Below are 119,016 nucleotides of genomic sequence, written 5' to 3'. Positions count from 1 at the left end.
ATGTCCAGAGGTGACCAATGCCCGGTTAGGTATTACCTCTGTAAATGCTCGAGGCCAAAAGCTCGCCGTAGTGGAAGTCCCCGAGCAATATGCGAGGAAACTCCTTAACAGCGGGAGAATCAAAATCGGATGGATAGTATGCAGGGTACGAATGCGGATAGTCCCCACCAAGTGCTACAGGTGTCTAGACTATGGACACAAGTCAGCAGCTTGCAAGGGTCCGGACAGGAGGATAGCATGCCGGAGATGCGGCCAAGCGGGTCATCAAGCGAAGACTTACAAGGAAAGCGAGAGATGTGTTCTCTGCAAGGATCGTGGCGCGTCTGGCGAAAGCGTCGCACACATTGCGGACTCGGGACGGTGTCCGATCTTCAGGTCGGAATTGGAGAGGGCTAGGGTGCGAACGCCATGATCCGCATTTTGCAAATTAACATGCATCGGAGTGCAACCGCTCACCAGTTGCTAGCGCAGTTCGCTGCGGAAGTAAATGCTGATCTAGTGCTTATTAGCGAGCAATACCGAAACAAGGACCCGTCCTCATGGTATCTCGACTTATCGGGCACCGCTGCCATCTGGGTTCCGGGAGGACGGATTTGTCTGGATCCGGTGTTTAGGGATAACGTTTTTTAGCGTTTACCTGACGCCGAATGATTCGATTCCGAACTTTCAGCGCCGGCTTAATGCTCTGGAGGACGCCGTTTCGAGCACGGAGGGACGAATTCTGGTTAGCGGTAATTTTAATGCCAGGACTCTTGAATGGGGTATGCGTCAATCAGACTCCAGAGGGAAACGGATTCTGGAAATGGCGGCGAGAACCGGGCTCGTAATTTTAAACACCGGATCCACGCCAAAGTTTCGGCGCCCAGGTTGTGAAGGAAGCATTCCTGACATCACTTTTGCGTCGGAATCTCTGGCATCATCGGTGGACGGGTGGCGAGTCCTAGAAAACTTCTCGGCAAGTGATCATTAGTACATTGCGTTCGAAGTGTTTGACGCTACTTGCCGGCGAGCACCAACACGACGCTCCCCCTGCGTGGGAATGTCGCGAGGGTGAACATCGGAAGGTTCGTCGAAGCTCTTGGAGCAGGTAGGGCCGCGCTGAGGGGCACTCCGGGGGGTGGTGGTGTCGCAGCTGACACCGACGTAAATTCAGTGATGAATCTGATAATGGCGGCGTGTGAGGCTTCCATGCCCCGGAGAGGCCCCAGGCGCGACAAGCCTTCTATGTACTGGTGGACGGCGGAAATTGCCGACCTACGGAAGGAGTGTCATAAGCTCCGCCGTTTGGCACAACGTTTGTACGCCATCGAGGAGGCATGTGCCATAAAGGCACAATATAGATCAGCAAAAAAGAGACTCCGCAGCGCTATAAATAAAAACAAAGCTCGCGGCTGGCAAAATCTTGTTAATGAGGTGAATGATGGCCCGTGGGGACTTGGCTATAAGCTTGTCACTCGGAAAATCGGGGCTCTACGGAAGCCCTGCATATTGAGCACCGACCAGATGGACCGCATTGTGCGGGCATTGTTCCCCAGACACCCTGTACGGGTTGATGTAAATAGCGCGGAAAGCGTCACAATGGGAGAACTCGAAGAAGCGGTTCTCACTATGAAAAACAGGAAGGCGCCAGTTCCTGATGGCATCCCGGCGGAAGTTTACAAACTGGTGTTCCGCCAACGGCCAGAATTGCTGCTCGAAACGTTCAACGCGTGCTTGAAGGAGGGCATTTTTCCTTGTCGCTGGAAAGTGGCCAGACTCGCGTTGATCACTAAGGGTAAAGGAGACCCGGAGCTCCCGTCTGCATACCGACCGTTGTATATGCTTGACACGGCCAGAAAAGTGCTCGAGAAGCTGATCAGGGGTAGACTCGCTGAAGCGATCCGTGCTGCCGGGGAATTACCCGCAAGGCAGTTCGGGTTTAGAACAGGGAAATCTACAGTGGATGCTGTTATGGAGGTCGTAGATGCGTTTAATCGAGCCGGGGCACACAGCCGCCGATCTCGACGGATAGTGCTCCTCATAACGCTTGATGTCAGAAGTGCCTTCAATTCCGTAAGATGGACAGATATGCTAGGCACACTAGAGAACTCCTTTCACGTGCCAAGCTATCTCTTGCGGATATTGAGGGATTATCTGAAAGACCGCTCCCTGTTCTATGAGACGCTAGAGGGCCAGAGGAGGATGGAAATCACGTCGGGAGTAGCGCAGGGATCCATCCTAGGGCCGGACCTCTGGAACGCTTCCTACAATAGTCTGCTGAGACTCGATATGCCTGAAAAGTCGCGCCTGGTCGGTTATGCAGACGACGTTGCGGCACTTGTTGCCGGACGCACTGTTGAACAGGCGCAAAGCAGACTTCGCATATTGATGCGACGGGTAAGCGGATGGATAACTGCTCACGGTTTCAACCTTGCGCTGGAAAAAACCGAAGTAGTCATCCTGACCAGAAGGAGAATCCCGACCTTGCATCCCTTATCGATCGGCGAGTTGACTATAGAGTCAAAACCAGCGATTAAATACCTTGGTTTAATGCTCGACTCGAAGATGAGCTTCTTCGAGCAAATCAAAGCAGCCGCGGACAGGGCTGCAGCAGGAGTCGCGGCCTTAAGTCGGCTAGTGGCGAATGTCGGGGGCCCTATATCAACTAGGAGACGTCTCCTCATGGGAGCAACGCAGTCCGTCCTTCTCTATGGTGCGGAGGAATGGGCTGATGCCCTTGACAAGGAGGTGTGTCGTGAACGCCTCGCTCAAGTGCAGAGGCGGGGAGCTTTACGAGTGGCGTCTGCTTATCGCACCGTCTCCGAACCAGCTGTGATGGTAATTGCGGGAGTGATCCCCGTTGCCCTCCTTGCCAAGGAGCGCAAAGCTATCTATCGCCGTAAGGGCGAAAACTTAAGAGAAGTGGTTGCCCGTGAAGAACGTCAACGCACCCTTAACGAGTGGCAACTTTCTTGGCAAAATGAGCCAAGGGGCAAGAGAACTGCGCGGTTCATCGACAAATTAGACCCATGGTTGAACAGAACGCACGGTGAGATTGATTACTTCCTTACCCAACTTCTAAGTGGGCATGGAGGTTTTCAGTCTTACCTGCACAGGGTTGGGAAGGCGCGATCTCCTGATTGTGTGTTCTGCAATAGGGTGGCGGATGACGCTGAACACACCTTTTTCTCTTGCGAGAGGTGGGACGGCCTCCGCCAGCAGCTTTATGCAGACACAGGGGAGCTCTCTCCAGAAAACATCGTCAGAAAGATGCTGAAGAGCGCTGACAGCTGGAATCGTATTGCGCATTATGTTCGGGCTCTTCTTACTACGAAGAAGATTGAACTCGACCGGCAGAGGGATCGGACGGTAAGGGGTTCCCTGAACTAACAACTCCCTTCCTCCCCTACCCTCCCGTTGGTGAAAGGAATTCCCTGACTTGACGGCTCCCAAAGCCGGGAGAGCGGGAGGGCTAGCCCGAAGTAATGTGTCAAACGGTTCCAGGCTAGTTCTCTGATGACAGGGAGGTGTTTAGTTGGTAGTCCGCCAGCGTGCTGTTGCGGGAGTCCAACACTCTCTGCGTAAACGCATTCACCTACCCTACTCACAAAAAAAAAAAAAAAATCCCAGGAGGACCTACAGGGATGCCGTTGGGCATGCCCTCATTGCCCCACTGATACACACGCAAGCTAGACTTTGGAACTTATGTAATTCCCTGGCTTCTGTGCTAGGTTCGGTTTTCTCTGCCCAGATTACCGCTCCATAGGTAATCATTGGCCTTACTATTGCAGTATATATCCAAACTAGTATTGTCGGGCTGCAACCCAATTTTTTTCCTGCTATGGATCTACAAGTCATCAGAGCTCTCGTGTCATTCCGACAAGCGCTTCCGACATATGTCTTCCTGAGTAATTTTGGGTCTAGCGTAATTCCCAAATATTTGACTTCTGTTTCTCGTTTCACCTCCATATCATGTAATCTTAAGGCTCTCAGGTGATCAAGCGTACGCCTCCTAGTGAATGGTACTGGCTTGATCCGCATCCCATCTTCCTGCACCAGGCACTAGTAACCCTTAGTCCAGTTTGGATTCTATCACATAGGGTATCTTCATATTTGCTCCTACAGATTAAAACAATGTCGTCCGCGTAACCCTGGGCTTGTATTCCAGTATTTTTTAACACGTCCAGGAGTTCATCCACTACCATACTCCACATCAGCAGCGATAGTACCCCACCCTGTGGACAGCCTTGAGTGGTGTACATGACAATTGAATTTGTACCTGTCGGTACTTCTATTTCCCTGCTTTCTATAATAGCATTTTGTCCATCCAGAATGCCAGGGTTTTTCCCACTCCCTTGCGGCTCAGGGCATCTTGCATCTCTCTGTGCGATATGTTGTCGAATGCTCCTTCGATATCCAAAAACGCGCACAGTGCAATTTTATTTCTATGGCATCCCGTAGTACCTCTGTCAGCTGATACAGAGCAGTTTCAGTTGACCCTCCTGGCCGGTAAGCGTGTTGACAGTGATGTAGGGGATTACGCTTTAGAACGTTAGTTCTAATATAGTTGCCTATGACCTTCTCCACCGTTTTGAGTACGAACGATGTTAGGCAAATTGGTCTGAAAGATTTGGGGTGAAAAGAATCCTTGTTACCCGCTTTTGAAATGAAGACCACTTTTGCCCGTCTCCATGCCCTTGGTATGTATCCCAGTGCTATGCTCCCCCTTACAACCCTCAAAAGAGACTCTAAGATAATTCCTAGGCCTCTCTGGATAAGTGCTGGCAAAATGCCATCTACTCCGGTAGATTTCAGTGATTTAAAAGTTCCCACTGCCCATCTTAGCCTAGTTTCTGAGCATACCTCTTTTACTAGTTTCCAGTTCTCCTTCCTTCCCCTTTTATTCGCTGTTGGGGTGTCAGGCAGAATATTGTCGCCTGCCACCGTGGGGTAGGACCCCGGGAAATGAATTCTGAGAAGCAGGTGTACCCTGTCCTCCTCATTCTCGGCAAATGTCCCATCTTCCTTTTTGAAGCAGACAGAGGATATTCCCCGTCTTTGGCTACAGCCTTGTACAGCCTAGTTGTTTCTGTGATCTGTTCGATCCCTTCACAGAATTCCTTGAAGCTGTTCCGTTTTGCTTCCCTGACCGCGTTGCTATACGCAGTCAGTGTATTTTTATACCTCTGCCAGTCCCCGGTTTGTTTTGCCCGGTTAAAGAGTTTTCGTGCCTCTGTTCTCGGTTCCACCATGGTACACCCTTGATGACTTGACTGTTTTAGTTGGACAGCTGGCCTCATATGCGTCTGTGGCGCGGCAGGATTCGCAGCATTCGAAATTTATTTCGAATGTTGCGAGTGCGAGCGAATAGATGGCGCGGATCTATCCACTTTGCGTAGCACGCCACGAGAGTGGAAGATCGGAGAAAAGTGTGCTATGAGTTCGAGAACGAATTCAATAATTCCTCATGCCATTTTAATTTTGTAATTAGAGAGTTTGAAAATAGACTGAATTCAATAATTCCTCATGCCAATTAATTTGTTATTAGAGTTTTAAAATAGAATGAATTCAATAATTCATTTGTTATTAATAAATAATAAGTATTCAATAAATATTTTAAATAAAGAATGTTAAATACTTAACGTCAATGACGATTGTGTTGAGGTTTTCCACCACCGTTTCTAATTCCAGTTCGCTCCTAATGTCATCGCCCCCCCTTGAAGGTGGGCAATGTTGTTGCTCAAGTGTGTTGCATCGGATTTCCAATCCGTTCTCCTAGGATTCCTTATTATTCTTTCTACTTCGTAGTTACCCTCAATGTCAAATCTGATTATTTTGTGATCAGACATAGAGGATTCATCCGATGCCTTCCAATTCCACACCATTCCGTTCATTAGACTATTTCCAAGAGTTATTTCTAGTACCTCCTGTCTAGTGCTGGTCATAAATGTTGATGTCGCTGCTTCGTGGTGGGCGTTGGATTTCGTCTCCTGGGAAGTATCCCGATGCCACGATTGCCTCTCGAGTGCTCCTCCCGGCTTCCAAGGAGACTTGGATTGCCACAAGCTCCCCGATTAAGAACTCTGAAAGGCATATTTATTTTAAATTACGTTTAAGAATTATGCAAGCTTTTAGTTTTTCACAAGAGGAGTCCCAAATTACCTGCAGGTTTTCTCCTTGGAACTTGCCCTTGCAATTACTGCAAATGCAGCTTTCGCATGGTGGAAGAGAGCCCTAGGAGTCCTAGGTCTAGGTCGTCCAGCTTCTGCTCTCCACTGGGCAGCAGGTCTACTTCTCTGGTTGACCCAGTCCTTTCCGCCTCTATGGCTTTCGAGACTTCTTCTGTGTAACGAACTCAGCTTGTAAGGTTAAAACCCTAATTTTTCATTTGTTTAGTAAAGGTGAGAACATTTCCAAATGTTGTAATGAACTATTGTGGATTAGGGTGGTCAAAAAACTATTCTGAGTGGCCGAAGACAATCTAAAGGGAAGAGCTATCCCAAAACCTAAAAGAAATTGGCTAAGTGACCGTGAAGGTCTGCCCGCAAATACTGAAGCTTCATCAAAGCGCTCGGTTGACACGTTCTCGCACGCCTCTGTGTTATCCAGAAAATAGAGAAGTTGCATATGAACATCGGATCTCAGCCCACGTCGTAGCAGCTCTACCAATTAATTTTCCGTTAAAGAATTTTCTAGCCTATTGGCTCTCCGGCATCCGGTCTAGGCCTGCCTTAATAAGGTCCACCAGTTCGATATCCCTAAAAGCTGTCTGGCGTCCTCACTTACGCCATCGCTCCATATCAGGCAGGGTCTGTCTCATCTTCTTTTTCTACCATAGATATTACCCTTATAAACTTGCCGCGTTGGATCATCCTCTTCTGTACGGATTAAGTGATTCACCCACTGCAACATGTTGAGCCGGATTTTATCCACAACCTGACGGTCGTGATATCGCTCATAGATTTCGTCGTTATGTAGGCTACGAAATCGTTCATCCTCATGTAGGGGGCCAAAAATTCTTCGGAGGATTCTTCTCTCTCTTATCTGGCCTCGCACATTGGTCGGCGTAAGGTCCGGTGAATATGGTGGATGAAGCTGAGTCTCATACTGCAATTCGTTCAACTTTTGAATCGTTGTTCTGGAAACATGAGGTCGTGCATTGTCGTGAAGAAGTATCACATCATCTCTGTTGACCAATCTCGGCCCTTGAATACTCAATTTTTAGTGCATTTTCTCGAGTTGGGCACAGTATTTCTTTTCATTTACCGTTTCTCCAGATGACAAGAAAGAATAGTGGATAACTGCAGCTCTAGACAACCAAACACTCACCATTACTTTTTTCGGATGGAGGCTCGGTTTCGGCATGTACTTCGATAGCTCATCAGCATCTAGCCATTGTGCTGATCGGCGACGATTTTCGTATAATATCCACGTTTCATCACATGTCACTATCACACTAAGGGATCGGCTCTGTTGCGGGTGAGTAGAGAACTGCAAATTTCCATTCGAAGCGCCATGTTTTGCTCCGTAAGGGCATGCGGAACCCATTTATCGAGCTTTTTCACCTTTCCAAGTTTTTTCAAGTGCCAGGAAACTGTCGAATAGTGTACCCCCAGTTTCTCTGAAATGTCCCTCTGAGACTGACGTGTGTCAGATTCGACTAGCAAACGCAGCTCGTCGTTGTCAATCGATGGTCCTGGATGTCCACGTGGCTCACTTTGAAGGTTTACGTCGCCTGACCGGAATTCGTCGTTCGGTTACCATATCAGCTCCAAATGCGCTGTTAATGTTCTTGGTCACCTCCGCGTCTTTATGACCGAGTTTGAACTCATACCGAGGATTGTTTCTTCTATGCTTGGTGGTGGCAGTATTTGTTCGTCATCTTCAGTTGGCAAAACTTTCAACTCGCCGATGTTGTTTTGTTGAGCAGTTCATCGAAATACTCAACCCATCGCTCCAATTTGCCCGTTCTGCCGGAAATCAGATTTCCCTCTTTGTCTCGGCAGGATGGCATCGAGGTGTATAACGCTTCATCCTGATGACTTGTTGGTAAAACTTCCGCGTCTTGTGTGGTTGCTCCCTGTACTTTCCAAAAGCCATGGGTTCATTTTAACAGAATCTGTGATATTGGATCAGTGAAGGGGAGTACGATTTTCTTCGATAAAAGATCCTCGAGGCAGAGGGCTTGCGTTCTTATATCAAAATTGTTAAAGGCATGTTGAGACAATTCTGTTCCCAGGACCTTGTTGTGGTCAACTTACACTATCAAGTTAACGATAAGAGGAGAAACGACATAGTTGCCTCTGCTTACTTACCCTATGATTCTTTGTATCCTCTGCGGACGCAAGCACTAAGGGATCTGGTAGTGTATGCAGAATCAAGTGGCCTGGAACTTGGTTGTGATCCGAACGCTCAGAATATTTGTTGGGGCAGTAGCAAATGCAACCCTAGAGGAGGGAAGCTGTTTGACTTTATCACTTCAGCTGGTCTGATGACCGCGAGCGTAGGGTGCGCCCTTACTTCCGTGGTGCCAGGAAGAAGTGAAATAATTGACCCAATAATGTGCACTTCAAAGTTGTTAGAGTTGATTAGAAACTGGCCAGTGCTATATGAAGTCTCACTCTCAGATCAACGTTAGCTGCAATAAAAAGACGGAACCCTAGGAAAACGGATTGGGCAAAGTTCAATGAACTTTTTGGCGAGAAAGTTGAGCTCCCTAGGTGACTAACGACTTCTTTGACGATAGAAGACCAATTGGATTGGAATCGCACCCTTTTAGAGTGCTTTGAAGAAGCTTATCCAATTTCCCAAAGCCAATATGGTAAAATGGTTCCATGGTAGAACCAAGAACTACAAAGACTCAGGAAATCAATCAAACGAGTTCTAAATCATGCTTGCAAAAGCAATAAAGATGAAAACTGGCTAAATTTCCGGAACTCACAGCGTGAATATAAGAGTTTCGTAAAACGTTCGAAACGAGACTCTTTTAGAGCATACTGTGAGGAATTAGAAGGTGAAAGGGAGACTTCCGAGCTGTGCTGAGTCGTTAATAAGGATGAGTCGGCCAAGTTGGACTCTCATAGAGGAATTGGACACTACGAGAGCGATTGTTACCAATGAAAATGCGAGAGCTGCTATACTATCATTTGAACACTACAAATCACTTCGTATGGATGGCATCTACCCAGGGATCTTAAAGGAGGGTATAGAGCACTTAGAGCAACTTCTAAGAAATATTTTTCGAGAATGTCTTGCTCTGAGCTATGTGCCTTCCTATTGGCAGTAAGTGAAGGTAGTCATCATGCCAAAACCTGGGAAAAATGACTATTCAAATCTCCAGGCTAATCAGCTTAACATCATTTTCGCTGAAATGTCTGGAGAAGCTGGTTCAGCGTCACATTCGCGAGAAAGCGCTAAGGTTCATCATCATCATCAACGGCGCAACAACCAGTATCCGGTCTAGGCCTGCCTTAATAAGGAACTACAGACATCCCGGTTTTGCGCCGAGGTCTACCAATTCGATATCCCTAAAAGCTGTCTGGCGTCCTGACCTACGCCATCTCTCCATCTTAGGCAGGGTCTGCCTCGTCTTCTTTTTCTACCATAGATATTACCCTTATACAGTTTCCGGGTGGGATCATCGTCATCCATACGGATTAAGTGACCCGCCCACCGTAATCTATTGAGCCGGATTCTATCCACAACCTGACATGGTCATGGTATCACTCATAGATTTCGTCGTTATGTAGACTACAGAAACGTCCATCCTCATGTACGCAAGATCATTGTCTTGTACTCGTTTTCCAGGGTCCTGAAAATCAGCCCATCCAACCAGACGGTATTAAAGGCCTTCTCCATGTCAGGACTGGCAAGATCATAATCTTGTACTGTAAGAGCTTTGACCTTATGGTGAGACGTTTCGAGCGGAACAGTTTTTGTAAGCTGAAATAGGCTCTGTTGGCTGATAACAACCGTGCGCGGATTTCATCATCGTAGCTACCAACGTGGAAAATCCTATTAGTCTGCTCTTCATTCTTTGCTTTCAAAGATAGAGGACGCAATTCTGAAAGTCGAGTACGCGATGGGGGTGTTCGTGGACATTGAAGGGGTTTTTGACTGTTCTCTGTAATGCCGCCAGAGAGCATCGCGTTGACGAAACTCTAATAAAGTGGATCTACGCTATGCTAACGCAGAGATTGCTGTGTGCTGAAGTAGGTGTTGATCGCTACCTAACAGCGGGAGCAACGAAAGGCTGCCCTCAAGGACGTATACTGTCGCCACTTCTTTGGAGTATGTTGATCAACTCACTACTATGCGAACTGCAAAATTTGTCAATACACGTTCAAGCTCTTGGAATGGTGTGTAGAAATACACAACGCGCCGTTGATTTGATTGACAGTTGGTGTCTCAGGCATGGACTTTCAGTAAATCCAAATAAAACTACAATGGTATTATTTACAAAAAGGAGGAAACTGAATGGCCTTTGCCTTCCAGAGATGAGAGGAAAAATCCTCCAACTCTCCGAAGAGGTGAAATATTTGAGAGTTATTCCAGACAAGAAGCTTCTTTGGAACAACATTCGAGATAAAAATGAAACGAGCTCTCACAGCTTATGAGCTATATAGGCGGACCTTTGCCTCGACATGGAGACTTAGGCCTCATGTAGTAATGTGGATATATGTTGCCATAATTAGGCCAATATTCGCTTATGCATCCATAGTGTGGTGGGTGAAGTAGAAACAAAAGAGTTTTCGCTGTAATCTAGCCATACTGGAAGGAATTGTGTGTCTAGGTATCACCGGTGCCATGAGCACGACATCCGGCGCAGCATTGCTCAATTTGCAGCCCTTGGATTTGTTTATTCAAAGCCCTGCAATGAGAGCGGCTCATAGACTAACTCGATTAGATCAATGGAGAAACAATGTACGTGTACCTGGCCCCAGCCGCCAAAAGAGTCGGAACAGCTGGTTTCACGATGAATGTAAGCTAGCAACGGAACGAAAGAATGCTGCATACCGAGTAATGTAGTATTTTCAAAGGCCGTGGGGACGCGCGGAGACTTATCACGAATTCCGGCGAGCGGAGAAGCGACTTCCCAAACGGAAAAAAGGAAGCCTGGGAGAACCAACATGTATGTGAAACTCGCAGGCACGCAAGTTTTACCAACAAGTCAGCAGGATAAAGCCTTATACGCCTCGATGCTCATCCTACTGAGACAAAGAGGGAAATCTGATTTCCAACAGAATGGGCATATAGGAGCCATGGGCTAAGTATTTTGATGAACTGCTCAACAACCAGAACATCGGCGAGCTCCCGCCAACTGGTTCATCAACTTGTACTCAAGGTATGGGACAGCCAATCAATGCCTGATGACTGGCAAAGAGGCATTATCTGTCCCATTCATAAAAAGGGACGCAGTGCGGCAAATATAAAGGTTTCACGTTGCTGAGTACCATCTATAAGATATTCTCCTATATCGGTCGGATAGCCCCATATGCCCAGAACATTATTGGCTCATACCAAAGAGGCTTCACTCCAGGCAAATCAGCAACAGATCAGATTTTCTCTTTGCGACAAACGATGGAAAAACTGTTGGAATATGGACAACAGTTGCACCATCTTTTTTTCGACTTTAAAGCCGCCTGTGATAGCATATTCAGGGTAAAACTGTACATGGCCATGAGAGAATTCGATATCCCGATGAAATTGGTAAGACTGACTAAGTTGACCCTGACCAATGTGCGAGGCCAGATAAAAGCAATAGGATCACTCTCGAGACCATTCAACATCAACAACGGCCTTCGACAAGGGGATGCCCTATAATGCGTCCTCTTTATCCTGGCCCTGAAGGCAAAACAAAATATATGGTGGCAACGTCATCACCGAAAACCAACCGGTTGCTGCACTGTTGGTGATGATGATTTCACTCCTTGGCAATATGTCCTTTTTCTCCGCCTTTTTATTAGCGACCTTCGTCCAGCTACCATTTTTCCTCCCCTTAGGTTTCCTTCCGATTGCTGAGCTTGTAATTGGTGCACAGACTTTTTACCTTCCATGCTTTTAGTTCCGTTCTTCGGAACTGCTTGTGTACTTTTTTTCGTCCTAGGCGCCTGCTGATTCCCTAGAGGATCACCGTTTTCCTCCGGGACTCTCTTCTTTACTGGCAGGTCGCTAACACTACTTGGCCAGGCACTTGGGTCGCCTGTGACACTGTTGGAATGGCACGTTTCGGTTTTTCGTTGGGTCCTCTTTCCTCCTGCGACCTATTATAAAGGACCCTAATGGCTCTCACCATGTTTCTAATAGCTTGATACACGTTGTACTTACCCTTGACGAACTCGGACAGCTCCCGTGTTTCATATTTTGCCGTCTTTGGCATTGGTGGAGATCGAAGAATTGAGGAGCTTCTCCTGAATGCGTCTATTTCTTGGTCTTCAAGTACCTCCTGTGATCGTTTTTCTGGCGCAAATGCGGTGGGTGTCAAAACCGCCTTAGTCGGGCAGCGATCTCCTTTCAACCCATCATTTCTCGCCTTCGTAATTGGTGTTCTTGGCAAGGTCCTGCTTCGCTTGAACACTTCCTTCTCCAACTCTAAATCACTTTTAGCATTAAATACCGCGACGGCCAAGTTGTCCACCACCGAGGCAGTGTGGCCGAGGGAAATCGGCGGTCGGGGGCCTGCTTGCTTACTCCCAAAAGCCACCGGTACTGGGATTCAGAGCCCCTACTTTACTCCTTCTCAATTCGCCAATATTGATTTTATTTTCTGGGTATCCTTACCACAGCCATTTTGGTTCACGCACCAGAAATGAGCAAACATTAGCCAATGCACAGTCAGGTATGCCCCCATTCGTCAACTGGAGTCATAGCTGATGGGAGCTCCGGCAACTCCTCTGTCTGTCCATCTGCCTGCCTATCTATCTGTATGTCTGTCGGTTGCATTCGATTTACTCCGAAACTTCTGTATCGATTGGTGAGAACATGTGGTCTGTGTGTCCCTTTACATGCAACGAGTGGCGCTATTTCATATCAAATTTCAAGGGGTTCTCCTGACATGTGAAAGGGGATTGACAGAATATAGTCATGTGGCATATCAAATGAAAGAGCTTGACTAGTACGTTTCGAAACTGATCTTATTTCTGACATTAGAGGAAACAAAATGTGCGCCCTAAACAGGGAAATAGGTCTCGTTCTTAGAAACTACCCAACCAGAAAATCTAAAAAAATCATAGTGATGTATCTCTACAAAATCCCGTTCCGATATCTTCACCAACTTATCCCTTGCTATGCTAGAAGTACATAATTTGGCAATAGTTTCGGCGATAATATAGGACATTGCTTCGAAAAATTTTACCGCAATCTAATTATTATTAACAACGATCAATCCTCAATCAACTCTAGAGAGAGATGGGTTGATTACCAGAGATATTCCGCATCAATCTATCCTGCAGTCCACTACTTTCACCCCCTCCTCTCCACCCAAAAAAAACATAAAAATTGCACGAATTCATGACATCTGGGACGCTGAGCTTCAGTTTCTAACTGAGCTTCTAACCCCAAGAGGATCGACTAGAGAAAGTCTGGTCAAGAAATTAAGAGCAACTCTTCGGTGCGCAATTTGGTAAGATAGCCTTTAAAGTATCGTGTTCTACTAAGTACAAGTGCAAAAAAACACTGCCACCGTGGTGGAATGAAGACGAAGATAACCAGAGAAATCTTCAACATCTGCTACAGGCATAAATATTGGCAACCATACAACTGCCTGAAGAAGTACAAGTCAGCCATCAGGACCGCCAAGAGCCGGTCTCGGTTGGACTATTGCCAGAACATCGAAAGCACCAGTGAATTCGCGAGGTTCAGTAAGATTCAGTCCAAGGAACATAAGAGTCCATCCTTTCTTAAAAAGTTGGAAGGCTCCTGGACGGAATCTTCTAGCGAAATCTTAGAGCTACTGGTTCAAACGCACTTTCCCGCCAGCGAGGAGGACTGTGAGTCAGAACCTTGCTTGAAGGGTTTGCGGCCACCCCAGCTGTGCGAGACTATAAAATCAGTAATTACCGAGGATAGGATCGGCTGGGCTATAAACAGTTTCCCCGTATACAAGTCTCCAGGCCCACATGGCATAATGCCAGTCATGCTATAGAAGCAGCAGGGTTGCGCCGTGGCTTGTTGAGATTTACCGGAGCTGCATCTCTTTAGGATACGTACCGCAGTCTTGGAGGCGCACACGAGTGGTTTTCATAGCGAAGCGGGTAGGCGTGGTCATGAGTCCGCGAAGCACTTTCGACCAATCAACCTGATCTCTTTCGTGCTGAAGACCCTAGAGCGGACATTCACTTAAGGGACGATTATGGAGAGAACGCCTTTCTCTGAGTTCCAGCATGCCTACCTCAAAGGAAAATCCGCAGAAACCACCCTCCACGAGGTAATTGGCACGGTTGCAGTACAAGCAGTATACCGGATCTGGGTGGCAACCATTTGACCAGAGCTGTGAACAGAGGCACGCTCCAGGGTGGCACCATCTCTCCGGCGCTTTGGTTAATAGTATTGGACGAAATTTTACGAACATTGGACAACAGCGGGATGAAGGTGGTGACGTATGCCGACGACTTGGTGATATTAGTATCAGGGATGTTTCCGTTCATTATGAGCGACATCATGGAAGGAGCGTTGCGTGGACCGCAAGATGCGGACTTAACATAAACCCAACCAAAACGAAACTGATGCTATTCACTACCAAAACAAGGATACCTGAATTCCACCTACCACGGCTAAATGAACAAAGATTGGTTCTTTCCTCTAATGTAAAGTATCTGGGTGTAATCCCGGATCCAAAGCTAAATTGGAGATTGAACATAAAACTGAGGGTTAAGAGGGCCTGTATACCCTTCTATGCCTGCAAGAGAACCTTTGCAAAGAAATGGGGTCTCCGGCCGAGAATGGTTCTCTGGATGTACATCGCTGTAGTGCGCCCGATCCTAACGTACGGGTCTATTGTATGGTGGCAAGCTTTGAGCAAAACATACAATAGGATGAAGCTTAATAGGATTCAAAGCACCGCATGTGCAGATGCTATATGGGGCTCTGCAATCTTACCCGGCAGATGCTTTCAATGTAGTCCTGCATCTCTTCCCCCTAGACTTCCACACTAAATACGTTGTAGCGTGCAGTGCCGTCAGACTATGTGAGTCCGGATGGTGAGCAGCGAAGTCCTACGGCCACAGCAACATCCTGGACGAAGTACCTCGGGAGATCTGGGCATTCGCGACAGACTATGACACACGCAAGCTGAAGTTCACGTGAAACTTTGCTGTGGACTTGCCAACCAGGGCAAAGTGGAAGGCCAACGGCGTGTTGGAATGTTATGACTCAGTATTCGTTACCGTCGGATCAAAGATGGCCAGTGGAGTCGGCCCGGGGATTTTCTCGAATACACACAGTGTATCCAAGTCGTATGGTCTTTCAGGTTTCGCCAGTGTATTCCAGGCGGAAGTACTGGTGATATTGGAAGTCTGTCGATGGCTAGAGTGAGATTCGAGCCCCAAGTGTAACATAGCCATTCTGACCGACAGCTAAGTGGCCATCAAGGCCTTGTACTCAGCGACGACATCTTTCAGGCTGGTGGGGCAGTGCAGAGACTCGCTGATCCGTCTAGGCGATACGCTCAAAGACACCCTCCTATGGGTTCCCGGCCATACGAACATAGAGGGGAATGAGCGGGCTGACGGATTGGTGAGGCGAGGATCTGCTCTTTGCAGCCTTTCAGTGAATACAGTTGGTGTTTCGCAGACGGCTGTCAGAGGCCAAGTCTGTGAGTCTTATAACATAGCCCGATCACGAGAGCTCATGTTCCAGACGCGTGCAAATGCATTCATTCATGCCGGGGGCACTACCCTACAAGTCGCATTGCCGAAGCAGCGGAGAAGGAAGGGAAACCCTGATGCACTTTCTCTGCGATCGCAGTCACGGTCTTAGAAGTTTGTGGCATCCCCGGAGTGGCCACTGATATCTACCTACCTTCCTACATGAGGATGGACAATTCCGTAGCCTACATATCGACTAAATCTATGAGCGATATCATGACTGTCTGGTTGTGGATAAAATTGGGCTCAACAGTTTGCAGTGGGCGGTTCACCAAATCAGCACGGAAAGTCTGTAAGGGTCTATGGTAGCATTGGTGGACCTCGTCGCAAAACCGCAGTGTCTGGAGTTCCTTACTAAGACAGGCCTAGACCGGATACCTGTTATTGCACCGTTGATGATGATGATGAATGTGTTGAAAATCTGTAGTTTTCCCAAAGTTATGGACGGTGAGGAAAATATTCTTTATGTTTACGTATCATTTTGCGTCTTATTTAATGTGTACGTATAAGCGAATGCTGTGGTTCAAATTTAACAAATTCCTCATTATCACTTCCACAAAGTTCACAGGAAGCATTTCACACACGTTCTCTCTCTAATCTAATATCAACAATTTGTTCGACATTTTATTTACAAGAAGTAATCACACAAATAACAATTAAAAATGTTTGACTCTCTTCGAATGATATTTTTGTCTGTTTTATTTCTTATCAGGGAAAAAATTTGAAACTTTTCTATTATTTTCCAAAATGACAATGGGAAAGAAATATTTTCCCTAAAGAGCTCTTTATTTGCTTAGCGATTGCTGGACATTCTTCTGGTGCAAACAGGCGAACCAAGATGTCGACTAATTAGAAGTAAAGACAGTATTTGCTTAGAAGTCAAGTAATCAAGTGTTTGCTGCCCACCAAGGTCTATTAAAAAGTAATTGTTGTAATTATCGGGTAAAAGTGTAAGTGAGTAATGCCAGTCTCGGTCACAAAAATGTGCGACCAGGGCTTGCGTTGATAAGCGCAGATGAATGGAAAATTACTGATAAGAAAGAGTTATCAGTTTTTTTTCGCTTCAGGAAGACACCGAGACAGGACAAAGATCGAAGGATGAAAGGTCGGAGCGCTTGTCACTACCCAAGACACGATTACAAAATTTCAATTCAAAGTAAAATCCTTTTAATGTCTACCCATTGCATCTTCCATTTTATTCCATATACAACACCTTCACTTACGATTCCTTATCAAAAGTCCGAAAGTAAGGAATAGGATTTCCAGGAAGGCAGTGGGCATCCACTTCCCGGTATGATGAGATCGCAGGAAACCCGAACATATTAAAGTTAACTGCGACTAATCAACTATAATCCCATCATAAAAATCCATTTGAAATTCGCAAAGCCCTTTATTATCCTTGAGTCGGCCCAATCTGACCTCTCTAGGGCTTCCTTGGTTAATGCTTTGCTGCGGCGTCTGCAAGCCTAGCCAGGTTTCAGCCAAATAGTTGTTTGCCTGTCTATTGTTTTTCGTCAACTATTTGCATACACGTCCGAACTTCCAACACATTCGGAAGTGATCTAACTCCAAAGTTAAAAGGTAAAACCCTCCCTTGGTCAAGTCAGACGAGCATGGAAAAGTGTTGACCGGACATTAGTGACAAACGGTTACCTAAAGTTGCAGGTATGGTCAAGGAAGGACAGAAGGTTTTTATGGTATGCACATTTGAGGGTATCATGTTTGCTTATGATTTTTTTGCCTTGACGAAAATGCCGGAGGGCGGTTTCGAGTCCGTGTTTGTTACTGGGATTTATTGGGTTGTTCGTTTTTGTGTGCTTAGATGACCAGTCTAATCCTTGAACCGTTTTGTAAAAAGGATTGCCTTTATGGCCGCTTTTCATTAATTGCTCTTTTTCAAGAAAGGTCCAGTCTCAGATGTGGGCTAGAACACCTTTCGTAGGCATGACCATTGCAAAAAAGGTGGAAATCCGTTTTCAAAGTTTTAAGGATTTGGCAGGCTGATATGCATAGCTTTTTTGCTTTTGTTTGTCTTACTTTCTTTGCCCAACGAACTATTTTCTGAAAGGACATCAGGATGAGAAAATAAGTAACGGTTGCTGGAATTTTCGGCGGCTAAAATCACACCCGTTGAACCACTCTGAAAACAGCCATGCAAAATGAAAAATGGAGCAAATAATGAAAAATTTCTGGAAATGTAATAAATTACATTTGCACATTAAAATCAGAAAAGGGCATGAAGTAGACAGGGTCAAATGCGACAATAGTTGCAACAAGGCTATTGTTCCTCTTGACTGACCATAAAACCTCCGGAACCTTTCAATACTTTTTCCAACCCCATTTCCCAAAAATTGACCTAAAACCGTCCAACGGTTTTACCATGCGAATAATAATCGTTCATTGCGTTCACGTAAGGTCTATTGCACATCGATGCATGTAAAGTTTTTCCCAGTTTCTTAACCCCAGCGACCCTGAACTTCCTTACGTGTGACCCCTAAGTAACGCCAATCACCCCATATCACCGACATCGATTGCAAATGAAGCATCCCTTCCCATCCCTTCTATTTTTATAAAACTATTGTTGACATTTGACCAATGGTCAAATTTTCATTTTACAATAACTTCTCGACACCCAAGGGGTAGAGTCTCGGAATGAGGTTTTCACCATGCGATGATCATTGAAGGACTCTATTTGGTGACCCGCATCTGTTCTCACCCTATCCCCTGTGACCTATATATGTAAGTAAATCGCTCTTCGGCCGTGGCAAATTTTTATAAGCGACACAAGGCATAAATTGCAATGTCGCCAAATAAAGGAAGTGTTAGCGACGCCTGATAAATTGAGAAACTTTTTTAAATCCTGACGATAGTGGTCTGTAATAATATCTAATCTAGAAATCGAAATTGAATCCGCATTTCCACGAATACAGCCAATGAGAACTGAGCATTGGAAGAGAGAAAGGAAATAAAACGATTAATGACCATTGCATGTGACCCTATGCCCGCTTGGGTCAAGACCATGTCTTTGTTCAGTAAATCCTTATTGTTCACCTTCTACACGTTTGCATTGGCGCGTAAATGAAAATCTGCGATTGTTATGGAGATTATTATGAAAATTCAGTTGAGAAAGCATCCCTTGATAGATATTTCCCGTAAATATACGCAAATGTCCTGGCTAATTGCTGAAACCGATTTACTCCGGGATTATAATCTATTCCAATTTAAATAAAGTTGGCAGGACCCATAGTTGCCTGATATCGCGTAGTTCCCAGATTGCTAACATATTTTTTAATCGACAAAAATAGAGGTTTCTTCGCTGTAGGCATAATTCCTGATAGACGTAACAAATTAGGTAGGGTAGGTATCAGTGGCCGCTCCAAGGAGCTTAAGACCGCTTAAGACCGTGACTGTTGTTATGGGAGCAGCCCATAGCATTCACGAAAGAAAGCAGCTCTCCCACTCTGCAGCTAGAAATCTTTCTGAGGTCCCCAAAGAATGGTTTATCCAGTGCCCGTAGATTGATTCTAGCTAGAGCTAGGCAGTCGTAGGGTTTTCGGCGGAGAAGGAACTCCGCAGCTTCGGCTATGCGGATTGTAGGGTGTGCCGAACCTGGCGGCATGCCGTAATCTTGAATGCATTTGCACGTGTCTCGCACAGGAGCTCTCGTGCGTGCGAGTAGATTCGACCTCCAACAGTCGCCAGCGAAACACCGACTGTATTCACCGAAGGGCTGCCAAGAGCAGAGCCTCGCCTGGCCAATCCGTCAGCCCGCTCATTCTCTATGATCTTATGCCCGGGAACCGGAAGGAGGGTGACATTGAGCGTGTCGCCCAGACGGTTCAGCGTATCTCTGCACCGCGCCACCAGCGCGGAAGATGTCGTCGCTGAGTTCAAGGCCTTGATGGCCGCTTGGCTGTCGGTCAGAATGGCTATGTTACACTTGGGGCTTGAATCTCGGTCCAGCCATCGACAGACTTCCATATCACCAGTACTTCCGCCTGGAATACACTGGACTTGGATACACTGTGTGTATTCGAGAAAATCCCCGGGCCGACTCCACTGACCATCTTTGATCCGACGGTAACGAATACTGAGTCATAACATTCCAACACGCCGTCGGCCTTCCGCTTTGCCCTGGTTGGCAAGTCCACAGCAAAGTTTCACGTGAACTTCAGCTTGCGTGTGTCATAGTCATAGTCTGTCGCGAATGCCCAGATCTCCCGAGGTACTTCGTCCAGGATGTTGCTGTGGCCGTAGGACTTCGCTGCTCACCATCCGGACTCACATAGTCTGACGGCACTGCACGCTACAACGTATTTAGTGTGGAGGTCTAGGGGGAAAAGATGCAGGACTACATTGAAAGCATCTGCCGGGTAGGATTGCAGAGCCCCAGTAGCATCTGCACATGAGGTTCTTTGAATCCTATTAAGCTTCATCCTATTGTATTTTTTGCTCAAAGCTTGCCACCATACAATAGACCCGTACGTTAGGATCGGGCGCACTACAGCGATGTACATCCAGAGAACCATTCTCGGCCGGAGACCCCATTTCTTTGCAAAGGTTCTCTTGCAGGCATAGAAGGGTATACAGGCCCTCTTAACCCTCAGTTTTATGTTCAATCTCCAATTTAGCTTTGGATCCGGGATTACACCCAGATACTTTACATTAGAGGAAAGAACCAATCTTTGTTCATTTAGCCGTGGTAGGTGGAATTCAGGTATCCTTGTTTTGGTAGTGAATAGCATCAGTTTCGTTTTGGTTGGGTTTATGTTAAGTCCGCATCTTGCGGTCCACGCAACGCTCCTTCCATGATGTCGCTCATAATGAACGGAAACATCCCTGATACTAATATCACCAAGTCGCCGGCATACGTCACCACCTTCACCCCGCTGCTGTCCAATGTTCGTAAAATTTCGTCCAATACTATTAACCAAAGTGCCGGAGAGATGGTGCCACCCTGGAGCGTGCCTCTGTTCACAGCTCTGGTCAAGTGGTTGCCACCCAGATCCGGTATACTGCTTGTACTGCAGTGACCGCCAACCGTGCCAATTACCTCGTGGAGGGCAGTTTCTGCGGATTTTCCTTTGAGGTAGGCATGCTGGAACTCAGAGAAAGGCGTTCTCTCCATAATCGTCCCTTAAGTGAATGTCCGGTCTAGGGTCTTCAGCACGAAAGAGGTCAGGTTGATTGGTCGAAAGTACTTCGCGGACTCATGACCACGCCTGCCCGCTTCGCTAGGAAAACCACTCGTGCGCGCCTCCAAGACTGCGGTACGTATCCTAAAGAGATGCAGCTCCGGTAAATCTCAACAAGCCACGGCGCAACCCTGCTGCTTCTATAGCATGACTGGCATTATGCCATCTGGGCCTGGAGACTTGTGTGCAGAGAAACTGTTTATAGCCCAGCCGCTCCTATCCTCGGTAATTACTGATTTTATAGTCTCGCACAGCTGGGGTGGCCGCAAACCCTCCAAGCAAGGTTCTGACTCACAGTCCTCCTCGCCGGCGGGAAAGTGTGTTTGAACCAGTAGCGCCAAGATTTCGCTAGAAGATTCCGTCCAGGAGCCTTCCAACTTTTTAAGAAAGGATGGACTCTTATGTTTCTTGGACAGAATCTTACGGAGCCTCGCGAATTCACTGGTGCTTTCGATGTTCTGGCAATAGTCCAACCGAGACCGGCTCTTGGCGGTCCTGATGGCTGACTTGTACTTCTTCAGGCAGTTGTATGGTTGCCAATATTTATGCCTGTAGCAGATGTTGAAGATTTCTCTAGTCAGCTTCCTGAGGCTGGAGATATCTTCATTCTACCACGGTGGCAGTGTCTTTTTGTGGTACTTAATAGAGCACCAGACGTTAAAGGCGGTATGGAATGCTTTTTCCAGAGCCCCGACCTTTGACTCCAGTTCGTCTGTCGTTCCAATCTTACCAATTTGCGCACCGGAGAGTTTGTTCTTAATTACTTGATCAAACTTTCTCCAGTCGATCCTCCTGAGGTCTTTGTAGGGTTTGGAGACCTTCGCGGCGAGATCTAGACTGAAAAGTATCCAACTGTGATCCGAGAAGGATCTCTAGTCAGCCACTCTCCAGTCCTCAACTCTAAGAATACCATTCTCGGTTATTAGGGTGATATCAAGGACCTCCTCCTAACCCTGATAATTCTCCGAGCAGGGGAAATGGAAGGTTGGTGTACTCCCCCTGTTACACACCGATAGGTTTGAAGTAATAATAAAATCAAAGATTGACTCACCTCTCTGGTTGATTTCGGAGCTGCCTCAAGCCATCGCCTTACACTGGCGTCGACGCCTATCAACAGGTTGACTTTGTAGTTCTTCTGGCGGAACTGATCGGTCGTGAGTCATGTAAGCCGAGGCAATATACAAGCTCTCTGCCCCATCCTGTTCCAGCTTGACCACAACTAAATCGCTGGAACTCAGGTCCGGACCCAGAAAAGCGTGCAGACTCTTCTTCGCGAGAATACATGCTCTAGGTCTATCCTGATCAGCGTCTCCTGTGTTATGGAATAAATTAAAATATTTAGTTTGGAGCCCTTTGATGGTTCGGTCACCTTCGACCCAGGGCTCCTATATTAGTATTATGTCGATGTCTTCCTCTAGGAGGAAGACAAGCAAATTAGCCGAGGCGCTTTTCGAGTGCTGCAGATTTATCTGTGTTATCCTCAGCCTGATCTGCTTGCATGGGAGGTTCGTCAGTCCCCTTCGGATCGTCAATCGTCATCTCCTCCAACAGCTTGTTGGCGGCGTCGATTGGATCTAGGTCGTCGTCCGATTTCGCAGAGCGGAAAACTTTTATCTTTGCATTCCTGATTTCGAACCGCACTTTATAGTCGACCTTTTCCAGCGCCTCCAGGCACTCTTCGTTTATATGGACTAGAAAAGATTGGCTGTTTGTCTGAGGTTCCTCCTCCTTGAGAACAACCCAGTCGTCCATGGGAATCCTGGGGTTTTGAAGGCGCAGGAATTGGACGAGCTTCTCCTTATCCATGTGGATCTTCGGCAACCAGAGGCGAGTCCCCTGGGAATCTCGTCGTAAGGGGTGACCTTGAGCATTATGCTATCCCAGGCATCGCTGATCTTAGCGACACACGAACCGAGAAAGTCCCTATAGAATTGGTCCACGCAAGCTATAACGTGGAACCCACGGACCACCTGAGAGGAATCAAAGCAGGGTATGAGTCCCGTGTGTTTGCCTTCGGTGTCCAGGAGATGCTCAAAGACCATCCCCGATAGCCTGGCCTCAACACTGGTCCACACCGCCAGCGCCACACGTAAGTGGCACCTGGCGGATGTTGCATAGCGTTTGAGATCTTGCCCACTCTGCTCTGCTTCTTATCTTGCTCGACCTCGTCTTGAGATCGATTGCATTTCGGAGCGATGGGCTTCGACTTCTGCTCGTCTGCCAGGCGTTTGCTATTATATTCCTCAACAATCGCCTGGTATTTAGCGAGGAATTTTTCATCCCGCTCGTCGACAGTACCAGCCTCCTTATTCTTAGCAATCTTGCTGAGAATATGCATGGCCTTCTGGTACTGGCTCTTGAGCAGGACACCAGTGAACCTTCGCTTCTTAGTCGGTTTCCGGCCACCGACGTTCTTGTTGGTTTTCACTTCCAAGGGATCCCCCGACATCGAAAGTTTCGAATTAGAAGTACTATGTCTGGTAATCGCTGCACTCAGTTCCACGGCAGTCGATTCCAGGCTGGAAGGCACTAGTCCGTCTGCCGCCTCGCTCCGGGAGGTCACTGCGGTTGGTTTCAGCACAGCAGTGCTACGAATGGCACCGAGTGTGCTGCTCTCGACGCTCTCGCTAGATGCCAGCAGCTCGTCCTCCGATGATGCGCCTGGCATCACCCCCTCTTCTTCTATCATCGTTTCATGCTTTTCTAAAATTGAGTCCATGCCTTCGTCCCACAAGTAGTCCGTGAAGAATGTCCACCCTGGTTGGCCCGGCCACCAGGGTAAGGGTCTTATTTGAAACTGAAGGTGCCCAAGCCATTTAGAGTTCGCATACTAATGACAAAGCTCCCCATTGGCCACGCAGCCCTCGGCGTATGCTGTTCCACATTGGCTTGGGGTCCTATTAGCACTTTTTCCAGTGTAGAGAGGACAATCCCCGGGCTGTTGCTTCGGTCCATCCCCCCGCCAGATCTACTTGCCCCCAACATATGACCACCAGACAACCAGATCCTCGTCAGTTGGATGAGCCTACACCCAGCCCGGGCCTACAAACTCTTGGCCTGTCCGAAGACGGTTTCCAGCAGCCACCACGAGGAGGTCGTGTGAGGACTTGCCGAATTATGTAGCTTTAACCTGAGGCATAATCAGACCAGGCCGCCCCATCCTGATGTAGGAGGCCAAAATTTCTTGGAAGGATTCATCTCTCGAACGCGGCTAAGATTTCGCAATTTTTCTTGTTAAGTACCCAAGTCTCCGAGGAATACATGAAGACGGTCAAGATCATTGTCTTGTCTCGGACACCACCTTGTCGTGGTGGGAGAGCTTGTGATAGTTTACTACTACACAAAGGGTATTCAAAAACACATGAAGATGGAAACATCTTCATGTGTTTCCATCTGGAAAATCTACACCCGGTGTCTACCGCGCGGTCAGCCAGAAAATATAGTTCAACAACCCCCTTAATGAGAGGAGCTAATAACCTCACTACGGCCGGCCTGTCGGCGACACTGTTGCCTAACTCTTCTAAAATAGGGAAGAGGAAGGCTCGGCAGAAGGAAACTTTAGTCACGAAGGAGAAGGGACTACATGCATGCCTCTCAGAACCGTCTCCTCCGCCTATACCCAGAAAACGGAAGAAAGGGAAACTGAGATAATTCTGACCCCAGGACCTTGTTGCAGTCAACTTACAATACCAGGTTAATGGTAAGAAGAGAAACGTCATAGATGCCTCTGCTTACTTACCCTATGATTCTTTGTGTCCTCCGCTGGCGCAAAAACTAAGGGATCTGATAGCTTATATAGAAGCAAGTGGCCTTGAACTTTGAATAGGTTGTGATGCGAATGCTCAGCATATTTGTTGGGACAGTAGCAAATGCAATCCTAGAGGAAAGAAGCTGTTTGATTTTATCACTTCAGTTGGTCTGAGGACCGCGAACGTAGGGTGCGTCCCTACTTTCGTGGGGTCAAGAAAAAGTGAAGTAATTGACCTAACAATCTGCACTTCAAAGTTGTTAGAGTTGATTAGAAACTGGCGAGTGCTAGATGAAGTCTCACTCTCAGATCACCGCTACTTAGAATTTAGTCTGACTATTGCAGTCGAACAGTCTGTAATACAAAAACAGAATCCTAAGAAAGCGGATTGGACAAAGTTCAATGAACTTCTTGGCGACAAAATTGAGCTCCCTAGGCGACCAAGTACTCCTTTCGCGATAGAAGATTAATTGGAAACTCTGAACCGCACACTTTTAGAGTGTTTTGAAGAGGCTTGTCCTATTTCCCGAGGCCAACATGGTAAAACAGTTCCATGGTGAAACCGCGAATTGCAAAGACTCAGGAAACCAACTTAATCTAAATCGTGCTTGCAAAAGCAATACAGATGAAGACTTGCTAAACTTCCACAATTCACAGCGTGAATATAAGAGTCTCTTTTGAAGCATACTGTGAGGAACAGGAAGATGAAAAGAAGACTTCCAGGCTGTGCAGAGTCCTTAATAAGGACGAGTTGGCCAAATTGGACTCTCTTAGAAAACCGGATGGTACTTTCATGAACTTCAGAATTGAGTCTATATAGACTGTCTTGGAAGTGCACCACCCGGGAGAACAGGTCTCAGAAATGGGAAGAAGAGAATTGGCGGTTTATGCAAACCATTCAACACGAAAATGTTGCAAGGGGAATTGGGACACAACGAGAGCAGCTGTTACTAATGAAACGCCGAGAGCTGCTATACTATCATTTGAACACTTCTGGGCACCTGGCATGGTTGGTATTTACCCAGCGATGCTAAAGGAGGGTATAGAGCACTTAAAGCCACTTCTAAGAAATATGTTTTGAGGATGTCTTGCTCTGGGCTACGTGCCTTCTTCTTGGCAAATGGTGAAGATAGTCTTCATACCAAAATCTGGGAAAGATGACTAATCACATCCAGGCGTTAAGGTCGCATACAGTAAATGAAAACCAACTTGCTTACCAACGTTGACAGTCCTGTGCTCTTCATTCTTTGTTTTCAAAATTAAAGGATACAACTCTAAAGCGTGAGTACGCGATGGAGGTTTTCATGGGGGGCTTTTGACTATGCGTAGTTTCAAAAGCTCTATGATGCCACCAGAGAGCATGGTGTTGACGAAACTCTATTAAAGTGGATCTACGCTATGTTAACGCAGAGATTACTGTTTGCTGAGGTGGGTGTTGATCGCTACCTAACAACGCAAGCGACGAAAGGCTGCCCTCAAGGAGGTATGCTATCGCCACTTCTCTGGATTATGCTGATCAACTCACTACTATACGAACTGCAAAATCTACCAATACACGTTCGAGCTTATGTGAATGACGTGGCTATGCTAGCGGTTGGTCGATATCTCGAAATGGTGTGTAGAAATACACAACACGCCGTTGATTTGATTGACAGTTGGTGTCTCAAGTCCATGCCTTCAATAAAACCAAATAAAACCATAATGGTATTATTTACAAAAAGGAGGAAACTGAATGATTTTTGCCTTCTAAAGATGAGGGGTACAGCCCTTCAACCCTCCGAAGAAGTGAGATATCTGGGAGTTATTCTAGACAAGAAGCTTCTTTGGAACAAACATGTAGAGGTAAACATGAAAAGCTCTCACAGCTTATGGGCTGTGTAGGCGGATCTTTGCCTCGACATAGCTGCTTAGGCCACAGGATATATGTTGCTATGATTAGGCCGATGTTCGCTTATGCATCCGTAGTGCGATGGGTTAAAGTGAAGCAAAAGAGTTTTCGCTTGCAGCTTGCAGCCCTTGGATTTGTTTACTCAGAGCACTGCAACGAGAGCAGCTCATAGACTAATTCGATTTGATCTATGGGGAGACAATGGACGTGGGGGCACAGAGCATTGGAAGAGTCATTGGGAGAACAGAATCTAATTTTCGCAATGCCTTCCGATTCTCGGATCCCCATACATCTGTCTGTTAGAAGATACGATGTTATCTTCAAACGAAGAAAAAACTGGGACGAACCAGAAAAATGCTTTTCAGGATTTCCTGACATCTTCTACACCGATGGCACAAGAAAAGAAAATGGTTCAGGAGCAGGAGTATATATCTCGAATAAAAACGTGAAATGAGCTTTTTCCTTGGAACAATACACAACTGTCTTTCAGGCTGAAGTGTATGCGATCCTAAGGACGGCAACCTGGATGATTGATGAGTGGTTGAAGGGGAGGCGCTTCGCAATCTGTAGCGATATTCAAGCTGCATTGAGGGCTTTGAGTAGTACTTTGATCATGAAATTGATTGAACTTTGTTTCTAGATTCAATACGGAATCCACGGAACATTTTCTATGTGAGTGCCCCAGCTAGGATGCATCAGACATCAGATTATTGGTGCTGATGTGTTCCAACTGCAGCGGGTAACATCACATCCACTAACGGAAATCCTGCCATACATAAACGAATCCGCGATATTACGTTAGACAAGGGAATTTAGTACAATGGACCACTAAGGTCTGAGTGCTCAGAGTCTTTGTCTCTCCTCCACCTCAAACACACACGCATACAAACAAGAGTTTTGACCCTATGGGGAGAAGTTTCGAGCGAGTGAAGACTCCTCATTTCACCTATACCCAAAAGCAGAAAGGTTTGGATGCGGAGGAAGAGCCCCATGAGGTACTCAAAATGTTCCAGGAGGCAGGAACTGAGGTCAAGTGCCTCTCTGTCTCCCGTTTTAGTACGAGGAGATCCGTTTTGGAACAATGAATTTTGCCGCACTTCCTCGTGCAGATAAGCCCGGAGGGCCGAGGAAACGATCTGATCGGCACCAGGTTGCTAAATTACGGGGCAATTCGTTTTGAGCGCCTGCTGATGGGCGAAATAACTCAGTGCCGAAGATGCCAGCGCTACGGTCACTCGGCAGTGAACTGTCAAATGTGTAAAGTGCGAGAAAGGCCATACAGCAGTCGAATGTTCGCTGACTAAAGCAGAAGGCAAGGAAAAAAATCTTCTGTGCCTACTGCGGAAGCGGAGAGAATCCAGCTTCGTACCGTAGATGTCCTGCATATCGCAATGTTAAAGTCACAAGGCAGCAGGCGCCAAGATCGGCCCAAAAGACAAAGGCATCAGGGGCGTTGAACGGTGCCGTCCCTTCAACACCAATTGTCCCGGGGATCCCTTTTGCAGAAGTAGACCGACAAAGGGGAGCTAAGAAGCCCAAATAAATTGCAAGTCTTAGGAATCTTCAACGGAAACTACAGACTCTTCCTTACGATAGCGATCATAAAGCTATTCTTATTCACATTCTATTTGGTGGAGGAAGAGTTCGCCTTCTGCCGATGGACAGTAGCGTCCACAAGCTGAACTTTAAACAAACAGATTGGAAGAAATTCCAAGAGAGGTTTATTCGGGGATATCGAGAGGAATGTCCGGATGTCACAAGGCTATCGTACGGAAGGTCGCGGTTCAAATCTCGCTGGCGGCAGTGGGATTTGTATCGTGATTTAACGTCGGATACCAGTCGACTCAGCTGCGAATGAGTACCTGAGTCAAATCAGGGTAATAATCTCGGGCGAGCGTAATGCTGACCACATTGCCTCCTACATTATACTGTAGTGTACCGTTACGGTTACGGCCCTGATCCAATATGGATTGTTGCGCCAACGATTATTATTATTATTATTATCGAGAGGAATGCCCACCTTTTGATGGAGGAAACGATAGTACAATTGCGCCCGGGGACAGGAACTTGAGCAACGGGGAAATACTTCAGTATCTTCTCAAGTTGCAGAACTTGACGCTGGATACAACTTTTTATGAATCACCTTACATACAGCATTATACCCGTTGGTATATCGCACCGGTGCTATTACAGTGCAGCCAAAAATAAGATGGTCCAATGTCTCTAACGCCGAACTACACATTCTGCCCTGGCCTTTTTCCACCCGCTAGCGTGGCGGTTGCGACATCCTGAATGGCACACATAAATCCCTCCGTCTCAGTATAGAGCTCTCCAGCACACACCCATCTGTTCAAAAAATGTAAATCAACAAATGGTTCACGTGTTTACCGTGCATCGCCTTCGACTTTCATTCATCGATCCGCTCTTGGTCAGACTTCACTCAGAGGATTGAAAGGTCGATGCTTCAAATTAAATGGAGTTAACCCACATCCTGCCTTACAAACAGCCGCATGCAGACCTGCTCTTTGGTGTAAAATTAAGCGCGTAGCGTCAACCACGCCTCTGTATCCAATATAACGAGTCAGGTTCATCCGCTACACCCAGAGTTTGTATGGTGCATTCGGAATTTGGGCGTAATAGTCCGTATCCGCCACTGGACGTTTAACAAATCGGTCTTCGTCCACGGCAATATTCCGAATGCATAAGCTAATGAAGGGATAGCGAATACATTCAACATGCTTATTTCATTCTTCCCCGAGAGATGCGATTTCAGTACCAACTTTACACGTCGGAGGAATTCGGACAGCAGAGCATCCTTCATATCACCAACTCGAGCATGGGTTCTTTGCAGAATTCCTAGGCATTTGTAAAAGTCTGTCTCGGTCATAGCTTGGATATGGAAGTCACCAATGCTATGGCATGTGCCTCGTAATGATCTATGCGGATGGCTTGGATTCGACACTTCTCTCATCCAAATTCCATCCGAATATCATAGCTGAACATGTCTGCTCCTCATAACAGACTTCTAAGGTGGTCGTCAGTACCAGCATATAGCTTAATGTCATCTAAGCACATCAAGTGTGTCTATTCGCACTTAGTACGTAGGCCATGTTTTATTACGAAATCATGCCCTCTAGCATCATCCAGTAGCCATGAAAAGGGATACAGTGCAATGCCAAATCAAATGGAACTCAAAAAATCCCCCTTGGCAGATGCCTCTCCGTATAGGGATAGGCTCTGTGGTATTAGAACCCTCAGATGCACGCACTAATAAGATCGTGTGCCACCCTTCCATGACTGTCGCCAAAATCTTTATTAGTTTCGGATCAATGCAATATAGATGTAGGACATCAATTAGCCAGATTTGCGGAACGCTGTCAAAAGCTTTGGCATAATCGCTGTAGCAACTAAAGATATTTCTTTGGCCTCTATTTGCTTGTCCTACAACTCCCAGTCAATAATGAGTTGCTCTTTGCAACCTATCATGCCTATCTAACACCATTCCCGCAAGTAAGGGGTGCGGCGCCCAAATGGTATAGCGCAAATCCATATTTGAACCAGCGAGGAGCTCTGCCCGAGATATTGGCACAACCACCATGAAACTCCCACAAAGGAGCCAACCTCAAATAATCCAGCCGAGAGCACATGCTCCAGGAATTCTCCTAGAACATATGCTGTCAGAGAGCCATCCCGGTTCCCATGGTACCAGATAATCTCCGGTGAGGCTTCGTAGCAAAAACCACTTCAGATGAATCCCTTATGAGTGCACCCCCATAATGATCGGTGTATTAACTTTTGAATTAAAATTCCCGCCAATATGAAAAAAGTTATTTTGAGAAAAACGACTTCGAAAAAAAATTGTTTGAAAAGTTGCCTTTCGAATAAAAAGACATCTCTCACTCTTAATTACAAACAAAATGCAGTTACAGCAATTCCAAATGCCCTCGTAGATGGGACTGACGCTATTTATACTAAAGAGACTAAGTCCTGGGCCAATGAGCCTATACCTAATAAGCTCTGTAGTACTCTCATCAAATCTAAAGGAATACGAACCTTACTTGGAAATTTTTTCGGCGTATTCATGTATAGGCGGGCAAAGGGTAGTACAAGTCCCAGGGCGAACCGTGGGAAACGCCTGCTGAATCAACACCAACATCTCTCTACTACCAAACCCCCTCTACATTCACGTGGTGACGGTTGGGAGCTCTTTCTTAATGAAAAACTTTACGACGGTGGAGGATGAAGGCGAGTCTCCCGCGCCTAAAATCGGAACAAATTGTACCAACTGGTCCTCCAGGTTCGGGATTGGGTAGGGCTGACAACCTTACACGGAAAACCAATGTCACGAAGTCACAGAAGGAGCCTCGGACAGGATGGAATTTAAAACGACAAACCCGGCAACGACAACGGAATAACGATTTGCGCGTTTTCTCATGAAACGTGCGGTCCCTGTATAGACCGAATGCTGCTCAGCAGCTAGCTCTGTCCCAATATAAGGCTGATATAACAGCGTTGCAAGAGATGCGTCGGACAGGGATCGGTTTCCTAGAGAAGAGCCACTACACCACATATTATAGTGGCCCTTCCAGTAAACCATGTGCTAGGAGTAGTTTTTTTTTAGAAAGCCAAGAAATAAAACCTGCTGTTATCGGCTTTGAAAATACAAGCGAAACTATGTACTCTGCGCTTGCAAGGCAAATTTAGAAATATAAGCTTCATTAACGTTCACGCCTCTACAGAGGAGACTGCAGAGTAGGAGAAGGATACATTCTACGAGACAATTGATTGGACCCTTGAAGCCTGTCCCAAGTATGATATCAAACGCATACTTGGAGGTTTTAACAGTGAAGTAGGAACGGAGCCCGCATTCAGGCGATTTATCGGTTCCCATAGCTTACCTAGGGATACCAATGATAACGGACTGCGAAAAGCGGACCACAATCATACGTGCACCTCTCCAGATCGGACCACTTTCAACCAAATTGACCACTTGTTGTCTGATCGCCGCCACCTCTTAGCCTGGATGAACGTCAAAACATATAGGGGGGTCAATATAGTTTCGGATCACTATCTCGTTGGCATGGTGCTCCGGGCTCGAATTACAACACCACCTAGAATCCCCTCTAACAATCAGGTGAGAGTGAATATTGAAGCCATTCACAACACAGCCCTCCATAACACCTATAAAAGGGAAGTAGATGCCGCAATATCCGCAGCTAACAAATGTCCTGGAGATAAAGCATCAACAATTGATCTTCACAACCACCTGAAGAAAGTTATCATTGATATGGTCACAAACATACTTGGCCCCAGTCGCAAGAAAAGTCGGAACGGCTGGCTTGACGATGAATGTAAGCTAGGAACGGAACGGAAAAATGCCGCATACCGGGGAAAATTCGGTATCCCGACAAAATTGATAAGACTGACTAGGCTGGCCCTGACCAATGTGCGAGGTCAGATAAAAACAGCAGGATCACTCTCGAGACCGTTCAACGTCAGCAAAGGTCTAAGACAAGTCGATACCCTACCATGCGTCCTATTCAACCTGGTCCTAGAGAAAGTGATTCGCGATGCAAATGTAAATGCGAGAGGCACCATCCTCTTCAAGTTCACCCAGCTACTGGCCTACGCTGAGGATATTGACTTTTTGGGTAGAACAAGCCGAGATGTACAGTCTACTTTCATCCAGATCGAGCAGGCGGCTTGACATCTCGGGCTGCACATTAATGAAGGCAAGACGAAGTACATGGTGGCAACGTCAATGTCAAAAACCAAAGAACGAACTACATCGAATCACACTGGTTAAACGAAAACAATCAAGATAGGAGACTACAAATTTCTTAGCAAGAAAAATTGCGAACTCTTGGCCGCGTTCGAGAGAAAAATCCTCCGAAGAATTTTTGGCGCCCTATATGAGGACAGACGATTCCGTAGCCTACACAATGACGAAATCTATGAGCGATACCATGATCGTCAGGTTGAAGATAAAATTCGACTCAATAGGTTGCGATGGGCCACCTAATCCGTACGGATGGGGATGATTCCGCAGTTGAAGAGCTCTAGTTATGACCTTCATTATACAGGATGCGGCAGCATAACTTCCTTTTTTCAAAACTCAATAAAAACTATTGTATGCATCGGAAAATATTTATTTATTTTTTATAATGTAGTTACATGTCTAAAGTTTTGATTTACATTATTTTGAGATCAAACCCGTTAGGTGACGTCCCCCATTCTCCATACATTGCGTAAACCGATTTCTGGCGTTTGTCATGACTCTTGTTAGCATAGCAGGTGTTATGTTGGCAATTTCTTCTTGGATGTTGGTCTTCAAATCTTGTAGGGTTCTTGGACGGTTCACATAAACACGCTAAACGCTAAAAAAAACAATAGCATCCTCGGGAACGACATCAAGAAGAAGCTCACACGCGTTCATCCGAGAATTGAAGTCACGTTTTGAAAGTTCCTGTACTATCGCCATCTTATAGGGATGAAAATGAAGATCATCACGAAGAATTCTTTTTACAGAACGATCGGATAGTCCAAGGGCAGATGCGTGTTTGCGCACAGAACGCCGTGGCGATCGCAACATTGACGCTCTCACTGCTTAAATGTTCTCAGGTGATCTAACGGGCCGAGGGACTCCAGTTCTTCCTTTTGTCGCACTTGCAGTTTGTCTGAATGTAGTGACCCATGTAACAATTGGTTTGCGGTCTGGGACGGGAGCCAAGGGGGCTAAATTAAAGCGATTCCGAAATGCACGCTGTGTTGCAATAACCGAACATCCGCTTGAAAAGTAAACCTCAACGGCAAAGGCACGCTCCTCTCTATTCCAACGCATGATGGCGACTGAACCGTGTCGGGACAAAACTTTACAGTATCCCCTCTTGAACGAGACCGCTAGCGCTCCGCTATGACATCAACTGAGTGAAGCTATGCTGCCGCACCCTGTATTATATGACTAATATAATGATCAAATTTGATTAAATTCCAATTAATTCATCTCACTAAAAAAAGCTCTCATGGCAACAAAAAAGCAAGAAACTTGTTGAAAAGGTAAGGATTCACTACCAGAACAGTCACTTAACAAACTTAATAAACTTTCCTAAAAATTTGAAGCCGTTAATGATGACCAGAAAGAATGCTTTCGACCATATGTATCTGAAGATGATTAAAGAGTGTTAGTAGAAGCGATGAAGAAATTCACCAACGGCGGCTTGATACGCTGGATGGGGATTTAAAAGCCTCGAGATTGCACCCAAATCAGGTATTCGATAGAGCCAAATGGCGCAACCGATCGCGACCAGCCGACCCCGCTTGTGAACGGGACAAAGGCTGAAGAAAAAGAAGATTATTTTCTACTTTGTACGACTAACAAAGCTACTGCTACCACAACTGTTTCACAATCAATCATGAAATCACCACAATTTAGAAAAATGCGTTTATTTACATTATATTCAATTAAAAAATCAAATTATTTACACCTCTTCGTTCATAAAAAAGTACAAATACATTTTTGTCGGAAAATCTGTAAATGTCCATATTTCCGATAAAATTTCAGAATGTTCCATTCAATCCACATTATTGAATGCATTCCGCAACAAAATCCAATGTACGTATATCAACTGGGGCTTAACCTTATATGAATATATATAAACTAAAATTGCATAATTATGCCAGAATACAATGAAATGAAAAAATAACAATGCATTAAAATATATGCAAACATTTAATTTCTTAAAAATAAACCGTTAAATTATTTTCCGCCGAACCTATCGTATCAGCTGAGGACATCAGCTCAGATTTTCCATTCTGCCAGTTGAGCTTTTTCGTTGTGGGTGATATTCGGTTTTCAGTGTTAATGATGGAGTCACGGTCGATTTCGGGATCGAAATCAGGACATCCATGGGCAGCTGAAGCTCGAGAAACGATGCCTGCAAGATAAAATATATAAGTTTTGTGAGTACCTGGTTCTTTGGAATACACTCAAAGTACCCTTGTTTGTCGTAAAAGGCAACTAAGAGAGACAGAAATTTGTAACTACTAACTATTCTGCTATTTCGAAACTTCGTTACTATCAAAGCGCCTTGAATTTTTTATTGGTTTCTGGAATGTACGACGTTATATATATGTAGACGGTGCCTAGAATGCTCGCTTTCTCCAACCGTCGATTTTTATTCTGGAAGCCGAACTGATAATAAGCGCAAGTTCCTATAATCGTCAGACTACCAACTAAATACCTCCCCATCGTCAGAGAGCTAGCCTGAAACCGTTTGTCACATTACTTCGGGCCCAAATTCTCCCGCCTTGCGGAGCCTTAAAATCAGGGAATTCCTTTCACCAACGGGAGGGGAGAGGAGGAAGGGAACTCTCAGTTCAAGGAACCCCCTGCCATCCGGCTCCTCCACCGGTCGAGTTCTATCTTCTTAGCAACGAGAAGGGCCCGAACGTAATGGGCAACACGATTCCACCTGTCAGCAGTCCTCAGCATCTCTTCGACTGTTGTCTGGAGAAAAATCCCCTGTGTTTAAATAGAGCTGGTGACGAACCCCATCCCACCTTCCACAAGAAAAAAAAGTGTGGTGGGCATCATCCACAACTCCATTGCAAAACACACAATCCGGAGAATGCGCCTTTCCAATCTTGTGCAGGTAAGACTGAAAACTTCCATGCCCACTTAAAAATTGGGTAAGGAAATAGTCAGTCTCACCATGCTTCCGATTCAGTCACGCACCTAGGTTGCCGATGAGCCGCGCAGTCCATCTGCCTCTAGTTTCATTTTGCCACGAGAGCTGCCACTCGTCTAGAGTGCGTTGCCGTTCTTCGCGAGTAACCACCTCCCTTGCGCTTGAGGTTCCTATGATGAACTCATATTGATAGCTACTGCAAGGAGCGCTCCCATAACATGGGAGCCGGTTTCTGGCAGGGTTTTGACTGCAATATTTCCGTTCAGTGTAAGGAGCATCACAATTGAGCATTGTGGGCAATACGAACAAATGCAAATTTCCGATATAACGAAGAAGGAGGCTTGCTATGAAAAACTACATGCAGTTCAAGCAAAGTATCCTACAGTCAGCTCAAAGCAATCGACCAAAAAAGATCATTTTTAATCGTTCCTGAAAACCCAATAAAATTTATTAGGAGTTCTTTGGAATTTCTACCAAGAAATTTGTTTCGCTCTTAAAATTCATGTAACTTTTAAGAACCAGTTTCACGCTCCAAGCGCCACAAAACAACCGACAACCCCAACGAGGGAGAAATAGCAGACCCTGAAAACGTTCCAAAGGATCAATAGTGGAAGAATTAACTATGCCATCCGAGAAGACGAACAGCGGGGACTTCATCGTGCGGGAAATCAAAGAGCTTAGGCGCGATGTTAACGAAAACCGTCAAAACGCTGGAATTAAAATCGAGAGCAGCGCTGCGATCCTTAAGAGTCGAAGTTCCTGCAGCGCAACTAACCACAGCAGAATCACCGATGTCAACAGCATCTATAATAGCAGCAACATTCCACTAGTGATCGATAACGTCTTCGAAGATCATATGGAAATAAATATGATTGAAGAGGAGGGTTGAGATTGTCAAGATCGGAAGTCCAGGAAGAATCAGGTAAGTGCAAAAATTGGGAGTACCCCCTAGGCAGTATCAAGCCCCTCTTCTCAACTTAGTCCAATTAAGCCTAGAAAGGTGAAAGTTCCTGCAATCACAGGGTACAATATCAACATACCTAAATTTTTGAAACCCCTCCAGGGAAAAGGTCTTAGAGCGTCCTTAAAAACACAAAGGCTGATAAGACTCTATTCTTTGCGGAATCATTCAATGATCACGCCAAAATATTCACGCTCATTAGAAAGCAAGAGCTCAATGCCACCACTCGAACCCCTCCAACTCTGAGGATATTACCAATGATCATCAGAAATCTTCACCGGAAAACAGACCCTGAAGATATCATGTCTCAACTAACCACGAAACACCCACAATTGAAACAACTTTCGGTTTCAAACTTTGTGACCAAATTGGACAAGACTCTTCCAATCAAATCTCGATCCGGACTTTTTGTAGGCACTTTCGAGCCCTCCCAAAAAATTAGTGAAGTTGTGGAAGTGAAATACATTCTTCATCAAAAAGTAAGCTTCGGAAAGTTCAGGAGTCATGAAGAAGTGCAGTGTTACACCTGCTGAAACTTTCGGCGCTTTGCCCAAAATTGCTCAATAGCGCACAGATGTGTAAAGGACACCAAGTGCCATTCGCGTGGGGAATGCCCGAGACCCACGAGAGAGGTACCGCATTGCTGCAACTATGGTCAAACTGGACATCCAATTGATTATCGCGGATGTTTAGCCTATAACGAAATGGTAGCTAGAAAAGAGGCTGTCAAAACCAGGAAAACCAAAAAATTTCCTCGAATCAAGCAAACTGTGACACAGCTATCACAAAGCTTAACCAGCCCCGGGGTCTCAAACGCTCAAGCCGCTAAGAAAGCAATTCCTACATATAGCCTTCGATTTCATTTCGAGGTTAAGTGCTCCCTGGTTGTCGCTTCTAATACAATGTGCTCCGAATCTCGGCCATTGAAATACAATATGTTCTGCGTCTTCCCCTCAGCAGAATATCAATCGGAATCACTCCTGCTATTACGCAAGCTCGAAGACTGCTTCGCCGGATATTATTCTATAAGCACAACATATTCGAAGTACACTTATACGTTACGCAACTGCAATTATTCTTTTATTTGATTTGGTTTACAGTGCATCTGCCTACATTGCGGCTGCATATAGAGAGATCAAGCTGACCAGCCTTGAAATAAGGAGTCGACGACATAGTGCTCCTGTGTCATATGCCATCCTCGGCATGTGATTTGAAGTTTAGTTTCTGATCGATCATTACGTCTAAATACTTGAGCACAGGCTGGAAATATATTATTTGTGTTCCCCAGTTGATCTTCATAGACTTGCACTTTCTCCGATTGATGATAGGTATTACTTTTTCCTTATGTGCTGCGAGATTGGTTCTTCCCTCTAATGTAAAGTATCTGGGTGTGATCCTGGATCCAAAGCTAAATTGGAGATTAAACATAGCACTGAGGGTTAAGAAGGCCTCTATAGCCGCCTATGCCTGCAAGAAAACCTTTGCAAAGCAATGGGGTCTCCGACCGAGGATGGTTCTCTGGATGTACACTGCTGTAGTGCGTCCGATCCTAACGTACGGCTCCATTGTATGGTGGTAGGCTTTGAGAAAAAAATACAATAGTCCTGCCCGGCAGATGCTCTCAATATACTCCTGCATCTCCTCCCCTTAGACCTCCACATTAAATACGTTGCAGCGCACAGTGCCGTCAGACTTCGTGAGTTCGGATACTGGGCAGCGAAGTCCTACGGCCACAGCAACATCCTAGACGAAGTACCTCGAGAAATCTGGGCATTCCTCAGGGACTATGCCACACACAAGCTGAACTTCAGGAGAAACTTTGCTGTGGAGTTTCCAACTAGGCAAAGTGGAAGGCCGGCGGCGTGTTGCAAGGTTATGACTCAGTATTCTTTACCGACGGATAAAAAATGGCCAATGGAGTCAGCGCAGGGGTTTTCTCGAATACACATAGTGTATCCAAGTCGTATGGTCTCCCAGGTTTGGGTTTGTATTCCAGGCGGAAGTACTGGCGATATTGGAAGTCTGTCGATGGCTGAAGTGATATTTGAACCCCAAGCGTTACATAACCATTCTGACTGACAGCGAAGCGGCCATCAAGGCCTTGTACTCAGCGACGACATCTTCCAGGCTGTTAGGCTAGTGCACAGACGCGCTGAACCGTCTGGGCGGCACGCTCAAGGTCACCTCTTCTGAGTTCCCGGGCATAAGAACATAGAAAGGAATGAGCTGCCTGACGGATTAGCCAGGCGAGGCTCTGCTCTTGGCAGTCCTTCGGTGAATATAGTCGGTGTTCCGCTGAAGCCGAGTCTACTCGCACTACCTAGCAACCGCGGGCCTTAGATGGCGAAGGCTTACGAGCTGTGCCAAGTCGAGGAGAATTTGACCCGCTTATAACATAGCCCGATCACGAGAGCTCCTGTGCCAGACGCGTGCAAATGCATTCAAGATTACGGCGGTCTGCACGGGGCACTGACCCATAGGAGAGCATGCCGCTAGGCATACCCTCCAATCGCATTTCCGAAGCTGCGGAGAAGGAAGGGAAACTCTCATGCACTTTCTCTGCGATTCAGTCAGGCGTCAGGCTACGGACACTGGGTAAACCATTCTTTGGGGACCTCAGAGAGATTTCTAGCTGCAGGGTGAGAGAGCTGCTTTCCTTCGTGAATGCTACGGGTTGGCTCTGAAAATCCGAGCCGGCTAGACTCTGCCTTCCTGCTCCCATAACAGCAGTCACGGTCTTACGAGTTTGTGGCATCAAAACGGCACACCACAGCGCTAATTGGGCTGCTCGGAGCGGTCACTGATTCCTACCTACCTACCCTGATGTTAGCAACGGGAAACCAACCTACTTTCAAGCTTTCGAGATGATCTCTAATGCGTTCCAGGATTATTTTAGCTATTATCTTTGCGACGGCGGGGATATTGCAGGTACCGCTCCAATTATAATACTCAAAACAGAAGCCCTTTTTTTGGAACTTAAAAATTATCGCCTTCTTCCATTTTTTGGAAAAAGTCTCGGAGAATGAAACATCTGCAAAGCTTCAGATGCAGCGATGAATCAATCTGCGAGGAAACCGTCAAGTGCAGCGGCTTCACTCGGTTTGAGTGCATTGACAGTCAAAGAAACAGTCCTTATCCGCATGTAACGGTGACTGGCCATCTTATCCACAAGAGACGGAAACTTGCCGGATATGATACGTTTATAAACCGTGGTGAATTCTTTCCACCTGTTCAACTGTTTGTTATTGACCGTAAACGTCGACCATCAATAGATTTGCGACTACATCGTGATGCGGTATTCATTTGGAGTCCAATAGCAAATTGCCTTTTGTCACGGCGTACGGTACGTTGAACCCAGGCGTACGGCCTGCCAAGATTCCGTAGTTATATAAATCTTATGATTCCCCTTCCGGACATAGCATCCGAGCAAAAAGCATTGTTGGTGGCAGCTCAATGCTCATCGATATTCTCGCACGGGTTACTCAGCGTATCTGCAGTCCGATCAGGACCCAATGACGGCTGGATCATAAAAGCGGTCGATGTTGAATTTGGGGGTCGCAGTTTTTCAACCCTGTTAAAAGTGGAAGACGCAACATGCCAGCAAACGTAAGCAACCATCAGATGATGATCCATTTCGAGGCGATGACAGCACGTATCTTGTCACGCACGTCCAGGGGACAACTTTTGAATCTACTTTACGCAAAGTGGCCAATCTGATTACTCGTACGGTGCTGGTCAGTTGAAACCCAATTGACTTGATGTGCCACCAATGATGGGGTGATGCAAGCTGTAGAAAGCCACAAACCTACCAACATTATCGTCGGAGGAAAGCAGTTGCCCGACCCCACCTTGGCATCCAGATCACCCATCAAGATCACAATGTCACCTTTAGTAAGCCTCTACTGAATTGCGTGCGCTCGTAGAAAGCATTCTTCACTGAAGAAAACGTGCATTGTGGGGACCTTCGCTACTGTTATCAAGGGGCGTGCCTAGATTCCAGAAACCGATCCTAGTCCGTTTTCGATTGCCAAAGGTGAACTGAAAATGATGAAAAGTCAAGGTGCAATACACCCCTGCCTCAAAACATAAAATCGGCCCCATATCATAATTTTTGAATTTCGAATGACAAACTATACTTACTTCTCACAGTTGCTGTGTAATTCTCCCGTTCCCGTTGTTCACGTTCCCGCTGTGCCTCCCGCTCTAAACTGGCAGCCAAAATCGTCGATGCACCAGCACTAAGACTACTTCCCGAACCACCATGTGCATTGATTGGATTTGACATTGTCACACCAGCACCTACTCCATTTCCATTCATATGATTTCCATTTGAAGGATCTTTTTCATGGGTTACTAAATCCGCCGAAGAAACAGTACTATGAGCTTGACTGTGAACACGATTTCTCGATTTTCTTGGAGTCTTTCGCATTCTTACTATATAAAAAGACAGAGCCAGGATAACTACAACAAACAGAACGACAACAAATCCAAAAAGGCCAAGAATACTGGATGGCCAAGACGTTTGTGCCATAGCTACGCCATCCATGGTTATTGTCACAGGAACGGAAGCACTTCTAGGAGGTACCCCAGAATCGGTTGCCGTCGCAATCAAGTGGATTATTGATTGATTGATTGTCTGATCCATATGCATCCAAAGATTTCCTGATGAGTCAATATCAAATAGGCTGGCATATTGTCCTTTCAATGTCATTTGTAGGCGATCATTTCGATCACCATCAGCTGCTTCAAGTCGACCGATAATAAGATCACTTGGCTTATCGTTAGGGTGGACCACCTACAAAACAGAAAATTTGTTAAATTCAAAAACACCTCCGACACGCAATACTATACCTCATTCCCTACAGTAAACTCGTAGTGTGATTGCCGAAATCGAGGTTCCCAGTCATTCACATCAATCACATCTAACAGAACCTCTGCCGTTGCATTATTAACACCATCTGTCGCCCACACCTCGAAATTATGTTTTACATTTTTTTCATAATCCAATGCTTTTTTCAAAACTAATTCTCCCAATGCCCCAATAGAGAAAAATTGCGCCTGCAGTGGATCAGTTATGTAATATTTCAAATGCTTCCCTGGCTTATTCGTTGGCAACGCGAGTATCCTGCTTCCAACATTTACATCTTCCCGGACGCGCACGGTGAATTTCTTTTGAACAAAGCTTAGAACGCTCATATCACTATGTGTCCCTGGTCGGGATAATGAGACGGTTGCGAAGGCATACCGATCATTGTTATCAATCTGGGTGGCTTTAACGATCACTGTCACCGGATTATTTAATTCCGACGGGCCCAAAGTGCGGGCTAAACTCAACTCTCCAGTTTTCGAGTCAATCCTAAAGTATTTCGACTCTGGCGATTGAACTATTGAATATTGAATCGGAGCACAAATTCCTTCATCCTGATCTACTGCTTTGATCGGTTCTGGAAAGATTTTGATCTGTGTCGGGTTTGCTTCGGGAATCAATTCCCCTCGATATGACTCCTCTAGAAACTTTGGATTCTGATCATCAGCATCGATTATATTTACTCGAAGTGTTGTATCCGAAAACTTAGGAGGGGTTCCTTGATCCTGAGCGCGAAGGCGCACAGTAAAATTACGAAGAGTTTCATAGTCGAGAGGTCTTCGGAGAACTAAGGTCCCATCCAGGGGATTTAAAAATTGCACGTACATCGAGTAATGTCCGGGAAGAATTTGATATTCGACGGTGGAAAATGGTCCTTGCTGATCATCATCTATAGCCTTGGCTCCTTGCAGGATTCTTGTTCCTGGAACGGTTACTTCTGACAAGCTCAAGGAATATGGAGCACCGACCCACTGAGGGGCGTTGTCGTTCACATCAGTTACTCGCACATTAACAGGAATGACGAAGCTCTAAAAGAAAGTTATTAAGAGGTGAAAATCAAGAAAACAATTTTAAATTTCAGTTCACTTACCGGATCACTCGAGTACCTTCGATCACAAATCACATCAACGTAAATCGATGCCGGCCCTTTGACGCCCTCCTTATCCAATTCCGTGACTAGAACTAAATCCTTTGTACCAGGCGTTATCTTAACCGGTGCATCCTTCTCCCGTAACGATAAATTTATATCTCCTACTTCGTCATCTTCACTTGGATTTCCATTTACACGCAATTTACCGATGACCGAGCCCACGGCCATGTCTTCACTTGCCAAGAAGCTTTCGGCCGAACCTCCACCTTCCAAGTAGCATCTCGAATCGAGTATGGCGCCATTGGCTAAAAACGAATAAACGTTAATGCAATTAATTTTGAATAAAGCTTACGGACATGAATTTTAATGATATTGCAAAAACCTCTGTGTACATATGGAATACAAACATGGTTTGTGTTTATTCAATGCTCTAGTAAACACATGGAGTTTGCCTTCGTGATAATCGATGCAAAATGCAGTCAGCGGGGTATATAGATTTTCACTCATTTGAAATTTCATTCGCATTCTCCAGAATCATTGGCGATCCGCTCAACTTCTCAGCGGGCAGGAAGAGGAAGTGGTTATAGCTGAGAAATATGCAAACATGGATACGCACTTTTCATTTTCAAAAAGTGGGAACTTTCTGTTCGTGTGTTCCTCGAGGTACCAAGGAGGAAAAAGCCTCTTCATCGAAGTAAGCTGAACCGGCGAAAATACCAACGAAAGTTGCTAGCTCCTCGATTGCAGCGGCAGCACCGACAACCAAATCAAAATACTGGAAGCTCGCGCTTCGAGTATAAAGGTTTTGTGTTCATCTTTTTATTTTTTTTAGTAGAGTAGTGGAATGAATGTGGTTACGCACAGAGTGTTGGACTCCCGCGACAATACGCGCTCGGACGACCAACTAAACACCTCTCTGTCATCAGAGAATTAGCCTGGAACCTGGAAACCTCCATGCCCGCTTAGAAGTTGGGTAAGGAAGTAATCAATCTTAAGTTCAGCCACAGGTCTAAGTTGTCGATGAGCCGCGCAGTCCATTTTGCCAACAGAGTTGCCACTCGGTAAGGGTGCTTCACGTTCTTCACGGGCAACCAGCTCTCTTAAGTAGTAGTACATAGTAAGTAGCTTTACGCTCCTTGGCAAGGGGGGCAACGGTGATCACACCTGCTATCACCATCACGGCCGGCTCGAAGACAGTGTGATAAGCAGACGCCAGCCGCAAAGCTCCCCGTCTCTGCACTTAAGCAAGGCACTTACGATGCACCTCCTTGTCAAGGGCATCAGCCCTTACTTCCGCGCCATGAAGCAGAACCAAATGCGTTGCCCCCATAAGAAAGCGTCTTCTAGTAGATATAAGGCCCCCAACATTCGCCATTAGCCCACTCAAGGCCGCCATTCCAGTTGCAGCCCTGTCCGCTGCAGCTTTGATTTGCTCGAAGAGGGTCATTTTCGAGTCGAGCATTAAAGCAAGGTATTTAGCCGGTGGTCAAAGGGTAGTATAGGTCCCAGGGCGAAACGTGGATTGGTACCCACGATGAAGCATAAAACCTGGGAAATGCCGGCTGAACCAACACCAACAGCTCTACTACCAAACCCTATCTCCACCTCCACGTGATGACCGCTGGGAGCTCTTTCTTAACGAAAAGTCGCAGACGGAGAAGGATGAAGGCGAGTCTCCCGCGCCTAAAAACGAGACAAATTGTACCAACTGGTCCTCCAGGTTGGGGGTTGGGTAGGGCTGACAACCCTATACGGAAAACCGTTACGGAGCCACAAAAGGAGCCTCGGACAGGATGGACTTTACAACGAGGAACCCGGCAACGACAACGGATTAACGATTTGCGCATTTTCTCATGGACCGTGCGCTCCCTATACAGAGATAAAGCTGATGAGCAGCTAGCCGATACCCTGTTCCAATATAGGGCTGATATAACAGCGTTACAAGAGATGCGATGGACAGGGACCGGCTTCCTGGAGAAGAGCCGCTACACCATATATTATAGCGGTCATCCAGTAAACCATGTGCTCGGAGCAGGTTTCTTAGTCAGCCAAAAAATGAAACCTGCTGTTATGGGCTTTGAAAACATAAGCGAACGGCTATGCACTCTGCGCTTGCGAGACAAGTTTAGAAATATAAGCCTCATTAACGTTCACGCCCCTACAGAGGAGACTGCAAAGTCGGAGAAGGATACCTTCTACGAGGCAGTAGAACGAACCCTCGAAGCCTGTCCCAGATATGATATCAAAATCATACTTGGGGATTTTAACAGCCAAGTAGGGACGGAGCCCCTATTCAGGCTATACATTCTATACTCTCACAGCTTACACAAAAATACAAATGATAACGGACTGCGGATTATTCAATTAGCAGGGTCACACGAAATGGTTGTTGGAAGTAGCTGGTTTGCGCGGAAAGCGGTCCAGAAACATACGTGGGCCTCTCCAGATGAGACCACTTTCAACCACATTGACCACGTGTTGATCGAACGCCGCCACCTCTCAGCCTTGACGAATGTCAGAAAATATAGGGGGCCCAATATAGACCCGGATCACTATCTCGTTGGCATGGTGCTCCGAGCTCGAATTACGACACCACCTAGAATCCCCTTTGACAATCAGGTGAGAGTGAACACTGAGGCCATCCACAATACAATCCTCCGCGACACCTATAAGAGGGAAATGGATGCCGCAATAACTGCAGTCAACAGAGGACCTGGAGATGAAGCATCAACAAATGATCTTCACAATCACCTGAAGAACGTTATCATTGATACGGCCACAAACATACTTGGCCCCAGCCGCAAAAGGAGTCGGAACAGCTGGTTTGACGATGAATGTAAGCTAGCTACGGAACGGAAGAATGCTGCATACCGAGTAATGTTGCATTCTCAAAGAACGCGAGCACGCGCAGGGACCTAGCAAGAACTCTGTCGAGGGGAGAAGCGACTTCACAGACGGAAGAAGGAAGCCTGGGAGAACCAACAAGTCTGTGAACTCGAAAAGTACAGGGAGCAACCGCACCAAGTGCGCAAGTTTTATCAACGAATCACCAGGATGAAGCCTTATACACCTCGATGCTCATCCTCCCGAGGCAAAGAGGGAAATCTGATTTCCGACAGAATGGGCATATTGGAGCGATGGGTTGAGTACTTTGATGAGTTACTGAACAACCAGAACATCGGCGACTTGGAGGTCCCGCCAAATGAAGACGACGAACAAATATTACCACCACCAAGCATAGAAGAAACAGTCTGTGCAATTCATCAGCTTAAAAATCATAAGTCGCCAGGAGCCGATGAAATTACAGCCGAATTGATTAAATATGGAGGCGACCAATTACACCAAGCATTTCATCAACTAATGCTCAAGGTGTGGGATAGCGAATCAATGCCTGACGACTGGCAACGAGGCATTATCTGTCTCATACATAATAAGGGACATATCACACAGTGCAGCAATTATAGAGGTATCACAATGCTGAGTACCATTTATAAGATATGCTCCTCTATCTTGCTAGACCGCCATTGGCCCATATCAAAGTGGCTTCACTCCAGGCAAATCAGCAGCAAATCAGATTTTCTCTCTGCGGCAAGCAATGGAAAACTGTTGGAATATGGACATCAGTTGCACCAACTGCTCATCGACTTTAAAGCCGTCTATGAGAGCGTAGCCAGTGTAAAACTGTACACGGCCATGAGAAAATTCGATATTCCAACGAAATTGATAAGACTGACTAGGCTGTCTCTGACCAATGCGCGAGGCCAGATAAAAGCAATAGGATCACTCTCGAGACCATTCAACATCAACAACGGTCTAAGACAAGAGGATGCCCTACCATGCGTCCTCTTTAACCTGGATTCGCACAATCCTCTTCAAGTCGACCCAACTACTGGCCTACGTTGACGATATTGACATCAAGGGAAGAACAACCCGAGATGTACAGTCTACCTTCGTCCAGATCGAGCAAGCGGCGCGAGATCTTGGGCTGCATGTTAATGAAGGCAAGACGAAGTACATGGTGACAACGTCAGCGCCAAAGCCAAAACCGAAAGAACGAACAACATCGAATCGCATCGGTCAAATGAAAGCAATGAAGATAGGAGACTACAACTTTGAGACTTTTGATAATTTCTCCTATCTAGGGTCGAAAATCAAAACCAATAACAGCCATGACGATGAAAGCCACGCACGGTTCTTGGTTGCCAACAGAGCTTATTTCAGCTTACAAAAGCTGCTTCGCTCGAAGCGTCTCACCACAGGGTCAATGCTCTTACTGAACAAGACTATGATCTTGCCAGTCCTCATGTAATCCTCGGAGACTTGGGTTCTTAGCAAAAAAAATTGCGAACTCTTGGCCGCGTTCGAGAGAAGAATCCTCCGAAGAATTTTTGTCCCCCTACATGAGGATGGACGATTCCGTAGCCTACATAATGGCCAAATCTATGAGCGATACCATGACCGTCTGGTTGTGGATAAAATCCGGCTAAATATTATAGGTTACGATGGACAGGTCACTTAATCCGCATGGATGGGGATGGTCCAGCCCGGAAAGTCTATAAGGGCAATATCTATGGTAGAAAAAGAAGACGAGGCAGACCCTGCCTGAGATGGAGCGATGGCGTAGGTCAGGACGTCAGACAGCTTTTAGGGATATGGAATTGGTGGACCTTGGTGCAAAACCGGGGTGTCTGGAGTTTCTTATTAAGGCAGGCCTAGACCGGATGCTAGTTGTTGCACCATTGATGATGATGAATACTCTTGCTGTTGCAAGTTGTAAATCTTGTCAACTCCTGGCACCTTCCAATTACTTGCCTTTGAAGAGCTGCTTCTACGTCAGCTTCAGTAGTGTCAGCTATAGTCATTTCGGGGAGGGGCTCGTATGAACGCATAAGGTGCAATTGCAACGGCTGGGTTCGTTCCAAACACTTCTCCAGAAGTCTTCTGATCCAGGTTGAGGTTATTTTCACGACCTGAGTTAGTGAGATTTTTATAGAATCCCTGTTGATTTTGAAAGAACAGGACGGACAATACGTCCTTCGCTGAAAGCTTTTTGGATACCTACGGATGCGATTGGAGAATATCGCAAATTTCTGCTTCAGCACCTCGAGGATTTCTTCGATTGGCACATCATTGGAGAGAAGGTAGTTTCCAATGATGTTTGCAACGCATTCTAGGTAATGGATTTCGACCAAGAAGTGCCTAGCGGCTGGGAGAATCTCAACATATTCTGTGAATGTGACCTGGAATGCAATTTCGTGGTGGTAGGATGAACTTAAGGGGGGTTCTGCAGCCAATTCCCGAAAATTACGCTAATATACTATTATTAACTTTATTTGAAGAGATATCGGTATGGAAGGTATTTCGGACCCTAGCCACCACCATATAGTGGCAACCTCTTCATGTTTTTCAGATTTTTCGGTTGGGCAGCTTCTGAGAATACCCCCATTAAATAAATGATCAATTTCGACCCCCCAAACTCCCCGCCTTTCCAACAAATGTCAAAACTAAGACCAACTTCGAAAAGTACTAATCGAGATCTTTCATTTGATACCTCACATGACTATATTTGGTGAAAAAAATGTACACCCCCCTTTTGAATGTATGGGGACCTCCCCTTAAATTCGACATAAAAGGTTGTAACTCACAGTATGCGTGAGCGTTCACAGTTCCCATCTTTCCACCAAATCTGGTGTCAATCGCTGCAATAGTCTCCGAGAAAAATGCGTGTGACAGACGGACAGACAGACGGACAGATGCGATAGACAGACGGACAGTGCTGCTTGGACCAAAATGGCTATGGGAAGGATGCCCAGAACATAAAACCACCATGGAAGACGAGAGAAGTAGGAAACGTACGGTGCAGGGGCTCGGAACCCCAGTACCGGCGGCTTTTGGGAGTGAGCAAGCCGCCTTGCCATATAATGCTACAAGTGATTTGGATATAATATAACGAATATAACGAATAATGCTACAAGTGATTTGGCAATAACAAGAGCAAACAAAGATGAACTAAAAGCAGCTTTTTGGACAACAAAAACCGTGACAACACCCACCGCACATGTTCAAGATGCTCGACAACAGGAGGTGCTCCAGGAAGAAGGAAGAGATCCATTCAAAAGAAGCTCATCAACTTTGAGATCTCCACCAATGCCAAAGACGATGAAGGATAAAGTACAGGCCAAAAGTGGAGGACCATGTAAAAGGAGTAACCCCGCCGGGACTTATAGGGAGCAGAGTCCCGATCCAGAGGAATTATCCTTCACCCAGTTTGGGGCAAAAATAGTTGAGCTGTCCGAGTTTATCAAGGACAAGCACAACGTACATCAAGCCATAAAGAATATGGTGAGGGCTATTAGAGTCCTCTACAATAGATCACAGATGGAGGAAAAGAATAATAAGGACACCTCGAACCCCGCTGTGCCAACAGTATCACAAGCGACCCAAGTGACGCCTAACCGTACTACCATCGAATCCCTGCGAAATAAGCAAAAACCTGAAAAAGAAGGGAATCCTTTGAATAACCAGCAGACGCCCAAGAGAAAAAAAGGCGGACTGGACATCCTGAAAACCAACACCAACAGCTCAGAAGGAGGAAAGCATACAGCGAATCTAGGAAACTCGACCAGCGTTGCGAAGCCCAAGACGAACGAAAACGATGGATGGACTAAAGTTACCAACAAAAAAGCGAAACGAAAAGCAAAAGTCCGAACTCGCCCAGATGCAATTGTTATCTCCAGTAAGGGCAATCTGTCCTACGCGGAGATACTCAAAAAGGTCAAAGCTGATCCCGACCTAAAAGATCTGAGCGGAAATGTGAACAGAATCCGAAGAACCCAGAAAGGGGATCTCATGTTCGAGCTGAAAAGATCCAGCGGTGGCAAAACTGATGACTTTCGAACTCAAGTGAAAAACTCGCTTGGGGAGAATGCCGCAGTGCGTGCCCAAAAACATGAGATCTACATGCAATATAAGGATCTTTATGAAGTGATATCGAAAGGAGAAATTTGTACTGTTCTGAAGGAGCAATTCAAGTTGAAAGAACTTACCGAGGAGTCTGTTGTGGGCTTACGAAAAGCCTATGGTGGTACTCAAACAGCCACAATATGAGTACCAGCAGAGGCAGCGCAGATGTTGTTGGCTGCCGGAAGGGTTCGGATTGGATGGGTTTTCTGCCGTTTAAGAGAACAAATTTCACTGAAGAGGTGCTTTAAATGCCTCATGTTTGGGCACTTCGCGAAGGCATGCACCAGCAGCATTGATCGATCCGATCGATGGAGAAGGTGTGGGGAGAAAGGCCATATTGCCAGAGAGTGAAATAGGGACCCCAAATGCCTATTGTGCGAAGCAAAATAGGGACAGGATACCCGGCATATTGCCGGAAGTGGCAAATGTCCGGAATTTAGGAAGGCGCTCACTGCAATGAGAAAATGAGGTTTATTCAAATAAACCTCAATCATTGCAGAGTCGCTCAGGATTTACTTGAGCAGACCACGTTCGAATCTGAGATGGAAATTGCCATCATAAGTGAACCATATAGAAACCATCACGGTGGCATATGGGTCACAGATTCGACTGGTGGAGCGGCGATATGGGCTTGTGGTCGACAGGCCATTCAATGTACTGCAAGTCAGGCAGCCAGTGGCTTTGTGTGGGCGAAAATAAGTGGTGTATATGTATACAGCTGCTACGCCTCACCAAGTTTGACACTGTCTGAATTCGAGCAAATGCTTGATAATCTTGTTCTCGACGCAAGGGGAAGAAGTCCAAAGTTGATTGCTGGTGATTTCAATGCTTGGGCCCTAGAGTGGGGCAGCTGAGAATCAAATGCTAGGCGGCGCAGTTTAATAGAAGCTTTCGCGCAGATGGACATAGTTTTGGCTAACGAAGATGCCGTAAACACCTTCCAGAAAGGGGGGTCAGGCTCAGTTGTAGACCTGACCTTTGTCAGCCCTTCGCTGGCGCGTGGTATGTCCTGGTGCGTCAGCGGACGCTACACCCACAGCGATCACCAAGCAATCTTCTTTGAGGTATGTGTCGAGCCTCAGGCCAAAGAGCTATCATGTCCGAAACCGAAAAAGATTTCAGGCTGGTCTGCAAAATCTTTGAATGAGCAGACCTTCATAGAGGTGTAGTTAGATCAACCTGATAATGCAGGCGCCTCTACGGAAAGAGCCGTCATGTGGCTCAATGCATCGCCAAAGCATGTGATGCGTCCATGCCTAGGAGGTGCTCATTCCACCAAACTACTGGTGGAATGATGAACTGACCGGTCTTCGATCAGCCTGCCATCGAGCCAGAAGAGCAGCTCAGAGGGCGGTAGGTAGAGTCGATCAGGTGCAGAAAGAGTGCGACTATAAGGCAGCCCACAAAATCCTCAAGTTCGCCATCCAGCGTAGCAAGAGGAAATGCTTTAAGGAGCTCTGCTCAGAAGCGGACGTAAACCCGTAGGGAAGAGCTTATGGAATCGTGATGGGACGATTCACAGGCCGTTCATCATGGGTCCCACCCTCTTGCTAAAAATCATCCATGGGTTATTCCCCCAGCAAGAGGAGAGCACCGACACATTCCAACCACCTCTGAATGTGACGGCAATCCCGCCAGTCACCAGAGACGAGCTGCTGGAGATCTGCAGCAGAATAGGAGACAATAAAGCGCCGGGCCTAGACGGAGTACCGAATAAGGCCCTTAAGGTTGCCGTGAAATCCAGGCCGGACATGTTCGCTGAGTTGTTCGAAGCGTGCATGTCCGAAGGAATATTTCCAGTGGCTTGGAAGCGACAGAAGTTGGTACTTCTGCCTAAGCCTGGTAAACCTCCTGGTAAACCATCGTCATACCGACCCACATGTCTTTTGGACACGCTGGGGAAAATGTTAAAGCGGGTAATCTATAATAGATTACTCCCGGTTGTTGAGAGCCAAGACGGCCTTTCAGATCGGCAGTATGGGTTCCGAAAAGCCAGATCAACCATTGCTGCCATCAATTGGTTACTGGCTTGGCCGAAGATGCAATTCACGGAAAGGGTAGTACCAGCAAATATTGCGTGGTAGTAACCCTGGACGTGAAAATGCATTCAATTCGGCCAACTGGAATCTAATATGCAAATCCCTAGCGAAGGTTGGTATTCCCGCCTATCTCGCTGCTATCGTCGATAGTTACTTAACTGAAAGGAGGCTCTGGTATGACACTGATGACGGACCCCAGGAGTATGTTGTTTCCTCGGGTGTCCCACAGGGCTCCGTATTGGGTCCACTATTGTGGAACATCATGTACAATGATGTACTTAATCTTCCCCTTCCGGAGGAGGCCACAGTGGTGGGTTACGCTGACGACATAGCGCTGGTTGTTCTCGCAAAGCATCTCGAAGACGCTGAGTTATACTCAAGCGAGGCAATCAGTGCTGTCAAATGCTGGTTGGAGAGCTCTGGTCTGACGCTTGCGGAGGAAAGAACAGAAGCATCAAATACTTGGGGGTGGTGATAGACAGGAAGCTCAGCTATAAGCAACACGTACAGTATGTGTCTGATAAATCATCCGCTGCCAGTATGGCTCTGGCGAGGATGATGCCGAACGTGGGAGGGCCACGGAATACCTCTAGGTTACTTATAGCCAGTTTGGAGGGAGGCGTTGCGGATGTCAGTTAATGCTAGCAAACTGAATGCAGTCTACAGGAGGACAGCTCTGAGGGTATGCTATGCCTTCAGGACTGTCTCAGATGATGCAGCATTCGTCATCTCTGGAATGATGCCGATTGACATCTTGGCAGATGAGATGGCGAATATATACAATGCGAAGCCAATCTCTCCCTTATTGCAGACGAAGAACTCTGAGAGGGAGAGATTCATAAATAGATGGCAAGAGCGGTGGGAATGCTCGGGAAAGGGTCGGTGGACTCACAGGCTCATTCCTGCCATCAAAGAGTGGTTGGAGAGACGACACGGTGAGATTAATTATAATCTCACCCAGTTTCTCACGGGACATGGAGGATATCTCCAATACCTTCACAGGTTTGAATTGGAGACCTCACCCGACTGTCCAAATTGCGAGGGAGTCCCAGAGGACCCAGAGCATGTATTCTTCCACTGTCCGCGATTTGTGGAAGAAAGGAGGCATCTAGAGGAGACAGGGAGGGAGTCGGAGGTGGTTTTAGTGGGTAAAAATTCCACACGCTGGTGTGTCCAGACCAGTGTCTTTTAAAGATTTCCACCTCCTCAAAAAAAAAAAAAAAGACAGACGGACAGACAGACATTGAACCGATTTTAATAAGGTTTTGTTTTACAAACAAAACCTTAAAAAGAAGCTAAAAGCTAAATTTAAAGTAGACAGTAAAATATCGGGAAAATCTTGACAGAAATAGGAAAGCTTAATTAGCACTGCATGTACACAACTGTCTTGGGAAGAGAGAAAACCTTCTCCGGATACCACATCCTTTTCGACATTCAAGACTCTGGTCAGTGAACCTGAACCCCAATTCACCTGTTCTACATTTTCCAAACAAACCATAACGAAATAATGATCGGATTAAAGCAATTTGATTCCTTTCCAATGAATACCCATTAGAAAACTCACTTCTTGATGCACACAGCCTGCAAGTCGATTAAACGCTTGAATTGTGTTGCGGTGTCGTTAGTGAGTTGCTGTGCAACCTTCTTGCTCGGCGAGCTAGCATCACCTGCATGCGTAACAGCCTAATTACAGGTGTGTTCAGCGGACCACCGTTTCGCAACATACGTAACAATTGTATGTGCAGATTATGTATCTCCAAAATTCATCTCTTCCAAGAAACGCTATCGAAGTATATCATCTTCATTTGAACAATTAAACAAATGTATCCACATATGAGGCAACGTCTTGCGCAAGATGTCGTACTTAGAAAGCCATTGTCTGTTGTCGACGAAATTTGTTGTGTGTTACCGAAAAATTCACTTTTTTTAATAATTCGGCATGGTCTCATCTTTGAAATGAAAACAAACCAACTCAGAAATACGAGAACCAGTCATCGAGTCCATTTTCGTGTAGATTGCAGTGATGGCGATGACGATGATGGAATGGTAATAGAAACGTGGGTCAGTGAGCACAGCGTAACACCGTAGACCACGGTGGAGCCGGTAATTCTCAAGCACAAGACCTGCGACAGGATTCATGGATGACGAATTTTTCTACAGGTTTTTTGGTTTGATCTGACTCAAGGGGTTGGTCAGTAATTACACGGTGGACGGTAAGCATGACCTCACTCTGAATCGCTTGCTTCTCTCTGATGTGTGCTAGAAATTCCGGGTTCGAAATAACTGAAATTCAATTAGATACTTCCAGCTAAGATTTTTCGCAAAATCAAGATAGATATCTCAACACTTTGTTTGGAAACAGTATCTTTTCGATACAACTCCCTAGTCTGGATGGCTACGTTTCCAAACTAGCAAAATCACAGTTAAATCCTACAACTAATGCCACGTTTGAAGAGTAGTATCTTTTGTAGATTTCTTACCCCATTTTAACAGAAGAGATTCCTGAAAATATACCTCACGCAGCACAAAAGTAACAGACAACACTCTCCGTCTATACATTTCTCCTCCGAAATTCGGCCATGAATAACAATCCACATGCCCACTGGAAGCTTTTCGAAGCACGAAAATGAGGCTTCACTTTTTACTTCAACTCTAACATTGTGGGGTAGCCATTCAACAGCTGAATCCACGCAACCACTCGTCATTACTTCCGCGTCTGAAAACAAACTTTCACACTCAATTATTCTCGTGTTCGCACACATACTGAACACGAAAAGAAGGAATTAAATTTGTTGTTGAAATCGGAGTGTTCTGGCCCTTAAAGAACTCACCTAGCAGGAGTGGTAGAACTAGGCAACGCTCCCTTCTGGTGTAAACTTTCATAATGAGGAAGTTGACATGAATCCTTTACGAAAAGAGTACGATGACCGGGCACTAGGTACCGGGGAAGCAAAATCATCCCACTCCCTGAGACTTGCCGGGTATATTTCTTTTGATTTCCAAGTGGCCTCGTAAATTTCATTTTCACTCCCCCCATTTATGATTTCGTGTTAATATATTTTGATTATAATACGTTCGTTAGCATATGAGTAGCCAGTCAATACCGGAGGAAGTGATTAGTTGTTGATATTGCCACGACCCCAATTACATTAGTTGCACGACGGAAGTTCATGCACCCCAAAATTTTATATTGTCATCCATCCATCAAAAGGAAACTTAGGTTATAATCAACAGAAAATAATTCATATTGTACAATTTGGACAATTGGGCGAATTGACCAATTTGAACCTGTAGAAGTACCTTTTTTGGGGGGTAGGATAGGTGAATGCATTTACGCACACAGTGTTGTACTCCCGATTCGGTACGTCGTCGGACTACGAACTAAACACCTCCCCACCGTCAGAGAGCTAACCTGGAACCGTTCGTCACATTACTTCGGGCTAATCCCCGAACTCTCCCGCCTTGCTGAGCCTTCCAATCAGGGCAGGAAGGGAACTGTCAGTTCAAGAAACCCCCTGCCATCCGGCTCCTCCACCGGTCGAGCTCTATCTTCATAGCAACGAGAAGGACCCGAACATAATGTTCAACACGGCTCCACCTGTCAACACTCCTCAGCATCTCTTCGACAATGCTTTCTGTAGAAAGATCCCCTGTATTTAAATAGAGCTGCTGACGAATCACATCCCACCTTCCACAAGAAAAAAAAGTGTGGTGGGCATCGTCCACAACAAAACACACAATCTGGCGATCGCGCCTTTCCAATCTTGTGCAGGTAATACTGAAAACCTTCATGCCCACTTTAAAATTGGGTAAGGAAATAGTCAGCCTCACCATGCTTTCGATTCAGCCATGCACCTAAGTTACCGATGAGCCGCGCAGTCCATCTGCCTCTAGTTTCATTTTGCCAAGAGAGCTGCCACTCGTGTAGAGTGCGTTCCGATCACTCCCGCTATCACCATCAGGGCCTCTTCTCGGTACGACGCCATCCGCAAAGCTCCCCGTTTCTGTACTTTCGCGAGACGTTTACGATATACCTCCTTGCCAAGAGCGTCAGCCCATACCTCTGCACAGAGTCAACCCGAGGTACTTTACCGTTGGTTTTGACTAGATTATCTACTCGCCGAACGATATGGGACGCAGGGGTCGGAATTCTTTTTTTAGTCAGAATGACTACGTGGGGATATCGAATTGGCGGACCTCAGCGCAAAACCGGGATGTCTGGAGTTCCTTATTAAGGCAGGCCTAGACCGGATACCGGTTGTCGCGCCATTGATGATGATGATGACTACTTTGTTTTCTCCAGTGCAAGGTTGAAATCATTAGTAGTTATCCATCCGCTTACCCGTCGCATCAATATGCCGAGTCTCCTTTGCGCCTGTTCGACAGTGCGTCCAGCAACAAGCGCCGCGACATCATCTGCATAGCCGAACAGACGGGCCTTCTTGCTTTTCATAGAGAGGACTGCCTGTTCCAACTCTTTTATAGAGAAAAATGTCCTCTGTGCTCTCCGAACCGACATCATCATCCCGTACGGGGTGCGCAGGGAATAGTGTCCGCATAATGCGGTCCACCTGCTCGGCCTTAAGTGAACAGGGTTTCCGCAAAGCCTCGATTTTTCGGGTTACCAGTTTGTAACCGAGTCCCCACGGGTCCCCATTCACCTCGTCGACCAAATCCTACCAGCAGCGAGCTTTGTTCTTGTTTATTGCGCTGCAGAGTCTCCTTTTCGTGATTTGTACTCCGTCATTGTGCTACATGCTTCCCCCGGTCGCTTAGACGTTGTGTTAAGCGGCGGAGCCTATGGCACTCCTTCCGGAGCTCTACGATTTCCACTGTCCACCAATACATAGAAGGTTTGCCACGTCTCGGTGCCCTCCTGGGCATGGAGGCTCCGGAGGCCGTCGTTATCAGGTTCATAACTGAATTTACCACAGTGTCAGCTACAGCGCCACCGCCCCCAGGAGTACTCTCCACCGCGGCCCCACTCGTTCCAAGAGTTTCGACAAACCTCACGGTGATTACCTTCGTGACGTTCCATGCACAGAAAGATCGCCGGGGTGGGGTACACGGAGAGTTTGTGTCCACCACTTCGAAGGCAATGTATTCATGTCGCTTGTCGAGAAGTCTTCCAGATCTCGCCACCCGTCCACGAACGACACCAGTGATTCCAACGCGAGGGTTACTTCTGGAATGCTTTCCTGGCAGCCCGGGCGCCGGAACGTTGGGGTAGATCCAGTGTTTAAAACTAACAGTTCTGTTCTCGCCGCCATTTCCAGAATTCGTTTCCCTCTGGAGTCTATGTGAAGCATGCCCCATTCAAGTGCCCTAGCATTGAACTCACCCCCGACCAGGATCCACCCATCTGCCTAAGATAGCGTCCTCCAAAGCATCAAGTCTTCATCGAAAATCCGGCATCGTCTCATTCGGCATAAGACAGACACTAAAAAACATTATCCCTGAACACCGAATCCTCGGCCTTGGATAAGAACGCTAAGAAGGGTGCCGTCCCGAACCCAGATGGCAGCGGTACCTGATATGTCAGGGCGCCATCAAACTGGGTCCTTGTTTTGGTACTGCTCACTGATGAGTACTAAATCAGCTTTGGTCTCCACAGCGAACTGCGTTAGCAACTTGTGGGCGGTTGCACTCCGGTGCATATTGATTTGTAGGATGCGAATCATGTTGACCGCGCTCTTTCCAATTCTGCTCTGAAAACTTACCTTACTCTGAAACCAACGTTCTCATCAGTCGCGTCACGGTTCCTGCATAGGACGCAGCTTTTCTTTTCATTGCAGATTTTCGCTTTATACCTTGCCTTACCGGGCGACCCAGATTCGTATCCTACACACTACCCAACCAATTCTTATTTTCCCGCTGTTTAGAAGCTTCAACCACACCGAGTTTTTGGCATCGGGAGTTCACAGAGGTGATACCAATCCCGACATTGATTACCTGCGGACATTCGCGTTTGATGGCGTCTTCTACCTCGTTCTTTTCTGTGAGGCAGTCAAGGTCTCGAATTTCCAGAGAACACGTGGATTCCAGGCTGGAAACCAAAGGTTTTTCTCCCAGAAGCCCCTTAACTGCTTCACAGAACGTCACGTACTTTATTTATTGTTTTCGGGCCTAGTTCAACTAGGGCTCCACCACCCTTCGTTTTACGAATAGAAGGCACTTCTGCTCCGTTATTTTGGGATTTCAGCTTGTAACGAATTTCACTGAGGACTTTCGCAAACTTTCGGCGTTGTAGTCCTCCTTCTTCTCCCCACCTTTTCTTTTGGTGCTCCGACTTTCGTTTCCGCCTTAATTTTAGGCAGAGGGTTTTCTGATGGCGCGGCGTGTTGTTGTCTCTTGTTCCTCTTCACCTTCTTCTTTTGAGCCCTGGAGAGTACCTGAGTAAAGTCTCCTTCAGATGTCCCTTCCGCCTTTCGTTTTTTCCCCAGTTCGCCCTGCAATGCGCTGTCTGCAATCCGTTTGGTACTCATTGTTTTCTCGACGGGAAGCGCGGTTGTTTCTGCTTTCTGCGGATTTTCTTTTACTCTCCATATCCGCCTATAATATGAAATCCTGTCCAAGAGCTCCTCCAGTTCCATTAGTCCGTTTTTCACCACTTTGCTGACGTTTTTCTGGAGGAACGTCGCAGATCGCATGAGCCTCACAACTGCCGCACATTTCTTAATAAACCTTTCCTCTTCAACTTGCACTGTAGTAGTCGACAGCCCTCTCACCCGGCTTATATTCGAAAGCTTTTGGTTAGTTTCGGCAGTTTCCAATGTGCCTCTTTCCGCAATTTTAGCACTCCGTAGTACAGCTTGGGTTCCTGTCTCCGTTGCAGGTGCCGCATCACTTTGCGATCCTTCTCTCCATCTGCGCGTCCTGATGTCTCGTCAGGTATTTCAGCCCTTGTTGCGACGTTCACTGGGCGCTGAGGCGAGCAGCACATATTCGTGCTGCGAATAAACGCAGCCAGCTCACTCTCCACTTCCACTATCTCGTTTGATTTGTTTTTGTTCTCCATTTAAGTTGTTTACCAGTGCATCGTGTGCAAGGGAGCGGGCCTCAATAGTCAGAAACGGGTATACCCTCGGGGACAAAGCCCCTACCCCAGTTCCCTGAGGCCTAACCTACGATTAGCTGATCCCGAAACTCACGGATGGACCAGCGCTCGCTCGGGCAACACGGTCTACTAATACCGGTTCAATACACACTACCCGACCAGGCTCCCGAAGGAGCTGGCTCTTGATACAAGCCACAACTACCACCTTGGCAAAACTGGGCTCACATCACCCCACCGACGTCGGCAAGGAGTTGGCGACGGTTCCGGCGACTCCCAGTGTGTCCCGTCGTGCATCGGTCATTAGCAATTCACTCTTCACCGAGAAACTCTCCCGAGGCTACTACCTAGGACGCAGGTGCAGGACTACTTGCCCGAGCACCTCTGGGATGCCACTCTCCGTATCGTAAGCGACCCGTTAAGGATCGTTGACAATCCCTGAGGGAAACCTGTAGAAGTACTAGTGATATCCCCCATGCCCCGTCAGAAACTGGGTGAGATTTTAATTAATCTACCCATGTTGTCTCTCCAACCACTCCTTGATGGAGGGGATCAGCCTGTTTGCCCACCAGTCCTTTTCCGAGTGGTCCCAACACTCTCGCCATATATTTACAGACCCCCCCTTTCGGCGTTCTTCGTCTGTGATAAAGGAGAAATTGACTTCAGATTGTATATACTTGTCATCTCATCTGCCAAGATATCAATTAGCATCATTCCGTAGTTGACGAATGCAGCCTCATCTGAGACGGTTCTGAAGGTAGAACACACCTTAGGGCTGTCCTCCTATAGGTCGCAATCAGTTTATGAGCATTACATGATATGCGAAATGCCTTTCCTCAAATAGGCATGGCATAAAGCAAGATCGAGCTTACCACCTTGGAAATAAGTAGCCTACCAGTACACCGTAATCACCCTCTCACGGTCCATCCTTGCCAGAGCCCACTGTCTGTCTGTCTGTCTTTTTTAAGGTTTTGTGTAAAACAATGTTGTGTAAAACAAAACCTTATTAAAATCGGTTTACTGTCTGTCTGTCTTTTTTTTTTTTGAAGAGGTGGAAATCTTCAAAAGACACTAATCTGGACATACCAGTGTGTGGGATTTTTACCCACTAAAACCACCTCCGACTTCCTCCCCGCCCCGCGGAACCACCATAAAGTATTACATCACGGGACGGAGTCAGCTCATTCTAGCTTAATCACATTTCTTCTATACGCGGCGTACGTGACAGCGCTTTTCTCCTCTCCTCTGCCTTTCGCAGTTTATTTTGGATAGATGCGATCATACAGTTGACCGCATCCCAATTCTCTTGTGCTACCTTTTTCCCCACCAGATTTTCTAGCAACAGCACCTCTCCTAGAGTCTCCTCTCCTCCTTTCTTCCACATACCTCGAACAGTGGAAGGATACATGCTCTGGCTCTTCTGGCCTCCAATTTCGACAATCGGGTGACGTCTTCCATTTAAACCTGTACATGTATTGACGATATCCTCCGTGCCCCGTGAAAAACTGGGTGAGATTATAATTAATCTCCAACCACCGACCCTTTCCCGAGCGTCCTCACCGCTCTTGCCATCTATTTATGGATCTCTCCCTCTCAGCGTTCTTCGGCTGCGATAAGGGGGAAATTGGCTTCACATTATACATATTCGCCATCTCATCTGCCAAGATGTCAATCGGGATGATTCCAGAGATTACGATTGCTGCATCATCTGAGACAGTCCTGAAGGCAGAGCATACCCTCAGAGCTGTCCTCCTGTCGACTGCACTCAGTTTGTTACTGTTAACCGACATCCGCAACGCTTCCGCCCAAACTGGGGTCGCATAGAGCATGCTATAAGCAACCTAGAGGTATTCCGTGGCCCTCCCACATTCGGCATCATCCTCGCCAGGGCCATACTAACAGTGGATGATTTATCGCAAACATACTGCACATGTTGTCCATAGCTGAGCTTCCCACCACCCCCAAGTATTTGATGGTCGGTGTGATGATCATGATATGATTCCCGATTATACTACAGGCGTAATTTTTTTTCCGGCGCTTAATGATGATGACCGCTTCCGTTTTTTCCTCCGCAAGCGTCAGACCAGAGCTCTCTAGCCAACTTTTAACAGCACTGATTGCCTCACTTGATTATAGCTTTGCACGTCAGCGTAACCCACCACTGTGGTCTCCCTCGGAAGGGGAAGATTAAGTATATCGTTGTACATGATGTTCTACAGTAGTGGGCCCAATAAGGAGCCCTGCGGGACACCCGCGGAGACAACGTACTTCTGGTGACCGTTGTCAGTGTCATACCAGAGCCTCCTTTCAGTTAAATAACTATCGACGATAGCAGCGAGATAGGCGGGAATAACAACATTCGCTAGGGATTTCCGTATTAGATTCCAATTGACCAAATTGAATGCATTTTTCACGTCCAGAGTTACTAACACGCAATATTTGCTGGTACTACCCTTTCCGTGGATTGCATCTTCGGCCAAGCCAGTAACCAATTTGATGGCATCAATGGTTGATCGGGCTTTACGGAACCCATACTGCCGATCTGAAAGGCCGCCTTGGCTCTCAACAACCGGAAGTAATCTATTATAGATTACCCGCGCTAACATTTTCCCCACAGTGTCCAAAAGACATATAGATCGGTATGAGGATGGTTTACCTGGAGGTTTACCAGGCTTAGGCAGAAGTACCAACTTCTGCCGCTTCCATGCCGCTGGAAATATTCCCTTGGACATGCACGCTTCGAACAACTCAGCAAACATATCCGGCCTGGATTCCACAGCAAGCTTAACGGCCTTATTCGGTACTCCGTCCAGGCCTGGCGCTTTATTGTCTTCTATCCTAGCGCAGATCTCCAGCAGCTCGTCTCTGGTGACTGGTGGAATTAGCATTACATTCAGAGGTGGTTGAAATTATTTTCAACCAGAGGGTGGGACCCGTGATCTGCGGAGATGAACGGCCTCTGAATCGTCCCATCACGATTCTATAAGCAGCCCACCACGGGTTTACCTCCGCTTCTGAGCAGAGCTCCTTAAAGCATTTCCTCTTACTTCGCTGGATGACCAGATTGAGGGCTTTGCGGGCTCCCTTATAGGCGCACTCTTTTTGCCCCTGATCGACTCTACCTACCGCCCTCTGGGCCTTTCTTCTGGTTCGGTGGCAGGCTCATCGAAGGTCAGTCAATTCATCATTCCACCAATAGTTTGGTCTTGTACTGGCGAATGAGCACCTCCTAGGCAAGGACGCGTCACATGCTTTGGCGATGTGTTGAGCCACATGGACGGCTCTTTCTGTAGAGGCGCCTGCTTTATCAAGTTGATCTAACCACATCTCTATGAAGATCTGCTCATCCAAAGCTTTTCCAGACGAGCCTGAAATCTTTTTCGGTTTCGGGCATGATAGCTCTTTGCCCTGTGGCTGGACATATATATCAAAGATTGCCTGGTGATCGCTGTGGTTGTAGCGTTCGCTGACGCACCAGGAAATACCGCGCACCAGCGGAGGGTTGACAAAGGTCAGGTCTACAACCGCGTAGCAGCTGTATTTTGTACCACTTATTTTCGCCCACACAGAGCCACTAGCTGCCTGACATTGTTCATTGTATGGCCTGTTGACCGCCAGCCCATATCGCCGCTCCACCAGGCGAATCTGTGGCCCATATGCCACCGTGACGGTTTCTATACGGTTGACATATGATGGCAATTTCCATCTCAGATTCGAACGTGGTCTGCTCAAGTAAATCTGCGCGACCCTGCAATGATTGAGGTTTATTTGAATAAACCTCATTTTCTCGTTGCTGCAATATCCCGGTTATCCTGTCCCTCTTTTACTACGCACAATAGGTATTTGGGGTCTCTATTGCATTATCTGGCAATATGGCCTTTCTCCCCACACCTTCTGCATCGATCAATGCCGCTGGTGCATGCCTTCGCGAAGTGCGCAAACATAAGGCATTTAAAGCACCTCTTTAATGAAGTTTGTTTTCTTAAACGACAGACAACCCATCCAATCCGAACTTTTCCAGCAGCCAACAACATCTGCGTAGCCTCCGCTGGTACTCGTATTGTGGCCGTTTGAGTACCACCATAGGCTTTTCGTAAGCCCACACAAGACTCCTCGGTAAGTTCTTTCAACTTGAATTGCTCCTTCAGAACAACACAAAAGTAACCTTTCGATGTCACTTCATCGAGATGCTTACATTGTATATAGATCTCATGTTTGCACTGCGGCATTCTCCTCAAGTGAGTTTTTGACTTGAGTGTGAAAGTCATCAGTTTTGCCTACGCTGGATCTTTTCAGCTTGAACATGAGATCTCCTTTCTGGGTTCTTCGGATTCTGTTCACATTTTCGCTCAGATCTTTTAGGTCGGTATCAGCTTTTACCTTTTTGAGTACCTCCGCCTAGGACAGATTGCCCTTACTAGAGATAACAATCGCATCTGGACGAGTTCGCACTTTTACTTTTCCTTTCGCTTTTTTGCTAGTAACTTTAGTCCATCCATCGTTTTCGTTCGTCTTGGGCTTCGCAACGCTGGTCGACTTTTCTACATTCGCTGTACGCTTTCCTCCTTCAGAGCTATTAGTGCTGGTTTTCAGAGTTTCCTGTCTGCCTTTTTTTCTCTTAGGCGCCTGCTGGTTATTTAAAGGATCCCCCTCTTTTTCACGTACTCGTTTATTTCGCCCGGATTCGATGGTTGTACGGTTAGGTGTCACTTCGGTTGCTTGTGACACTGTTGGCACAGCGGGGTTCGGCGTATCCTTAGTATTCTTGTCTGCCATCTGCGATCTATTATAAAGGACTCTAATAGCCCTCATCATATTCTTTATGGCTTGCTAAACTCAAACAGCACAACTATTTTTGGCCCAAGCTGGGTCAAGGGTAATTCCTCCGGATCAGGACTCTGCTCTCTATAAGCCCCGGCAGGGTTACTCCTTTTATATGCTCCTTCATTTTTGGCGTTTATTGACCTTGCCTGTACCTTATTTTCTACCATCTTTGACAATGGTGGGGATCTCATAGTCGACGAGCTTCTTTTGAATGGATCCCTTTCTTGGTCCTGGAGTACCTCCTGCTGTCTTGAACATATGCGATGGGTGTTATCACAGTTTTTATCGTCCAAAGATATGCCTTCAGTTCATCTTTGTTTGGTCTTGTTACCGATGTTCTCGGTAGGGTCGTGCTTCGCTTGAACACCTCCTTCTCCAGATGCCAAGGTGGTCAAGTTGTCCACCACCGAGCCACTGCGGTCGAAGGATATCGACGACCGGAGCCCGCTTGCTCACTCCCAAAAGCCACCGGTACTGGGGTTCCGAGCCCCTGCGCCGTAAATTTCATCCATCTCTCGTCTTTGACCCACGCACCAGAGATGCATGGGCGCAATCAGAAAAGAAAGTGCATGAACACATATTTACACATCAATAGGTATGCCCCTATCCGCCGACTGGGGTCGCGCCTGATGGAAGATCTGGCAACTCCTCTTTAACGGACACATCCTAAGAAACTACCAAACCGAAAAATCTCAAAAAAGTCAGAAGGCTGCCACTGTATGGCGCCTGGACGCCGAGATACCTTCCATACCGATATCTGCTCAAAAAAGTTAATGGTAGTATATTACTATAATTTTTAGTATATATAATTGGCTGCAAAATTGCAGTGATGTAGGCTATAACGTAGAGCATGATCCTACCAATTTTAGTGGAAATCACACTATTGCCAACAAAGTTATAATAGATCATAGCTGTCGCTGCTTTGCAAATTCCAGACTATGAATGTCAATATCACCCAAAAGTGGATACTCTTACATAATATGTGCATACATTATGTGCTACGTACTAATGGGACGAATGCACACTCAAATGTCTTACATAAGAAATTCACAAATACTTTCGTACCTGAAGCGTCCGGTTTTCCGACTTATTTTCTTTTTTTTTTGAGGGGGTCATCCCGTGTGAAGGCCGTTTTTTTTTTGGCTTTTTTTAGAAATTTTTTGTGAAGAACTGGAGAAAGATGCAAATTTCACCATAGATTTATTAATATCTTGAGCGTGCATAGTAATTTTTCCAGCCCGATCACATAGTTCGTTATTGGAATACAGAGCAATTTATACACCCATCTCCAAAAAAGGTGTTTTTCTGCTGCCACGCTAGAGGGCGCCGCGATCATCTTAGAGAAAAAAGTAAACAGCATTTTAACGTACAGACTTAACCACAGTCCGCAAACTAGGATTATTAAAAAATATTAAAACTAAATTTTTGGGTGCCGTGTTACACTTTTTTTTGAATTTTGGTGTTTTTTTACGCCTCTTTCAATGGATAAAAAAAAATTACTGAATGAATCGCAATTATCCTAGTTTGCGGACCGTAGAAATATGTTCTGAATAAGTCCTGAAAATTTCAAAGAATTTGGTTGGATAGATTTTAGGCTATGATGACAGCCGATTTTCAACATGCGGTTTCGAGAAAAACGCATTTAAAAAGTAGAATGCGATTTTTAGCCATAAAAACTTAACTGACCATTAATCTGCTATACCTAGTCCATAAACCTTAGGTTTCTTGAAGAAACACATTTACGGCCTTATCTTCAATTCTTGTCCTTTTAGCAAAGTCATTCGAACGTCATTCGGACCGATAAATACGAGCTTTATTACGTCGATCGACATAAATCTGGCATGTGACTTACTACTTGTTTAACACTATAATTTCCGAATGGCTCCGAATATCAAACAAGTCGGGAAACCGGAAGCTGGGCGCTTCAGATATGAAAGGTTTTGTTTGCTTCTTGTGTGAGTACATTTGAGCGTAGAACTATCCCATTTGTACGTAGTTCGTTAAGAATATGCACTTGGCATGTCAGATTTAGTACTTCGGATTGTATATCTACACGGTAAAGACAACTTTGAGCTACTGTAACTTTATTACTAATAGTATGATTTTGATCAAACTTGGAGATAATATGCTTTATATTATATTTTATACTACTACCAATTATAACTCTGAGATAAACTTAAGGGGAGTTTTACTCAATTTTCCCAAAAATATGATAAAATATTATACTATTGTTAACTTAATTTGAACAGATATCGATATGCAGAGTATTTTGAGGCCTGGGCACCATATAGAGGAAGCTCCGTGATTTTTTTCAGATTTTTAAGTTGGGTAGTTTCTGGGAAAGGGTCCGTTAAAGAAATCATTACTTTCCACCCCTCCTAGTCCCCGCCCTTTTAACAAATCTCAAAACTAAGATCGGCTTCGAAAAGTACTAATTAAGACCTTTCATTTGATACCCCACATGACTATATTTGGTGAAAAAAAATGTACACCCCCGTTTTACATGTATGGGGACCTCCCTCAATCTCAACGTAGGAGGATATCCCTCCCTGCATGGCTGGGGGTCCACAGTTCCCACCTTCTCACCAAATTTCGTGTCAATCGGTATAGCCTTTTCTGAGAAAAGTGCCTGTGACAGACAGACAGATAGACAGACAGACAGGCAGACAGACATTGACAGCGCCCATGTCACAGGCAGCAGCACATGTCCGGTGTATAGGAAGGCGATCAACACTATGCACAAATGAGGTTCCTACAGCTAAACCTGAACCATTGCCAAGCGGCTCAGGACCTGCTCTCCCAGACGATATTGGGAAACAAAATCGACGTTGCTATTATCTGCGAACAGTACAAAAACCTAGACAGTGGAGTATGGGTCGCGGATAAGAGCGGAAAGGCAGCGATATGGACATGCAGAAATCGGGCCATAGAAGGAACCACCAAGATCCTCGAGAATAACTTCACTAGAGCTAAAATAGGCGGAATATCTGTTTACAGCTGTTATGCGGCTCCAAGCCTTACGACAGAGGAGTTCCATTCTTTGGTGGAGAGGCTAGCAACAGACGCACACAACCATAGTCCTAAGATAGTGGCTGGAGATTTAAACGCATGGGCTGAAGAATGGGGCTGCCGAGAAACGAACGCAAGAGGACGAATATTACTCGAAGCTCTTTCTCGTCTGAATCTTGTAGTGGCTAACACTGGATGCGTGAACACTTTCCCTAAGAGAGAAATGGGGTCCGTGATAGATGTCACTTTTGTTAGTGATGTTTTAGCTAAGGAACTGCAGTGGTATGTCAGTGACGAATATACACATAGCGACCACCAGGCCATCATTTTTTAAATCAGGCATGGTAAACGAATGAAACGGTATCGGACGAAAGCTGAAAGGTGGGCAGCTAATAAGTTTGACAAGAAGATTTTCAGAGAAGTTCTGCAGCCAAAATACAGCGCTTGAAGGAAGCGCAGAAAATAAAGCTTTGCGGATTGGCGAGAAGTTGCGACGAGCATGTGACGCATCCATGCCATCCATGGTGGAATTCTGAAATCGGAGAATGCCGCAAGGCCTGCCTCAAGGCCAGAAGGCGCAGTCAGCGAAATAGAAACCGATCTGGATACGAGCAACTACATGAAGAATATAAAAACGTTCGGAAGAAGTTACATTTAGCCATCATGAAAAGTAAAAGCGAACACTTTAAGCGACTGCATAATGAAGCTGGCACGAACCCCTGGGGTGGCGCCTATAAAACCGTAATATCAAAAGTTAAAGGCAAACGCTCCCCACCGATCTCTTCCTCAACTCTGCTTGATGAAATACTAACGGATCTTTTCCCACAGAATGTCAGTACCGCTAACCTTCCCACTGTCGAGATAGACACCGCCGAAGTTCAGCAGGTAGCTTAAGTACTGAGGAAGAAAGTAAGTAGCTTTCGAAATACGTATTTACTAACTATTCAAATATATTGTAGTAGGAGCAAGCTACCTAGTTTTATTTTTATCCCCAATAAAGTTCTCAAGGCAGCAGTAAAAATAGCTCCAAATATGTTTGCCGAGGCGTTCACCACATGCCTTAAAGAATGAGCATTTCCTACACAATGGAAGAAGCAGAAATTAATTCTAGTCCCCAAGCCAAACAAACCTTTGGGTGAAGCTTCATCCTACAGGCCGATATGCCTCCTAAATAATACTGGCAAACTATTCGAACGAGTAATCTATAACAGATTAATTCGAATTGTTGAAAGGATGGCGGTCTCTCCAAAAATTAGTTCGGTTTTCGAAAGGGGAGGTCTACAACGGATGCACTTGTCCTAATAGCTAACACAGCTAAGACCGCACTTGACGAGGGCAAATGTTGTGCAGTGATTACACTTGATGTGAAGAATGCCTTCAATTCCTCTAGATGGAGCAAGATACTTGAGTCCCTAATCAACTTAGGCGTGGCGAAGTACCTGGTGCGTATCGTTGCCGACTTCCTAATCGATAGGATTCTGTGCTGCGAATCAGATGAAGGAATGAAATCATAACAAACGACATGCGGAGTTCCACAAGGGTCTGTCCTAGGGCCACTCTTGTGGATTGTTATGTATAACGGAGTACTGACCCTAGACCTTCCTACTGGTGTGGCCTCCGTTGGTTTCGCGGACGATATTGGTGTGACGGTTGTTCCACGCCTTCTCGAAGAGATTAAATCCTGGTTAGAGAATGCTGGGCTGCAGCTCGCAGAGCATAAGACGGAAGTAATACTTATTACCATGCGGTGAAAGTGCACTTCCATGAAGATTAAAGTTGGAACGCAAACAATTCATTCCAGGCCTGCACTTAAGTACTTAGGTGTAATGATTGACCAGAGGTTAAATTTCGGATTGCATGTGGAGGGTGCAGCAACCAAGGCATATAACATCGGAGCGCTGGTTGCGAGAATGCTACCAAATATAGGTGGCCCAAGGCCGAACCGTCGACTCCTTATTTCAAGGGTGGTCAGTTCGATCCTACTGTATGCAGCCCCAGTATGGGCAGATGCACTGGAAAATATAATAAATAAGAAAAAGATTGGAGCTGCGTATCGCATAAGTGTACCCCGAACATGTTGCGCTTACAGAACAATTTCCAATGAAGCAGCTTGCGTGATAGCAGGAGTGGTCCCGATTGAGATTCTGGCGAAAGAAATACAAGGACTTTACGATCGAACGTACCACACCGGAGAATCTTCTGCCCGTCGACGACAGTTCGCACGAGCTCAAACTGTCGCGGAACGGCAAGAGAAGTGGGACGAGTCAGAAAAAGGCCGTTGGACTCACAAAATCATATGGGATATCCGGAAATGGATCGAGCGACCTCACAGCGAAGTAGGTTTCGACCTAACTCAATTCTTGAGCGGACACTGAGGCTATCGAGCATATCTGTATCGATTTGGGCGTGATGGTTCGCCATATTGCCCACAGTGTGCAAACATTCCAGAGAACGCAGAACACGTCTGTTTTCACTGCTCCAGATTCGAAACCCAAAGGGCTACATTAGAAGCTACAACGGGGGAGCACTTTACACCCGAAAATACCATGGAGCTTATGGTGAAAGCCAAGGGGATATGGACCGAAGTTGAAAAAGTGATTATCGCAAAGAAGCTTAAGCAGGAGGAAATCATCCGAAAGAATGAACGCGAGAGGAACACGAATATTGACATGAGCGCAGAATAAATTCTGATCCAGCTCCGCGACGTAATACCAAATGGGAGTCCCGCGGCGAGAGTGGAAGGAGAAGGAGGTGGTTTTAGTGGGTAAGAGTCCCACATAACCGTGTGGCAGGAGCCTGCGGTAGCTTTTGAAGCTTTCCATCTTCCATCGGGAAAAAAAAAACAAGTCGGGAAACCGGAAGCTAGACGCTTCAGGTATGAAAGGTTTTGTGTATTTCTTTTATAAAGAGAATTGGGTGTGCATTTGTCCTATTAGCATGTAGCACATAAAATATGCACATACAGGGTGCGGCAGCATAACTTCCTTTTTTCAAAACTCAATAAAAACTATTGTATGCATCGGAAAATATTTATTTATTTTTTATAATGTAGGTACATGTCCAAAGTTTTTATTTACATTGTTTTGAAGATCAAATCTGTTAGGTGACGTCCCCCATTCTCCATACATTGCGTAAACCGATTTCTGGCGTTTGTCATGACTCTTGTTAGCATAGCAGGTGTTATGTTGGCAATTTCTTCTTGGATGTTGGTCTTCAAATCTTGTAGGCTTCTTGGACGGTTCACATAAACACGGGATTTCAAAAAACCCCATAGAAAAAAATCACAAGGGGACAGATCGGGAGAGCGTGCCGGCCATTCCAAATCGCCTCTAATTGAGATAAGGCGCTCTGGAAAGTGTTCCCTTAAAACAGCCATCGATACTCTTGAAGTGTGTGCTGTTGCACTGTCTTGTTGGAACGAAGTGTCCCTCAAATCCAAATTTTCTAGCCGTGGGAAAAAAAAATTCTGTAGCATGTTTACATACCGGTCCGAATTCACTGTCACTGTAACCTCATTTTCCTCAAAAAACCAGGGACCAATAATTCCAGCTGAGGAAATTGCACACCACACTGTGACTTTGGGTGAATGCGAAGGCTTTTGATGCAATTCTCGAGGGTTGGTGTCAGCCCAGTAGCGCATGTTTTGTTTGTTAACCGACCCACACAAATGAAAATGGACTTCATCGCTAAAAAAAACAATAGCACCCTCGGGAACGACATCAAGAAGAAGCTCACACGCGTTCATCCGAGAATTGAAGTCACGTTCTGAAAGTTCCTGCACTATCGCCATCTTATAGGCATGAAAATGAAGATCATCACGAAGAATTCTTCTCACAGAACGATCGGATAGTCCAAGGGCAGATGCGTGTTTGCGCGCAGAATGCCGTGGCGATCGCAACATTGACGCTCTCACTGCTTCAATGTTCTCAGGTGATCTAACGGACCGAGGGACTCCAGTTCTTCCTTTTGTCGCACTTGTACTTTGTCTGAATGTAGTGACCCATGTAACAATTGATTTGTTGTCTGGGACGGGAGCCAACGGGGCTAAATTAAAGCAATTCCGAAATGCACGCTGTGTTGCAATAACCGAACATCCGCTTGAAAAGTAAACCTCAACGGCAAAGGCACGCTCCTCACTATTCCAACGCATGATGGCGACTGAACCGTGTCGGGACAAAACTTTACAGTATCCCTCTTGAACGAGACCACTAGCGCTCCGCTATGACATCACCTAACTGAGTGGCGCGCATTTTATTATAAAAAAGGAAGTTATGCTGCCGCACCCTGTATTATGTGAAAGTAGCCACTTTTAAGTGATATTGACATTCATAGTCTTGAATTTGCAGAGGAGCGACAGTTTTGACCTAGTGTAACTTTGTTAGTAATAGTGCGATTTTCACCAAATTTGGCAGGATCATGCTCTATACTGTAGCCTATATTGTGATTCTAGGGTGAACTTAAGGAGGGTTTTCCTGTCAATTACTAAAAATTATAGTAATATACTATTATTAACTTTATTTGAACAGGTATCGATATGGAGGGTATTTCGGAGCCTAGGCACCATATAGTGGCAGCCTCCTGATTTTTTCCAGATTTTTCGGTTTGGTAGTTCCTGAGAATGGGTTCGTTAAAAAAATGACCACTTTCAACCCCCCGCACTCCCCACCTTTTCAACAAAAGTCAAAACTAAGACCGGCTTCGAAAAGTACTAGCTGAGACCTTTAATTTGATACCCCACATGACTATATTTGACAAAAAAAAAAAATTTACACCTCAATTTTGCATGTATGGGGACCCCCCTTAAATTCATCGTAAAATGATGTAACTCACTATATGCGTGAGCGTTCACAGTTCCCATCTTGCTACCAAATTTGGTGTCAATCGCTATAACCGTCTCCGAGAAAAATGCGTATGACGGACAGACAGACAGGCAGACAGTAAACCGATTTTAATAAGGTTTTGCGTAAACACACAAAACCTTATTAAAATCGCCTGCCTTAAAAAGGCAGACAGACATTGAACCGATTTTAATAAGGTTTTGTTTTGCAAACTTTGCCCAATGACTTTGCCCATATATTCTACACTATGTCTAGATACAATTGATGCCAAAAAAAAATTCGATTCCGCGGATCCGACACACGGGATGACCCCCCTTAAATAAAATATAAATAAATTAAATGAACTCACAACTAGCTTTCTTTTAAGTTAAAAACCGACAAATCGAGAGCTTAAAATAAAATATTGAATTTTCTTTGAGCTATTCCTACAAATATACAAATATACTCGGGTACCCGGTCAGTAACTTAAGGATTAATAAGGGGATGATAGGGTTATCATACATACCTTGAACAAGGATCGACATAAAGACAAGCATCAATATCCTGATTGGTGATTGCATCGTTAGTCATAGCCTTTTTAATATATCGGTGAATATCATTTTCATGCAGACCCCTTCACGATTTTATTCCGCCTGGTTTCACTCTCGCAAAACAACACGCCGTAACGAATCCGGATATTCACAAACATGGACACAAGCATTCAATATGTCGTATCAACAGCAATAAAAATATTTCACCAGCAAAACTGTTACTCTACGATTTATCTTTTACCTCTTCTAATAAATTGCATCTATAAGTTCCTCCAGCAATTTTCACAAACTATAAACAATGTAACATTTCCGTAACTGATTGTCGTTTGAAACTATAACATTACAACGGCACATTCCCATATACTTTTCTCCGCAATTTTATAGGATTAGAAAACGTTTAGAACACTTAAAACCAGAGTGGTAAAGTTAGGGCTGACAAAATCTTGGAATATTATTCGCTTCCACACTTCGATGTTATGAGGACTGCCAATAGGTAATACACCATTATTTCAAATAAATAAAAAAAAATCTTAACATATGAAAATTACGGAAACCGTATCAAGTAAGAGATTACGTTTCCGCTTCCATGCACTTCCCGTCATACATACACGCGTTTCGAACATATATTTCGCGAAGAGAGCTGCATGCATTGTAGAGCGCTACAATTTATTGTGTTCCCATTTCGTAAATTCATAAGTATCGAAAAAAGCGTCTTGGGAAATACAGAGTCACTGAACGGATGGAAATCGTGAATAAGGAATAGTTTGTAGAATCTGTAAGGATATTTTCAATCTAGAAAATTGTGTCAATTTGTTCGCTTCTGATCACTTCACCCACGGCGTTTTCTGTGTTTAAATAAACCGCAACAATTCACGTTCGGAAATACACCTGTTCACACGTAGAGCCTGATATAAACTAAAGTAACGAGACCCTTTGGTTAGTTACCCGCTCTATTCACTCAACCATCTACCGAGTATCGAGCCTTACGTGAAACTCTATCCCACCTGCGCAAGCACCACGTTTCAACGTACTATTAACTTTCACGTAGCAACCTAGCGTGCCATGGTATCACCGCACACACTACACTTGTCTTGGGATCGCTTTCTTGTTGAAGAGATTCCCCAAACACCAGCCCCAAGTAACCGTGACCGGTGAAGTCATACTCAACTCTCTTAGTTTACTGTGGATGCATTCAACCGTGAAATGCAAAGCGAGCCTTAATGGTAAGGCTTTTACTCGAATTTAATGATTGTATGATAGAAGGCGAGGTACAAGGTGTTGGAATGGTTAACAATAAATCGTACGAAAAGGGAATGTGGAAGGAAAGGCGACGCGCAACGAATGAACTACGCTTCCTTAATGACTGTGAATAAATTCTTCTTTAATGACTGGACAGAAGCAAAAACTGAACTCAATTTCCATTAACCAACTGAACTCGGAAAAAAATTAATACATTTCTAAATTGGTCTAGCAAACAATTTATTACAATAATGTTCAGCAAGTTGCATATTTTCTTCATACAAGAAGAAATAGGAAAGGAATTCTACTCTTTTCAGCGGAAAAGAACTTTAGTTACGTTCACAAAGATATTTAAAAAAACCGAACACATCTACGTATATATTGCACACAAAGTCTTGAATGAAAAGAATTATCCCTTCATATCCACACTTTATTCTATGCATTGACTTATCTAAATTTCAAACGTTTCCGTTTCAATAAATTGAAACTTCCATACTGGATAAAATTGTCACTTACAAATGGAATGTAAAATGCACGGAAAATCTGATGTGAACGTTCGGCATTCAAAAACGGGAAACTCTTCATCATTGTCCATTCTTTGGTTTTAGCTGCATAATTCGGTTCCAATTCCGTATAGCGTCCTAAATCCAAATCAAGTAAGAAATGGCATTTCTGATAGTCGAAATACGTCCTCATATCCTCACGATTCATATCATTGAAATAGTCGTGAACAATGGCAGTGGCGTTCTCCTCGTCTGAATAATACGCAGGCAACATTCCATCAAATTCAGATTTCAAGAAGCGGATGCGGAAATTTCGTGATGGCAGAAAGAAACTGGTCGGGTAGCGGTACCAATCCTTGCCAATGCAGATATTATAGATTTGCTCATTTCGAAAGCTCGTCGACGATTTGAAGGTGTTCAACTCCATCAGAAGATCCATTGGTGCGTGATAGTTTCGATACAATGCAAAAATCCTGGACATACTCAATAGCGTTGTTGCGATCATGACGACAAATGCAACGAACATCGTGTGATCCAAATAATGCGAGCCATTTCTCATTCTCAAAACCAAGTCTTTCACACGAAAATATAGCTTTTGAATAATATCAGTCGTGATCGCACCACAAAGACTGATCAGCGGGTAAATCGGAAAAAGGAATCTCTCTTCCTTGTGTGGTTGAATGAAAAACACAGCCAGCCATATATAAAGCGGAGCCAGACTCAGATAGTGGGGGTAGTTCAACGTGCTCTTCGATTTTGCCGGAACAAAAAAGTAGTCAATGACGAGCATTACTGGTGTCATGAGGGCGAATAGCTGAAGATATTAACAAAAATTATTCATGAGCACAAAAAACAAAACAATTTTCATATATCTTACCCAAACAATATTGAAATTCAGGAACCCATTAATTAAATAATAGGACAACGGCGCCACTCCGTACAAATTCGGACCATGATCTGTGAACACATTGTACATTATAATATTAAGCGGTGCAATGGTAACCTTCCCGAAGAAAGACGAATCAATAACGACCATTGGAATAAGGATTGTCGCACCGGAAATCGCTGCCCAAATAACAAATGTCTTCAACATTTTTCGTCGAAAAAGCATATCCAGGGCAATTGGCACACCCAATAAGGCTGCAAATGGCCAGCCCAGGAGTGCTGATATTGCTATGAAGAATACAGCCAACGTATATTTCTGATGCCACCATGCTGCCATTGCGGCACCCGTGAAGTACATTGAAAACGAACTTGGCAACAGAGCCGTGCTGGAGATGAACATGCCAACACTAAATAACTGGAATATTAGCCAGAGACGACCGATATGTATACCAAATTCCCGAGATATTGCTCTAGAAAAAAAGGAAATAAGAACAAAATTTATATAAAACGATTATAAATTATTATTTTGCATTTGAAAAATACGTGCCCACACATTCAAGAACTAGTTAAGTAACATTAAAATTAAATGGGGAAATAGACGGCATCCGGTCTAAGCCTGACATAGTATGTAACTCCAAACACCACGCATTTGGGCCTAGGTCCACCAGTTCGATATTCCTAAAAGTTGCTGGGGTCCTGGCCTGCGCCATGGCTCCATCTTAAACAGGGTCTGCCTCGTCTTCTTTTTCTACCATAGATATTGCTCTTATAGACTTTCCGACCTAGATCATCCTCATCCATACGGATTAAGTAACCTACCCATCGCAACCTATTAAGCCGGACTTTATCCACAACCAGACGGTCGCGGTATTGCCCATAGATTTCATCGTTATGTAGGTTTTGGAATCGTCCATCCTCATGTAGGAGGCCAAAAGTTCTTCGGAGGATTCTTCTTTCAAACGAAAGAACCGAAGTCCTCGAGAAATACATGAGGGCTATCAAGATCATAGTCTTGTACAGTAAGAGCTTTGACCCTATGGTGAGACGTTTCGAGCGAAACAGTGTAAACTGAAATAGGCTCTGTTGGCAGCCAACAACCGTGCGCAGATGTCAGTTGTAGTCTCCTATCTTCATTGCTTTCGTTTGACCATTGCGATTCGATGTTTGTTGGTTGGTTGATTTTAGGTGTACGACGTTGCCTCCATCTATCTCGTCTTGCCTTCATTGATGTGCAGCTCAAGACATCGTGCCGCCTGCTCGATATGGATGAAGGTAGACTGTACATCTTGGGTTGTTCTTCCCATAATGTCGATATTGTCAGCATAGGCCAGTAGTTGGGTGGACTTAGAGAGGATGGTGCCTCTTACATTGACATCTGCATCACGAATCACTTTCTCCAGGGTCAGATTAAAACGAACGCATGATAGAGCATCCCCTTTTCTTAGGCCGTTGTTGATATTGAATGGTCTCGAGAGTGATCCTGTTGCTTTTATCTGGCCTCGCACATTGGTCAGGATTTCCCTAATCAGTCTTATTAATTTCGTCGGAATACCGAATTCTCTCATGGCCTTGTCCAGTTTTACCCTGTCCATGCTGTCATAGGCGGCCTTGAAGTCGATGAAAAAGTGGTGCAACTGTTGATCTGTTGCTGATTTGCCTGAGTGAAGCCTCTTCGGTATGGGCCTATTATGTTCTGAGCGTATGAGGCTAGCCGACCTAGTAAGATAGAGGAGAATATCTTATAGATGGTACTCAGCAACGTGATACCCCTATAATTGCTGCACTGTGTGATATCTCCCTTTTTATGTATGGGACAGCTAATGCCTCGTTGTCAGTCGTCAGGCATTGATTCGCTGTTCTACACCTTGCGCATAAGTTGAAGAATCGCTTGGTTTAATTGGTCGCTTTCATATTTAATCAATTCGGCCGTAATTTCATCGACTCCTGGCAACTAATGGATTGTTTCTTCTATACTTAGAGGTGGCAGCATTTGTCCGTGTTCTTCAGTTGGTGGGACCTCCAACTCCTCGATATTCTGGTTCTTGAGCAGTTCATTAAAATACTCAACCCATCACTCCAATATGCCCATTTTTTCGGAAATCAGATTTCCCTCTTTGTCTCGGCAGGATGAGCATCGAGGTGTATAAGGCCTACTGACTTGGTAAAACTTACTCGCCTGGTGCAGTTGCTCCCTGTACTTTTCGAGTTCACAGACCTGTTGGTTCCCTCAGGCTTCCTTTTTCCGTCTGTAAAGCCGCTTCTCCGCTCGCCGGAGTTCGTGATAAGTCTCTGTGCGTGCCCGCGTTCTTCAGCCCTATATTGGGACAGAGTGACGGCTAGCCGCTTGGCAGCTCTTTTTCTGCACAGGGAGCGCACGTTCCATGAGAAATGCGCAAACCGTTATTCCGTTTTCGTTGCCAGGTTCGTCGTTGTTTTGCCAATCCAATTGGAAGCTCCTTTTGTGGCTTCGTAACAAGTTGTTTTCCGTGTAGGGTAGTCAGCCTTAACCAACCCCCAACCTGGACAACCAGTTGGTACAATTTCTTCCGTTTTTAAACGCCTTTATCCTTCACCATCTTCAGCTTCGCGTTAACAAAGAGCTCCCAGCGGTCACCAGGTGGAGGTAGAGTTTGGTAGTAGAGCTGTTGGTATGGGTTCAGCAGACGCTTCCCTAGTTCTATGCTCCATCGTGGGTACCAATTTACGTTTCGCCCTGGGACCTATACTACCTTTTGGCCGAGACTTAGGATATGGGGAAAGATATAAATAAATTAATTATAGTCACTCAAGATCGAACCTTTGGAGCAAATGCAAGTGTTTATCAGTAGTTGTGAAAATTCTAGTTTATTTAATAACATTTTTATCTATTCTTTCTTTCCCTTTTCCTTGTGATCGTATTATCCATAATAAAAGACGATTTCGATTTAGATAGAGCTGGATGACCAGCGCCCATCGTAATTCCTATGGCGCCTGCAGTCCACCGCCGGGAGATCCGTGGTGAAATCGCTGCGGTTACAGCGCCTCCCGCCACACGTCCGCGCAATCGTAGCCGCTAACGACCAAGATGACCTTGAGAGGTGCCGAAGGCCATATCGAGCATTCAGAGCGACACTAGCTCGCAGCCCATTCCCGAGATCGATTCCTTGACAAAGCAGGTTGAAGAGCTGCGGTTGGAACTAAGCCGCATCAGCGCGCGATCTCGTCCGGGCAGGTCATCAAATTGTAGCACATGTGGCTCCTTACGGCAAGCGTTCGCTGGCGTTTGAATCCCAGGAGTTCGCCTAATTCAGAGAAAAGGGTGGACTCAAATTGCATTCCCTGGTCAATGATAATCACTGCAGGGACGCCAAAGCGAGGGATCCACTCTCGACAGAGAGGTACTGCCTCAGACCACCGCGTAAACCTGTCGATGATTGTAAGGCAATACCTGTAACCGTGCGAGTCTCGCATAGGTCCTACGATATCAAGGTGTATGGTGTGGAACCGCTTGGTAGTGCGAGGAAAAGACCCCACTTCTTTTCTTACATGCCTGGTGACCTTACAGTTTTGGCATGCGATGCACTCTCTGGCCCAGAAGTTGATGTCCTTATTCATGGAGGGCCAGAAGTATTTCTCGGTGACTAACCGATTTGACGTCCTGATAGCTGGATGCGCTACGTCGTGAACCGCGTGGAACACTTCCTTGCGAAAGGTGGCCGGAATGCATGGGCGGGGTCCCTTTTTCGAGTATTCGCAGCAGAGAGAGGGTTGAGCCGAAGATGGGCAACTCCCGAAATTTATATTTGGGGTTGGGTTTGAGGCTCTGAAGTTCTGCGTCATCTTCCTGCGCCTTGGCGATAGTCGAGAAGTCGAGTCAGGCGGGGATGTTAACCTCGGAGACACGTGACAAAGCGTCAGCAACTATGTTGTCCTTGCCGGACACGTGCTATATGTCGGACGTGAACTGGCTTATAAAGCTTAGATGTCGAAGCTGACGAGGGGACGCTTTGTCGGTCTTTTGTTTCAAAGCATATGTGAGAGGCTTCTGGTCCGTGAACACTGTGAACGGCCTGCCTTCAAGAGAGAAGCGGAACTACTTAATGCTCAAATACGCGGCGAGCAGTTCTCGATCGTAAGTGCTGTAGTTCCTTTGAGCGGGGTTTAATTGTCTGCAGAAGAAGCTCAACGGCTGCCAGACTTGATTCACCTTTTGATGAAGGGCAACACCTACTGCGATACTGCGATGTCAGAGGCATCAACAAAAACGGCTAGGAGTGCATCTTGTCGAGGAAATGCCAAGAGTGTAGCATCAGCCAGTTGGTATTTATCAAACGCGCGGACAGCAACCAAAACATCATCCAAATATACGAAACAGAAGTCAAGGTTTCGCAGGACCGACTGAATGAACCTTTGAAAGGTTTGCGCCGCATTGTACAACCCTAAAGTCAAGTCAAGTGTAACAATCAATGGTGCAGCGCCGCACCAATAAAAGAACTTCCTGGAGCAAAATATTGAGTTGTATTTATCTGCTGTCTGATTTTCGGCTACTTCACCATCGAATCGTGGTCCTGCTGATGTATCCTCCCACCAGACGAAAAACGACTAGATATTCAGGGTCCGTTAGGTCGTCGAAAAGCAGTCTTGGGAACACGTGTTGCCGATTTTGGGGTCACCAATTTAGTTATAACAACACTTTAATGTCAATTTAGTTATAACAACACTTTAACCTATTTTTTGTTATTTTATTTTATTCAATGTAGAATTCACAATTTTATTTTTCCTTTTTCTTACGTCTACGACTTCAATCTGACTTTTCACTAATTCAATTCAATAATTTTTTTTGCCTTTTTCATGGCCTGCTTCACCGCGGAGAACACCGATGGTGACCATTGTTAAATCGAATTAACAACATTCGAAATTTATTTGCCCGCTGCGCCACACGTTCATCTGAATGCGCCAATACCTCATAGCTCATCCATTCCAGAGGGATTCTTTGAGCCCCGTTTGGCTTTACATGGTTTACATGGCACCGAACCCCCTTTCATGGCTACTGAATGATGCTAGAGGGCAGGGAGGGTTTTTAAATAAAATGTGCGCTAAGTGCGAGCTGACACACTTGATGTACTTGGTTGACATCAAGCTGTATGCTGGTACTGATGACTACCTTAGAAGCCTTTTGCGAATAGTACGTTATATTCGGATGGAATTTGGATTAAACAAGTGCCAAATCCATCACGAAATTTTGACCGAGACAGACTTCTACAACTACCTAGGAATTTTGCAAGGAACCTATGCTCGAGTTGGTGATCTTAAGGATACCCTGCTGTCCGAATTCCTGCGACGTGTAAAACTGATACTGAAATCGCATCTCTCGGGGAGGAATAAAATAGGCGCACTGAATATATTCGCTATCCCTTCATTGACGTATGCCGTGGGCGAAGACCGATCTGGAAAACGCCCAACGGCGGAGATGGACTGCTATACCAAAATTCCGAATGCATCAACCAAACTCTGCCGTGGAGCGGATGAAACTGCCTTGTGACATCGGAGGCAGAGGCGTGTTTGACGTGGCGGCACAACATCATCGCCAAGTCGACTCACAACGTGTTTATTTTCACAGCAAAGAGTAGAGGAGTCCCTTGCATGCAGCTGTTTGTAAGGCAGCGTGTGGGCTGACTGCACAAATTGAAGAATCGATCGATGAATGAAAGTCGAAGGCAATGTACGATAAACGCGTGAATTGTCTTTGGCAGCCATTTGTCGATTTGCATTTGTCGAACAGATGGCTGTGCGCTGGGGAGCTCTTTGCTAAGACGGAGGGATTTATGTGTGCCATCAGGACGGCGTGGTCGCCACCCGAGCTTCTAAAAAGCTCATAATGAAATAACGCATGGCGAACGACCATTTGGACCATCTTATTTTTGGCTGCACTGTTATGGCACCGGTACAATACACGAACATAGATAATGCTGTATGTAAGTTGGTCCATTAGTGATGGGCTGATCACGAGAACATGTCCGGTTTGCCGATATGAGCCACAGCTGTTTTTATTGGGAGTAGGGTAGGTGAATGCGTTTACGCACAGAGTGTTGGACTCCCGCAACAGCACGCTGGCGGACTACCAGCTAAGCACCTCCCTGTCATCAGAGAACTAGCCTGGAACCGTTTGACACATTACTTCGGGCTAGCCCTCCCGCTCTCCCGGCTTTGAGAGCCTTCAAGTCAGGGAATTCCTTTCACCAACGGGAGGGGAGGGGATGAAGGGAGTTGTTGTTAGTTCAGGGAACCCCTTACCGTCCGATTCCTCCGCTGGTCGAGTTCAATCTTCTTCGTAATAAGAAGAGCCCGAACATAATGCGCAATACGATTCCAGCTGCCAGCGCTCTTCAGCATCTTTCTGACAATATTGTCTGGAGAAAGCTCCCCTGCGTCTGCATAAAGCTGCTGGCGGAGGCCGTCCCACCTCTCGCAAGAGAAAAAGATGTGTTCAGCGTTATCCGCCACTCCATTGCAGAACACACAATCAGGAGATCGCGCCTTCTCAATCCTGTGCAGGTAAGACTGAAAACCTCCATGCCCACTTAGAAATTGGGTAAGGAAGTAATCAATCTCACCGTGCGTTCTGTTCAACCATGGGTCTAATTTGTCGATGAACTGCGCAGTCCACTTGCCCCTTGGCTCATTTTGCCAAGAAAATTGCCACTCGCTAAGGGTGCGTTGACGTTCTTCACGAGCAACCACTTCTCTTAAATTTTCGCTCTTACGCGATAGATAGCTTTGCGCTCCTTGGCAAGGAGGGCAACGGGGATCACTCCCGCAATCACCATCACAGCCGGTTCAGAGACCGTGCGATAAGCAGACGCCATTCGGAAAGCTCCCCGCCTCTGCATTTGAGCGAGGCGTTTATGATGCACCTCCTTGTCAAGGGCATCAGCCCATACCTCCGCACCATAGAGAAGAACGGACTGCGTTGCTCCCATGAGGCGGCCCCCGACATTCGCCATTAGCCGACTCAAGGTGGCGACTCCTGCTGCAGCCCTGTCCGCTGCTGCTTTGATTTGCTCGAAGAAGCTCATCTTCGAGTCAAGCATTAAACCAAGGTATTAAATCGCTGGTTTTGACTCTATAGTCAACTCGCCGATCGATATGGGACGCAAGGTCGGGATTCTCCTTCTGGTCAGGATGATTACTTCGGTTTTTTCCAGCGCAAGGTTGAAACCATGAGCAGTCATCCATCCGCTTACCCGTCGCATCAATATGCCAAGTCTGGTTTGCACCTGTTCAACCAACGCAACCAGCATCCAGTGTAGATTTCCCTGTTCTAAACCCGAATTGCCTTGCGGATAAGTCCCCGGAAGCACGGATCGCTTCAGCGAGTCTACCCCTGATGAGCTTCTCGAGCACTTTTCCGGCCGTGTCAAGCATACACAACGGTCGGTATGCAGACGAGAGCTCCGGGTCTCCTTTACCCTTACTGATCAACGCGAGTCTGCCCACTTTCCAGCGACAAGGAAAAATGCCCTCCTTCAAGCACGCGTTGAATACTTCAGCAACAATTCTGGCCGTTGGCGGAACACCAGTTTGTAAACTTCCGCCGAGATGCCATCAGGACCTGGCGCCTTCCTATTTTTCGTAGTGAGAACAGCTTCTTCGATTTCTCTCATTGGGAAAGAGGCAATCCACGACGCTTTCCTCGCTATTTACATCAGCCCGTAAAGGGTGTCTGGGGAACAATGCCCGCACAATGCGGTCCATCTGGTCGGTACTCAGTATGCAGGGCTTCCGCAGAGCCCCGATTTTCCGAGTAACAAGCTTATAGCCAAGTCGCCACGGGTCCCCATTCACCTCATTAACAAGATTCTGCCAGCCGCGAGCTTTGCTTTTATTTATAGCGCTGCGAAGTCTCCTTTTTGCTGATCTATATTGTGCATTTATGACACATGCCTCCTCGTTGGCGTGCAAACGTTGTGCCAAACGGCGGAGCTTATGACACTCCTTCCGTAGGTCGGCAATTTCTCCCGTCCACCAGAACATAGAAGGCTTGTTGCGCCTGGGGCCCCTCCGGGGCATGGAAGCCTCACACCCCGGCGTTATCAGATTCATCACTGAATTTACGACGGTGTCAGCTGCGACACTACCACCCCCCGGAGTGCCCCCCAGCGCGGCCCTACCTCCTCGTTGGCGTGCAAACGTTGTGCCAAACGGCGGAGCTTATGACACCCCTTCCGTAGGTCGGTAATTTCTCCCGTCCACCAGTACATAGAAGGCTTGTCGCGCCTGGGGCCCCTCCGGAGCATGGAAGTCTCACACGCCGGCGTTATCAGATTCATCACTGAATTTACGACGGTGTCAGCTGCGACACTACCACCCCCGGAATGCCCGCCAGCGCGGCCCTACCTGCTCCAAGAGCTTCGACGAACTTTCCAATTTTCACCCTCGCGACATTCCACATGCAGGGGGAACGTCGTGTTGGTGCTCGCCGGCAATTAGCGTCAAACACTTCGAACGCAATGTACTGATGATCACTTGCCGAGAAGTCTTCTAGGACTCGCCACCCGTCCACCGATGATGCCAGAGATTCCGACGCAAAAGTGATGTCAGGAATGCTTCCTTCACAACCTGGGCGTCGAAACGTTAGGGCGGATCCGGTGTTTAAAACTACGAGTCCGGTTCTCACCGCGATTTCCAGAATCCGTTTCCTTCTGGAGTCTGACTGAGGCATGCCCCATTCAAGAGCCCTGACATTAAAATCGCCAACCAGGATTCGTCCCTCCGTTCTCGAAACGGCGACCTCCAGAGCATCAAGCCGGCGCCGAAAGTCCGGCATCGTCTCATTAGGCGTCAGGTAAACGCTAAAAAACGTTATCCCTAAACACCGGATCCAGACAAACCCTTCCCCCCGGCCTTCGGCAAGAACACGAAGTCAACGTTGTCCCGAACCCAGATGGCGGCGGTGCCCGATAAGTCGAGATACCATGAGGACGGGTCCTTGTTTCGGCATGCATTACGGCCGGCAAGTTCTAACTGCCACGTATCGCACAACAAGCCGGATGTGCTGTTAGTTGACAATACGGGTCGCTCCGCGTATGTTATTGATGTTGCCATCCCTCATAGTAGCAACATTGGACGAAAATACGTGGATAAGTTGAACTATGAGCCATTGGCTCGGGAAATCAAGGAAATTTGAGATCTCCAGCGGGTGGTTGTAGTTCCCACAATATTGTCAGCGATTGTCCCTGAATCCCTCACGGCTTCCCTTGATGTACTGGGACTCTCACACAGTCTGATTCAAACCAATCAGAAATATACCATTCTTCATGCGTTCTCGATATTGCGGGGAGTTCTTGACGGTTGTCTCCATTGACCTACTACCGGCCACTATCACCAGCGTCCCTTTATTATTTAAGTAGATAGGATCGTCCAATCCTAAATGCTTGGCATTTAGGCTAGTATTAGGTAAAATCCGCCGTCTGCCGAGATTGTGACAACTCGGATAAAAAAGTATAGTGGAATGTTCTTAATGAAATAATTTTACCATAAGGGTTTATGATCATAACCCCGGGGGAACTGTAGAGTGAATAATCGATCTTAGGCGAACTGTTTTCGCTTTTCCGATTGTAACATGCAACCGGCATTTTAAAACACAACTTACCTAAGATTACAAGGAGCAAACAAAAATTAAATATTCAAAAATAAAAAAAAACAGTCTCTACAATTGGGTTTGCGAACAAAATGTGGCTTCTTGCTAGGGAAAATCTTAGACTTACTTGTATAAATAGCACTCCACCACTGCACATCCTAGTCCAAGCATACATCTTACGAAGTAAAAAACCAACAGGGGGCTGGGTTCGAAGATTTTATTGTAAACCCAAGCCGGTACTGCGTGCACCATCAAATAAGTATACGAACGGAGTGCAAACTGGGGACTATATTCCCACGTCTGCAGCCCATGTCCATAGATCATGTAATGCAATGGCTCCCAATAGTTGAAAGTCTCATCACAGTCCGTGATATACGCCCAGATTGCACTGCAAAATCGAGCACTCAGGAATGCCTTGAATGCAGTGTCCACTCCTGGAACGATGGTATTTACCTGGGACGAGTTCAGTGGATATGAGCTTGTGCTGATGTCGATCCGGAAAGTAAAGTGGATGAAAAATTCAAGCATTATTCAGACATTTAAAAAATCAGAGCGTACCTGTTTTGAGACTTTTTCGATGCATTGTGCTCTTTTGAGGACTTTTTAGCTAATTTCTTAACCGATCCCGACGTACTATCGGACTTAATCGAATTTAATCGATGCCGCACACTTGGAGCCATTCCCCTAACAATTTGATGTTTGTCATCACTATTTTGACATCGGCAATGCAATCGAATTGGAGTCGGCGCGGGTGATGACAGCACAATTCACTGATATATCACAAACTGGAGTTGAATGTGTTAAAGACAAGAATTCATGAAAAACAGTGACTGAGTGAGGTACTTCAAAAATGGAGTCATCCAAGTTTTTACTTCAGGAAATTAAGTTTATATTGAATTAAACATCGATGTGCCGACTACTTCTACTCCAGTTATTTTGAAAACAATTTGTAATCATTTCTGTTTCCCTGGTTTTTACCAGGGGTAATGATAATTTCAATGTTTCAAAATTTAATCGGATGCCGCTGTAAACAAGTCTAATTCGCCGTACTCCTGACAACTCAGCCTTTGAAAAGTGTAAACAGGTGACATTGCTGGATGTCATCTCAGAAAGGCAAACGGGAGCGTAAACAATATTCGAGTCGTTTGTCCACCGTCGTTGTTTTATATTAACAAATCTCACAATGTCCAAAGATGAACCGAAACATGTTGACAAAGAACTGGACTTATCGAACGCTGGGCGAGGGGTTTGGTTAGTGAAAGTGCCCAAATATATGGCAAATAAATGGGAGAAAGCACAAGGGAACATGGAGGTTGGGAAGTTGCGAATTTGTAAATCGCACGGCCAAAAGGCGCAAGTTTCATTGACTCTTTCTGATGCTATTGTGAATCTCGATCCAAGTGAGAAGATACCCAAGGAGCACCGACTAGATGTGTCCGTAGTTACCAAGCAGACTCTTGGGGTCTTCTCACATGTGGTTCCAGGCAAAACAGACGAAGTAGTTCCCGAAAACGAAAAATTATTCATGGAAGGACGAATCGTTCAGAAGCTGGAATGCCGCCCTATAGCGGACAATTGCTATATGAAGCTTAAATTAGAATCAATAAAGAAGGCGTCAGTGCCGCAGAAGAGAGTTCAAGCTATTGACAAAATCGTGCAAAACTTCAAACCTGTCAAGGATCACAAACACAACGTGAGTAAAGTAGTCCTTTTTTTATGAAATTAGGAATCAGAAATGCCTTTTTTACCATCCTAATCCCCTAATACCGAAAACACCACTTATCTCCGTAGATTGAATACAAAGAACGCAAGAAGGCAGAAGGCAAAAAGGCTCGTGACGACAAGAACGCTGTTCTTGATATGCTCTTCAATGCATTCGAAAAACATCAATATTACAACATTAAGGATCTGGTGAAAATCACAAAGCAACCAATTGGGTACCTCAAGGAAATTTTGAAGGAAGTGTGTGATTATAACATGAAAAATCCGCACAAAAATATGTGGGAATTGAAGAAGGAGTACCGGCACTATAAAACAGACGACAAGAAGGACGAAAACGCAGCAGAAGGGTCGGATAGTGATAGTGACTAGAATATATATAACGAGCACAAGCATCCGATTGTGCGCTCTGTTTTACTGTGTATACTTTTTATTGTTAAACGGAATCTTCTATAAAGACTAGATACAAATAGAAAGTATTCGTTAAGAGGTAAGGAAGGTATTTCCATTGTTTGATCCAATATCACCGGAGGCAGTTAGAGCGCCGTGTTAGGTGCGCTTCCTCTAGATAGTTCGCTTGTATCCGCCTAAGCTAATGGTTCGTTCTGTCAATTGTCCTAGCATGTGCTCGGATCGGTCTATTGCGCCGTGGCCAAGTTTACGAACATCGTTATTCAGTTGTTTAGCTTTTTTAACGGTAAATGAGTGTGCCTTCTTGACAACAAAGTGAAGCCGGTACAGGCCTCGCGCCGCGAGTGCGGAATTCACTGGTGTATAGGACGCGGGACCAGCTTACACTATCGCCGCCTTTGGACTGGGCAGTTTCAACATCACCACACAACTCCCGCATTCGGCCGCCAAGACCGTTACGGCCAAAGAAATGATTAACAACAACTGCCCTGCCATAATCATCGACGACGACCAGAACTCCCTCCTGGGGACCAGCCTTAGGCTCGGAACGGTGAAGCAAATTCCTCTGTCAATTACATCCAAGGATTCCAGGACGAATTCAAACTTGGTTCAGGTAAGTCTTATCTTCAAGCGGTTCAAATCTCATTGGTGGCAGAGGGATTTTTTATCGTGACTGGATGTCGGATACCAGTCAACTCAGCTGCGAATGAGTACCTGAGTCAAATCAGGGTAACAAACTCGGGTAACCCCAATGGTGACCACATTGCCTCTAACAGTGTACTGTTACCATCTTGAATGAAGTGTTCTAACACACTTTAAGCCCTGATCCAACATGGGTTGTTGCGCCAACGATTATTATTACTATTATTAACCTACCGGCCGACAGGCTCAAGTCCGGCTCATTTGCCCCAATACCCATAAGAAACTCCTTGACCTAATCAGGATCACCAAACTAGAAGGTCATTCCTTCGCCGTGGAAGATGAGAGGAAGCCAACCCTTATCCCCAGAGGAATCTCCCCTCACGAATTCACTCCCGAAGACGTGGTTGGAAATTAAGGAGTTAAGATCAGATCACGCCGATCCGGGTACCAAGGCTTTCCACCTCGCGAACGACACCAACCTGAGCCTCGTCCGTGTGACCCTCAACTATGAGGCAGATGCAAAATAGTCACTCAACAAAATATCCTACTTCATCAGCGGTTTAGCTGGGAGAAACCCAGGAAAGAGACGTCATCGAATGTTTCAACAGCCAGTAATTTGGCCCCGTTTCCTCAAACTGGGGACCCCGGATGTGTCAAGTGCGCGGACCCACACGCCTCTAGGGACTGCCCCCTTTCGACTGTACACGACAACGCCCATAAGGAGTCGGCGGCGCCGCTCTCACGGACCCCGTCTTTCGCCGCAGTGGTCAGGGTCTTTATCGCCCAGGCCTCTATTCAACATGTCATTCTCCTCTCTGTGGAACACAATTTCAGACATCCACCACAACTATCTCCGTCTCCCCCCTGAAGACAAACCCAAAGCGTACTTACAATTTCTCTTGAAATTGCTAGACAACCAAAATGAAGGTGTTCATCTTCAACTCAACACTAATTCAGCATTAGCATCCGTAGGTTAGCGTTACATACTTAATTAATTACGCTTGGGCTTTTAAGTTAATTTATACATATATATTTTCTGTACAGCACATGTATTTCTTTTCTTTGCTCAATAAATAAATCTGAATCTGCGCTTTCCTTAGGTCATCTTTAAAAAGGCCCAACAATGATCAATCGAATTCGCCGCACTTTGCCGGTGAACAATTGGTCTATGAATAATTTTGTTCAACCCTGACTAGCTGTCACTGTGGAGTTCTCGACCAAGTCGGCCTGGTGTCTATAAATCCTGCACGTCCTGTTCACAGTCTATCAAAGTCACTAATCAAATGGCTTTCGGAGATTATCCAGCCGAGTACAATCCCAAGGTACACGGACCCTATGATCCAGCCCGTTATTACGGAAAACGTAAGTCCCTTCACCATCGAAAAACAAACCTTAGGTTATGTGTCTTTCTGACATTACATAATTTCTAATGTAAAAATCAAATTTCTTCTGCACTGATTTTGTAGCTGACACTCCATTCGGTCAAGTGAAACTTTCTGAACTGGGATCATGGTTTGGACGCCGCAATAAGAGCCCGCAGGCTATGACCGGAGCAATTAGCCGTGCATGGTGGCGCTGGCAACACAAGTACGTCCAGCCCAAACGAGCTGGAATCGCTCCATTTTTCCAGATTATCTTCGGATCAATGATTTTCTTCTATGCTATCAATTACGGAAAGTTGAAGCACCATAGGAACTACAAATACCACTAAATATATTCCATAGTCTGCTCGGAATGGGTGGAAGCATATAATCGTCGTCGCATCAGAGCAAGCGGAAAATGTTTAGTCTAAAAAGGAGTCGAATAAATAAACGATTGTTGTAAAGTTTGAGGTTTTTTTCTGAAATTTTCAACGTTTCTCTGTGGGGGAATTGTAAAAATGGCAACTGGGTGTCGGTTCGTTACGGGCTTTTGCTTATTCCTCTTAAGCTTAGATACCCTTTTTCACTGCAGACTCTTTCGATGAGAGTTTATAAGTTTCTTTTTGTGATGATTTTTGGAAGCTGTTTATATATTTCAAATTCCAATTGGAGTGCATTTCCGATTCATCATTATCAACGGCGCAACAACCGCTATCCGGTCTAGGCCTGCCTTAATAAGGAACTCCAGACATCCCGGTTTTGCACCGAGGTCCACCAATTCGATATCCCTAAAAGATGTCTGGCGTCCTGACCTACGCCATCGCTCCGTCTTAGCCAGGGTCAGCCTCGTCTTCTTTTTCTACCATAGATATTGCCCTTATAGACTTTCCGGGCTGGATCATCCTCATCCATACGGATTAAGTGACTCGCCCACCGTAACCTATTGAGCCGGATTTTATCCACAACCAGACGGTCATGGAATCGCTCAAAGATTTCGTCGTTATGTAGGTTACGGAATCGTCCATCCTCATGTAGGAGGCCAAAAATTCTTCGGAGGATTCTTCTCTCGAACGCGGCTAAGAGTTCGCAATTCTTCTTGCTAAGAACCCAAGTCTCCGAGGAATACATGAGGACTGGCAAGATCATTGCCTTATACAGTAGGGCTTTGACCCTCTAGTGAGACGTTTCGAGCGGAACAGATGGCTGCCAACAACCGTGCGCGGATTTCATCGTCGTAGCTGAAATTATCAATGGTTTCGAGTTGTAGTCTCCTACCTTCATTCTTCCTGCGTGATCAGTGCGGTTTGATGTTGTGGGTTTGTTGGTTTTTGGTCCTGACATTGCCCCCATATATTTTGTCTCGCTTTCATTGATGTGCAGCCCAAGATCTCGCGTCGCCTGCTCGATCTGATACCTCTTTAATTGCTGCACTGTGTAGTATCTCTGTTTGTATAAGGTTTCATCCTGCTGACTTGTTGGTAAAACTTGCGCGCCTGGTGCGGTTGCTCCCTGTACTTTTCTAGTTCACAGACCTGTTGGTTCTCCCAGACTTGCTTTTTCCGTCTATGAAGTCACATTCTTCCGTTCCGGTGCTAGCTTATATTCATCGTCAAACCAGCCTTTCCAACTCTTTTTGCGGCTGGGGCCAAGTATGTTTGTAGCCGTATTTATGATAACGTTCTTCAGGTGATTGGAAAGATCATTTGTTGATGCTTCATCTCCAGGATCTCTGTTGACTGCGGTTATTCGGGCATCCTGTTCCTTCTTATAGGTGTTACGGAGGGCTGTGTTGTGGATGGCATCAGTGTTAACTGCCATCTGATTGTCAGAGGGGATTCTAGTTGGTGTTGTTATTCGAGCTCGGAACACCATGCCAACGAGATAGTGATCCGAGTCTATATTGGCCCCCCTGTATGTTCTGACATTCATCAAGGCTGAAAGGTGGCGGCGTTCGATCCACACGTGTTCAATTTGGTTGAAAGTGGTGCGGTCTGGAGAGGCCCATGTATGTTTGTGGTCCGCTTTCTGCGCAAAGCAGGTACTTCCAACAACCATTTCGTGTAACACTGCTAATTGAATGATCCGCAGTCCGTTATCATTTGTATTTTCGTGTAAGCTATGGGAGCCAACGTATCGCCTAAATACGGGCTTCCCTACCTGGCTGTTAAAATCCCCAAGTATGATTTTGATATCATCTCTGGGACAGGCTTCGAGGGTCCGCTCAACTGCCTCGAAGATATCCTTCTCCGACTCTGCAGTCTCCTCTGTAGGGACGTGAACATTAATGAGACCTATATTTCTAAACTTGCACCGCAAGTGCAGAGTGCATAGCCGTTCTCTTATGTTTTCAAAGCCGATAACAGCAGATTTCATTTTTTGGCTGACTAAAAAACCTACTCCGAGCACATGATTTACTAGATGGCCACTATAATATATGGTGTAGCGACTCTTCTCCAGGAAACCGGTCCCTGTCCAACGCATCTTCTGTAACGCTGTTATATCAGTCCTATATTGGGACAGGGCATCGGCTAGCTGCTCAACAGCTTCATCTCTGTACAGGGAGCGCACGTTCCATGAGAAAATGGGCAAATCGTTATTCCTTTGTCGTTGAGGAGCTCGTCCTTGTGTAATCCGTCCAGTCCGAGGCTGCTGTTGGGGCTTCTTAGCAAGTAGTTTTCTGTGTAGGGTTGTCAGCCCTACCCAACTCCCAACCTGGAGGTTGGTACAATTTTTCCCGTTTTTAGGCGCGGGAGACTTGCCTTAATCCTTCCCCGTCTGCAGCTTTTCGTTAAGAAAGAGCTCCCAGCGGTCACCACGTACAGGTGAGGTTTGGTAGTAGAGCTGTTGGTATTAGTTCAGCAGGCGTTTCCCAGGTTTTATGCTTCATCAGTCCAAGGATCGCTTTCGAAAAGTATTAATCGAGCCCTTTAATTGCGTTTGATAAAGGACACACATATCATATGCTCTCACCAGCCGTTTAGCCGTTTCCGAGTAAATTGAGTGTAACAGACAGACAGATAGGCACTGAATCAATGTTAATAAGGTTTTGTTTCAGACAAAACCTTAAAAAGGCAATTAAACGTGACTAAAATACAGTCTTGAAGAAGTACTCTTTAATTCTTTCATTTATCATTTTTGAACAAAGATTTTTCTTATAAAATTTATAACAAACCTAGAATGGATGTTCACACTGAGCTCTCGCCATCAAAGCCACTTTTTGAGCGCGCTGAACAACATCCGAGCACCGTCGCTTTCGTATCAAACGACAATCTTGAAAATATCCTTCATTGCGTGGAAAACCATGGGTGAAGTCATGAAATGTTATTAAACCCAGTCCCCATATTCGACCGCCTCGAAATTCACCTTCAAATTTCATGCCATCTGCTCGCCAAAATATTCCATGTCCGTGGAACCAACCTTGCATAAATTCACCTTCGTATCTAACATTTTGAAATGTAACAATCAACTGCTGATGCCAGGTTCAAATTTTCAGCAACCTACTTTGCTCCGTCTGGAAACCACATGCATCCTAATCCTGAACACACTCCACCCACAAAGGCTCCATCATATCGTGTGCCATCTGGAAGGAGAAGATGGCCAAGTCCGTGTTTTTGCCCTTTTTGATTCCAATCGCCAATGTATCTGGTTCCATCATCATATTTGTAACCGCCACATTTTACAGCTCCTGGTGCTGTAATTGGTAATTAATAAGAATTACTTCTCTTGAAAATTGAAATTTTCAGGACGTTCTTACCGCTTGTTTCCATGATGATATTCTCCGTAACTACGATTTGTGTGAATTGTACAATTGCTTTGCGCCTAATTGCAACTTCTAGTGTTTCGTCTTAATCTCATTAGTGAATCTATGACGAGTACAATAATTGCAGGAAATCAATAGTGAAATTGAGGAGACATTCCACGATAGCGAGAAGTTCTCGTCTCACAGGCTTCAGACACTCCCCCAAATTATAGATGATTAAACTTCCGGCAGTGTTTCATCATGCTCGAGTGGGCGCTGTATTCCTTGGGACATTTTTTACACTTGTAGGGCTTGCGACCGGTGTGACTGTTCATGTGACTGCTCACGTCTGTGGATCGTTTGAATGATGCCCCACAGACTTCACAAACGTAGTTCCTTTGCTCGGAATGCACTTTTCCGTGGCGCAATAGGTCACTTGATTTCCTGAATCCGGCTAGACAAACTTTGCAGACGAAGGGTTTATCGTTTGTGTGACGACGCATGTGTATTTTAACATGACTTCTGCGAGTAAAACGCTGATCACAGAGAGAACAGGTGAACTTCTTGCCATGCTCGTGAACTTTGCAATGCTGGGCCAAGGAAGCTTTATGGGCAAAAACACTGCAACATTCGCTACATTGGTAGACGGCCTTTGATGGCGAGTTCGACCGGGCGGATATTGGTAATAATTCATCGAATAATGAGGAACCTTGGTCTAAGGTAATGGCCCTTGGAGGATTTAACTGCTCACTCTTAGAACGCTGATCTTTACTTACTATTTGATGGGGAACATCCTGCGAAGGATTTACCAATAGAGCACTTAATGTGCACTGGGAAGCAGCACATTTTTGTTTAAATCGATAAAGAAGAATGAGATTTGAAGCGCATTCACTACAAATCTGTTTTGGTAAAGTGTCGTCCTCCTTTATTTGGAGACCGACTAACATTGTCACTATATCGGAATATTTATTTGGTGAGATTCCTTTGTCGAAGAGTGAAATCGATATCACAGTGCAATCTGATAGACAAAGCCTGCAGGCTTTGCCTAATCTCTCTAACTCCTCGTTCACATTAACACGCTGAAAATGCTTTGCAAAATCAGTCATAATTAACAAAAACTATTAGCTATGAACCACTTCACGACACAAGGTCCTTCCAAATGTTGATACCGCAAGCCGATAGCTTCTTTTAACGTTCAACAACTTTTGACGTTTACTAAACTATGCGGTGCTGAATTACTGTCGCTTACTTCATAACCTCAACCCAACCCTGTCCATGGCTGACAGTAAACAAAATTCGTTTCTAAGGGATTTATTGCTTTTCAAATGTTTTATTGATTCAATTTGAGCAACAGTAATAGTGTCCTGAAAAAAAGCATACAGGGATATTTAGAAAGGGTGAAATGTTGATAAACAGTGAATTACTATGTAAATGCCTTCAGAGCTTGGATCGAAGGGAACGGCAGCGTGCGCTTAACGATCTCCTAGAATTTGCTGTTTCCCCGGAAAATAAACAAGAAGATGTCATTCAGATTTACGATGAGACTTACCTGTACATTCTAAAATGTTATTCCGACAAGTACGAGAGTTGTCGCGAGCTAGCATCGAGTGTGGTCACCGAGTTCTTCAGACGCCTTCCAAAGAATGATTACTACTTGCAGTATATTGTCTCAACATTACACAGCCGCATCGGACAAAAGGAGCTTATCGAAGAGAGTGAGGAAATACGTTTACTACTCCTCACCCAATTGGATTCTTTGATTGATAAGTTTCGTGCCGAGAAGCCCGAAAAGGATTCTGACTATTTGCTAAAATGCTACGATGAAATCGTAGACATTCTCCTGAAGGAGCTGCGAGACAACTACCCTTCGGCGCAAAGAGCTGCGTGTAGCTGCATTCGAACGCTAGCAGAAGCAACTCCATCGTTCCATTTCCGTGCAGAAGCTTTAGTCAAACCATTGTTGCCTTTGTTGCATCACAAACACTCTATGAATCGCGTCAATGCAATCGACACCCTGGGAATAATCGCGCTGCACATATTAACCAATGGCGATTGCATTACACAGATAATCACTGAAATTTCGCCTTTACTGATGGATTCCATGCCTCTAGTAAGGAAGGAATGCGGTAAAACGGGATGCCGTTTGATAATGGAGCTAAGAGATCGATACTCGTACTTTCCTAGACTATTGCCTTTGATATTATGCTGGTGGGTTGTATTCAACATTTTATCATATCCACTAATGTTAAGTCAAAACCCTTCCTTTGCAGCCTAAACGATGACACGCCAGACGTTCGCGACTACATTCAGAATCTATGGGTTAAGTGCGGCCAACAATATTATGAAGAGAACGAGAATGAACTTAGCAAAAAGGAAATAGTGGATGATATGCCACTTCGTTACCCTGATGATATCAAACGACCAAGTCTGGGGTGTCGAGCCCTTGTACAGAGGAGTCTTAAGATTATTCAACTCGTTTTAAGGGAGACGACGGATTGGAAGGAAGAAGTGAGATTGCATTCGCTGAAGCTTTTGTGGCAAATTATTCTTCATGCCGAAGTGATGACCGCAGTACATGTTTTGGATATATTTCCGGTAGTTGCTAAAGCCTGTGCGGATCCTGATAAAAAGGTGGAGAAAGAGGTAAATTCGAAGAAGTTTCTTTTTTATTCGGTACCATACATTTAAATTATTGAGTTCTACTATTCTGTAATATCCGCATATAGGTAGGTAGGTAAAGGTGTCATTGGACATTGCAGCCAAATCTACCTTACGAAAGAAACTGCTCTAGGCTTGTCAACGAATGGCATTGTTAGCGTATTTTCCTGTATGTTGCATGGTTTCGACGGAAGCTATGCAGGTATTTTTGTGTTCTTTTTCTGGATCTTGAGGTAGTCCGTGATCCCACGGCCTACAGGTTCAGGAGAAGCGTACCTTTGCTGAAAACAGATTTATTTAGTAATAACCAGGCGGAGGGGTCAAAGCATGAGAGTGTTGCATCTATCTACTTGACAGAGTAGATGGAACGAATGTGGAGAAGGTTGGGTAAGAACGTAAAAATGAGTGTCTGCCAGAGGGAGCTCTTAACGTGGATTTTAGGCTCGAAATGCATGGTAACTTGAATGAATTTCTCTTCTAACGGAACCTTCATGTCATCTGTGTCTGTCTAGCCGACATGGGCGTTCATGATGACTTACATGGAGTGGCCCAACTATGATTGTGTCTGAAGAGGACCGCGGGGGGGGCTTCATGTCGCTGAGGTAGCGAAGATCGCGTTGATCAGCAAAGGCAAAGGAGATTCTGAGCTGCTCTTTACATACAGATTACTCCGCATGCTTTGTTTGGGGTAGGTTAGGTGGATGCAATCACACACAGTGTTGGACTCCCGGTGCGGTACGTCGTCAGACTACCAACTAAACACCTCCCTATCGTTAGAGAGCTAGTTTGGAACCGTTTGCCATATTACTTCGGGTTAGTCCTCGAACTCTCCCGCCTTGCGGAGCCGTCAAATCAGGGAATTCCTTTCACCAACGGGAGGGAAAAGGAGGAAGGGAACTGTCGGTTCAAGGAACCCCCTGCCATCCGGTCGAACTCTTTCTTCGTAGCAACGAGAAGGACCCGAAAGTAATGGGCAACACGGCTCCACCTGTCAGCACTCCTCAGCATCTTTTCGACAATGTTGTCTGGAAAGAGATCTCCTGTGTTTAAATATAGCTGCTGACGAATCCCATCCCACCTTCCACAAGAAAAAAAGTGTGATGGGCGTCATCTACAACTCGATTGCAAAACACACAATCCGGAGATCGTGCTTTTCCAATCCTGTGCAGGTAAGACTGAAAACCTCCATGCCTTCTTAAAAATTGGGTAAGGAAATAGTCAGTCTCACCATGCTTCCGATTCAGTCACGCACCTAAGTTGCCAATGAACCGGGCAGTTCATCTGCCTCTAGTTTCATTTTGCCAAGGGAGTTGCCACTCCTCTAGAGTGCACTACCGTTCTTCACGAGTAACAACTTCCCTTGCGCTTGTATATGGCTTGACGCTCCTTAGCAAGAAAGGCAACGGGGATCTCTCCCGCCATCATCACGGCCGGTTCAGAAACAATGCGGTACGCAGACGCCACCCGCAAGCTCCCCGTCTCCGTACTTGCGCGAGACGCTTACGATATACTTCCTCACCAAGAGGGTCAGCTCATACCTCTGCGCCGTAGAGCAGGAGAGATTGCGTTGAACTCATCAGGAGACGTCGCCTGCTAGGCGTAGGACCCCCAATATTTGCCATTAGCTTACTTGACGCCGAAATTCCAGCTGCAACCTTGTTCGTTGCTGCTTTGATTTGCTCAAAAAAGATCATTTTTGATTCAACAGTCAGCCCGAGGTACTTTACCGCTCGTTTTGACTCGATTATCGACTCGTCGAACGATATGGGTCGGAATTCTCTTTTTAGCCAGGATGACTACTTCAGTTTTTTTCCAGTGCAAGGTTGAAACCATGGGTAGTCATCCATCAGCTTACCCATCGCATCAATATGCCGAGTCTTTCCACCTGTTCGACAGTGCGTCCAGCAACAAGCACCGCTACATAATCTGCATAACCGACCAAGCGCGACTCTTCTGCCATGTCGAGTTTAAATACACTATCATAGGCGTTTCAGGGGTCCGGCCCTAGGATCCCTGTGCTACCCCCGACGTGACCTTCAGCCTCCTCTGACCCTCTAGTGTTTCATAGAGCAGGGATTAGTTCCTCAGATAGTCCCTCAATATCCGTAAGAGATATTTCGTCACATGGAAAGTATTATCAAGTGCCTAGAATGTCTTCCCATCTTACTGAATTAAAGACGTCAAACGTTACGAGGAGCACCACCCGTCGAGTTCGGCGGCTATGTGCCTCCGCTCGTTGAACGGCATCCACGACTTGCATGACAGCATCAACTGTGGATCTCCCTGTTCTAAAACCAAGCCACCTGCCATCGAGCAGAGAAAGTGCCCTCTTTCAGGCAAGCAGTTAATGCACCAAGCAGTAGTTCTGGTCGGTGTTGGAATACCACTTTGTATACCTCTGCTGGAATACCATCGGTTTCTGGCGCCTTCTTGGTTTTCATAGAGAGGACTGCCTGTTCCAACTCTATTATAGAGAAAGGTGGACAGTCCTCTGCGCTCTCCACGCCGACGTCATCATCCCATACGGGGTGCGCAGGGAATAGTGCCCTTACAATGCGGTCTATCTGCTCGGCCTTAAGCGAACAGGGTTTCCGCAGAGCACCGATTTTTGGGGTACCAGTTTGTAACCCAGTCCCCACGGGTCCTCATTCATCTCGTCGACCAGATCCTACCAGCAGCGAGCTTTGATCTTGTTTATTACACTGCGGAATCTCCTTTTGGTTGATCTGTACTCCGTCATTATGGTACGTGCCTCCTCACGGTCGCTTAGACGTTATGTTAAGCGGCGGAGCCTGTGAAACTCCTTCCGGAGCTCTGCGATTTCCACTGTACACCAATACATCCTGGTCATGAAAACTCTGCAGGCCGTTATCAGGTTTATAATTGAATTTACGGCAGTGTCGGCTACAGCGCCAGGAGTCTTCCAGAACTCTCCACCCGTCCACCAGTGATTCCGACGCGAAGGTTACCTCTGGAATGCTTCCCTTACAGCCCAGGCGCCGTAACGTTGGGGTGGATCTAGTGTTAAGAACTACCAGTCCTGTTCTCGCTGCCATTTCCAGAATTCGTTTCAATATGGAGTCTATGTGAGGCATGCCCAATTGAAGTAGCCTAGCATTGAAGTCACCCCCGACCAGGATCCGGCCATCTGTGCCTAAGATAGCGTCCTCCAAAGCATCAAGGCTGCGTGGAAAGTCTGGTATCATCTCATTTGGCGTAAGATAGACACTAAAAAACGTTATCGCTGAACACCGAATCCAGACAAAGCCGTCCCCTCGGCCTTGGATAAGGACCCTAATCAGGGTGCCGCCCCGAACCCAGATGACAGCGGTACGTGATATATCAGGTTGCCATGAAACTGGGTACCGGCCCGAGCCCGCAGTGTGCGCAACGTTCTCATCAGTCGCGCCACGGTCCCTGCATAGGACGCAGATTTCCTTTTCATTGCAGGTTTTCGCTTTATGGCTTGCCAGGAACGGGTATACCCTCGGGGACAAAGCCCCTACTCCAATTGCCTAAGGCCTAACCTACGATCAGCTGATCCCGGAACACACGGACGGATCAGCGCTCACTCGGGGCAACGCGGTCTACTAATACCGGTTCAATGCACACTACCCGACCAGGGTCCCGAAGGGGCTGGCTCCTGGTACACACCACAACTACCACCTGGGCAGAGCTAGGCTCACATCACCCCATCGACGTCGACAAGGATTTTTCGACGGCTCCAGGGACTCCCAGTGTGTCCCGGCGTGTATCGGTCACTAGCAGTTCGCTCTTCACCGAGAAACTTTCTCGAGGCTACTACCTAGGACGCAGGTGTTATGCCAGGGGGGGTCAGAACTACTTGCTCGGGCCACCTCGGGGACGCCACTCCCCGTATCGTAAGCGACTCTTTAAGGGTCGTTGACGACCCCTCTTAATGTCTGGCCAAACCAGGAAAGTGTTCGAAAAGCTCATCAGGATTAGATTCGCTTTTAGAGCGGGAATATCCACAATGGATACTATCATAGAGGACGGTGGAAGTAGTTCAAAGAGCTGAGGCGAACAGTTGTCGATCTCGATGGCTAGTGCTATCCGTGGTAAGATGTGCAAACATACTAGACGCACTAGAAAGTAATTCCCATCTGGTGGGTTACCTCTTGTGGATATTAAATGATTGTCTCAGTGATCGCTTCCTACGCTATGAAACGCTGCAGAATCAAAGAAGGGTAGAAATCACTTCGGAGATAACAAAGGAAACCATCCTAGGGCTGTGCAAGGTGCAAGAACCTGGTGGATCACGTAGAGGATGTTGCAACATTTGCTACCGGGTGCATAGTTGGGATAGTGATGCTGCTACTAGTAGTGGCAATCGATGTAGTTCCTCTATCGTACTGTCTCAGGCTGTAATAGTGATAGCGGAGATGAATGATGAAGATGAACACAAACGCTAAAGGCAACATACCTTGTATGAGTGGCTACTTTCTTGGGAAAGCTAGTCAAGAAGTAGATGGGCTGTGCGGTTCATCGGAAACTTCGGTATGTAGTTGAACTTAAAACATTGTGAGATTGATTATTTCCTTTCACGGTTGGAATGGAGATTTTCAATCTTAACTGCACAAGATTGAAAAGGCAAGGACTTTACTGACAAAAAAAGGGAAGCTTAGGAGAACCAACAAGTCTGTGAACTCGAAAAGTACAGGAAGCAAACCTACGAGGTGCGGAAATTTTACCAACAAGTTAGCAGGATGAAGCACTATACGCCTCGATGCTCATCCTGCCGGGACATAGAGGGGAAATCTGATTTCTGACCGTGTGTGCATATTGGAGTGATGGGTTGAGTATTTTGATGAACTGTTCAAGAACCAAAATATCGAGTAGTCAGAAGTCCCACCAACTGAAGACGACGAACAAATGCTGGCATCACCAAGTGTAAAAGAAACAGTCTACCGATCAACAGAGACTTCAATCGCTTATAACAATAAGCAAAATCTTGTAAGACAAACCTTCGGACTTAGAATAGACCTCTCGGCTGCACCATACGTTGTTTCTTTTACACGCCATCACTTCTTTTAAATATAAGGTAACGATTACGATAAGACTAAAGATGCTATTAAATATCTCTGGACTTCAAAAATGTGTTTTACTGTCAGCCCATCTGAGGATATGCAATGCATTTCGGATGTTCAGTGCTGGAAGTAAGACTACACGTCTCGGAAAGTGGTTTCTCGAATAAGTATGTTTTACGCTAGTAGAAACATGATTCAAAACAATGCAACCCTGATCCATGATTCGATGATTTCCTCTAAGAAATCACTCGCCGATATAGATTGAATTACATGTGCAAATTACCAATAGCCAAAGTGACTTTTTTCATCCAGGTCTTTATATCTAAATATCCATCTATTATTCTAGGCTTTGAAATGCGCAGAACTTATGGGCATGCTCATGATATACAAAGAATGGTTCAGTAGTTGCTTAGGAACTCTGGGAGACAACCCAAAACTTGGCTACCTAAAAGCTTTCCATTCCATGTTCTCCGCCGCTACTAGATGCAGTTGCAGAGAGGATGTCCAAGAAATAGCTAGAATTCTGCATCAACGTGATTTCTCGCATAGCTTGAACGTGAGTAATATTTTTATAATTAAAGGGATTTTTATTTTGATAAAGGTTTGCCTTCTTCATAGCCTGAATATCAAATGTATCTTCTTAAATTTGTGGACGTACTCATCGATGCCCAAGAAAAAACAGAATCAATATCAGAAGCAATGGAAAACCTTTCATTTGCCGATATTGAAGACAAAACTGAACAGTATTTATATCATATTGCAATAAAAGTTGCAGCGATCTCATACGACAGTGATATCGAGAGTTTGAAAAGCTTCGGTCGAGAAATACTGCTTAAACTTGGGAAAAATGACGAAAAAGTTGTAATGAAATTGCATGAGAAATACTTGAATTCGGTGCTAGAAACTTTTGATTGCCTGGATGCCGACAACGATGGAAATTCGGAACCTATTTTGCTTCTACACGGTGTGATTTGCCTTTGTGGATTTCAACATGATTATCTTGACAATTTGAAGAAATTAATTCTGATTGTGTGGAATCACGGATCAAGCGACGCAAAGGTGAAGATTCTCAGCGCAATTTCAATTGGAATGATGTCGTGGGATAAAACTATCAACACAGATTTAGAAACTAGTTCGGGATTATTGCGAAACTTCGTTGAAGAAGTTATTCAACCACATTTAGTGTGGAAAGCAGGGGCAAGCGCAGAAGGGTTACGAACCCTGGCAACAGCGACGTTATGTTCAATGGCGCAGGGCGCACAGAAAGAAGTAGTTTTTGGAATTTATAAATTGATTTATTGTTGAAAAGATAGTAATGAGATATTTCCTAGGTACCAGCGATTCTAGCGGAATTAGCTAAAACGTTTCGGGAACTTGTGGAAGACAACTGTGCAGCAACTCGCGTGTATGCTCTTCGCAGTCTCATGAATATAGGTCCCATCGCTCTAGAGGATCTGCGAGCTTTGGGATATGGTATAGGATTTTCAGTATGTCCATCCAGGCTCCACCCAACCCTTACTTATTTTTCAGCTGTTATTCAACGTCTTGATGACCCTAGTGTTGAGGTTAGAGACTGGGCCGCGCGATCTATAACGAAGATATGTGTGAATGAGAATGTTATGGAGAAGACGGGCCAGAATAGTGTTAATGCTTATATGACGGATATATTTTCGAGTTTGTTTTTGCATTTTGAAGGCCCGGAACTAAAGCTGCGGAATACTATCAAAAGTATTATCAAAATTTGCTAGGAATTTTGGCTTAATCGGATTCACGTACATATATCTTTTAGGTTCATTGGTAATCCTGGGAAAAGCACACAGTGAGGTCTTCGTAGAGGCTTATAATAAGGCGTATGCTATTGCCGGTGCGAGTATCAAGGAAGAATTGAAAGAAATAAAAATGTTAGTTGTTCCATGAGTTTTTAATAAAGGTATTTCCTCGGAAGCTTTATTCGGTAGTATTAGTATTAGACCATAAGCCAAAAAAAGATTGAAACCCCAATCTGTTTATTGAAAGTATTGGAAGTTTTCTTTCAAAGAACCTCAAGAAGTACGGCATAAAGGTTTCTCATTACGAATACTTTCATTACCTCCACCGCATCGCACACAGAAGCTGAACGCTTCGGGCATGAAAGGTTTTAGGTGTTTCTTATATGTCTAAGAGTATTTGAGTAGGTAACTCGTAATACATGTATATGCATTTAGTATGCCTGATTTTTCACTGTATCAATATAACGCCGATATTGATTGTCTAGGGTAATAGTAAATTTTGACTTTGAGACTTGACATATATTGGTTAGTAATATGTAGTAAGATTTCCACCAAACTTGCCCATATCATTCTTTTCATAATTTCACACAATTTCATAATATTTGCTGCTTTGAAGAATTGCATCTTTAAGTGTTCCATAGATTATGTCGTGATGTTTCACCACGAAGAAAGGAATGGGGGCAATAATGACAACTTAATATAGTACAATTAACTTTATTAAACCAATATCGCCGTCGAGGGTATTTTGAGGCCTAGGTATCATATAGAGGTCTCTTTGTGATTTTGTCCAGATTTTCTATTCTGTTCTGCTTATGAAAATAGCTCCCTCAAATAAGTTATCATGTTCTAGCCCCCGGGTTTCCCACCTTTACAACTTGTGCCAAAACTACTTTGGGAAGTAGTTATCTTTCATTTGATACCCCACATGCCTATATTTGATGAAAAAACGCCTCCCTTTTGCATGTATAGGACTTCCTTCCCCCTTAAACTCAACACAGAATAATGCTACTTTTACTTTTATACAAATCTTTAAAAATTGAAAATTAATCTGCCGGTTTTGCTGGCTTGATTGATTGATTTTACATTTTAGAATCAGATCACTGTATTAGCCGTCCTTGACTTTTATCACAAAACTGATGGGTACTGCTGCTTTCTTCTTTTCTACACTAGGTGCTTATCTGCTCTGGCAACAGAGTAACCGACAAGAGGTTTTAATCATTTCTTTACATATAACAGCAAACAGGACGATGGTGTAAATTATATCCAGGTCTTCACTTGTTGTGTTATGTTCAAACCAAAATTTGATGAAAATGAAATTTTTGTTTATGGATTGAAAAGAGTCGTGGGTCCGTATACACTTGATAACGAACCAGTCCAATAGACTCCACGCCTTATTTTCACTTATGACGAAAATCACTTCTATGATCCAATCTAACAAAACTTTCAACGGCTGTTTTTGAAAAAAAAAAATAATTTCAGGTTGTATGACGTTACAACTCGAGCCAGGAAACTGCAGTTGACTTACGCCATCGCTCCATCTTAGGCAGGGTCTACCTCGCCTTCTTTTTCTACCATAGATATTGCCCTTATAGACTTTCCGGGTGGGATCATCCTCATCCATACGGATTAAGTAACTCGCCCACCGTAACCTATTGAGCCGGATTTTATCCACAACCAGACGGTCATGGAATCGCTCATAGATTTCGTCGTTATACGGAATCGTCCATCCTCATCTAGGGGGCCAAAAATTCTTCGGAGGATTCTTCTTTCGAACGCGGCCAAGAGTTCGCAATTTTTCTTGCTAAGAACCCAAGTCTCCGAGGAATACATGAGGACTGGCAAGATCATTGTCTTGTATAGTAAGGGCTTTGCGTGTGGTGAGACGTTTCGAGCGGAACAGTTTTTGTAAGCTGAAATAGGCTCTGTCGTCTGCCAACAACCGTGCGTTGATTTCATCGTCGTAGCTGTTATCGGTTGTGATTTTCGACCCTAGGTAGAAGAAATTATGAACGGTCTCAAAGTTGTAGTCTCCTATCTTTGTTCTTCCTGTTTGACCAGTGCGGTTTGATGTTGTTGGTTGGTTTTTGGTGCTGACGTTGCGGAGTTAGTAGTCGTTCTTCCCATGATGTCGATATCATTAGCCTAGGCTAGTAGTTGAGTAGACTTAAAGAGGATCGTACCTCACGGATCACTTTATCGAGGGCCAGGTTAAAGAGGACGCATGATAAGGCACCCTCTGGTCGTAGACGTGATCTTGCTGCTTTTATCTGGCCTCGTACATTGGTCAGGGTCAGCCTAGCCAGTCTTATCAATTTCGTCGTTATACCGAATTCTTTCATAGCCGTGTACAGTTTTACCCTGGCTATGTTATAATAGGCGGCTTTAAAGTCGAGGCAACGCAAAGAGAAAATCTGATCTGTTGCTGATTTGCCTAGAGTGAAGCCTCTTTGGTATGGGCCAATAATGTTCTGGGCGTATGGGGCTATCCGGCCTAGCAAGATAATAATAATAATAATCGTTGGCGCAACAATTCATATTGGATCAAGGCCTTGAAGTGTGTTAGAGCACTTCATTCAAGACCGTAACGGTACACCACAGTACACTTTGGGAGGCAATGTGTTCAGCATTGCGCTCGCCCGAGATTATTACCCTGATTTGACTCAGGTACTCATTCACAGCTGAGTCGACTGGTGTCCGACATCCAGTCACGATAACAAATTCTTCTACCCCCAGCGAAATTTGACCTACGACCTTCCGCTACGACAGCTCAGCGCTCTAATCACTTGGGCCATCCGGACACCGGCTTAGCAAGATAACGGAGAATATCTTATAGATGGTACTCAGCAATGTGATACCTCTATAATTGCTGCACTGGGTGATATCTCCTTTTTTATGAATGAGACAGATAATGCCTCGTTGCCAATCGTCAGGCATTGATTCGTGTCCCATACCTTGAGCACAAGTTGATGAACCACTTGGTGTAACTGGTCGCCTCCATATTTAATCAATTCAGCTGTAATTCCATCGGGTCCTGGCGACTTACAATTTTTTAGCTGATGAATTGCATGGACTGTTTCTCCTATACTTGGTGGTGGCACTATTTGTCCGTCGCCTTCAGCTGGCGGGACCTCCAACTCGTCGATGTTCTGGTGGTTCAGTAGTTCATCAAAGTACTCAACCCATCGCTCCAATATGCCCATTCTGTCGGAAATCAGATTTCCCTCTTTATCTCGGCAGGTTGAGCATCGAGATGTGTAAGGCTTCATCCTGCTGACTTGTTAATAAAACTTGCGCGCCTGGTGCGGTTGCTCCCTGTACTTTTCGAGTTCATAGATTTGTTGGTTCTCCCAGGCTTCCTTTTGCCGTCTGTGAAACCGCTTCTCCGCTCGACGGAGTTCGTGATAAATCTCCGCGCGTGCCCGTGTTCTTTGAGAATGCAACATTACTCGGTATGCAGCATTCTTCCGTTCCGTTGCTAGCTTACATTCATCGTCAAACCAGCCGTTCCGATTCTTTTTGCGGCTGGGGCCAAGTATGCTTGTGGCCGTATCAATGATAACGTTCTTCAGGTGATTATGAAGATCATTCGTTGATGCTTCATCTCCAGGACATCTATTGACTGCGGTTATTGCTGCATCCATTTCCCTCTTATAGGTGTCGCGGAGGGCTGTGTTGTGGATGGCTTCAGTGTTAATTCCTCCCTGATTGTCAGAGGGGATTCTGGGTAGTGTTGTTATTCGAGCTCAGAGCACCATGCCAACGAGATAGTGATCCGAGTCTATATTGATAATAATAATCGTTGGCGCAACAATCCATATTGGATCAGGGCCTTGAAGTGTGTTAGAGCACTTCATTCAAAACCGTAACGGTACACTACAGTATACTGTAGAAGGCAATGTGGTCAGCATTGCGCTCGACCGAATTTATTACCCTGAATTGACTCAGGTACTCACTCACAGGTGAGTCGATTGGTATCCGACGTTAAATCACGATACAAATTTCACTGCCACCAGTGAGATTTGAACCGCGACCTTCCGTGCTCTAACTACTCAGCTATCCGGGCACGTCTATATTGGCCCCCCTAATTGTTCTGACATTCATCAAGGCTGAGAGATGGCGGCGTTCGATCAACAAGTGGTCAATTTGGTAGAAAGTGGTCCCGTCTGGAGAGGCCCATGTATGTTTGCGGACCGATTTCCACGCAAACCAGGTACTTCCAACAACCATTTCGTGTGAGACTGCTAATTGAATAATCCGCAGTTCGTTATCATTTGTATTTTGGTGTAAGCTATGGGAGCCAACGTATCGCCTGAATACGGGCTCCTTCCCTACTTGGCTGTTAAAACCCCTAAGTATGATTTTGATATCATATCTGGAACAGGCTTCAAGGGTTCGTTCTACTGCCTCGTAGAAGGTATCCTTCTCCGACTCTGCAGTCTCCTCTGTAGGGGCGTGAACATTAATGAGGCTTATATTTCTAAACTTGCCTCGCAAGCGCAGAGTGCATAGCCGTCCGCTTATGTTTTCAAAGCCAATAACAGCAGGTTTCATTTTTTGGCACTATAATATATGGTGCAGCGACTCTTCTCTAGGAAACCGCTCCCTGTTTAATGCATCTCCTGTAACGCTGTTACATCAGCCCTATTATGGGACATGGTATCAGCTAGCTGCTCAGCAGCTTCATCTCTGTACAGGGAGCGCACGTTCCATGAGAACATGCGCAAATCGTTATCCCCCCTTCCTCGTTGTGTAATCCGTCCAGTCCGAGGCTTCTGTTATGACTTCGTAACACGTTGTTTTCCGTGTAGGGTTGTCAGCCCTACCCAACCTCCAACCTGGAGGACCAATTGGTATCATTTTTCCCGCTTTTAGGCGCGGGAGATTCGCCTTCATCCTTCTGCAGCTTTTCGTTAAGAAAGAGCTCCCAGCGGTCACGGCGTGGAGGTGAAGATAGGGTTTAGTAGTAGAGCTGTTAGTGTTGGTTGAGCAGGCATTTCCTAGGTTTTATGCTTCATAGTGGGTACCAATCCACGTTTCGCGTTGGGACCTATACTACCCTTTGACCAACTCCAGCTCCATCGAAATATTTGTTTGTCGAGATCAGTTTTGTTGTGAGGCACAGGAAAACACCATCAGCTTAGAATAGTGTGTAGAGTGCTGAGGGTTGAATGGTTCACGTGACAGTATCCTTGATGATCCCCGACAAATGTATGGAGGGTTTAACAAGCTCAACTTCATCGACGGTTATTTAAACGATGCGAAAAAAACCCGAATGGTATAGGATAATTGTCGAGTCAGACGGTGATTTGCACATTATGCTGAACTACCTTTCATCTTCCTTATTGGAACGATGGTATTTTCTTGACAATCGGATAGAGTGATGGGTCTCAGTTCATAGCTTTCCAGAGCTTGACTGCGATGTCATTATGTCTGACGGCTATCTCCAATCCCATGCTATATGGCAGGGTACAATAAAGGGCTATTAAAACACAAAATATTCTCCTCCAAATTATTTACTACAAATATTCTAGTTCTCATCCTCTACCACATAGCCCGTTGTACCCCAGATAATTTATTGTAATCCGCTAAATGGCGCCAAGCAATTCGACTGAGTCGCCAACGATGAACAATTCCCCTTGGACGAGAAGTTATCGCGCAACGGTTATGTACTCGCACCAAGCAAGAATCTCTAGGCAAAGCGGCGATTTCTGCGTCAGCCATCTCTCGAAGCTCGATTGGAAGAATATCATTTTTTCGCAAAGAATTGATTCGCAGACGTTCCTTCGCATACTCGCCTACCATTTTCCGCCTTTTCACATCCCGAATCATTCGCCAGTCAGCATATTTCGTACGTACTTGTTGGAACTGAAATTATTAGTAGGAACATTTGTGTAATCACATATCTGGTGAAGAATAAATGCTTACTCCTCCAGCGAGCAATTGACTGGAACACGTAATTAAGTTAGGAATAGAAATCTTGTTCGCCAAAAATGCCATTTCGCTCCCCGGAGTCACCAATTGCCCTACACAAAGTGACGGTAACCTCAAACAGCTGTCATGTTACCATCGTAGGAGTATTCTCGTGCGTAATTTAATCTTTTCATTCAACAATCCTCCGTCCTCTGCAGTCCGCTGCGCAAATTTGTCATCATCGCTCATTCATGACAGCCAGGCTAACGTCATAATTGTCATATCGCATTGTGCATTCCACTTGCTTGAGTGCGGATTAGATTTTTCACATAAAACGTTAAAAGTTAGCGACATGCGGAGCTGATTAGAGTGAATTAAGTTTTGTTATTGTTCTGCCACGTATTTACGCCGTATAAAATGACTTTCACATTAACAGAAGAGTCGGTCCTGGACGCTTTTACCACTGATCAACGAATGGCGGAAAAGTGTGTTGAAGTATCTCAAGGTATTTCTGCTGGAAACCAGATTTATTTGGCACCTAAGATATCTCATGTGGTTTCAATTTTCAGATCTAGTTAATAAAAAGTACGACATTTCATCACTTGTCGAAATTTTGGGATTTGCACTAACCTCGAAGGAGGTGGAGTTGCGAGTGAATGGGACCAGATTCCTTTCACTCACTTTGGCTAAGCTGCCGCCAGACTACTTGTCCCCGGTGCAGTTGGACTTTATTGTAGCGTTCTATTGCGATCGACTCAAGGATCACCACAATGTGATTCCCGCGATTATCGACGGGTTGACGAGCTTAGTTCAAATGAAGAATCTGAGCGATGGATCCGTTACAAAAATAGTGACGAATTTCTTTCAACATGTTTCCTGTCAGAGCCAAAATCGTGAAGACAGAGAAAAAATATATAATTTGATCAAGTCAATAGTTGCAGACCATTCAGCAGGTTGGTTTCCATAGGATATAAGTGTAGAATTTGCCAAATATATTATGATATTTTGTTTCAGAACTCCTAGCCATGGGGGCGAACTTCATTTACAACGTTATCAATGCAATGGATTCTGAAAGAGATCCGCGAAATCTTGTCCTTTTGTTCGATTTCATGCCTACATTCATCAAGCAGTTTCCTCTACATCATTTAGCCGAGGAAATGTTCGAGACCTTTGCCTGCTACTTTCCAGTCGACTTCCATCCCATGAAAGACGATCCAAAGTCTATTTCACGCGACGCATTAGCCGAGAAACTGTCTTATTGTCTGGTAGCAAGTGACGACTTTGCTGAATGGGCAATTCCGTTGGCTCTAGAAAAGTTGGAGAGTGATTTAATTGTCGCTAAGTTAGATTCCTTGCGATTATTGGTATGTTTCGTTAATTCTTGTGAGAAAGCAGTTTTGATCCGGTTTTAATCAAATTGGGTTTAATTTCTAGTCTAGATGTGCCGAACGATTCAAACCAGAGTTGATGGAAGAGCACTTCGACGATATATGGACTCGGCTCAAGTCGGAAATTTTGCCTGGGAGCGGAAATAGTGAAATAGTAAGCGAAGGCTTTGTGACTTTGGACGCCATTCTTCTTAATGCAGCACAAAACCCCGATGTCAGTAAAAACGTTGAAACGAAAATCTTGAGTAACATAATTCCATACGTAAGCAATACAAACCACCACCTCTTTGCACCGGCATTCCGGATCGCTGACTGTTGCGTGAATAATAACACTGCCTTTGCGGGAGAGAAGATACTGGGCGCTGTAGCCGTACGCCTGCGGGAGGAAGGAATGTCTCTAGATGCAAAAATCAAACTCATTGCTAAGGCACAAACTATTTTGGAAATTTGTGCTTCGAAAGAAGCCTTTACCGGGATGGATCCTACGACTTTAGGGGAAATACAGAAAGACCTTTTAAATTCATTGCGGACAAGCGATCCAGATCTTATTAGTCTTGCGTGGTTGAATATTGAACACTCCATAGGCATTTTCTCCGAAATACAAAGGGACGAACTATATAGTCGTTTAGTAGACGCTTTGGCAAACTCCTCAAATAGAGTAGATTTGAGTGGAGTGCTCTCAAAGTACGCAACAACATTTGGTGACGAGGTAAACACAAAAGTAGTCAACGAAATCTGCAACAACTTTCCAAAGCTTTCGAAAAACAGTAAACGAAATGTTTATCTAAATTTCGTGGTGCTCGTTCAGAACCCTAAGTTTTCGGATCAAATTTTAAACCTCCTAACGAAACAAATTTTTGAAATTGAAAACAGAAAGGAGGTTGGCGTAGCACTTTCAGCACTACAAAAGCTGTTGGAATCGAATTTGGAATCGGCCCTTGTCAGCAAAATATGGAACAACTATAATATGTTGGATAATTTTAGAGAACTTATTCAAAGTGGGAGCCTTGACAAAGACGTTTTAACACAAATTTCGGTGGTAATCAGCCTATTTGTTCGTCAGCTGAGCGTGGAAGAGCAGCAAGCCGTCGTTGACAAATGCCTGCCACTAATGCAGCTCAACAATCCTTCAGATCTTTTCATTATGCACGGAATTTTGAGTCATGTTGATCAGAAAGTGTCAATAGGTTCCCACTTTAGTGCTTTAGTAACGAAATTAGTACATATGTGTTTGGAAATCGAGGACGAGACGGTTCGCCGTGTCGGGAATACGCTTGTATGCACATTGGTAAACAGAATAGAACGAACGGAAGAGAACAGTGCTGCAATCAAACAAATTATCAAGACCTTACGCGAGGAGATAAAGAAAGAGAAAAAATCTGCTGTTGAGACTTTGTCATGGGTTGCAAAAGGATTGATCGTAGGCGGTTTCGAGGAAGCCGGTGACATAATAGAGGATGTAAGTACATGAACAATGGTCTTGTTCTTATTTGTTTTATTGACTTGCATTTATTCTTCTAGATTTCTAAGCTCTTGGAGCATCCCACATTGTTTGAAGCTGCAGAACTAGCATTCGATGTCATCTCAGTAGAAGTTCCTGAACTAGATCTTCCAATGGTTAAGCTTTTATTCAAACAGAAAATATTCCACGTTGTGCTTCATAAGCTTTGGGATAAGCTGGTGAAGTTCGAAGAGAGTCATATTAATGCATTTGCTTTTGTGCTTGGCATGGCACCGCATCCTGTACTGAAAATGTATTTAGAAAAGGTAAATTAGCATACTTATTCCTCAGTTTTACTTAATGACGTGTCTTATATCGAAAATTGATACAAAGAGGATCCGTCGAAAACCAGCTTATCGTTTGTCAGTTAGTAGTTTTCCGAGTGAAAATTAAATATTGAAAAATTGGGTCGGGAAACTACGATTTAGATTCCTAAAATGATCACTTGCAAATTAAGTAGTTCTTAGAATTTTTTCACAATATCGGTTTTTAGATGGCCGAATTTAACTCAAATAAGAACAGCTTAAACGCACTATATATATAAGAAGGGGTAGGTAGGTAGGTATCAGTGACCGCTCCAAGGTGCCCAATTAGCGCTGTGGTGCGCCGTATTGATGCCACAAACTCCTAAGACCGTCATCATCGATCATCGTCGAGCCTTTACAATCCCCTGGACATTTGGTCCTTCGAGCCTTTACTGGCAAACGATCCCCGGACATTTAGCCAATCAAGTTTTTACTGGCGAATAATTCCGGGCATTCCGTCCGTAGAGTCCTTAAAATCAACTCTCCTTTTCTACTTCCACATCCACCCAAGTCTCCAGCTTCCCTAGTCGTCTCGCAGTAACAAACTAATGATGGCCGAGATACTGCTAGAGAAACAGGCAGACATCATTAAGGAGGTGGAAACGTTGAAGAAAAATTACCGAAAGGACGGTATAGGGCGTAAGACACCCGAATATTTCGAAAGGAAGATCGGAAGATTGGGGGGAACTGACGAATGAATACTACGTCATTCATCAGAAGCTGACCCGATTACTGGAAACAAAGGACCTCTATTTTACCATCCACCTAGAATCGGAGGCAAAATTAGCAGCGGTAAAAGCTTTTTCCCAGAAGGATCAGCAAAATATCACTGATCGTGCCACCGTAGAAATAGCGGGACCGACAGGCATCAACACAAGCGGTATGGCTAGGATAACTGGCGAACACGGCGACAATTCACAGGTGTACATACCTCAAGTGCTACCAAGGTTGCCACCCATACAGATTCCGGTATTCACAGGGCTCAGCAAAGAACGGAGCCAGTTCATGGACATTGCAAGGCGCCGCAAAGAAGGCGGTGTCACAACTGCTGTTAACCAGCAGCAACTATGAAGCTGCGCCAGCAATCCTAGAAAAACGGGTCGCGAATACCCGGCAAGCGGCAACGAAATACATGGACTCCATCCTCGACATGAAAAAGCTGGACTACAGTTCCGCAGTCAATACTATCGCCATGTATACCACAATTCGGAATTGTCTGGCTGGCCTCCGCAACGAACGAAACACTTCGCATCTTTGAGGAGAATACGGGGGATCTCAAAGATTTTCCCTCAGTGGACAAGCTCTGCCCTTTTTTGTTAAAGAGACATGAGCTTCTCGTAGCCATCAAACAACAGCCGACAGCACCAGAAATCGCAAAGAAAAAATCATTGACGACACTGTCGAAAGAGGGGTGTTCTTGCTGTAAAGGGGAACATTCTGTATTTGCGTGTGACACCTTCAAAGATGTCAATTGATAAACAGCATAAACTGTGTCGAAATTGTCTGTCACACGCCGCTCTGCAACAATTCTTTGGATCAGACAGTCCCTCGGAGGACATATCAGCAAATAACGAGCGCGTAATAATGTACCAAAGTTCTCTACCCTTCAAAGAGGATAAAAATATCACCCCACTAGGAAACTCCAGAAACAGGCCGTTTGCTTGCTTTAAGCAACTGGAGAGGCGCCTAGACAGGGATCCTCAGCTACACGAGGAATATCACAAGGCCATTAGCAAGTATATTGAGTTAGAGCATATGGAACAAGCAATTCCTTTCATTGGAGAGGATAAGGACGTCTATTACCTTCCCTATCATTCGGTTATGAAGCTAGAGAGCTCCACGACGAAAGTACGCCCGGTTTTTAATGCGTCAGCGAAGACAACGACCGGGGTAAGTCTAAATGGCAAGCTGTATACTGGACCTAAGCTGCAAGAAGATTTGACCCAGATCTTACTTAAATGGGGGAAATGGGAGTTCGCGATCTCAGCAGATATCGAAAAAATGTTCCGGATGATGAAAATGCAGCCCTGCCACAGAAATTTTCAGCGGGTTCTATACAGGCCTACCAGAGACGTAACGATTCAGGAATACGTACTCACGTAGACTCCAACTTCATACTTGTCGGTCAGAACATTACACCAGTTGGCGGAAGATGAGAAGGCAAGATATCCTGTAGCGGCAAAACACGTAAAATAGGATTTCTACGTGGATAACTTGCTAAGCGGTCCGGAATCAAGGAAAGCAGCAATGAACCTGATCAAGCAGATGATGGCGTTGTTAAGGTTAGGTGGATTCAATCTGCGAAAGTGGCCTTCCAACGATCCGAGCCTGTTAGACGGGATCCCAGAAGACGCCAAAGAGTCAGGTTTGTTCCAAATCATGCAGGAGTCCACAATTACAACACTAGGACTAATGTGGGACCCGACCATGGACCAAATACGATCCAGAGAAGAATTTAACGAAACGCCAGGTATTATCAAATATTGCTGGCATTTTCGATCCTCTGCAATGGCTGGCACCAGTGACCATAGCTACGAAGATTTTAATGCAGAAGATCTGGCCAACGGGAATCGAATGGGATGACCCCCCACTTTCTCATAGAAACCCTATGCATATCGGATTTCACTTGTGTGCTTCTGCTAGATTCACATTTTTTTCGTATATTGACCGGTTAGTAGCACAACTTGCCTATGGTCAGTCATGAGAAAGTTTTTTTATGCATGAGTTAAAATATTTTATGTGACTAATGATATTCTTCGTTAAATTTATTGATAGTTTTTTAATTACACGAATTACGAATTACACGAATTTAATTCTATTTGCTACATCTTAGCATGTCGGCTGTTAAGACAAATCTTAACACTATAAGAGTAATATTTATGGGAGAAAAGAAGACGAGGCAGACCCTGCCTGAGATGGAACGATGGTGTAGGCCAGGACGCCAGACAGCTTTTAGTGATATCGAATTGGGAGTGTGATATGAAATTGGGATGTCTGGAGTTCCTTATTAAGGCAGGTCTAGACCGGGTACCGGTTGTTGCGCCGTTGATGATGGCGAAAATCCGCGCTCTAATATGATATAAGGCATAATTTGTTTATCATCAAAGCTTAGATCAACAAGTTGCAAACTTTATTAATACAAACCAATAAGTTTTTTTTTTCGACTAACCCAATACTACAGTCACCCTGTTCCCAAAACGAAAACTGGAGATTATCTGAAGGATTGCCTTGCAATATACAAAGCCATCAATTGATCTGTATTAGAAATTTTTCATCACATCTTCCAGGTTGGCCCGATTATCTTCAAATGCATCGAATCAAAAAAAGCCAAAACTGTTCAAATTGGACTACGAATAATCAAACGTTTCCTGCAGGAGCAGAGTGATTATTTCAGAAGCCATTTCAATCACTTGATTCCCCAGCTCCTGAAACTGTCTTCCTATATAGACTCCATGGTATGTTTTTCCACTAGTTGGCTAAGTTTCGCAATTTCCAAGATTTTATCTAATCCGTACTTGCAGGTCATACGAATAAGTGCGCTTGAATGCCTTGAAGTAATTTGTAAGTATCCCGTTTTTGTCGTGCAACCGTACAAAGTAGATGTAATTTTGGAGTTAGCCAGCCCATTGGATGACAAGAAGCGGTTAGTTCGTAACGCTGCTGTAAAGACACGAAATGCATGGTTTCTTATAGGAACAGACACGTCTAAAGATAATAAGTAGTGATTAGACAGAACTGAATAGAGGTAGGAACTTGTGTAAAATCAGGCAACGAAATCATCAAATATATGCTGCTTACAGAAAATGTGTAAATCATTTATTTCCCAAAACTGCAGGGGAATGCGTAACTTTTAATAAATGTTTGATCCGAATATGTATGAAGCCGATTTTTTTTCCCATTTCGAAAGCTAGTTGGAACATAAGAAATCACGCTGAATGGAAAAGAACGGAAGAATAAAAAAGCGACAAAATCTGCGTGATTATTAAAGAAAGTCTGTTGTCTGATCGTGTAGGAATAATGGAACAGAATTCTCGCACAATATCCCTATTCAATTTCTTCTCAGTTCATCTCATGGAAGATACTGCTCTGGCGTCTTCTGGAAAAAGTCTTTAACCGCATTCCACTTTAACGGTCAATCAAAACGCTGAAAAACAGTCGTTGCCGTGAATGTGGGCATTGTGATCGTCTAACAGAATGCGTTCCTAGTTGTCTGCTTTACCATTTTCCTTTTAGCATGGAATTTCCATTAGCCCTTTTGTCTCAAGTCCCTAGTTCTTCTCCCTATCTGAGCCCATTATTAAATATTCTTTTTTTTTAAACATTTTATTAATAAATTCTAATTTTTCTCCGTTTATTACCGCCTAAGTCAATTAATTCTCACGCTTCTATAAATGGGAATGTTTTTTTTTATTTCATGCTTTGTGCTGTTAGGCGTGTGGGCAATCAAATGAACGGTATGTCTGGGTTGGACTAATTGATGAAAACCGTAATGAGATATTTTTATTGGAATGACTAAAGTAAAGTGTAGTTAGTTAGTTTAGTTTACTGGGGGGAGCCGCAGCTCCGAACACTCAAGCCATTGTACTATCCTCGTAAATCGCCTATTCAATGGCTTCCCGCCTATGGTTTTCGCAGACTTTAGCGAATCTGAGAACATTCTCCAGAGGTAGAGAATGTGCAAATTCTTCATTTAAGAAAACCTTACCAAGATGTCTTCGTCTGAGATCTAAGGAGGCTGGGCATCTGGATAAAAAGTGCAGAGCCGTTTCCTCCTCCTCCTCACATTAGCTGCACATAGCCGAAATTACCACCCCAATCTTTTCCATATGGTAGTTTAAGGAGCAGTATCCGGCCACAAGCCCTACTAGGATTTTCATGTCCCACTTTTTAAGGGACAACAAAAATGACGCTCTGGGGACCCCAGGATCTTTCACAGGATTTTCGCCTGCCGATAAGAGTTCAAATTTCTCCATTCGGCTGCGTGAATCCTTGCAATTTCACCAGGATTCCAAAAGCTGGTACTGATCCCACCATTGTGGATCCAGACCCTCAGCGAGCCCGTCTGTCACCCTCCTCGTTACTAACGATATTTGAGTGCCCCGGCACCCATATCCAGGAATGTTTCGTTCAGTCGGCTAAGTTTCAGCAGCATCCAATGACAACTCCACAGCAACTGGCTTGATATGTCGTTGCTGTTTAGTGCTGATAATGCCGCCTGACTGTCGCAACAGATTCGAATCGTGCGGTCCCTCCATTTTTGTCGCAGACATTCTTATCCTGCCAATGAAATGGCATATATCTCCGCCTGGAATAGGGTCGTCATTTTTCCGAGGGGTCGGGCCAGTTTCATAATCAGATTCCCCCCGAAAACCCCTGTGCTCCATCCGGCCACCATGATCGATCCGTCGGTGAAGATTATTATGTCTGTAATCTGAAAAGACTCATGACCATTTATCGACTATTCTTCTCTTTTGGTGATGACGACAGTGTATGTCTTTTCAAAGACGAATCTGGAAACCATATGATCGGCCGACATCAGAGCTACCCAATGTTTGTCAAGGACTTCCCAGATAAACGCATGATTGTATGATTGGCCGCCTTTCCACGCTCCAATGGTATCGAGTCTATATCCGTCGTTGGCTGCTTTCCGTTTCAAGTTCAAGTGAATAGGGGGGGGGGGGGGGGGGGGGGGAAGGATTCAGGATAACTTCAAGTGTCGCAGTCAGCGTAGTACTTATTTCTCCAGTAATACTTAGACAACCGAGCCTCTGAATCTGCGTCAGCAGCTTCTTGCTGTTAGCGAAGTTCAGTCTCGGCCACCAGACGATGGATGCATACATCAAAATGGGTTTTATTATGGATGTATACATCCAATGTATCCGTTTTTGTAAAAGTCCCTAGGTCTTACCTATCGTATTCCTACAGCACTAGACCAATCTACAGGATTTCTGATATTGTTCCTGGATATGTGCTTCCACATTCACTTGGAGTCAAGATGTACCTGACGTTTTTAGTGAACATAACTAGTCGAGGCCCGAAGATTTGTTATTGTTGGACCGGGAGATTGCAAATTCGATTTCTTCTAGGGAGGTAAAGAAGGAGGCGAACGGGCCTATATCAATATCAGCCGGGTAGCTGCGGGAAAAGGGGCAAAAGTAAGGCCCTTCCAAGCTCAACCTTTTATCGTTGACAGTAGTGGCAACCACCGAGTTCCAGATGGAGTCCACTGGCGATTTGGCTTTGAATAAGTGGCTGAAATAGTCTACGCAAACGGATATTTTTTCCTCAGGGTAGTGACACTGGAGGTTACCTATTTTTATCGGCATGTGGTTGACGTTAAGAGAAGATTTTTTTCTTCCAGCCAATCGATTAATTATTGAGAAAACTTGCAGGCCAACTTTGAGAGGTTTCGTTTAACATGCTTTCAGTTCGGACCGAATAGCTCCATTGATTTTGCTGGATAGGTCTTTGATGATCTCGGAGAGGGGACGATAGTCAGCGTTGCATTTGATGGGTAACCGGTGAAATAATCGCTTTCTGCCCTGCAGTAGTCTGTTTCTATCGGGAGGGTTGAGGGGGAAAGGCGCCTGTATTTGTAGTAACCAGGTTCTTTAACTGGAGTTGTTTTTCATTTGTAGTTTCGAAAGCAGAATTAACTAGATCAACATTAGTGTGGATGCCCGATTTGTCCAGGGGAAGACCCAGTGCACTGGCTAAGTCGCGTTGAAAATCGTCCCAGTTTGCTAGATTGAAGGATCTGCATTTATACGGATGGTAGAGTGAAGGGAGAATTTGCTGCAGATGCAGAGAGAGGCTGAGGGCATGATGATCGGAGTGGACTGCCAAAGAAAAACAGCTAGTGACACATGCTGAGAGATTGGACGAGATTATAAAGCTATCTAGGAAAGAAGACCCACGAGGAAAAGATGGCACTCCCGCGTTAATGATGTCCGCACCAAGGAATAGGCCTGACTGAAACCAATTGAAGAACACTTTGCTGTTTTCGTTGTTAACTGAGTCACCCCAAGATACGTGCCTCGCGTTGAGGTCACCACCGAGGATGAAGGCATCGAAACTAGTCACGATTTCCCAGAGTTCGGCCAGAATGGGAGTGAGGCGACGATCTGTGCCGCCCGGGAAGTAGAAAAAGCCGAGTAGAACTCGGAGGACGCCTCCACCCCTAACAGGAAGTCTGACTACTGCTAACAGGCAGTTTGATGCCAGTGCAGCCGATGGGATTCTATTTGTCCTAAGTCCCGCTTTGAGTAGTATGGCTGCGGCTCTGCCCGCATCGTTGCGGAAAGTAATGTAACCGGGCGCATATAGTTTTACGTTGGCGGCTTCCCCCAGTTTGGTTTCGTTTAGGAGATCGAGGTTAGGATCGGAATCTTGGAGGAGCTTGTAGAGAGCGTTTGTCGTTAGAAATGAGCGAATTAGTGGTGAGTGTGAGAACTTTCATTTCGGATGTTTAACAATTTGAAGAGTCATTGTAAGTACGCTTCGGGTTTGTCTTCAGGGGGGAGACGGAGAAAGTTGTGATAGAAGTCAGAGATTGTGTTCTACAGAGAGGAGTATGACATTTGAATAGGGGCCTGGCTTCCACGAAGAAGTCCCTGGGAATGGAAGAATGTGGGAGCGATAAAGAGCTAAGGGTTTCGGGTCTAGCTTGACCCCTGGCCACTGTGGTGAAAGACGGGGTCAGTAAGGGAGGGGCGGTCCAGTTGACATGAGGTAGAGTGCTAGGCTGAGAGGCACGAACAGACGAGGGTTTGTCAAGGTTGGGGAAAAACGAAGCGGATCGGGAGTGCTGGATGCTTTTGGCTGTCCCTGCCCTAGATTGATTCCAGCCTACGGGGGCACTTAGAGAAGTTGGCAGGGTGACTTAATTTGCATATTTGAGGGGGTTCGCCGACTCCTTTTCGGCGTTGTCTTCTATATTCGAAGGAGGACAGTCCCTGGAGGCGTGTGGGCTCACGCGCTTCACGCATCTGGGGTCGTATCCGTAGTTTGAGGATACGTGGCCAAATTGTTGGCAATCGGAACATTGGGAGACGTCCCCTTTTCTGGGTTTCTCCCAGCTAATCCGCTGATAAAGTAGGTTATTTTGTTTAGTGACTAAGTTGGCATCTGCCTCAGAGTTGAGAGTTACACGGAGGAGCCTAGTTACGCGGACAGGAATAATCTGCGTTAACTCCTTAATTTCGGGAGCCACGTCGTCGGGAGTGAATTCATGGGGGAGGATTTTTCTAAGGATGAGGGTTGGCTCCCTCTCCTCTTTCAGCGTGAAGGAATAGCCCTCCACTTTGGTGATCTTGATTAGGTGGATTAATATCTTATGGGACGAGTGAACCGAACTTTGAGCCTGTCGGTAGGTTGGTAATTTCAAATTTGGCAGTTTTGTCAATGTTCTTGATGACAAGGCTTAGTGCCCTAGTAGTCAATCCATACAGGAAAATCGAAGGGAGAAAACCAATTCTATTCTTATCTTTAACTAACCGAGAGTTGGCCGTGTCGGCAGATTTCGAGGTTCCGGGACGTGCGTGTGTCACTTCGGGGCGATGCTCATTGTCAGAGAGAAGATAAAAGCGGTTTTTGTTCGCTGGACCCTCGTTGCCCGAGATGGCCGAATCCATTTGTTTTCGCTTGAAGACAGGCTTACCTGAAGCAAGTTTGAATTCGTCTTGGAATCATTGGATGGGAAGGGAAGCTTTGGTTGTGGTCAATGATTATGGCAGGGCAGTCGTCACTAATCATTTCTTCGGCCGTCGGTCTTGTTGGCCGAAT

General features: G+C 45.4%; 9 protein-coding genes across 9 annotated transcripts; 4 read left to right on the top strand and 5 right to left on the bottom strand.

The window, feature by feature from the left end:
- Nucleotides 1–34,100: 34,100 nt before the first annotated feature.
- On the bottom strand, nt 34,101–72,539 carry LOC119660400 (protocadherin alpha-6). The gene is made up of 5 exons (XM_038068935.1): nt 71,511–72,539; nt 42,279–42,583; nt 41,173–42,216; nt 40,462–41,116; nt 34,101–34,607 (listed from the first exon to the last, which is right to left on the bottom strand). The coding sequence occupies exons 1-5, from the start codon at nt 71,563–71,565 to the stop codon at nt 34,411–34,413; spliced, it is 2,256 nt and encodes a 751-aa protein (XP_037924863.1). The 5' UTR covers nt 71,566–72,539; the 3' UTR covers nt 34,101–34,410.
- A 458-nt stretch (nt 72,540–72,997) lies between these two features.
- On the bottom strand, nt 72,998–84,622 carry LOC119659169 (alpha-1,2-mannosyltransferase ALG9). The gene is made up of 4 exons (XM_038067122.1): nt 84,340–84,622; nt 83,909–84,265; nt 74,155–74,632; nt 72,998–74,091 (listed from the first exon to the last, which is right to left on the bottom strand). The coding sequence occupies exons 1-4, from the start codon at nt 84,459–84,461 to the stop codon at nt 73,222–73,224; spliced, it is 1,827 nt and encodes a 608-aa protein (XP_037923050.1). The 5' UTR covers nt 84,462–84,622; the 3' UTR covers nt 72,998–73,221.
- A 130-nt stretch (nt 84,623–84,752) lies between these two features.
- Nucleotides 84,753–85,994, top strand: LOC119659170 (general transcription factor IIF subunit 2). Its single transcript, XM_038067123.1, has 2 exons — nt 84,753–85,474; nt 85,573–85,994. The coding sequence occupies exons 1-2, from the start codon at nt 84,965–84,967 to the stop codon at nt 85,870–85,872; spliced, it is 810 nt and encodes a 269-aa protein (XP_037923051.1). The 5' UTR covers nt 84,753–84,964; the 3' UTR covers nt 85,873–85,994.
- A 1,739-nt stretch (nt 85,995–87,733) lies between these two features.
- Nucleotides 87,734–88,381, top strand: LOC119659276 (putative ATP synthase subunit f, mitochondrial). Its single transcript, XM_038067284.1, has 2 exons — nt 87,734–87,915; nt 88,020–88,381. Exons 1-2 carry the CDS (start codon nt 87,837–87,839, stop codon nt 88,262–88,264), a joined length of 324 nt encoding a protein of 107 aa, XP_037923212.1. The 5' UTR covers nt 87,734–87,836; the 3' UTR covers nt 88,265–88,381.
- A 2,631-nt stretch (nt 88,382–91,012) lies between these two features.
- LOC119659913 (MORN repeat-containing protein 4 homolog) lies at nt 91,013–91,826 on the bottom strand. Its single transcript, XM_038068238.1, has 3 exons — nt 91,669–91,826; nt 91,416–91,605; nt 91,013–91,354 (listed from the first exon to the last, which is right to left on the bottom strand). Exons 1-3 carry the CDS (start codon nt 91,679–91,681, stop codon nt 91,087–91,089), a joined length of 471 nt encoding a protein of 156 aa, XP_037924166.1. The 5' UTR covers nt 91,682–91,826; the 3' UTR covers nt 91,013–91,086.
- A 28-nt stretch (nt 91,827–91,854) lies between these two features.
- Nucleotides 91,855–92,826, bottom strand: LOC119659912 (zinc finger protein 132-like). The gene has a single exon (XM_038068237.1). It carries the CDS (start codon nt 92,757–92,759, stop codon nt 91,881–91,883), a length of 879 nt encoding a protein of 292 aa, XP_037924165.1. The 5' UTR covers nt 92,760–92,826; the 3' UTR covers nt 91,855–91,880.
- A 95-nt stretch (nt 92,827–92,921) lies between these two features.
- LOC119659911 (dynein assembly factor 5, axonemal) lies at nt 92,922–101,309 on the top strand. Its single transcript, XM_038068235.1, has 7 exons — nt 92,922–93,861; nt 93,924–94,296; nt 99,706–99,915; nt 99,978–100,628; nt 100,691–100,832; nt 100,890–101,087; nt 101,149–101,309. Exons 1-7 carry the CDS (start codon nt 93,056–93,058, stop codon nt 101,274–101,276), a joined length of 2,508 nt encoding a protein of 835 aa, XP_037924163.1. The 5' UTR covers nt 92,922–93,055; the 3' UTR covers nt 101,277–101,309.
- Nucleotides 101,310–106,625: 5,316 nt separating this feature from the next.
- On the bottom strand, nt 106,626–107,214 carry LOC119659371 (28S ribosomal protein S14, mitochondrial). The gene is made up of 2 exons (XM_038067427.1): nt 107,054–107,214; nt 106,626–106,993 (listed from the first exon to the last, which is right to left on the bottom strand). Exons 1-2 carry the CDS (start codon nt 107,123–107,125, stop codon nt 106,670–106,672), a joined length of 396 nt encoding a protein of 131 aa, XP_037923355.1. The 5' UTR covers nt 107,126–107,214; the 3' UTR covers nt 106,626–106,669.
- Nucleotides 107,215–107,269: 55 nt separating this feature from the next.
- LOC119659370 (MMS19 nucleotide excision repair protein homolog) lies at nt 107,270–114,036 on the top strand. Its single transcript, XM_038067425.1, has 7 exons — nt 107,270–107,543; nt 107,608–107,991; nt 108,053–108,402; nt 108,473–109,885; nt 109,948–110,193; nt 113,520–113,687; nt 113,754–114,036. Exons 1-7 carry the CDS (start codon nt 107,456–107,458, stop codon nt 113,952–113,954), a joined length of 2,850 nt encoding a protein of 949 aa, XP_037923353.1. The 5' UTR covers nt 107,270–107,455; the 3' UTR covers nt 113,955–114,036.
- The last annotated feature ends 4,980 nt before the right edge of the window (nt 114,037–119,016 follow it).

This window comes from Hermetia illucens, chromosome 6, assembly GCF_905115235.1.
Source record: "Hermetia illucens chromosome 6, iHerIll2.2.curated.20191125, whole genome shotgun sequence".
NCBI lineage: Eukaryota > Metazoa > Arthropoda > Insecta > Diptera > Stratiomyidae > Hermetia > Hermetia illucens.
The sequence above is the reverse complement of the archived record's forward strand: the minus strand, read 5'-3'. Positions and strand labels throughout refer to the sequence as shown.

Bases quoted from the DNA above. Each gene is read 5' to 3' on its own strand.
- LOC119659911 (XM_038068235.1), top strand. From the start codon at position 93,056: ATGTTGATAAACAGTGAATTACTATGTAAATGCCTTCAGAGCTTGGAT. The intron at 93,862-93,923 runs GTGGGTTGTATT...CTTCCTTTGCAG, and splicing joins TTGCCTTTGATATTATGCTG to CCTAAACGATGACACGCCAG. The intron at 100,833-100,889 runs GTATAGGATTTT...CTTATTTTTCAG, and splicing joins TCTGCGAGCTTTGGGATATG to CTGTTATTCAACGTCTTGAT.
- LOC119659170 (XM_038067123.1), top strand. From the start codon at position 84,965: ATGTCCAAAGATGAACCGAAACATGTTGACAAAGAACTGGACTTATCG. The intron at 85,475-85,572 runs GTGAGTAAAGTA...TTATCTCCGTAG, and splicing joins TCAAGGATCACAAACACAAC to ATTGAATACAAAGAACGCAA.
- LOC119659370 (XM_038067425.1), top strand. From the start codon at position 107,456: ATGACTTTCACATTAACAGAAGAGTCGGTCCTGGACGCTTTTACCACT. The intron at 108,403-108,472 runs GTATGTTTCGTT...TTTAATTTCTAG, and splicing joins TAGATTCCTTGCGATTATTG to TCTAGATGTGCCGAACGATT. The intron at 113,688-113,753 runs GTATGTTTTTCC...CCGTACTTGCAG, and splicing joins CTTCCTATATAGACTCCATG to GTCATACGAATAAGTGCGCT.
- LOC119659371 (XM_038067427.1), bottom strand. From the start codon at position 107,125: ATGGCATTTTTGGCGAACAAGATTTCTATTCCTAACTTAATTACGTGT. The intron at 106,994-107,053 runs GTAAGCATTTAT...TAATAATTTCAG, and splicing joins GTCAATTGCTCGCTGGAGGA to TTCCAACAAGTACGTACGAA.
- LOC119659276 (XM_038067284.1), top strand. From the start codon at position 87,837: ATGGCTTTCGGAGATTATCCAGCCGAGTACAATCCCAAGGTACACGGA. The intron at 87,916-88,019 runs GTAAGTCCCTTC...CTGATTTTGTAG, and splicing joins AGCCCGTTATTACGGAAAAC to CTGACACTCCATTCGGTCAA.
- LOC119659169 (XM_038067122.1), bottom strand. From the start codon at position 84,461: ATGGCTCCAAGTGTGCGGCATCGATTAAATTCGATTAAGTCCGATAGT. The intron at 84,266-84,339 runs GTACGCTCTGAT...GATCGACATCAG, and splicing joins TCGAAAAAGTCTCAAAACAG to CACAAGCTCATATCCACTGA. The intron at 74,633-83,908 runs GTAAGTCTAAGA...CTTTTTTTCTAG, and splicing joins GTGGAGTGCTATTTATACAA to AGCAATATCTCGGGAATTTG.
- LOC119659913 (XM_038068238.1), bottom strand. The intron at 91,355-91,415 runs GTAGGTTGCTGA...TCAAAATGTTAG, and splicing joins TGGTTTCCAGACGGAGCAAA to ATACGAAGGTGAATTTATGC.
- LOC119659912 (XM_038068237.1), bottom strand. From the start codon at position 92,759: ATGACTGATTTTGCAAAGCATTTTCAGCGTGTTAATGTGAACGAGGAG.
- LOC119660400 (XM_038068935.1), bottom strand. From the start codon at position 71,565: ATGCAATCACCAATCAGGATATTGATGCTTGTCTTTATGTCGATCCTT. The intron at 42,217-42,278 runs GTAAGTGAACTG...ACTTTCTTTTAG, and splicing joins GAAGGTACTCGAGTGATCCG to AGCTTCGTCATTCCTGTTAA. The intron at 34,608-40,461 runs GTAAGTATAGTT...TTTATCTTGCAG, and splicing joins TTACACAGCAACTGTGAGAA to GCATCGTTTCTCGAGCTTCA.